Here is a 144,179-nt window from a genome sequence, read left to right as displayed (position 1 = left end):
GGTGCACGGCTCGGTAAGTGGTTTCTGACCGGGTCGACGCCGGAGCCCGCCATGTGGCTGGGGGACTCTCCAATGGCACTTACTAGGCGCGCCCCTCCTTGTCCCCGGGCCTGCCCTGTCCGGGCGCCCGACACCCGGGTTCGGCTTCAGCTCGGCGCCCCCTTGGGAGAGGTCTCCCACCCCCGAGGGGAGCCGCAGTGAGGGTTTCTCTGAGGCGGGGAAGTCCTCGTGGTGCGGGGTGGGGAGGCGGCCTTCCTTACCGGAAAACGACCCTGGTGGCACCTAAGACCCCTTCTTTCCCCCAGGGTCCGAGGTGCTCAGTATTTCGTGTGCCTTTGACCCCGACTCTCAAGGGATCTGGGCCATATGGAGCTTGAAACGCCTTCTACAGTGGTGGAAAAAACCCCCAACAAAACACATTTTTAAACTGACCCGAGGCAGAGACGCAGAGCCCGGGACGGTGTCCAGATTCTTGGCGCACGCGGGGGTCTCCGCCTGCCTAGTGACTGACCACGCGGACGCGGCCAGTTTAGGGAGCGGGTGAGATCACCCGCCTAAAACGCTTTAAGTTTCCGTGCCGAGCAGTGCTAATTCCGGTGTTCGCAAAAAACGGAGGTAATTTCGCCCACATTGACACTCCCCCACCACAAATGCCTTTCAGTTGCCACTTCTCGCGGCAGTTGGGCTTTTTAAAAGGTTTGGGGCTGAGTCTTGCGGGATCGACTAACTGCTGTGAGCCTTTAAAGAGGGAGCCTGCTATTTCCTCCCCCAGATTCACCTTTTGGGGAGTGACTGCGGTATGCAGCAGGAGACCCTCTAACATCATTTTCAGGGTGTGAGGCCCGTCGTGGTTTTTCTGTCCCGGGAAGAAATCGGAACCATTGGGGTTATGTGTTCTACTGGTATACATTACTGTAGAGAGGGCTATTTTCCAAATTCAGTAAAATTTGTAGAGATCTAGGTTGAGAGTGAATGAATGAGGAAATCTTTCTAGTTATCACTGATACCGCGAATAATCTCTTAAAATGTGACGCTCTTGGTGTGTTTACATATTTGCTTCATTTGTGAAAGACCCTTTTATTGATCGGGAAATATCTAATTTTACTGATTTGGAAACCGAATAGGACATTCATTTTATCCTGCTTTTAAAGAGGAAACAAAACGTCGCGTTGCAAGCTGTGTCCTGGGCACCATCCCTTTTCAGCTATGTATGTGTGTGTGTGTATATATATATATAAAATATAGGAAGGGACCCCCAGGGACCTACCCTGACTACCTCCATCGCTAGTGAATGGCACTACAACATAGGGAAATGCAGTGGTCTGGCTTTGTTTTACACCTGATTAAGATATTGGGGGCTCTTGCTGAGCCAAACTTTAAACAGCTCCCTCTGGAAGAGAGGTTGGACTGAGCCAGGAAGGAAGCAGCAGCCAGAGCCAGTGTCTATTTAAAGACTTTTCTCCACTCCCTGGGCTCTAACCCCCACTCCTAGGAAAACAAGTTTCAAGTGTTAAAAGTTTCAGTTTTTCCTAGGTAAATACTGTTGCCAGCAATGTTTTTTTTTTTTAAATTGATACTATTCTGTGCTAATTTGACAAGGTGATAAATTTGGAAAGATGATAACTGCTGACATTTTATAAAAAGGATTCCCACAGTATAGGAATATAGTTCACTAGTCATTTTACTCCTGCCTAGAAATTGCAGATTCCCAGCGTCAGAAAGTTTGGAGAATGTAACTGTTTTACAGGCATTCTACTCAGATAACTTTTTCATCAAAGGTAGCTATCAGATAGCCCAGTAAAAAGAACACTCTAGACCAAAAGAAAAAACCCAAACCATAAAATGTTACCGTATGATATTCTTACCATTGTTTTTCTCACTTTCCTACCAGGCTCAGCCCAGTTCAAGATGCTGACAAACTTCAGGTATTGACCCAAATGGAGAGAATTTGGCTTTAGTTATTAAATAGTTGAATAGAATTCCTTGGCCAAGGATGAGAAAACTAATCTGATTGGATATCGTTCTGCTCTGATGGGTTAAAGGATTTACCTGAGGCCAATTTGACAGGCAGGAATTAAATATTGAAAGCAGTCACATCCCATACCCCCTTTAAAAAGTATAAGTAAAGTGGGGGGAGGGGGAATCCTCTAGTAAGTAGGTAATGCTTTATTGTGCCAAGAAAAAGGTTATTTTAGGAAAAAAGTGAATTTTTAAGTGATTGGTATCTAATCTTTCAAAGTGTTTAGCTTTGGCAATGGTGGCCATTTTGAGTTTGAATCTTCCAGAAGGCTGAGGTGAACTGTTAGCATTAGTAAGACAGATTCTGAGTTTAAAAGAAAAAAAATTTTTAACATTTCCGTCAGACCATTACTATTCCTGAGTTGACAATGTATAGTACACTGGGAAATTTATTTTACTTACCTGCATAGCTTTTGTAAACATGGTCTAGACGCTGTTTTCTTATTGGCATCTTATTTCATCATTGCTGCTCTAATTACCTACTGTGATACTTCCTTTACAGGCCTGGTGCTTGAAAGAAGCTTTTCAAGAAGATAAGGTGTGTTTGAACAGGTAACGATTGATACATACAGAATAGAGGTTTTGGCTTTCTTTGTCCCTTTCATGGTGGTAGAAGGGGTGAGCTTTTGAGAATGTGCCAAATATCTGTAACAGCATATACCTGCCCCATAGAGAATGTCTGTAGAATTCAATTCTATTATTTAAAAGTTTTTCTACCAACCAGCCCCAGCCTGAAGCTTGACACGGTAACTAGACTGATACAGTCTACAACTATCATAAGACAATTTGGTCGACCACTTTAATTTTAAGTCCCATTTCTTTTGACTATTTTAAAGATTATATGTCCCAAGGTATCCTTTTTAAAACTTTATGTGCTTACAGCTTTTTCTATACTAGATCATTCTAATGATTAAATTTGATCCCTTTGAAAGATCGATAGATTCCTAAGGGTCAGGGAGCAGTTTGTTGCAAAGGGCTTGGGGGAGTCTTGAAGAACTGTTCTACAGTTTGATTACGGTGGTGATTGCATGTGTTAAATTTGGGGGTGAATTTTACTGAATGTGAGTTCTATTTCAATAAACGACTCTTAAACCTTACCCTTTCTGGCATCTGACATTAGATCTCGGTGTGGTATGAGTGGTGTGGGACTCAGTGTCTTGACAATGTATACTAGTAGCCACAGCATAGCAGAAAGCGGAGTGTGAACATTGTTACCCAACAAAATTTAGAATGGCTTTGGCCAATACTGGCTAGCCAGGGCATCCGGTGAGAGAACTGGGGAATAAGTGAGTTTCTGGGTGCTGGGCAATTGGGTTTGGTTTAATCTCAAATTTTGATGCATAAGCTGTATGGGTTACTCCTGAACTTTTTCTCAGGGTATTCAAGAGTGTATTTGAAGAGGGTTGGTTGTGAGTCATCGTCTTTCCTGTGGGTAGTGGGTGTGACCACAAGCCTGTTGAGCCCTATGCCCTGTGACTGGGTGCTGGCAGCTGTGTTGTGCCATCGCACCTATAGGAGCCAGTAGTGCCTTCATTTGCCTCCTTGTGCTTCCAGGTTTGGTACATAACTTCCAAATCCCTTCCTGGTACCATGGCAACACAGCTGTCCAGTACCTTGGTTAAGTAAAATCAGTCAAGGGTCACCAGAAGATGAGTTGCAGCTAGTCCCACAGTTCTGTGGTCCACTTGCCCTCCTTGGCATAGTGCATGCCTGCATGTTAAGCAGAGCTCAAGCCAGAGTGAAGGGTGCCAGCATGGCTGGTAAACTACCAAGACATTCTTTTGTGCTCAAGTGCCTTGGGGAGAAGTGAAGCAAATCTGGAGCTGAATGAAATGTTTTCAGAGGACTGATTTAATACCAAAGGAGGAGCTTTATGACTAAAAGAAAATGTGACTGGAATATAATTTTATTCAATGGTTCTGGTTTCACTGAAAATGTAAAATCTTAGGTAAGAACTCCAGTCACACACACCCCCAGATGTGAATTGCCTGGTATTGCAGTAATGCTGCTGCTGTATCAGTTCAGGTAGTTGGGTCATGTGATTAGATTTCAAGAATGCGGTATCCCATTTTTGACAGGTACTCTTCTGTGTTTCTAAGCTCTTGGGTACAAGTAGTTTTTTTTCTTAAAAGCAAGCAGGTCACTGTAGTTCAAGTGAATATTCCAAACTTGAGTGTTTTTTTGAGGTTCCATGAACCTTAAGCATTTATGTAATTTAGTAAATATTTACTGTGTACCTCTAGTGTGTTAAGTCCTGTGATAGATGATTCCTACCTTTGTGGTGTGATTTTCCCGTGTCACTTTGTAAGATGCAGCTGGTTAGAATGTGTCAACATCTTTTATAAGGAGTAACTTCACTCAGTATCTGAGTCAATATCTGAAAGATTCAATTGTTAGAACAAACTGAAGGGATGTATCTATTTATACCCCCACCACCTTCCCAGAAGGACTTGGGGTGGCTTATAAACAAATAGCAAACAATACAATAGAGGAGAGAATAAAACTCAGCAGAAAGAGAGCAGAATAGAAAACCAAGCCATGAGACCTGCCAACTTGGCTCTATGCCTCCTAGGAGCTAAAGGAAATCCACTTGGTAAAATCAGTGGAGGAGATGGAGGGGGCAGGGTCATGAAGTACCTTGAAGGAAGAGGTAGAATAGAAAAGGTGTCTGGATAACTAAACGGGGATCTAGAGATACTGGAGACATGCAGTTTACCAGTGTAGTGAGGTCAGCCATCCAAGGACCCCTGTGAAGCTGGACCTACTCAGCTGATTAAGCCAAGGTTGAGGATAAAAACCTCATGAGAAAAGCCATATTGAGATTGTGTGAACAAATAAAACCGCCAGAGAGCTGATTGAAAGGCTTCTTTTGAAAAGGTGGCCTTTTCAAAATTTACCTTGTGTTCATAAATTGAAAAGTTCTGATTCTGGTATTTTGTCAAAATTGTGATTTATCACAATCTGGAACTATGCCACCACAGCTAGAACGCCCCCTGGTGGAGTTTATCTGTACTACAAGGGTCTATTATATTCAGGCACCCTCCAGGGTTACCACCTACATTTCCAAAAGGACAGCTCCACATCAATCTGTCCCAAAGATAAAGAGATAAATTCCAGTCAAGTCAGTTTGATGTATGTCACCACAATTTGTTTCTGGGAACAAAGCCGAATGTTGTAGTTGATGGACTGGAGCCCAATACCATTGATTTTCTAGTTGGACAAATGATCTGGCATGTTATCCCCACTATCAAGGGCAGAATAGAGCCCACTGCGTCATTTATAGACCTTCTATAGTGGAGAAATATGGGAATCATCATGGAGTCCAAACTGTACTCTAATGCAGTAGCTATTAGCCACTTGTGGGAATTGAGCACTTGAAATATGTCTAGTGCAAACTGACATATGCTGAGGTATAACATCAGCTTGGGAAGAGTTAATATTTTAAAAAAATGGATATATGATTTTTTTTATATTCCACAGATATAGAAAACAAACTTGTTACCAAAATGGGGAAGGAAGGGGGGAGGGTTGAATTAGGGTATGGGATTAATATAAAAATTACTATATATAAATTAGATAAGCAACAAGGATTTACTGTGAAGCACAGGGAACTATATCCATTATCTTGTAATAACCTGTAATAGAATCTGCAAAAATACTGAATCACTATGCTGTACACCTGAAACTAACAATACTGTAAATCAACTATATTTCAATTTTTTTAATTGTAAAATCTAATTTTATATTGATTACAAGTTAAATGACAATATTTTGGAAATATTAAAACTGTATATATGTGAGTTGCCTTATATTTCTGTTAGGCAGTACTGGTCTAAAACATGAATCAAAATATTCATGGAAACATGCAGATAGTGGTTCCACAATCCAATAGTGAGAAAGATGTTGCTCTCCTACTAGATAGGACCTGGAGGAAATCCAGAATAAAGTTAGCAGTTAAAATGCAGAATTTACAGGTAAGCATCCAATTTGTCAAGTGCACAAGGTTCAGGTGTAGGGAGCCCATGCTGCTTTGAAGACTTGACATAAACTCTACGCTCAAGCTTGCTAGCACTTTGGGGGGTTTAAATAAAAGACTTCAGAATGAATTCATTAAACACTTTGTTCTGAGAGTTCCCTGTGCAAGTACTTGAGTGTTTGTTAAGATAATCCAGGCAGGGGACCTGATGTGCTATATCTCATCAAATACAAGCTCCTTAGTGAAGAACAGTTCTGGTCTCCTGACTTGGTTTAGGGCGCATCTGTGTGTGTGTGTGCTTTTGTGTCTGTAGTAATGTAGTCTTTCAAAAGGGTTTTTCATGGAAGGAGAAAGACTGGGGGAGGTAGCACCATAAATATTACCAGAACTTCTATACCGTATAATTTTAACTACCTTATGTTAAGCAAAGTGTTCACAAAATTCTCTTCCCTTGTTTTCACTTAACTCAGCTCTAAGAAGCTGGTCTGTGTAAAATCCCCTTTTGTAATTTTCTTACTACCAGCGACTTTGTCATTTTTGCCTTTTAACAGTAAGTGGAGGGGACTTCCGGAAGATGGCAGAGTAGAAGGACGCTCGTAAGTCACCCTCTCCCACAAATACACCAAGACCCACATCTACAGACCCACTCAGCCAACCAGAGCACCTGCGGAACTCCAACAGATCATCGCCCTCTTCAAAAGATAAAGACGCCAAAAATCTGGTAGGAGAAAAGGAAAAAAGAAAGAGGAGGAGGGAGCGGCAAAGGAGGACTGGCGCTTGCTCGCTGGGTCTCCCCTCTCCAATTGAGAGGCCAGCGGGTGGGAGGGGGAGCCTCCAAGGCTCGGATCTGTACAGAGCAGCCCTTGTCTGACAGAACTAAGTTAAACGGGCACAGAGCGTTCCCCCAACACCCAGCCTGAGACGCGGGCCGGCAGCGGCGGGCAGGGCCAGGCTGCACAAGCCGGACAGAGGACGGGGGCGGCTGCACGGAGGCAGCCCCGGGGGACTGCAAGGGGCTGGGCGCCGTGGCTGTGGGTGTACAGGACAGAACAGCCTGGGCCCTCCATAAGACAGCAAGGTTGATGTGCTCTCAGGGGAAGGGTGCATACCCCCATCTCTGAAAACCCACGGAAACTTTTCAGGGGAAGAGAGGCGGGGCCCAGGCACAGCCGCCATATCCTCCGGCGCTGAGCACCCAGGCGGGGTGGGGGCGAAACCTGCATCCGCACCGAAGGGCTTAGCAGCCTCAAAGGCCAGACTGAGACGGGCCTACAGCCCAGGGCAGATAGGATCCTTCCATCCTGGTCCCTCGGAGAACTTGCTCCACAGGGACAAACAAGGAGCTGAGTCTTGGCTCAGAGCAGGGACAAGGCTGTCCCTCGGTCTTCCCCGAGCCCACCCGCGGAGCGCCGACCAGGGCGGAGCGCGGAGCGCGCAGCCGCACAGAGCAGCGGAGCTACCCGCAGCGCAGGCAGAGGGAGAGCGGCCCCCCACCGGTCTGGCAGGAACACAGCCCCTGACCGAGGTGCTGGGAGGGGGCACGACCCGCCCTCCTACCTGGCCAGTCTGCAACATCTGACTGCAGCATCGGGAGGGGCAGTGACCCGCCCGCTCACAGCAGAGGAGAGCTGCACCTGACCCCGTGTTAGGAGGAGGCGCAATCGGCTTGCCAACAGGTGCTGGGAGCAGCACAGAAGAGGGCGCCAACGGAGGGCCTCTGAAAACAAGCTGAGCTTCCAAAACAGGACGAAGACAGAAAGACTTCACATTAAAAGCACACAGACTCCAGGAGAACACCGACAACCCTCCCTTTTTTTAAAAATCTGTTTTTACCTGTTCTATTTTCTATTACTCTTCTTAATTTTTACTTCTTAATTCATTTCTATTTTTCTTGGGTTTTGATGTCCTGTTGTTGATTAGACACAGGTTTCAAATACATCTATTCATCTCCCCACCCCCTTTTTTTTTTAAAGGTTTTAAAAGGACGTCTCAACCCGATTAATACTCTGCTTCAACTCGCTCTTCTATTATTCATTATACACTGTTTTCAAACTCTTTTCTCCCTTCTTTTAAAAATCTGTCTTTCTCTCTCTCTTATTTTTTTCCCCTAAGTTCTATTCCTAAATAGGCATTAGATAGATAAAATCCTTAAGATCCAAAATAGACAACTGATACTCCATAAACCACAGTGCCAGAGAGGTATGAGCAAGATGAAGAAGCAGAGAAACCTTTCCCAATTAAAAGAACAAGAGGAATCCCCTGAAAGGAAGATCAATGAAATAGACAACGATAGCCTACTAGATCAAGATTTCAAAAAAGAAGTGATCAAATTGCTGAAGGAATTAAAAGAGATAGTGCTTAGAGAAATGAAATATGTCAAAAATGAAATTGAAGCTATAAAGAAGAGCCAAGCAAAATGGGAAAACTCATTGACAGAGATGAGGAATGATCTAATAGCTGTGCAAAGCCCACTAGATAACGCAGAGGAACGAATTAGTGATCTAGAAGACAGGGCAATAGAAAGCACCCATTCAGAAGAACTACAAGATCAGCAAATAAAAAATAATGAAAATAGCATAAGGGACCTATGGGATAATATAAAGCGTCCCAATCTTCACATAATAGGGGTCCCAGAAGGGGAAGAAGGATCAAAGGGGATTGAAAAGGTTTTTGAAGAAATCACAACTGAAAACTTCCCAAACTTAAAGAAGGAATCAGATATCCAAGTACAGGAAGCTCAGAGGGTCCCAAACAGGAAGAATCCAAATAGACCCACACCAAGACATATCATAATCAAGATGGCCAGAGTCAAGGATAAAGAAATGATTCTAAAGGCAGCAAGAGAAAAGCAAAGAGTAAATTGCAAGGGAACCCCCATAAGGCTCTCAGTTGATTTCTCTACACAAACACTACAGGCCAGAAGGGAGTGGCAAGATATATTCAAAGCCCTGAATGAGAAAAAGATGCAACCTAGGATACTTTATCCAGCAAGGCTATCCTTTAGGATAGAAGGAGAAATAGAGTTTCACAGACAAAAAAAAAAAAAAAAAAAAAAAAAGCTGCAGGAGTTTAGCAACACTAAACCCACACTAAAAGAAATATTGAAAGGGCTATTCTAAATAGAAAAGCAGCGGGATGCTACAGAAATGAGAAACTCACAACTGGAAAAGTGAAAACTCATGAATTACAAATAAAGAAAACATACAAATCACTGAGAGTGGGAGAAGGAGGCAGGGAAATACAGAATATTTTTTTTCTTTTTTTCTTTTTAAAATTTTTTTTAACAGTAGGATGGGTTTGAGATCATGTTACTATCAGTTTAATAAAAACAGTTATAGTATTGGGTTAATAGATTTACAAAAAAGGGTAACCACAAGTCAAAAATTTACAAGGGAGTCACAAAAATTAAATAAAATCCATGATAATACAAAGGAAAATTACCAAACCACAAAAGGAAGAAGAAAGGAACAAAGAGGATACACCAATTCAACTGCAAAGATAAGTTCAAAATGGCAATAAACACACATCTATCATTAATTACTGTAAATGTTAATGGACTAAATGCTCCAGTCAAAAGACATAGAGTGGCAGACTGGATAATAAAGCAAGAACCTTCAATATGCTGCATACAAGAGACCCGCTTTAGGGAGAAGGACACATAGATTGAGAGTGAAAGGATGGAAAAGGATATTCCATGCAAATGGAAAAGCCAAAAAAGCAGGTGTTGCAGTACTGATTTCAGACAAAATAGACTTTAAAACAAAGGCCATAAAGAAGGACATTTTATAATGATTAAAGGAGTGATACAAGGTGAAGATATTACACTCGTTAATATATATGCACCCAATATAGGAGCATCTAAGTACATACAAGAATTACTAACAGAGATAAAGGGGGATACTGATGGGAATACAATCATAGTTGGAGATTTTAACACTGCATTAACATCACTAGACAGATCTTCCAGACAGAAAATAAACAGAGAAATTAAGTACTACAATAGAAAAACTAGATTTGGTGGATATTTTCAGAGCATTATACCCCCCAAAAATAGGATATACATTCTTTTCAAGTGCACATGGAACATTTTCCAGGATCGATCATGTACTTGGGCACAAAAGAAACCTCAACAATTTTAAGAAGATAGAAATTATCTCAAGCATCTTTACTGACCACAATGCCATGAAACTAGGAATAGACTTACCATATGACCCAGGAATCCCACTCCTGGGCTTGTATCCAGAAGGAAATCTACTTCAGGATGACACCTGCACCCCAATGTTCATAGCAGCACTATTTACAATAGCCAAAACATGGAAACAGCCTAAATGTCCATCAACAGGTGACTGGATAAAGAAGAGGTGGTATATTTATACAATGGAATACTACTCAGCCATAAAAACCGACAACATAACGCCATTTGCAGCAACATGGATGCTCCTAGAGAATGTCATTCTAAGTGAAGTAAGCCAGAAAGAGAAAGAAAAATACCATATGAGATCGCTCATATGTGGAATCTAAAAAACAAAAACAAAAACAAAGCATAAATACAGGACAGAAATAGACTCATGGACAGAGAATACAGACTTGTGGTTACCAGGGGGGTAGAGGGTGGGAAGGGATAGACTGGGATTTCAAAATTGTAGAATAGATAAACAAGATTACACTGTATAGCACAGGGAAATATACACAAAATGTTATGATAAATCACAGAGAAAAAAATGTGACAATGAGTGTGTATATGTCCATGAATGACTGAAAAATTGTGCTGAACACTAGAATTTGACACAACATTGTGAAATGATTATAAATCAATAAAAAATGTTAAAAAAAACAGTAAATGGATTCTTCCTTTAGTTTTCACGATTCTCTTAGGGGGTTGAGGAGGGGGTGCTGTTTTGCCCTCTTGAGGGTAATATCTGAAGACACTTGATTCTTACACATGGGTGGGTGGGGGCTAGTACTAGCATCTAGTGTGTGGAGGCCAGAGACGCTGTAAAATTCCCTGCAATGCCTCCACACCAAAGGATTATCTGACCCAAACTGTCAATAGTGCAAAGACTGAGGAACCCTGCCCTAGAAAATGTCACTCCCAACAGCACCAAGCTGCTAAGACGTTACTGAGTACACTACATGCCATTCCCAAAATGGAACTTTCTCCCACACAGATCCTCTGTGCTTTGAGGCCCAAGGGGGCTTCATTGCTAGTCTCATTGTTCTCACTTCTAAGTAAGATGGCAGCATTTACAAAATAGCAATTCATTATTTTAAGCAAAGAGCCATGTGGATTTTCTTCTTGTCTCCTCAAAAGCTAGTTTTAGTGTTGATTTTTCATAAGTGCCCAGAAACAAAATTTGCTCATCACAAACTAGTGATTTTCATAATTAGAATTAGTCAAACTGGATGTCTTAGCTGGATCACTGAGAGGAAGCTTGTGTAAGTCAGCTGGGGGACCAGCCGATCTCTGGCCTGTCCCGAGACTTCAGAAACCACCCAAAGGTTACTACTTCTCCAGCAAACAGCTTCAGTCCTCACCAGGGGCACTTAGCGCATCAAAAGAACATTCACAAGCCAGCTGTAGAACAAAAACCCGAGGAACTGAGACCAAACACCATTGACCGTGATCCAACTCTAATTTTAACATTGACCAAAAAAGATCCTGACTAATTTTAGAACCCAAAGAACAATAAAAACCTGAAAACATTGATTATGTTGGCAAAATTAAAACAAGCCACTTCAAGTCATCTGGAGTGGGATCTGAGTTCAGTTAGTGGGCGGGCCATGAGTCACACCCCTTTCAAACGCTCGTTAGTAGCCATCACCGCAGAGATGCATGTGAGGCAGGTGCTATTGGCAAAGGCGGTGGTTGACACAACTGCTCTCAGATGTAGCAGCGGAACAAGGTAGGCACCCAGTATCAACTTGGGGACATCACTGGACAGTGCCCGATGGGCTCTGAGCAGTCAGAGGGGCTGCCGACCTCTCAGGCTAAAGTGCCCTTCTTCACTGTCTTCTGAGGACGGGCACTTGTCATCTTACACTTTCTTGCATAGAAGAAATAGAGCACGTGCCCCGCAGTGACAAACAATGTGGACATGAAGACCAGCACACTGACCTGCTGTGGCCACAGGGCCAGCATGACCAGGATCAAGTGAATGAGGTCAGGAGGCAGTTCAGGGAGCACTGCACAATGTTCACAGCGCCTCACTCTGCTTCCAGAATGTTCTGAAGAAGCTGGGTCATGGTGAGTTCAAAGGACCAGAGACCTATGAGGCAGCAGTGTGGTGGGGAGAAGAAATGTAAACAGACGTCAGAGACGTCGGTGAGAATCCTGGCTCTGGCACTGACTGGTGTCGCATTGGGTAAATGAAGCTTTCGGTGACCCAGTTTCCTCATCTGCAAAATGGGAATCTTTAGAACACTGTCTCCCTAGAGGATTCATGGGACAGTACTGTGAAGTGTGCAGCACCGTGCCTGGCGTGGTAGTTCCTGTCATTTTTTGTGGCATGTCATATTTTTGAATCACCATCACCACCACAATCACTAGGTAGTGATACAACTTCATTTTGGTTGTATTTATTTATGTCTCCTTTTTATTTCAGAAATGGTTAGGACTGAGAGCAAGCCTTGAGCTTCAGATCTAGTCCCAATTGCAGGTTTTTCCTTTTTCGCTCCTGGTTTGGCAGAGAAGGAATGAACCTCCTCTCTCTTCACACCCTCCTACTTTCAACCACTTAAAGAGGCTACATTTGATGACCCTTCCAAAGCAGCCTCAGGCAGGGCAGAAACTAGCCACTGTGATGGCAGTGCTGTCCTTGGGTGACAGTACTGGGGGCTCGGGTGCTTGCCTCCGTGAGAACCCACTCCCAGCTTCTGCCTGTGGTTGGTTTCCTTCTGGATTATCCCTGAGACCCAGCTCTCCCCTGCAGGGGCCTTCTGGTCGCCTCTGCCCTGATCTTCACACTTAGCTCTGAGCTCAAGAATGCTTGGAAGGAATACGCTGTGTCCCCCAGTGTCTGCCTTTGCACAGCACTGGCCAGGCCTCCTGTCCTCCTGGGCTGCCCTCGCCGCCCTGCTGAAGCCCCCACCTGGGTCCCCCACCCTCCTGGGCTGTCCTGACCACCTGGCATGGCCTCTGAGTTTCTCAGAGCTTGGCCTGCCAGAGGACTGGGACCTGGAGCTCACCTGTAAAATTGCCACGCCTGGCCCTGAAAAAGCAGTGCTGATGGAGTTAGGAGGTTTTTGTTTTTTAAAATCTAAGAACTATGACTCTTTATGCCTTCAATTTATAAATAATTCTACCAGTGCAGAATTAGCCATCATTTCTAGCTCTTCACATTGTACAGCTGCAGTGTTTTACAGAAATCTCCTAACTCCAGCCTTTGTGTGTTTTGAAGGCAGAGAGAAAACCCTGAGGTTGTGGCCTGTTGTCCATCAAGGTTAGGCCTGTGGTCTTTTGGCTTTTCCAAAATTTGGGGCTTGTTGACGAATCCATTAGTGATTTCCCAAGAGACCATTTCACCTGAAATAAAATCCAAATAAGCTGTATGTCGATGCCTGCCCAAATGCCCTCAGCCCACCCCAACCTCATCTCCTTTGTGGGAAAATTCCTGTGAGCACCCACAGCTTTCTATGCCAGACACCTGGGTCTCTCTAACTGAGGGTCTCTTCTCTGGCAACAGGAACATGAAGACAGGCTGTAAGTGCCCCTGGGCCCAGCCCTTGACTGATGAGTGACAACATTTGGTGTTTCACTCTGGTTCCTTGGCCCTTGGTGGGACAATTCTGAGGTATGTCCTTCTCAGAGGGTCCTGGGTGACTGAGCCCGAATTGCCTTCTGCAGTAACCCACACAGTAGTACACCCTTTATTGGCCTTTCCCCCTTGTCTCACTCCCCAGTCCCTCACCATGCTTCCTGGCATCACCTAAACAGATTACTTTTCACTCTGAATCCTTGTGTCAAGGGTTGCTCGAGAGAGAGAGCCCAGATTGAGACACAGGTGGGCACTGACAGAAGAGGGAAGATACAAGAGAGAGTTAAAGATAAAATTGCACATGTTTGAGATGTGGTCATAAAATACTCTTGGAAATAGTGATGGATATTTCATTTGGTTATTTTTATGAAGCAGATACTCATGAAAAGAAAATGATAAATACTTTTCTGTCTTCCAGGATTGAATAGGCAACAGTTGCAAACAGATTTTTTAAATACAAAACTATTTGTGAGAGGTGTTTAGCACAAATTAAGACAAACTCTGAAAAGGATTAGAGGAGGCAAATAAGGTGGTGAAGGAAGGAGAAAGGGTCGAGAGGGCCAAATTCAGTCTAGCTCAAGAACTGTGGGAAGGGTGAATTTGGGTATAGAAAAGAATTTATTGCCAGAGCAGTTAAAAAGAAAGAAAAGATAACAACAACAACAACAATTTTATAAAAGCAGCTAACGTTGACTGAAGTTCTACTATATGCTGGAGTGAAATAGGGCTCTCCATAGACTATCTTACTTAGTTACATCCCTGCTGTCAGTTCTGGTGTTGTTTTCCTTACTTTACAGAGACTGAGGCACAGCGAGTTTGAATAAATTAGCCACGCATGGTCACACAGCTAAAAGTGACATCTATCCATCTATCCGTCTATCCATCTATCCATCCATCCATCCATCCATCCATCATCTAAATATGTATATCTATCTTTATAAATACATATATTTTATCCATACAATGAAATGAAACTTGGTGAGCTTTAATTGCAAAACAACTTGACAGAAAAGATAATGAATTATAAAAAGTCCAGAAAGAGAAACTGAAGTCAGAAGCAATGCCTGGTTTGTGTTGTATCAGGCAGGTGGACGACATTGTCAGCAGGGAGGGATGGCCCTTACCTTGGACGAATGAGGTAATATTTTTGCAGGTTCCACTTCCTGCCATCTTCACACAAATGTTAGGGAATGTGTGACTTAAAAGACACTGCTGATAGCAGGGATGGCCAATTTATCTTGACCAAAGAGCAACCCATATTCCCTGATATAGTTGTCGCTATAAGTTAGCATCTTTAGGGAGGAGGCAAATGAGTGAGACAGGAAGGAGTAATTTTCCCTGAAGACCATGGAATGGGTTTTGCAGGCTGTGTACTGTCAGATTCCAAGGGAACTCACACTGGAATCTCTCTGAATGGAGCCCTTGAAGTTGTGCAGTGTACAACCTGTGTAACTGTACACAGCAGACCCACTTGCCCCCACCAATGAAATAAGCCATATGCACTGAATGACCAATGGCACAGTAGAAGCCTTCTCACTTCTCACTGTTTCCAGGCATATTTTCAGGAAGAACATAAGCTCTAGAAAGAAAAAAATTAAACACATAAAGAAGGAAAAAAATAAAACCAAGAGCTGTCTCTGAGTTTGCCTTACCTTGGACGTTCACAGCCTCCTGTTGCCTTTCTAATAAGTGCCCTCCTGTTTGTTGCTGGGGTTTTACAGCCAACTGGGGAACTGGTTGAAAAACCCTGGATAGAAATAGAATTCAACAAGAAGTGAAACCAAGTTCCATCCAAGAATGTAACCACAACCAACCACATGAGATGCCCATGTCATCACCTGGCCCATGGACAGGGGAGCAAATATATTGATGATCTGGTCCAGCTGTCGGACAGCTGTCTTAATCCCTATTAGTGAGAAGAAGGAAACTCTGCAACTCAGGAATGAGTCTCTCCTCCTGATGAATTTAACATAATGCATTTGCTAGATTTGTGAGCCATGCACTGGGTGAATGATGGTGAAAACAGGAAAGATTCCTTTCAATTGAACCATACATTAGTCATAGGATTTTTCAACGTGGGAAAAACCTTTGAGATTGGTTCTGTTGAAACCTGAACAATTAACAGATGAGGACTAGGGAGATGAGGTAACTTGGAGCTAATTACTCTGTCTCAGCACTCTTTCTGTCACATCCCACTATCTTAACAATAATGTTAAGAGCCATTATTATGACTAACACATTGACAGGTAGGGGAGGTAAAAAACAGGATAAAGGACAGAAATAGTTGAATACTAACTCTGTGCAAGCAAGGAGTCCTAAGCCTTCTACAAATATCATGTCACTTAATCCTCACAACTCTAAAGAGGTTCATAGTATCTCCTTTGCAAATTAGGAAACCAAGCCATCAAAAGGTGAAATTATTTAAGGTCATAAGGGAGGTAAGAGGTGGAGCTGAAACTCAAACCCAGGCAGCTTATTCTCTTAACTATTCCACCATGATTGACGAACATATTTACAAGACTTTTAAAAAATAATAATAAACCTCAAACCTGAATCTGTGCTTTAATTTAGATTTCTGTAAAATTAATTAACAGTGCCGAGGAAGACTTTCTTTTACCCAGAGACAGAGGATACTTTCAACACCATGTCACCCTGCTTTTACCCACGCAGCTGTTTTATTTTGGGTGTTGTTATTTAAGCCACAGTGCATCCAAAGAAGTGTAGTTTAGAAGAAAACATGATTATAAGGGGCTTCTACACTTTATAAAGAGTGAATTTTAATAGACCCCCTCTGTGATAGCTTCCTTTATCTTGGCTATCAACACTCATGAACATTTTCTAGAAAGAGTACCAATTGCACAAGTGTCGGGTAGGGCAAGATCTCCAGCTGTAGGTTGGCAATTAGAGTATCTCGCAACGTGAATAATCCAAGTTTCATAAATGGAAGACAAAATAAATAAGATGCTGGATTTTTCCATTTTAGTGCCATTATTCAAAAAAAGTTCTACCTCTCATTATCAGGGATTAAGTGATAATCAACAGTCACATTTGGGGGTGAAATTTCTGGGGAGAGTAGTTATCACTGGCCAGAATTAAGAAATCTTTTTTTTTAAATTTCTCTTTCTCTACTTCACTTCATGTTATTTTAGGGGAGGACGGGGGTAATTAGGTTTATTTATTTATTTGCTTTTAATGGAGGTCCTGGGGATTTACCAAGACCTCATGCATGCTTGGCAGGCACTCTGCCACTGAGTTATACCCTCCCCGACTCCCAAGAAATCTTTTAATTCACTTATTTTGCAAGTCTAAAATTACCAAACCTCTGTAATATATTGAGGGAGGGGGATTCCACCCCAGAAGTACAGTCTGTATATCCTTCTGATAAGAATGATACCATCCATCTCTTACGTGCTTCCTATGTGAAGATACAGTGCTAAATGCTTTGCAAATCCTGTATTTCACAGAATCCTTCCCAGACTGAGCTGGTGGCAAGGTAGTAGGTGGTCATAATTTCTCCCATTCTACAGAGGAGGAATGTAAAGTCTACAGGAGTTAAGTAACTTGCTGCTGGTAAGAGCCATAGCTGGTTTTAGCTAGATTCAAATCCAGGCCAGTTTGACTCCAAATACCTTCTCTTGAAGCCTCCTTCACTGCCTTTCTCGGAGCCCCAGTTCTCTCATCAACTCTGTTCACTAAGTCAGGCCTACTTCTCAGTAGATTAGAGAACACATGATGTCCTGTTACATTATGGGTGGCACAGCGCACCAGCCAGCTGGCCTTGGTGGTCCAGTCCCTCCGCGTGGTGATGGTCAGTGCTGTGCTGGTCAGGTTTGCTGAGGCCACCAGGGTGATCACAGCTGCACAGCGGTCCACTGCAGAAGGAGGGTAAAGGGAGTTCGGAACCCAAATAGACTCCTCAGCCCACTGGGGCTCATACAGTTATTTATCCGACAGCTCGAAGAACGTCTAGATGAACCTACAGACCTTTGTGAGAAAGAGGTTCGATGTAGCTTCGAAGCCAAACATCGTTGTGTTTATTCTAAGCATTTTCTCCTCCCGACCCCGGGAGCAACAGATCCAGTACTAATTTATACCTTACAGACAGAGACTCTGCTGTTCCACTGCCTTCGTGTCAGTGGGATTTAGACTCTAACTGACAAATTAGGGGTGAGGAGAACACTGGTTAAAGATTAGCCAGATCCCAAATAAGAGGATAGGGCCATCCCGAGGTGACTCACAGAAGGGCATTCGGGCCTGCCTCTGACAGTCATGCTTACGGCACAGGAGGGAGATGGGAGACCCTCACGGGGAACTAGCGTGCCAGACTTGTTCCAGCTCCCTTTTGTAGAACATGAGCAGCAGCAGCAGGACACAGCAGGTGGAGACAGAGACATTCTGAGTGGAGCAAGGCATGAGCAACTGCGAACAGAAACAATATTTACTCTTGGCTTTTAGAGACAGGTTGCAGCGACATCACCATCTAATGTACTATAACTGCATTAGACTAAATCCCTGTGCCAAATAGGGTTATCACTTCCATCAGCCATCACGGTCTGAGTAGGAGGCAAAGAGCAAGCTCCTGTACTCACTAAGTGCAAAGTCTTTCACAACTGAAAGAAAAAAAAAAAAAAAAAAGCTGGATTTTGCAAGTAAATGAAAACATGCTTTGAGAGAAAGACGTTATGAAAAGCAGGATATTAGATAAATCAAAGCACTTAAAATTTTCTACTGGTATATTACACTCTTCTGGATTTAATTTATGAGTGAAGCCATCAATATGGCTTAAAGGACCAACAGTCCAGATTTTAAATGTTAATCTTTTTAGTGCTGTGATTTCAGAAAATGCCTTGCCAAGCCTTCTAAGTGGAATGAAAACAATCATGCTGGCTAGAGGTCAAAAGAATTGGAAAAACTTAGAAAATCCCATATTTTTATTGGGTACAGGAGGGTTAAAGAGGTTTTAGAGCCAAAAACTAAAAATAGATCTACATCTGAACAAATAAGTCTCCAGATATTAATTCCCAGTTTAGACAGATTACCTGGTACAAAAGATATCTTTTACACATAGAAATTATCTTTAAGAAAAATAAGTTGAGTTTATTATACATAGATAATATCAGAGTATTAAAAAGAAGCATGTTTTCAGGAATTTAATATTAAAAATCTGTGATGGATAAGAATCTAAAGAGTACAATAAAATGGTTTAAATATAGTACTAGAGAGAGACACAAAGCTATATAACTCTGTTTCTAGCTTTTAAAAGTTATGCTCTATTATTATTAAGTTCATATCTGTATTTTATTTCACTAAATAAACCAAAAAAGCTAGTGAGGTCATAATTTACCATATAATTATATATGTCATACATATTTACATAATACATAATTATATATGTCATACATATTTACATAATATATAATACATATTTTTCTTGGCTTCATGTGGATCCAATCACCAATTAAGACCCCAAATACTAATACAGATCCGGCTACCACTAAGCCAAACACTGCTATTAGCAGAAGATTGTGTCCATATAATTCTGTCAGGAACACAGACATGGCAAAGAGCCACGTTCAGTCTCTCTGCAAGGCAGTAGGAGCAAAGCATGTTTTAATCATTGACCTAAAAGATGAAACAAAGTTAAAATCCAGAAAGATGCATTTCTCCCAAAGGACAGGTAATATGCAGGATTTAAAACCAGAATGTCAAAATTACACTTTCACACAATACAGATATAACATTTTTAATGCAATATGGTTATACTTTTAAAAGCTGGATAGGATATATTTTAAACTCTTCAAGCACCAAAGAGCCAAGAAGCCCATGAGAAGATATCAGGTGAACACTTGTGAGAACATGAAAAGCCCAAGAATGAAGCCCAGATTATCCTGAGATATCTGCTGATTCAGAAGAAACAGCTGTGAAACAGAATTGCAGTTTTAGTGGACTCAGACAGTCAGATGATAGAAATCTATGTCTACCAAAGGCAAAGAGAAAAAATAGTTCTTACTTCAACCTGGGCTATCACACTACCTGAGGGTGAGTGAGGGTGAACTACAAATAAACCAACCCTTGCCTTGACTTGCAGTCCAGCACTACCTCTTCTGACGGTCCAGAAAATCTCAAGCCTTGAACTTGGATTAAACTGGTCCCAAATGTTTAGAGCCCACTTCTACCAGTGCATCTGGTAGAAGCCAATTAAATTCCCCTCTTAGGAAAAATACTATCATCTTAGGCTTCAAAATACTACAATAATTTTAAAATACAATGCCCAGCACACAAAGATAACCAGTCTCACAAGGAAATGAAGCACCATGAACAAACTCTTCAATTGAAACAGACCTATTGAGGTTTCAGATATTTTAAATTATCAGACAGAGGCCGTAAAATAATAATGATTACTATATTTAAAGAAATAAATACCATGTCTGGAAATCTGAGCAGGGGAATTAGAAACTATAAAATGTGACATAGCCAGTTTGAGAAGGAACTAAATAGAAATTCTGCACCTAAAAAATATATCAATAGAAATTAAAATTAAAATTCAATTGATAGGTTCTATAGCAGATTATAATTAAAGAAAAATTAGTTAACTATAGACTTGTCTGAAGAAAAGCTCATAATAAAACAGAGGGAAAGATTGTAAGAACAGAAATGAAAAAGGAGAAAAACATATAATGGGCCAGACAAATAGAAAACATAAAAAGCATAGTAGATTTAGCTTAAATATATCACAAGTTATCATTAAATACAAACAAGTTAAATGTTCCAATGAAATGATAAAGAGTGACAAATTGGATTTAAAAACACTAGATGTTGTTTATAAGAGACACATTAAAGACAGAAGAATAAGAAAGATTGAAGTAAAAGGATGGATAATTGTATACTATGCAAACACTAACCCAAAAGAATCCATGTCACCAAACTGCTATCAGACAAAGTGCAATTTTAGGCAAAAAAATCATTACTTGAAATAAAGAGAATTACTTCATAATGATAAAGGCTCACTCAATTCATCAGGAAGATGTAAAAGTTTCAATTTTATATGTACCTAATAACAAAGGCTCAAAATATGTGATTCAAAGATGTGTAGAATTAAAAGAAGAGACAATCATTGTGGAATTGGAAGATTTTAACTCACCACCTCCCCCTTGGTAATTGATAGAACAAGCAACAAATATACATATATATTAAGTATATATATTTATATGGATTTCATATGTTACATATGTGTGTATATGTGTGTGTGTGTTCTACCTAAAGGTTACACAAAAACTACTGTACTTGACAATTTCAGAATATGTACACTTCTTAAGCACGTGAAATATTTGTAGAAATTGACAAAATGACCAGATAATGGATATTAGGACAAATCCTAATTTTTAAATATTGAACCACGCAGAGAATGTTCTCTGACCCAGAGGCAATTAAGCTAAAATCAATAAGAAAAAATATCAGAAATTCCTCACATGTTTGTAAATTAAGAAATACATTTCCAAGTAATCCATAGGTCAAATCAGCAATCATAAAGGATGTTATAAAATATTTCAAACAAAGCATATCAAAACTTGTCAGATGCAACTGAAATACTACTTAAAGAGCAATTTATATTCATAAATGCCTATATTAGAAAAGACACTGAGTTTAATGAGCTAAGTATCTATATTAAAAATGTTAGAAAAGAAACAACTAATTAAACCCAAAGAAAATAGAATAAAAGCATAATAAAGGTAAGAAAAGAAACTAACAAATTAGAAAGATGAATATAGAATAAAAGGCTTGATACAGCCTAACTCTGGCTCTTTGGAAAACTAATAAACTGCAGCTTATTATACAGCAATCAAAAGTAGTGACTCAGGGATGCTTGCAAAAACATGGGATTACAAACAATGCTGAGCAAAAAAAACCAGACACAGTAGAATACATATGGTAGGATTTCATTTACCTACTGTAGATAGGTTCAAACTAAACTTGAAACCAAGTCAACTGTATCATTTAGGGATGCCTCACCAGTGATGAAACTATAAAAAAAGCAAGGAAGTGAATGCCATAAAAGTGAGGCTCCCATCTACTTTTCCCTGGTGAGGAAGGAATGTGGTTGAGAAGGACTCCATGAGGGACTTCTTGGGTGTTGGCTACATTCTACTCTTTGACTTGAGTGGTGGTTTCATGTATTCACTTTATAACTATTTATTATAATCATTCAATATATATGGATATATTATATATCCTTTCCTCTATTTGTGCTAGAGTTGGTAATTCAATACACAAAGTATACACACATTTTGTGTCAGATATTTGGAGACATTCTCATTGTCTGTTAGAGTTCTCTTAACCATTCAAAATAAATTGATTTCTTCTCTTAACCATTCAGAATACATTGATTTCATTTTGATTCATCTTACCGATGTGGATAAGGCACAGCTTACATAAATCAAAAATCTGGGACTGATGAGGTAGATCAAAGTGCTCCTAAAACACATATATCCAAATGATAAACATTATGAAACAGTAAAAGAAAAAAGTTCTTTAAAGCAAATTTTGCCAGCTAACTCAGAGACAGTAAAATCCTCATTAGCCTGAGTTTGCTTTTAGAGAACAGCCTGGTGTTAAATAAAAACACAGGCAACAGAAAAGCATATGGTTTTGTTCAACAAGTTAGGGGATTCTTGGGGCTTCTCTTTTGTTTCTCTTTGATTCAGAGCAGACTTCATTTGCCACTAAGTGACCACTAGGGAAATGTTCAGCCATATCCCTTTTCTCAAGATGGAGACAGAGAAGTAAGCAAGCCATTTCACTGCAATATGTGCTTTAAAGGAAGTAGCCTAGAGTGTGATGCAAGAACATAGAAATGGCAGCCAATTTAACTTGAGGAGGCTTCGAGCGGATGGTATCCCTCAGCAAAATCTGAAGGCCAAGGAGGAGCTGAACTAGTAAGGTGGTTTAAGGGTGGAGCTAGCTTTTTAGGTTGGAAGAAACATGGGTGCAAATGTCTGTAGAAAAGAGAAAGCAAACTGCAAACAAGAAAATCCAGAGGTTGGGGTGTAAAGTGCAAAAGTTAGCGGGAGTGGGAAGCAGGGAGGATAAAGCAAGTCCAAGGGTGATTCCCTATTCCCAGAAAGAACAGGAAAGAGAAGTGGATCATTAAAGCCACTGGGCTCCTCTGTGGATTCCGAGCTGCAGGGGCCTCATCTCTGGCCTTTTAAACACACCCACTACACCCAGTGAGCTGTGGACTAGAGCCTGTCTCAGCTATTCACCAGAAGCCCTCTCCTACTTCCCCCCGCCCATCTGAACTATCACTCCTTACTCTTACCTTTCTGACACCCTCACCAAAATAGCACCTGATCCCCATCTGTACCCGCCACTGACATCCCGGTATTCCTGATCTCCCTCTGCAACCTCCAGTGTGTCTTCCTCATTTTAGAAAGCCCTGCTGGAAGCCCTCTCCATTAGATTCCCATCACCGTCCATCTACCAGCATTGCTCTGTCTTCTATAGGGGCTACCACTAGTTCAGATCCATCTTTGCAACCCTCATCCAGAATAGCCCTGATACAGTGGCAGGGAATCCCTCTCCCTTCATTCCTTCCTTCCTTCCCTCTCTCCCTCCCTCCTTCTTTCCTTCCTTCCTTCATTCCTTCCTTCCTTCCTTCCAGCCTTCTTTTATGTATTCATGCATTCAAAATGTAATAAGCATCTACTACTTTTCAGGTGTTTCACCAGGCACTGGGGATAAAGTGGTAAAAAAGTTACAGGCTTCTTACTCTTCTGTTACCTAGGGGTAATAGACAATAGACAATGAATTATAACCCAGTGTGATGAGATTCCTGTTAGGTGGGTGTGGGTGCCATCCAGTCACCCCACAAGCCAGTCATGGAGGAACCATGGCTGGTCACTTAAAAGGCTCTCTGCAACCCAAAGGGCAGCAAACGGCACTGAGGAAGGACAACCAAGTTGGACATAGTATCTCTTGACACAGGAGCACCACCCAGCCACCTACCTCAATGCTGGAAGACCAATGCCTTGGATCCTTCACATCTGTAGAGATCACCAACCCTGTGACCTTTCCCCAGGTGTGCCCCCATTCTTCAGCACCTCAGCAATGGACAGCAACTTTGCTGTCTACCTCACACCTAGCACTAAACGAATCCTCCAGTGTCAGGAACTGTATTGAAGAGCAGAGTCTTTGGCTGGTACCACGGCCTGCTCCAGGCTGGCCCTGCTGGCATCCAGCTGCTGGTAAGAACTTCTTGGGAGCTGGTGTCTCACATCAGGAATTCTCTGAAAAGTTACTGGGTCTTCTGTCTGGCCCAGCCAGGGATGAGGGCCTGGCCAGGGGTATATTACACCCCACTAACTGATCTCACTTCAAATTCATATCACTAAAGAGTATGTGGGGTCTTAGGCTGCACACCCGCACTCACACTGTGATTTTCTTGTCCAAGTACTTTCCTACTCTCCTCACTTCTCTCCTGAAATTTTTCCTACCCTCATTCCAAGCTGATGGCCTTGCTTCCCATGTCACTAAAGATATAAAAACAATGGAGGACTTCCTTGAGTTCCCATCACCACACCTTCCCACCTGCTCACAGCTGTGGCTCCACCTTCCCTCCTGTTGCTATGGGCACCCAGCAAAGCCAGCTCCTCACCACTCATCTTTCTCCTGTACTCCAGGACATTGATCCTTTTTTTTTAACTGATGTGCCCTTTCTATATTAAAGTTAGATCTAAAGGAAATGGTTCATATTAAACACTAGGGAGGGGGAGGGTATAGCTCAAATGGTAGAGTGCATGCTTAGCATATATGAGGTGCTGGGTTCAATCCCCAGTATCACCATTAAGCAAATAAATAAACCTAATTCTCTCCCTCTCCTCCACAAACAACAATAAAATACATACATACATACATACATACACACACACACACACACACACTAGGGAAATCACTTAAAATATTTATCCTAAGGGTTAAATCTAAGTTTGGAGGTAGAACAGTCATATGGCTTCTATTTGCCATGGAATATCTGCCAGGGGTCGCCACAGGGAGGGAGGAAAGATCTAGGCTACAAGTGCAGCCCCAATAAGATACCTGAGTCAGGGAGCCTGGGGTGCTGGTTGACATGGTAGAGAAGAGGGGCTCTTGGGTCTACTCCAAGCCAGCCCTGCCGCAGAGCCTCTGAGAAGCAGTGTGACAGTCAGCCACGTCCCAGAGGTGACCCAGAAACAGAGGACAGCAGGGCATGATGCACCTGAGCACAGTGCTAACCATCATCACCAAAGGCTAAATCATCACACAAATATGCCATTGTGGTGTGAGGTGCTTTTAGACAGTCAAAGACCTTTTGGGCCCAGGCCATGCAATTCTATGCCTGCTTCCCAAGGACGCATGACTATGGCTCTCAGTGATGGTTAGGTGGCTATAATTTGTATGGGAACTCATTTCAAGACCTCTACCATGAACATCCATCATTCTTTCTAAAAGAAAACCTACTCTTGTACCAAGGGACAGGGGAGGGGACAGAAGGGAACTCTACTTATGACTATTACTTGCTTTGATCAATAAATGGAGTTCCTCTTTAGAGCCCAGAGGTCTAGATGGTCTTTTTTCTTTTTAAAAAAATTTTTCAAAGTTTAATACAGTTCAAATCATTTTAGCTCCTTCACTGCCAAACCTGGCAGCAGGGACGATATTATCTCAAATTGGCCTTGCACTGGTTGGGGAGAAAGGAGAAATTAGAACAATTGCTAAAAGATTTCAGCTTTCTCTTTCTTTATTAAGTCTGATGACTCAGACTGAATTGAGGCTTTTTTGTAACAGGCAGGCAGGCACATCCTTCTTGCATAAATGAGAGAACATGTAACCCACCTGTTACAGCACCTTGCCTGTAGAGGACATTCGATCAACTGTGCCTAAAAATATGAGTGGCATATATTCCATTCTGCTGCATGATGTCCATCACAATGAGCACAAGTTTTAAAAGTGAAATGTATTTTTAAATGTTATTACCAAACTGGAAAGTGAAACAAAAGAGAGTTTTCATGGATGGCTACAGTTTCTATTTCACTGTACTGAAGAGACACTGTGTAGGAAGAAACCTAAAGCCTCTTTGGAGCACCATTTATCTTTCTGTTAAACAGCAATAAGGTGTAGTAAAGAATGAGTTTAAGTTTTGTGTTCATTTAAAATCCTTTCTGTTACCTAGTTAAACAGAACAATTTCCTCTCTTGAGAAAAAGGGCATCTGTTTAAGCCAATGGAAAGTAGCTGCTGGTTTCCTTTTTCCTTGTTAACAGAGCATCAGTCTTGTTCAGGGAGACTGTGCATCCACAGCCCCAGGGGATGAATCACAACTGATAAGGCACTTGCTGTGATGGCACTTCCCAGACTCCCTGCAGCTAGGTGTGGCCTCTGACTGTTCTAGCCCCTGAGGTGGAAGCAGACGTCTCTGGGGGCTGCTGGGAAAGGTTTTGCTTTCTGATATAAGGGGTATGCGTGAGAGGAGAGCTCACAGTGGCTGCTCCCCACCCATCTCCTTGCCTTTGACTGTGGCTGAGCTGCCTAGGGCTTCAGCAGCTGTCTTGCAGTAATGAATCAACAGTGTCAGAAGCCAGTCAGTGGACAAGGCAGTGACAAGGCAGATGGCAAGAGAGCTAATCAGTGACAAGGCAGAGGTCTTGATATTATCACTGAATTGCTGAACGAGCCCTGACTGGATACATTCCCAACTGATAAATGGACTTTTTTTTTCCAGTTGGAGGTACAGGGGATTGAACCTTATAACCTTGTGCATGCTAAGCATGCACTCTACCAGTGAGCTACAGCACCCTCGCCTCCACAGACCTTTAATTACTGGTTCAATGACTGCCCATATACCCAGTATCTAAATTTAACTATCGATAATATTTACCATATTTGCTTTACCTATGTGTGTATGTGTATCTTCAGTTTATGTTGAAATTAAATTGTAGTTATCATAACTTACCCCTCCTGCACATACCTCCTAAAAATAAGCACATTTTCCTTCATAACTAGAATGCCTCCTAAAAACATTACAAATTTTCTGATACTATCTAAGAGCTAGTACATATTAAGTTTCCTTTATTATCCCCCAAATATCTTTTGGTAGTTGGTGAAAACTTCCATTTAAATGGTACACATGGAACTTGGGGTTTTGTTTTACTTTTTCTTCTTCTTTTAGTCACAAAGGAGGATTCACTACTTAGCCCTCCTGCAACAACAGAGTTTCATTCTCCAGCCCATGATGGCTTCTGAGCCCAGGGAAGCCCCTGGGAAGATGTGAATAAGGCTTTGGAGTTAAGACTGTAATTCTCACGTCAGCCACATATCTTACAAAAGCATTGTAAGAATTCCCATTTGGAAACTTATTTGGGATTGAACTCCTGGTGTCCTAACTCTCTTCTCAATCAAATAGCGAGGCAAGGACCGTGAACACTGAGTGTGGGGTAAAGCACCCTGTCTGGGAGGCAGGCTTCTCTAGTTTGGGGACCTAACTTCATGCTACCTCCCCAAACGTCCAGGCACATCCCACTCCACGGTTTTCATGTAACCATAGGGGAAAATGAACAGGAGATGACATTTATTTACCCACAATTGTAGTAATTACAATACTAATTGTGTATTTGAAATAGTCAACACTCTTTATAAGCATAATTAGGGAAAATTCAGATGCATTCACACTCTGAAAGACACAGATGGGAAAACAAAACTAATTGTTTCGTGACATTTAAATTAATGAAATCAATTGAGTTTTTGCAGAACACTGTTGCATAAAGGACAAATGTTGCTTATCTTTATTTTTTTAGCCTCCCATTTTACTTAATTAAAATCACTATGCTCAGAGGAACTGTACAATTTCACATGGCCATGGGGATGCAGCAGGGTTGCCTCTGCAGAGGCAATGTGTCCCTTTCTCAAGTAGAACTTACTAATGTCTAACCAGAGACTTACTCAATGACTCTTGTCTCTTCATTCGCCTCATGTTTGCGGTTCTGGTCTGTTTTTCCTCATTTCCAGAATTTTCAACGTCCTTTGTTTCTCCCACCATTGCTACATGCTGGGAGAAAAAGATTTCAAATAATGAAAAATACATTTAAAATACTACAATATGGTCATAAAGTGGAAGAAGTCAATGTGCTTTAACTTAATTCCAATTGGATTCCCCCAAAACCATTAATGTTTCATTCATTTCAACTGCAGAAAGTTAATTGTGTAATCTGTTGTAAGAGCTTTATTGCATATGAATAGAGTCACAGCAACTGCTGTGGAAAGATAGAGGCTTATTATTAATGCTCAAAACCCATTATTTTGGGGGAAATACTCAGCCAGCTATAATCAGAGACTCACAAACTTATCATACACCAAAAAATGGTTAAAGATACGTTTTGACAAAATTATGTGTCACCATTCTAGCTAGGAACAATGGTGTAAGTAATTTCTCCTTCTTAACATGCCATTTTTTCCAACTTCAATTTTTCAAAAGGGCACATGTATTAAGCTTGGGATAATTGACACAAGTCACAAATAAAAGCCCTGTTATGTTTTCACAAACATGTCCCAAGAAGCAAATGCTTGCTTCTGCTAATGATTATTTAACCTCTAAATAGAGTGAAAATGAGGAATTTCTAGCACTTTAACATTCTGCTTATTGAACATAGACAGCAGGAAGGTTTGGATCCTCCCCTGACTCCCAGAGGCCGAGGAGAAAGATGAATCACAAAGCAGAGCAGCGAACAGCGTCTGAACCACATCCGGGCACTGCTGCCATGGGTCGCTTTGTGCAGAAAGTACTAGAGGTACAAATGTTTCCTGTGGGCTGTGGGAAGAGAGGCCAGCTGTTTCTGCCACCTGTGACCTCCCAGCACAATATGCTCTGTTGGGGGCCCTTCTGGGCCTGGTGGGCGTTGTGCCAGGAGAAGTAGACACCCTGCCACTCTTGCCTCAGCCTGGCCAAGGACATAAGATGTCCAAAACATCCCTGTCTTAAAAAACCTAGGACATATGCAGGAACATTCATTAAGATTCCTAAAGAAGAAAGTTTTATTTTGTGCTTTGAGATATGTCAGCAATCACTTAGAGGCAAATAAGAGCTGGCTTTCTGCGGAGCTGATGTCTCCAGGTGCCTCCATGCTTAGAGTGCCCTCCCAAGGATGTGGCTCTCCAGGCCTTTCCAAGCAAGGCTGCTCAGCATCTTTCTCTTTCTCCCTCCAGGCTTTGATGCTCACCTGGGGTGCCTCATCCTTCGGCAAAGAGCGTGGGCTGGGCCCTGCCCAGATGAATCCTACAAAAGGTTAATGCCAAGCCCAAATTCCGGGCAGGTCCTCTTAGGCTGACTGGTCCTCTTTCCAAGCACAATGCCAACCTAACCAAAAGGATTTCATTGTTTAATGAGAATTTCAACTCTGTTTTTTCTTGGGTGGAAGAGGGTGGGATCAGGGATGTTCCCAGATCTTTGGTTCATGATGAGTAACATTTAGCAGCTGTGGCCCAGCAAAATCTATTTTTTTTGTCATTTCTGTCCCAATACCTTAAAGCATGGAGTCAAAAATCCTTGAGGTCCTGATTCACTTCAGTAACAACCTATAACATTTCTCTTAGACAGGCTCAGACTCTTGGGACTGTCTCCCTATTTAGTCGAGATATCTTGTCTGCAGTGAATGGCAGAGAGCTGAGAAATCTAAGATAACAAAGATTTTACTGTAGAAATTTTCTACCAAAAAAGCAAAAAGATACCACAAAGCATTCAATCTGACAAATTCCAGATACATTATTTAAATTTTGCTGCAAAGGCTTAAGCCTAAAATAAATGGCTTTGTTTGCAGAAGTGTGTATAATACCACAGATTTGTCAGAATGCCTTACCCATCAGAAACTGCTGTTGCCCTGGTAACTGGGGAGCTCGGTAGAGCTAAGAGCTCCTGCTCGTGGCAGGGTGTGACACAACCCTGTGAGGGCAGAGCTCCTGTCCCCTGTATTCATCACTCTCTCTCAGGTTCCAGGCACAGGGTTGGGCATAGAGCAGGCCCTCAAGCAATGAACCTATTGCTGTATTTACAAATGGAAGAATATGGCAGGAACACCAGGCACTGAGCTTGCAGGGCAAAGAATAAAAAGGACATGTCGCCATTTCATCTTTGATGCACGTGTATGTGACACCACATGGAGAAAAGGAGCAGAAGAGAGCAGGTGGAGTTGTGCTTTTCAGAAGGAAAATATTCACAAAGTATATGGAAGTATTAACAACTTTTAAGACTACAAGTGGTTTTCCTAAGCAGGGTTTGGCAGGGGTCCAAAAAGCCAATTTAGAGCTCTAGACAGAAACTTGATGGTACTTGGGAATGGGAGAATTTTACAGTATTCCATCAAATGGTGCACACACACACGTTCTATTATACATGTGTATATACACATAAATATACATGGTATATACGAAAGTGTATGTGTGTGTGTTTCAAACACAGATCTCTGTGATCTTCCTCAGACTTCCCATGATGAATTGAGATGCTTTGGTCATCAACAGAGACATAATAAAATAACTCCCATAGTTTGGGGAGACGTGGGGGGAAGCGGCAGGGAGAAAAATATTCCCTTTTTTTAGCATAAGGCGACAGCTTCCTAAAAAGTATCTTTCTTGACATAAACTATCAAAATCACTTCAAATTTTACCACTTTATGCTTTCCACACCTTTAAGAAAACTGACATATCCGAAGTCAACATTAGAAAAGGGATTATTCACTTACCCCCGGGAAGCAGCCTTTCTCTCTTTCAAAAGATGTTTCTTCTTGTTGTTTTAAGAGGAGTTGGTGGCTGTGAGGCATGTATATGATAGTAAGTGGGTTTTTACTCTCCAGAGGAGAGTATTTTCCCCTCATTGCACAGTGCCAGATAGAGTGATGCACTTGATTTAGTACACCAGTGGCAACTGAAGACTTATATTAAAAGGCTCAAAAGAGTTCGAGGAGGAAGCAATGCGGATACCAGATTAGACAGAAGTTCTCTTCACACATTCAGGTTTAGCCCAATTGCATTTTCCAATCCGGAAGCACTCCCTCCCCGCCCTGGGTGGTCAGCGTCCCTCTAAGTGCAGGAAATGCTGACACCTATGCCCCAGCACAGCTGCTGGAGTCAAACTGCCTGGGTTCAGACTGAGGCTCTGTCCACCAGCCAAGTGGCTGCAGTCAGGGTCACTGATTACTTCAAGCCTCAGTGTCTCAGCTCCAAAATGGGCATAATATTACTACTTAATCTCAGAGAGTGGTTATGAAGATTAAACAAGAATGATAATGCATGGAGAAGCTTAGAAGAGCATCTAGGGTGCAATTAGTGCTCAAAAGAGCATAGCTGTTGCCAATTATTATTAGCAATATTGTGTATTCAATTATTATTATTATTATCAGCAGCAGTATTATCATACTCAAGGAGTTTGGTCTGACCTGCGGTAAAAGTGTGAAATGACAATTATTATTATTATTACAGGGCACCAAGCAAGGAGTCCAGGCAGTTAGTATTTAAAAGACCCGAACTCTCCGATGGCTTTCAGGGAAAGGTTTTTAAAGATGGAGTGAGGGAGAGGGTTTCAGGGTGTGGGATCAGCACATGGACATTCTTCTGATTGGTCAGTGGGTAGGTAATTGGGAGTCAACCTCATCAACCTGGTTCCATCCGGTCTGGGGTCTACATGCTTGGTCAGCATTTAGTTAACTTCTTTCACCTGGTGAGTGTTTCAGTATTTGTAAAACAGCTCAAAGAATTTGACTCAGACTATTATCCATAGCCCTTGAGGAGGAACTAAAGGTCCTTGATTTTGTTTAAAGGCTAAACTATTATTATTTTGTCTTATTTGACTATTTTCCTTTGCTTCTACATTTTCTCACCTTTCTATTAAATTTAATCTTTGGAACTTGGGGAAGGTCTAGGAGGCTAAAATTTTTCTACAAACAAGAGGCAGGTGGAAGACATGGAGGAGTCTGTCCCGGGAGGCCCCATAGGATCCTGCTTAGTTACAAAGGCAATAAGTAGTTGGGGGAAGATAAACATTAAACCCACAAACACACTCTCTCCCCTTTCCCTCTGTGCCAGACTGTCACGCCTACAGCTTTGGGATTAATCTAGGCATTGCTCCGGGATTAAGGTAACAAGCTGAGTTCCCCCGAGCATGATCCATAGTGATAGAAACAGCCATCAGAGTGGCATAGAGCACAACAAAAAAGGCAGTTTTACTCTTTTAAACTAATTCTTAAATAATTAATGCATAGGTAGAGTCTCCTCATAAAAATACAAACAATACAGATAAGAACAAACTCTCCTTTGACCAACATTCCCAATTTTTGAGTCCTCGCCAGAGGTAAGCAGTTATTAGGGTGGAATGCATCCTTCAGACTCTCCATAGAAAATGTACACTGCTCATTTTGGTTCACATAAACAGACTCATACTCTGTACTATCTAGCAACTGCTTTTTTATTTCACGAGTGTCTGGAGATTTTGCCGTGCTTGTATACATACATAGTTCTAACGTATTCATTCTTTTCAGTGTGTGTCTATTCTCAATAACCAAGTGGAAAGCTTTAACAGGTCTGATGAGAGTCCATCCCTTGCCCCCTCTGTCTTTTCCAGAAGCAGTTATCTCGTAGGAGGAAATGTCACTAGCTTGAGAGTCTGGAGATGTGTCTTTGATGCTACCACTTCTAACTAGAGGCAGAGCTTGAGAACTCAGCCCTCTTATCTATTACATGAGAGAACTGGATTACATAGTTTCTAGATTCAAGTACAGCTATAATAATCAGTGTTTTGGCTATTAAGAAAGAAAAGGCTCTCTCTCCCAACTGTCAGAATGAGGAAAGCTGTGCTGTCTGAGTGGGCGAAAGCTGAAGATTTCAGAAGTGGTTCTTCGTACAAAGAGGTATGTGCTCTCCACAAAGTTCGGTCCATTGATAGAGTCTGGTTTACCTCATTCTTTTAATGTTCACATAGTAGTCAATAGTATGCAGGCTTTGTCTGAAGTCACAAGAGTCGCGATATTTTCGAGTAGTCAAGGATACACACAATTGTCTAGCAGAATCTGGTTGAAAAATACTGCATCTGGGCTGTTTACTGGGAATAGAATTAGGATGTTAGAGAGCAGATTCAGGTGGATGATAAAAGGGAGAGGTTCCAGTATCCTAAAAAGGTTCATTCAATTATTTGTTCAACATTTATTGAACACCTACTCTGCCCAGTGGTGAGGATACTAAAATAAAGAACCAACAAGCTTTTGTACTTCCAAAATCTTAGCCATGGTCTGTTCTCTACCCAAAAAGGTATCTGCATTACAGAGTAGTTCTCCTGTTTCCCAGTCCACTACCAAGGTACTTCACTGCCAGAGATTTCAGAAGAAGCCTTGAAGTACTATTTGTCAGCATGTCCTTTGAATGAGGTTCCCTTCAACCCCACTGTTAATATTTTAATCAGTAAAGGAGAGCGAAGTGGTTGACAGTAACCATTTCATTACTCTTATTTATTACTCATTATTATCTTATTTGGAATATACTAAAAAATTATCACTACTGGCACCAAAAAGAAATATTCTTTCACCGGAAACAGAAAACAGGGACCTATTATGGTGTGGATGAACAGCGATACAATTTGGAGTGCGTGGGGAGGTTGAATGTGAAGGCTGCAGTGTGGGATGAGGGGAGAAGGAGACCCAGCAAACCTTCACCCACCTTCTTTGCTTTATCCTCTGAACTGCTGTAGGTGGTAAACACCTGGGGAGTCCATATCATGACTGCCACACCCACTGGTGCTGAGACCTCCGGAAAGCTAAGTTCTGCTCCTTTGTCCCACACCCACACATTCTGTTGGACAGACTACAAGCTATAAATGATCCTTTACGTAAACAGAAAACAAGTTTAATTATCAGTAAATTAAAACTAGACTATATGAGCACTTTGGAAAAAAATACTCTGGACTTTAAAAAGCAGCCATTAAAAAACTACTATATCTGTGTTAGGCTGAAATTCTCAAAAATATTCCATATGGACTATTCATGGATAAATACACTCCTTTTCAGACAACTCATTCCACATATATTAATTTAATGTCAGAAAATGCTTTGACTGGCTTAATCTTGAAATTTCCCTTCTAAGTGAAAATATTTGAATTATCTAAAACAAATTTCATTTTAAAGAGTTAAAAATGCATGTGTATATTGTATATGTGTGTATATTTAACAAAGTAATTTCTTTAGAATTATAATTTGTTCCCATTGTGACTAAGAACCCTCTAGGTAAGGTGGAAAGATGAATATCTGAAGTTGAATAAAAAGTCTAACATCCTTCCTTCCTCATTTTCACTCATTTGCAAACCTTTCCGTAGTAGCAGGCTCTATTAAAATACCTCTATTTGAGGCATTTATATGTAAATGATATCTTGCCAAGACATCTGCAGAGGTATTGGGGACCAGCAAGTCAGCACCAACAAGTGCTGAAACCCACTAGGTCATCCCTCTGGGAGCACAGACCCCTGAATCCCAAAGGCATGAAGATCACCTCAAGATAAAGGCCTTCCTTACATCCTCATCCCTCCCTGTGAACTGCTTTGCCTTAATTCTTGTCTTAATTACTATGTGACTTTTAGGCATTCTTATTTTTTTTCTCACGTAAGCTTTATTTGGTCCCCAACAGTGAGGCTCACAACCCTGAACATTTCTGGAAGCGTCATTCCCACTTTGTAAGTCATCATATTTCACCTGCTGAAATCCATTCATTGCTTCTTAGCTAGTCACTCTGACTTAATTTTCCACCCTGTAGAGCTCTTGTGCGCACTGCTGTTTCTCTAAACAATAACCCTCAGGAAATGGTGTAGGGCAAAGATAGCACCAAATACCAGCAAGGCAGAGAGGCTGTTTTTATTACTGTGATTTCCTTATGTTGAACACACTGACATCCAGCTAGCTGAGCTCTGTGCTTAATATTGCATTTGAAATGAAAAAAAGGATTCCAAGTTCTTCAAAATTTGCATTCTCAAAGGCTGTCTTCTTGAATTTCTACATTTAAAAAACAATCTTCTGACAACTAAGATCGTATTTAAACCGGCTTTGCAAATTCCAGCAAGAAACTGAGTCCACATCACTTCAGAATCTATTCTGTCGACTTTCCTTGCTTCCCCCTAGCCAAAAAGACAAACCATTTAAAAATTTTGTGTAATTACTTTAAAAATATCTTAAGTATTCAACATATAGCTAGCTAGGCTCCCGGAGTTACGGTATGGAAGGAGAAAAGAATGAAAGGACACGATACCAAGAACTGGAAGAGGAAAATTTCTAAATTGAAAATGACTCTAAAGCAGAGGAACAAAGCAAGCATTAAGGGGTCGACTGCAGTTCTGGTTTAGCGGCGTGGTCCACGTGGCAGCCCTCTGGTGTGGAAAGCGGTAGTCCAGGTCATCCCGAACAAGTGTGTATTGGTTTGTTTAGATTATGAACACAAAACACAAAACTTTAAATGTTACTGAAGAAAACTTGCAGCCCCCTCCGCAAAGATGTCCATGAAAGTAGCCAAATCTGCAAAACGCAGTCCTAAATGATTTTCTCTCCTTTATTTTCCCCCACTCTATGAAAACTTAACCCTGATTGTGAAGTTTGTTCTAGAATTGCCAGATTAATTTCCTTCTGCAGTCTGTAGTGTGAATGCTTAACTTCTTTCCTAATAAGGAAGTACCTGTCGACGGCACAGTCATTTTTGTCCAGTTCTTTTCTGTTCTCAAGACCTTAAGGAATGGTATTAAATGCAAAGTACACCACTTAGCTTTATTCTTGTCCCCTGCCATTATAAGTGAACTAACTAAGTTTGAATTAATTTGTTCAAAATGATTCCTACAGAGCTGTTTTAAGCTCCAAAGGTTTGAGGCTATACGAACTCCTTTCGTATGACAATTAAGCAGCAAGGCTAAAGCATGTAACTGTCCCGGCAAACCTTGTAGCCCAGGAAGAGAAGTGGGCTTTGGTTCAATTTTACCTGCAAGACTCCTGACACTTCTGAAGTGTCTGCACTTTAGCCTTGCCTTTTATACAATTCTCTTTGGTTACTTTATGGATTAAAAGAAAAAAAAGTTCCACTGAGCACTCCCTAGCAGAAAGGAGCAGGAAGGCCTTGTTCGTTCCCATCTCCCATCTTCAGCTTCCCTATAATTTTTTTTCCTTCCCAAAGAGGGGTCTTCTCTGACTCTGAGAGTTCAGAGTGCAAATCAACTATTTGTTAGCTCTGAATATCAGGCAAGTGACTTAACTTCTCTAAGCCACTTGTATTGAACAAATATTGAGTCACTATGTGCGAAGCAGCTTTCTAAGGGGTAAAGAAGTCAAAGCTCCTACTTACTAAACTCCCATTGTCATTAAAAGAGAAATAATGAACAGATGGGTAAAGGGGCATTTAATAGTGTCAGATGGCACTAAGAGCTGTGCAGAAATGTGAGGCAGGGTGAAGGGAAGAGGGAAGAAGGGAGGCTATATTAGACTGAGCCATCTGGAAAGGGCTGTCTGGGGTGTGAAGTTGGATCGGAGACCAAATGAGGTAAGAGAGTGAGTCCTATCTAGGGGAGAGGACAGTAACCGCAGAGGGCAGCAAGCTTGGCCTGTTCTGAGAATGGCAAGGAGCTAGTGTGGCTGGAGTGAGGTCCATGTTTAGTAGAGTAGGAGATGAGGTCAGGGATGTATGTGCGGCCAGGGCATGTGTGCCCTGTGGCCACTGTGGGACTATAGATTTCAGTCAGTGCCAGGAAGTTGTCATCAGAGAGTTTTAGCAGAGGATGATATGGTCTGATTTCATGTTATAAAAATGGCTTAGGCTGATTTCGAGGAGAATGGACTATATGGAGGGAACCACAGAAGCAGAAAGACTGGAAAGGAAGTTATAATATTGGCTGCGGCAAGGGATGATGGTAGTTCACTGATCTACACCATGAGGATTATGGTAGCAACAACTGCATAGCGCTGTTGTGAGAATTAAATGGGATAGTACATGTAAGTGGCTTAACACAGTGCCTAGCGTTAGCATTGTTATTGTTAGTATCATGATTATCTGAGGTGATTCTTCTACCCCAGCCGGCAGCTCCTTCTCTAAGCTGTGGCACTCCCCTTGCTCAAGGGATGGGAGGGATTCCACATACTCCTTTATCCCCTCTAAACACCTTCTCCTATGTCCTAGAGCAGCCTTGCATATGAGAGGGTTTATATGTTGATCAAGAAGATGTTCAAAATGCTTTGCCAAGACTATTTTTACTCTTCATGGTTTAAGCCCTGCTGTTTATGGCAGCCAAGGGTCAGCATGGTAGAGAGCACTGGTACAGTACCACGCTGCCCAGGAGGCACAATGACAGAAGGCCAGTGCTGGCTGGCACTTAGTGGGTGAGGTCCAGGCATGATAAATGGGAGAGCCCTGCACAAAAATGACTTCCTACCCAAGCAGCCCATGCTGGCCCTCTAGGAAACACGTAGATGGCAGGAAAGTCTGCATGCAAATGGTATACGGCTGACTCCAGGGAGGTGTGCAGTGTGGGATGGGAGGTGTGGGTATGCTGATGCAGAGGAAAGAGCATTGGGCTGCTCTTAGTCTCTACTCTAACAGTACACGTGATGTGAAAGTAGACCTTTCACTTGTTATTGAGCCTCAGCTTCCTTATCTGGAAGGGTTTTCCTTGACTACCGCCTTGGAAAGTTAAGAAAATTCAATAAGATAATGCCTGTGTGTGCATTCATTAAATTGTAAATCATGAGGCTGAACAAACCTGTCTCTCTGCGCACACAAGTTGCTAGTGCAGTCTCTACTCTCGAGAATTTATAATTAAATCATCATTAATGAAGAGCTATAAGCTCCCATCAGAGAAGAAAGTAGGAAATGTGCTTTCAAAATCACAGGCCTCGTTTTCACAAGCCAAATATATTACATTTAATTAAACTTCACAAATGACAATTATTTTTCCCCATAATTAGGCATATTTTCTCAAGTATACCTACTGTACTAAAACATATTAAGAAAGAAGGGGAGGGTATAGCTCAGTGGTAGAGTGCATGCTTAGCATGCATGAGGTCCTGGATTCAATCCCCAGTACCTCTGTTAAAAATAAATGAATATATAAACCTAATTTATTTTTTTTAATATTAAGAAAAACATACTCAAAATGTTATTTTGGCTTTTTAAAACAAAATTACAAGTAACACATAATACCTACCTTCTTTTAAAAATTGAAAAGGAAACAACCCAGTAGCACAAATAAAACTTTTTTCTGTTTTTGCTTTGTTTTTGTTTTAACTATGATTGTCTCTTTTATGGCAAAATCTCACTGGGAGAAATTTTGTTCTGCTAGAATAAAATGGAACCCATCTTTCATCAACTTCCATGTTTGTAGTCAGAAAATAGGTACTTCTGTACATTTGCTATTCACTCACTAATAGATTATAACTATTATCTACCATAGATCCATTTTGTACAAACTTTCAAAATTTATTCTAAAGGGAACTCCTACCCCAAATAAATAAGGTGGGAATAAGAGGTGTAGGGCAACAAACACTAAAAGCTACATGAAATCCTTTGAAGGGGATACTTTTCCTTAGTAAAATAAATTATTGACCAAAAAAACCCAAAAAAACAAAAAAACTAAAAAATTGTGTTAAAATGGACTGAGGTTAAAAATTTGGCAAACTAAATATATTAGGTAAGATTACTTACTGTGACACTGATTCTTTCTTTTTCTATTAATATTTATTTACTGAATATTAATCTTAATTTGTCTAACCCAGTTACTACCTGTGGACAATGATTGCCATAAATGTAGTGATGAGGCCCAGTTTTAGTCAACAAGGTGTTAATAAACACGTGCTAGGTGTGCTTCCAGGATAGCTTCTGATGTACCGTATTAAGAAGACAAGCTCTGATTAGGAATGCATTTTGTAATTCCTAGAGCAACCACTAAAAATAATAATAATAATACAAAGAAGTGTGGCTAAAATACCAACAAATAATTTAAAATGGAACAGAAAGAAAAAAATTTAAAAGCAAAAATGTGGGAAGAAAAGAACACGGAGCAGAGGGTATAAATAATGAGATGATAAAATGATAGACTTAAATGTAACCACATCAATAATTACATCAGGTTGATGATCTAAACACATTATTTAAAAGGCAAAGATTATCAGAGTGGATAAAAAAAAAGCAAGACTCGACTGTATACTCCCCACAAAAGTCATATTTTAAACAAAAAGACACAAATTCACATGTTGAAATCTTAATGCTAGATGTGATGGTGATGGGGGAAGAGGCCTTGGAGGGTACTGAGTCATGACGGCGGATCTCTTTTGGATGGGATTAGTGTTCTTATAAAAGAGATGCCACAGAGATCCCTAGCCCCTTCCACCATGTGAGGACACAATGAGAGGTCTGTGACTCTGAAGAGGGCCCTCACCTGACCATGGTGTCCTGATCTCAGATTCGCATTTCACGGTGAGGCTAAAGTAATAACCATGCAAAGTGCTCATTTACATGAGTTTTGGCTTCAGGAAGAACCTCATGCCCTTTTGGCTTTTTATGATAGCATCTGGGAACGATTACTGGAATTGGATCCCAGTGGTTGTCATCAATTTGGTGGCTGTTTAGAGGCTGTTAACCCATGAAGGTATCAGATAAAGAGGATCCTTGCAAATGAGAGCAGCAGTATGTAGGTTGGCTTATTTTTGTTTTCTTTTCTTTCTTGGCTCATTTGTTAATTTTTAATCACAACCAATTGCCCTGATACTAAAGTTCTGTCTGGTTTTATTTTACACCAGACAATCTTTGATAATCAGTCTTGATTTGAAAAAAAACCCAAAAAACTTTAGCATTGTCTTTGACAGCAAGACAACTGACTCCTAAAATAGTCCCTAGAGAGAAATCATTTATTGTTCTCATATTTACATTGAAGTTCAACTTTTTTGAAATGTTTTTAATCCTATTATATCTTTGAAGTGTATCTCACTAAATACCCTCCCTTTAGCAAAGCAAGATATCAATCCTCTTTTCAAAAGAAACAGTGAGATAAGAAAAGATAAATGTATTTGAAGATTGGCTGGTAATTTTATCATAGAAGTATACTGATTGGCTTCATTGGGAAGTACAGAATATTTGCAAGTAATGTTGATGGTATTTTGACATCTAAACTGAAGTGACGTTTCCACCTCTGGGATGGTAGCACGAGGAGCTCCGAGGACCTACTCCCTAATACACAAGTATAGCTGGTGAAAATTATTTAAAGAAAACAACCATTGAAAGTTTCTGAAAATTGCCTTAAGGGCATACAACAAGTGAAGAAACATTTGTTCAAGAAAATCTGCTAAAGTAGGGAAGGGACTAGCTCAATGGTAGAGTGTGTGCTTAGCATGCATGAGGTCCTGGGTTCAATCCCCAGTACCTCCAATAAATAAAAAGATAAACAAACATAATTACCCCTCCCGCACAAAAAACTACTAAAATACAGAAAAAAACAGACATTATGTGGGATTTGAGTTTTGATAACTCTCTCTCCCTTACACCTCCCAGATTAACTAAACAGAAGCTCTGTTCTAGGTGGATATGGCCAAGAATAGGGGGACCACTCTTCCCTAAGCTCCCAATCAAAGGTTAACACATCTCACCAGGTGGACAGGCCTCTAGCATTTCTTATCTCTTTCAACTCCAAGTTCAAGAGGGAAAAATTCTTGGAAAGTGCAGCCAAGAGGTGGGGGGCTTCATTCCTCCACTCAGCACTTACCCATAATACAAAGACTCTACCCTAGATGTGGCAGACCAAGAACACTGGGACCCCAATTACCCTTGTTCAGGCTCTCTCAAAAGGCAGAGGGTTCATGCCAGGATAGGCAAGTCAAGAAGATCAGAGACTACTGCTCAACTCAGCACCCAGAGTGGCACTTCAGAGATTTTTTTTTCCCTAGGGGGACAGGTAATTCATATGAAAAGAAAGTTCCAGAGTTTTCCCTAAAGTAGCTGACTTTATTTGAAACAGAGTGTGGGAAAGTTCAAGCCTAAGGGTGCTCTAGGAAATGACAGCTCTCTTAATTAAGAGCAACAGTTAAATCATAGGCCAGCTAGTTCATCAGAGAGAACCAAGGAAAATGACACCTAAGGAGAGCTCTCCTAGGGTCAGAGAAAACCTCAAGAACTGGCATCAAAAACTGCTTCTGCCTGAATTTAATTGGATCAGACTGAAGAACAATTTATGCCCCAGGGCATAAGTTGAAAACTAAAGAGGAATTATCCAGTATTCATAGAAACTAACAGTTGAATGTGATATCAAGTGAGGCTGACAGTTTAACAGAGACCAAGGGAACAGACAGTCGAGAAAAGCCCTGTTGAAACCAGTCACCCTCAACGTGACTGTGTGCATGCCCAAGGCTGTGCCCTCCGAGTGATATGACACAGTGGGAAAAAACGGACTTTACTAAAATAATCTAGCCAAGTTTCACACACACACACACACCCCAAATAGCAACAAAAATAAGCCCCAGAGGAAGGGGAGGAAAATCAGTATTCATAGTCCAATGTACAAAATTCTTCAGGATGAAAGCAAATAAGCCCAGATGGAAACTTGAATGCACATGAAAAAATGAAGACATAGGTAAGGGCAAATAATGTAATTATAAAGTATATTGTAGTAAAAAATGCATGTTTTTTCTCTGGTTTACAAAGCAATTATATAAAACAATATGAATATAATTATGTTTGGCCTATCATATAGAAATGTAATATATTTGGCAATAACAGTACAAAGGAGGTGGGTTGGATCAAAGTTTTGGAGGATAGAAATGACACTAGATGGTAATTCAAATCAATGGGAACTAATGAAGAGTACTAAAATGGTAAGTAAGAAGTTAAAAATGACAAATGCTTCACATAGATACTTTTTCTCTTTTCTTTTCTCAGCTTTTTTAATAGACATAAAATTATATAAAGTAATAACAATGTAGTCTTGGGTTTGTAGCATATAAAATTTTAGTATATATATTAATAATAGCACAAAAACAGGGGGAAGAAGGAATTTCTATATCTCAAAGGAATTAAGTTAGTATAAGTCTAAAACCGATTTTGATATGTTAATATGTATATGGTGAGTTCTAGAGCAACCACTCAGAAAAATTCAAAAGCCTATAGTGAAAAATATAATTAATTAAGTTTAATGTCATACTAGGAAATGTTCACTTAATGGAAAAAAAAGTGGTAAAGGAGGAATAGAGAAACTAAAATGACATGAGACATGGAAAACAAAAAAATAAAATGGCAGATCAATCCAATAATAATACTAAATGCAAAGTGATTACATCACCCAGTCAAAAGGCAGAGATTGTCAGACTGGATAAAAACACAAGATCCAACTACATACTGTCTACAGGATACACATTTTAGATTCAAAGACAGGAACAAGTTGAAAGTAAAGTACGAGAAAATGTGTATATTGTAAATAGCAACCATTAGAAAGCTGAAGTGGCTATATTAACATCAGACAAGACAGACTTTGAAAACAAACAAACAAAAATAGTAGGGACACTTTTTAATAATAAACCCATCAGGAAGCTATAACAATTATAAACATATATACACAGAACACAACTCCTAAAACAGGTGGAAAAAAATGCACAACTGAAAAAAGAAATATATAATTCAACAATAATAGCTGGAGACTTCAATACCCCACTTTCAATAATGGATAGAATAACTAGGAAGAAGATCAACAAGAAAATAGGAATTGAACAATACTATACATAAATTTACCTTAACACATCTCTATACAACACTCCGCCCAACAACAGTAGAAAACACTTTCTTCTCGAGTGCACATGGAACAATCTCAAGGATAGAGTTTATGTTAGGTCATAAAACAAGCATAACATGTTTGTTAATAACATAACACATTCTATAGAGAGGATTTTACAGCTTTAACAGGTGGGCTTTATCCCAAGAATGCAAGGTTTTAACATTCAAAAATAAATTAATGTAATACACCATATTAACGGAATAAAGGACGAAAACTACAGGGTCATCTCATTAAGTGTAGAGAAAGCATTTGACTGGGGGAAGGGGACTGGAGGATGTGTTGGTCAAAGCACACACAATTTCAGGTAACAAGATAAGTAAGCCTTTGAGATCTACAGTACAGCATTTTGCATATAGTTAACAATACAGTATTGTATGCTTAAAAATTTGTTAATGGCGTAGATCTTATGTTAAATTTATTATAAATTTTTAAAAGAGAAAGGAAGGAAATTTTTAGAGTTATGGTTTAGTTTTGGCATTGTATATGGTATAGGTTTCATGAGTGTATACTTAACCTTCAAAATCATCAAGATGTATGCATTAAGTATCTATAGTCTTTTTTATGTCAATCATACCTCAGTAAATAAATTTTTTAAAAAGAAAGAACTATCAATATCCTCCTCAAAAAAAGAGAGAATCTTAAAAAAGAGAGAGAAAGCATTTGACAATATCCAACATGATCAAAACACTCAACAAACTGAATATCTTCAATCTGGTAAAGAGTAGGTATTGAAAACTCACAGCTAGCATCATAATAATGAAAGACTGAAATCCAGAATATGACTTTATTTAGAAATAGGGCCTTTGCAGATGTAGTTCGTTAAGATGAAGTCACATTGGACAGGGTGGACCCTAAATCCAATGTCCTTATAAGAAGGTCATATGAAGATACACAAGGAAGAAGGTCATATTGTAACAGAGCCAGAAGTTGAAATAATGCAGCTAGAAGACAAGAAACACCAAGGACAGCTTCGAGTACCAGAAGTTTGGAAGAAGCAAGGTATGAGTCCTCTGGAGCCTTCAAAGAGAGCATGACCCTCCCAACACCTTAATTTCAGACTTCTATCCTCCAGAACTGTGAGAGAATAAATTTCTGTTAACATACACAATTTGTGGTAATTTGTTACAGCAGCCCTGAGAAACTGATACAGATTTTGGTAGCATGATGTGGGGTGCTGCTACAACAAATATCTAAAATTGTGGAAGTGGTTTTGGAATTAGGTAATGGGTAGAGGCTGGAGCAATCTTGAGGTGCTTGATAAAAAAGCCGAGATTGCCTTGATGAGATTGTGGGTAGAAGTATGGGTGTTAAAGGTGATTTTGGTGAGAGCTCAGAAGGAAGAGATGGTAGTGAAAGCTTGTATCATCTTAGAGAATACATATATTACCATAAATAGATTGTTGGTAAAAATACGTACTTTAAAGATGCTTCTGATAAGGTCAGAAGGAAATGAGGAACAGGCTATTGGAAACTGAAGAAGTGATCCCAGTTATAAAACGGCAGAAAATTTGGCTGAATTGTGTTCCAGTGTTGAGTGGAAAGGAGAAATTGTAAGTGATAAATTTGGATATTTAGTGGAGATTTGCAAGCAAAGTCTGTAAGGTGCAGGTGCAACCTGGTTTCCCCTTGCTACCTATAGTGAAATGTGAGAGGAGAAAGATAAATTGAGAAAAGAACTATTAAGCAAAAAGGAACCAGCACTTGGTGATTTGGAAAAGTCTCAGCTTATCCAGATAGAAAAAGATGAAAAGCACAGTCTGGAGAGAACACTAAAGGTGTGGTGGCTGGACAAAATTTTGTTGAAGAGATTGCACATGTGACTATGGATACAATGAACATCTCTGCACAAGCCAGAAATAGAGATGGGTTATCCAGGAATGACCTGTAAAGGATCTATGAAGAACACTCTTATCTAATGGGTTGGACACCTCCCCCACCATGAGTTGCACGGTTCTACCCTTTGATATTCTTTGTAATTTTTGACTTAATGCTAGGTATTGTATATGATACAATGCATAGTCTCTGGATGTTATCTTTATACAGACAGGGATCACCCTATTCCCTGGTAGGAAGAATTGTGGCCGGCACATCACATTAATCCAAGCTACAATTCAGTGGATGTGAAACTAGGTTGCAATTTTTATAAGCCTTAATTCACTCTGATTCTCTCCTGTTCCAATTTTTGTCTCTTCTATACAATGATGCAACAGAGAGATCTTTGGCTTTCAGCAGGCTTCTGTTTGTTTTTTTATCTTTCTGCTATTATCAGTCCAAGAATCCAATGACTACTCCAGGGGAAAACCAGCAGAGTATCAGGCTCACTTCTCTGAACCTTTCCGCCTTATTGGGACTGTAGGTCTCCCAAGTGTTGGTTGACTTGATGATCCTAAGCTTTTTGTCTCTCTAGTCCCTTGTAGTTGTAATTTGTTTACTTCTCTGATTCCTAGTGGTAAATCTCTTCCTGGGACTTCTACTCAGATTTGTGGCCCAAACTGGCAAATTCTATAAAGGAAGAAGTAGCTGCACAAAGTTTGTCACTTCCCTGGTTATCTTCTGTGTTGAGAGTCCACAAGACAACCCTCAAATTCACTGATTCAGTAGGAAGACTCACAGGACTTGGCATACAGTTGTACTCATTGGTTCTGATGTATTACAGTAAAACAGTACAATGCAAAAGCAGTGCAGGGGAAAAGTGCATAGGGTGAAGTCCAGAGGCAACCAGGCACAAGCTTCCAAGAACCTTTTTCCTATGAAGTCACAGGATGTGCTAAATTCCCCCAGCATTTTTGAACTGTGACAACCTATGTGGTATGTTGTCTGCCACGGACATTCTTTAGAGACTAACTGCCCAGGGTTTGTATTGGAAGCTGGTCATATAGGTACCTTCTGCAGAAATGTATCATAATTACAGACTCCTAGAGGAAAGTAGAGTTTCAGCATAAACCACATTGTCTATATAAATAGTTTGTATATAGTAAAGTACCTTATCAGTTAGGAAATGGTGGAAACTTTCCTGTAATCCAAGTTCCCAGATGCCAGCCAAAGGCCAACCTTGCAAGCAGGGCTTCCTAAGGATAGGATCTCAGGCCTGCTCTATTAATTCTTCTCTGCACACCTTCTCTCTGGGATTTTGGCTCTTAGAGTCCTGTTGGCCTAAAAGTTCTTCAATGGCTTTAAAGAGAGGTTTTGAACAATTTTATTCAATGTTGCTAGTTGTTCTCAATGAGTGCTGCTCTGCTGTGTCTGTTTTTGTTTTTGTTTCACTGCTGGACATTCAATTTGAAAAGTTTTAGAAATTGAAACTTGAGATAATTTTTTTTTCTTCATAGAATATTTGTTTGTTTATTACCAGGCACCTAGGGGATTACTTTAATTCAGTTTCAGGAATTGGGATGATTTGATGCTGTGCTGAATTCCCTGTGTATGTGTTGGGGGAGGAGAGGGTGGGAGGATTGTAAATTCAATTCACTTTTCCTTCTCTGGAAAAGTGATTTGAAGCTTTGCGTGTGGAGCTGTTGGGGGCCCCAGAACCAAAGCATGGGAGTTTCTATGTCGTCTCCATGAGTTGGCAGTCACAAGCATCCAATTTTTGTCCTCCTAGCCTTGCTGGGGTAATAAAAGCACTTCTAATCCCCTTAAGTGCTCCTTCAAGAATCAGCCAATAACTCCAAGTAAGAAATGGCCCCAATGCTCAGCTTGCCTCTCTAGATTTTCATATCTTAAAAGGAATTTGTTCAGATTATCTAGTTGTCCATGGAAATTTTGATGTTGTTATCTAGTCTGGCATTAATTGGAAGTAGAATTCCCCTTCTATCTTGCTTCTTACACTATAAAATAAGTTCCTTAGGTGCAATATTTTGAGGAAAATCATGACAGAGAATAGGGTGCTTGACATTGCACACAGAAGCATGGCATACAGGGAAGGCAAATTTAAATGCAGATTAACAGTGTCTATTCTGCAAGGACAAATAGCTGCCTCTCCATGAAAAAGAGATTTGGTATAGTTGGTCGGCCACTAAGCAACTACTTGGCCACCCAAGGGCATGAAATCTTAGGGTTGGTCACTCCTGCTGGCAGTTTGGGCTCTTAGCAGTGGCAGTAATCAAGGTAGCCTTGATGAAAGGAGGGCCATATTTTTCAAGTCCGTGTATAGCCCTGATGCTTCCTGTGCAGCCACTTTGTTCATAAGCTGATTGAACAAGGACTGGGATATCCAATAAAGAGTTCTACTGACATCCTCAGAATCATCTTGAACATCTGATTATTTAGCATCTCCTTCACAAAGGGGACTTTGTTTAGTATTTATGCAGAAAACAATTATTCTTATAGTCTGAGCCCACTTGGAGAAGTCCAACCGTACATTTAATGTCAAATTTTATCACTTATCCCCAGAGCTTATTGTTTCCATGTTCTCCACCACCTGGCCAACTATGAGTCATAAAATGTGGCAGATCTGTACCTTGGGATATCTTTACCTTTTGTGCAGAGCAGACAAGAAACACTACTCAGATTTATTCTCACTGTGGAGTCCCTCTCCTTACTGTCCTCCACAACCTTTGCTGAGTGGGGTTCTGGTGCCACAGTTCACCTCTAACTAGTACCAGCATACTGTGCAGTAGTGGTTATATACCCCGGCTCCATTTCTTCCTGCTTGGTGAACTACGATATTCTCTTCTATTATAAGAATAGTTCATGGATTGGCTTGCTTGCTTGCTTGTTTTCTCCTTTCAAACATATCCTGCCTCATTAAATTCAACTTGGTGGATGTAAATGAATACTGAAACAAGATTCTACACTAGAGTGTAATTAGAACAGAAGAGGAAGTGGTGACATGTTTTCCAGAGGGTTATATTTCAAGAGATTTGGAGAAGAAAATGTTAGTAAAAATTATATAGCACAGAGGGCAAGACAGAAGAAACATCTTGGCTAAACAAAGAGAATAAGAGAATAAGAAAAATGCACTAGAGGCCTTCATTAGGTAGTAGTGGACCTGGGATACCGAAGTTAAACATACTTGGAGCTTCTATAAAAGGAAGCAAGTAAAGCAAGAAGTGAGAAACTATAGTATTGAACTCTTTCTCACTTTATTTTCTGATGAGTCTAGAGATCACTTACGTGCACCACAGAAATACCGAAGAGAATATGATAGAAAAAAAAAAAGTCAAACATTAGCCCAGGAAAAAAATCTACATGCTATTCATTATTTTCAGTAAAAAGAAACATGATGTATCATAATTTATATTTCAAAAAACTTTTATGCAGATATAAAGAACCAAAGTAGTAAAGTTTTACAACCTTTATCTTCATCGCCACACTGATGTACACTAGAGAATCAAATGAGTTTACTTATCAAGACTCTTCAAGGTTTGTTGTGTCAACCAATCCTAAACCATTTCATTAACTTTGCCAAATCTAATCACTTCCCTGTCTTGACAGACAGGCCTTAAACCATTTGCGCACAGATCCCAAAGCTCTATAAATAACTAATTTTCTAGTTCTGACACACAGCTTAGCATACTGAGGTGGTGCGCTGTCTTACTGCACTAAGTTTTTTTGCTTTATTAGCAGGTCATTGGATAGTATTTGAGAGAGTTCAACAATAACAAAGGTTAGGGTGTTTCTGTTTGTTTTTTAAGGATTGTTCATTTAATTGGCATGTACTATACAGTAAATCATTTTTCTATGTCAGGCCAACTTACCTTTCACTAAGAGGTCATGTTGATGATGTTAAGTCAATGTTAATTGGCTTTGTCTTGCGAGAGGGCCCCACTTGGAATAGAAGATCTGTTCAACAAATTTGTCTTTTCTGAAACCATTTAAGTGTCCATCAATGGATACACATACACAGACAAACAGAAACACAATGAAATATTATACAAAAGAAGAAAATGTTGCCTTTGTGACAATACAGGTGGACCTTGGGGGAATTATGCTAAGTGAAATACATCACAGGCTTGGGGGAGAGGTGGGTGAAAGGGGTGATGGGGGTCAAAAGGTAAAAACTACCAGTTATAAAATAAATAAGTCATGGGCATGTAACATACAGCATGATGATTATAGTTAATAATACTCTATTGCTTATTTGAAAATAACTAGAAGAGTAAATTTCAAAAGTTCTCATTATAAAAGAAAAAAAAATTGTAACTATCTGTGGTGATGGATGTCAACCAGACTTACTATGGTTATCATTTTGCAATATATACAAATACTGAACCATTATGTTGCACACTTGAAACTAATATAACACTATGTGGATTATACTTCAATTTAATAATTAATTAATTATTTTGAAAGCTTGCCTTTCCTAACTATAAACCGCTACCAGAGACATAAAGATAATCAATTCACTGCTGTCAGCTACTAGATCAAATGTTAAGTTTGTATAACAATCAACTGAGGCAGCACTTGATAGAAATATAGGTTTCTGTGCTTTACTCAGTGATCTGATTTAGAGGGATGAGCACAAAGCCCAGGAATCTTTATTTTAAACAGCACCATTTTTTTCCCCAATGCAGACTGTCTTTAGACCATATTGCAGAAATAATGCTTTCCTCCCTACATACCAGCAAACATATGTGTGTTGTATATGTACATATTTGTATATATAAAAATACACCTGTACTAAATGTCCTATATACTTCTTATAAAAATGGGATTGTTCTATGACTTTTTTTCCATGGAATATTATATTAAATAATCTTTCTGAATCATCACATATACAGCTGCATTATTTTCACAGCTACATAATATTCCACTATATGTACATACCATATTTTATCCAGTCCTCTATTAATGGTCGTTTAGATTGCTGTTTTTTTTTTTTTTTTGCTATTATAAGCAATGCTGCAATGTATATCTTTACATATCTGTGCTAAAATTTCTGTAGAATATAGAGAGTGAAATAAACATAGACAAGTAGGATTGCTAGGTTAGAGGGTAAAAGAGCACATACAAAGTTTGATAGATCCTGCTGAACTGCTCATCAATTTGGCTGTACCAATGTACAGTCCTGCCAATGGCCTCTTAGGCTACTTAGAGTAATGATTTCCCTACACCTATACCAATACTAGTATCAATCTTTTTAATCCTTATCTGACAAATAAAAAAATAAATAAAATCTCAATTTGCATTTTACTATATTTTTAATACCAGAATAACTAGCATGCAGTTTACCACTGAAACACAATTACCTACAGTTCTACAAAGCATATCATAATCTATTTTTGGAAAACTTATTTTCACCTTAAAACTTAACTCTATCACCTATGAGACAGATGGAATGAGCAAATATAAAATACATGTCTATTTTGTAGTATTCACTTAGTATCTTTTCTTTAACCAAGTTATAGAGAAGTGAAAATCCTAAGACCTTTGTTCAAGCCCTAGCTTTGCCACCCAGCAGCTAAGTGGCCTTGGGCAAGTCACCCAACCTTTTGAGAGCTTCAGTTTCCTCTTTTGTAAAATGGGAACTCTGATCATTTTATATGACTGTTTTGAAGACTAAATGGGATTATAATTTTAATTACAAATATTAGCTACAATAAAAATGCAAGGGAAATTACTAAATGACTAGAATTATTTGTAAAGCCTCTCTTAATCATTATAAAATAATTATGCTGGTATTACAGATTCTACGGGGTGAGTCAACTATTTATCAGGATTGTTAAAGTCACCAGAAGAACGTCTGTTTCATAGGGCTAACATGCTGCTTACAAAGTCACTGTTATGGTTCTCTATGAATGCTTCTCTAGTAATAGTTCAGAAAATGTTTCCTGAATTACTTAGTTCTTAAGAAATGTAATTATCCAAATATACAATCAATTAAACAACAGGATTGTTTTTCAAGTTTCTAAGAGGATTTTGTTTCTAAGCACAAACAGTAATCCTACTTAAATAATGTCATGAAGATTTCCTAGAGCCAATAAATGAAATTTTAAAATTTTACTGTAATACATTGGAAAACTTATCCTTGATTCTTTCCCAAAACTAATTGTCAACCTAACTCACTCATTCATTAAACGTTTCAATACCTACCATGCACAAAGTCCTATGCTATGTACCAAGGGCATAATCTCTGCACTCAAGAGATAAAGACTCATAGAAATAAGATAAAAGGGCAAAGCACTGTTATCTAAATTTTCCCCTTCTTCTAGTATGACAAATAATCAGTCAGTGGTTCCTGACCCATGGAGCTCATCTATTTTTGGACAGACACTAATGGATCCATCACACTTCTCATTCCTAGGCCATGTAAAGCATAAGGCAGGAATGAGATGTCATCGTCCTATGCTTATTCCCAAAGCTCTCAATGGCTCAACTCACCTAAGTCTTCCTCCTTTAATTTCTTCCTCCACATCATGACTTTTGCAAAATTTTATGAAGATTTTTTAATAAGTAAAATGATCTGGAAAAAATATTTTTTCAGTTTTTATTTCAATAAGAGGCAACACTGTTGTATTACATATGGAGAATATTTACACAAATATACAAAACTTAAAAAAACTAAACTCCAGTTTATTTCCATATCCTTAAAAAGGTATATAGCACATAAAAATATCCAAAGTCATAGTTTATTCTTTAGGAATGTAAACTCTAGGAATACAATTAGAAACAAGTATATTTACTATGAAAAGATTAGTATCACTACATGATTAGAAGTAAAGATAAGAGGTACACAATAAACCCCACATAAGAGAAAGTATGTGAAATAGGATCTTGAGCTTACTGGTAGAAACTTCGTATCAAGACATCAGTAGTCTAGAACTCTACTATTAAAAAAAACACAAAAACATCTTCCAAAATGGTCAGTTAGTTTCTTTAGATATGCACAAGTTACAAAATACAGATGACAACATATTTATGTTCTATGATGAAGAATTTAACGATATTAAGCATAAATGTGAATAACTCAAGGTACTGAGTATAATTTTACTAAGCAATTAATCTAAAAGTATAAATACATGCTAATTAAAGGACTAAACAGTTTATTTTTCATTCAAAGACTGGGAAGACATTTCTATGTACAATGCTTTATTTAAGTACCCATCAAATTATTCTTTTTTTAAATGGCTTTTAAAAGATATTTTTTCAGTTATATTATTTAACATATATATTTCCTTGATGTGCTTCCCTTTAGTAAAGTGTAGGTGTACTGTGCCTATAGACTCAAAGTGTTAAATAGCCTTATTTTAAATATTTGCTGAAAATTGCAAGTCAGAGTATATTTTTCTTTAAATTTAAAGATTTCGACACTAATTTTATTTTTCAAAAAGAGGCAAAATCCCTTTAAAAATGGGATCATTTATACCTATTTTGGTTTAAAAATTGTATTTCCCTTTATTTCAACTTTTTGTTTTTAAATGAGTAATGTTTGCTAAGCAGTTACTTCATACTTGAAAAGGGCAACGAAATATTGCTTTTTCAAGACAAACTGAAATCATTAAGAACTGAGAATTTCTACTCTTCAAGTCGACAGAGCTGCCTTAAAAAGTTCCATGGTCGTGGGCAAGGGATTCCGGGGCACTCACTTGTCCTGGATCTTCTGGTACATTCCCCTGAAAAGTCTTTGTTTCTCTCCCTAGTTGGATTCCAAAAGGCAAAAGCTAGGACCCAGCCTCACTAGAATATCCTAGGTAGTTGGGTATTTGAAGAATGAGAGGTTTGGTAATTTCAAGAATCTCTAAGGTTTAAAATATGTAATGGGACTACAGTGTCTGCTCAGATCCTCTGAGCAATGCGGTGCAAGGTCCCAGTTTTGTGCAGAATCCTTCTTGTGATAAAAGGATACTCTGGATTTATAGGAGGTCTGTGACCAAATGGTCACATCAGTATCCTCATGAGAAAAAGACCTACAAAAGCCATCTCAACTTTCAAATTTGGAAAAGTGAGTGGGACAAGAATATTAGGGATAATTACAGTTGTCACCACAGTTAGAATTATCCAATATTTATAACTACTATAAAAATTTTCAAACATATAATCTTATTTGAAAAAGTATCAAAGGTACTATAAAGGAATTTTACCAGGTAATGCCACACTCCAAAAAATCAACTAGTACAAATAACTTAGAGCAAAAATTCAGACCACTCCTTTGAGTAAGCCTTCAGGATTTTTAAAAGAATAAACACATGCAGATTTGTTGTGCACTGTATAAAAGGGTGGTACCCCTTTCATACTTAAATTGTAAGTATCTACAGTTCTGTTTCCATTTACAGTTAACAAAAAAAAAATACAAAATGTTACATTCTTTATTGTAAAAATAAATGAGAATAATTAAAGATTTAGAATTAGAGAACTTAAGAAGTCAGTTGACACCATGTAAAAATTAATTAGCTGTTCAAAACAATGAAGATTATAATGATCTAGTATTTTATATATTTGATCTTGGGTTGTGAGACCGCTGAGAATTCTAAATATCAGTTAAGTGATTTGTTTGCACTTTGATACTGTCTTCTCAAACTTTAATGTGCATAAAAATCACTTGAGATCTTATTAAAATGCAGATTACAATTCACTAGGTCTAAGGTCGCTCTGAAATTCTGCATTTTTAACAAGATTCCAAGTGATGCCAATGCTCATTACTGGTCCTCAGACCACAGTGATCTAGAACAGCAATGATCTAGAATAATACCAAAATGAGGTTCCATTACATTAGTTGAATGTTAAAATCTGATCTCTCATTTGTGCAAGCTAATGCTTCCTCAAATTTATTCTACAATGTTTCCTAAGCACCTTAAGTTGCTTACAATGCCAATCTTTTACTAAATTAGTTCTTAAGACTATTAATATTATTAGTAGCTATGCCTAGGGAAAATTCTTTGTTAAAGAATTACAAAATGACAATTAGAAATTCACAGGGACATTTTACAAATATTTTAGACATTTTACAAATATTTTAAATTGTACACAGGATTCCTATTAAATTAATACTTTATCAACTTTCACTGTCTGGTTGTCTTTTTTTTTTTTTTTTAACTACAATCTATGCCAATAGATCCTATTCCATTTCTATTACTGGAACTAAAAAAGTCAAATTTACTTGTGTTAAAAAACATATTTAATTCAGGGTTCGTGCTTTTTGAAGAATCAGATTTAAAATTGGAGCCAAAGCAATTATGTTTAAAACTGCATTCATAGTCTAAATGCTTTAGCAGTCTTCAAGATATACAACCTTTTTACATATTTGAGCTCTGCACAAGCAGGTACAAGAGGAAAACTAGCATTTTCTCTGTATGACCACAGCTAAGGACCATGAATATGGAAACCACTATGTACTAACCACTAACAAATGGACAGTTCCCTAAGTCTTCTTCCCAAGCAACTTACTCTCATCTTCAGCTCTGCTTTCTCTCTCTTACCCTAATTATTAATTGGGGGCACTGATTACTCTTTCTACCATAATGAGAACATTTAAAATAAGCCTATTTGCAAAATAAGAAACACATTTTTTTCATATTTTATAACTGTAAACTTAAGAACACAAACATAAATTGCCCTAGTTAATGTATAAATGTCCTTTGTCCATATTTCACTATTTTCTTTCAATAATATTTTATAGATGAAAAATTTACCTAATTTCCTTCATTTGTAGACAGACAATTCAATACTATATGGTGAACAATGGTATCTTCAGAGCTGTGTTGCAAGATTTACAACGATTTCCAGGAAGTCTTCAGTGATGTGTGCTCTGAATTATGGGAATCCAAACTAAGTAGGATTTCTGAAGTCCAGCAGGAGGATGAGTCAGGTTTATGGCCTATTACATCTTAGGAATTGAAAGAGATTTTCACCTGCTAAATCCAGATCAAACTCTTCAAAACAACACATCTACCAGCAACCTAATTTTTGATATAAAATGTACCAAAGATAACAACAGAAATCCCTCTTCCCAACACCTAGAATCATGTGATATTTTAGGGTATCAAGTTACCAGGCATTTTCCAGTGCTTTATATAAGCTGTTCCACTAATCTTAAAGATGATCCGGTTATAAATATTTTTGTCAGGCATTTTTCATACGTATCTTTTTTTATTTTTTCACATGCCTGTTTTTTAGACTGGCTTGCTAAACAGCCAGCTGGAGAATCCCTGGAGTTGCACTTATGCCTCATCCTTAAAAAAAAAAAAAAAAAACAGTTTCACATACATGGATATTCCCTTTTACACTGAAGGACAAACGTACACTACCAAATAGGAGTTATTTTGAAAATAAGAAAAAAAGACTCACAACCTCACATGAGATGTAATCAATCTGATCAGATAACCTGCCACAAAATGTTATTGTCATGCTGACAATCTTAGGGCAACAGAAACAATTAAGAAATAAAGAAAAAGGGGGAAAAAAAAAGACTTAAACCAAGTGAAAAAACCACAACCAAGAAATAATAAAACCACATTTCAACTTACTGCAACCTAGACATCATTCCCTTCATAAAGTCAAGGTAGCCTCCAGAATTTAAGAAATCATGGGTCCTGTCAGGAACAGGGATGAAAGACCCTGGGCACTTTCATAAAGAAGCAAAGTCGTACTTCCAGATTCATTGGTTACATGAGAAAGCGATTACAAATTAATCTGTGGACAGAGTAATGCTAATACTAGGAGGTCTCTGTTGACCTGCTTGATGCTTCATTGGAAGTTCAGTCCTTTCAGAAACATAAATAAGCTTTTCTTCTTGGAGACTACAAGCGGAAAACCTATTGGCATCTGTCCCAGTCCCACAGCCAACAACAGATGATGGGTTATGAGGGACTGTGACCCCACTGACTTGTTCAAAGGATTTACTAAATACAGTCGCAGCGGTCTTAGCCAAACCATGGCTACTAGGTTTAGGCAGGGATTGGCTGGTTGTTAATGTAAGTCTCTTCAAGGAGAGAAGCTCGAGATTTTCACTTTGGGCTCTTTGAGTTTGTTTTCGAGCAAAATGATCTTTGCAAGACTCTCCTGTAGTTTCTTTTTCTTTTCCTCCAGTTTTGCTTCCTCCTGACCGCCTCTGAGTCTTTCCTACACTTGTCTTGTTACTACAATTTTGACTACTGTTTGATAAACCCGACTGGCTGGTACTAGACGCAGCCCTGGAGTAAAATCCTTCGTCAACTTCAGATATCTCCATCAGTTCTTCTTGACCTGTTAATTCTGTATTTCCTAAACAAAGAAATAACAAAAATTAACATTATTTTATGTAATTCTTTTTTATGATTTAAACCAAATCAAGTATACTTTAAATAAATTAAACTTTAGCATAATCATGTAAAACAAAAGATTATATACCAAAATCAAAGGATAAATCAAAACATTTTACAAAATGTCAACAATAGTTCATTATAATTAAATGAGTAATTTAGAGTGTATTAAATAAAAAGCATGCCATAAACCACACCCTACTGTGTTTTTAGAAAGAGTTCTCTTACTATTCATGCAACAGATCAGAAACAATTAGGAAAAATACCACAGTAAAACTAGGGGTAAATTCTCTCCCCAGTAACAAAAGCAGTATAAAATCAAAGACTGTATCAAGGAACTTTTTTAAAAATGGTATTAAAATATTTTAAAGACTTTTTTTAAAGGTTGCATTCTACATTCTAGGTTATCTTCCTAAGAGAAAAATATATAGATCATAAGTACCAGAAGTTCAAACTTATTAAAATTCTTTATACATTATTCTTCATATCAAAGATGGCAAAAATACAAAGATGAAAAAGTAATCTTAGATCTCAAAAAAAAGCAGAAAATTATTTTGGAAGCAATTTTCTGCCTCATTTTCATAACAATTTATTCAGAGGCTAGATATGACAGTATAGATATGATCATTCCAAAGAATATTAAGAGTCATTGGGAAATTGTGGTGCATAATTCATGCATTTTGATTAGGTGACATGCAAAATTTTTGTGACTGTGCAACTGTTTCTTAAAACATGCAGCAGTGGCCCTTTGCCAAGAGATACCTTGGAGTGCAGCTATTAAGTTCTCTGCTAAAACTGCACTCTGCCAGGTGAGTTTATTCCATCCTCCATCATTTTTCTTACAGATTTTTGCCTCCTGATCTCTGGCAAGCCTTTGCTCTCAGTTCTAGGATCTGTGGCTGTTTCCTGTACACCCTGTATATGCTGAGCATCAGTCTCTCCTAGTGTTCTGCCTTTTTCCCCATTCCCGGTTCTCTCTCCGGCCACATTTGTGACACTAATCTCAGGAATGACAAGGATGCCCAATTCAGTAGTATCATTATTGTTGTCAGGTTGCTCTAGAATTGAAGATGATAAGACAAAATGATGGCTGAACACAAAACAAAATAAAAATGCAAAACAAGAAAAACAAAAGATACAAAACAAAAACTGGATGACTGAATGTTAGGTATTTAGCCAAATATTTGCACCGTAGAAATTCCCATAATTTACAATATTCTGATAGCAGGGGAGACAATAGTCATGTTCTTTAATTTTAAACAACAATGAAAAAACTCAGAGCATCAATTTATGTTCTGTATTTTTTCACACACATATTTGACAAGGACTATGAAACAGAAATGTTTTTCTAACACAAAATAGAATTTCTATTGTTTTAAGCTAATGTTGTGAGCACATGTCAAGCCCTAGGCAACTTTTCAAGGATGTACAGCCAGAACTCAAGCTATTGTCAACATGAGGAACCAAGCCACGTAAGAATTCCCCTTGCACAATTCCTTTTATTAGGTTACACTGAGGCTGCCTTAATAAACCATGATACTGGAAATGCTTATTCACTTATATTATGGTTAGTAATGCTATAGGTATAGTTTTTGCCTCACACACCAATCATCTTGTATGTTAGTAAATATTAATGTGGCTGTGATATAATCAAATAGTCTATTTCTTCAGACTCATACTAATTCCACAAATTTAGGCTAGTTTCTAACAGTTCATTACTAAACTGGGGAAAATTAAAAGTGGATTTGGAAAAACAAATTGTCCATTAGTCCTTTATTCTGAAAATGGTCATTTGTAATCAAAACAAAGGAATGAAACTCTTAGTTAATACTTGTAGACATTTTATTTTGTCTCTAATCACAGAGCCATTGTTTATTTAAAGCTGTCAAAGAAATATCTGTAATGAATGGGAAAAAATAACATGAATATATCTACCACGGACAAGTAATGAAAGTTAAAGGTCAAAACAGCATAAGACTATGTAAAACAGTATATACTCTTAAAAAATGTAGACCACAGTTCTGCATGAGGGATGTTACCTACTACTTTCAAATATTTTTCACGATAGGATGTCAGCTCTCACTAATGGTGCTAAAGCATATGAAACAGTAACAGGTGAAAGAATAGAGGCCAGAGCCACATATTCCTGTGCATCTTTAAGTACTAGCAATGCCTGTCCCTCACCCCAGACATTCTGATTTAAGTAATGTGAGGTATAACCTGGGTATTGGGACTTCTAAAAGCTCCCACATGACTAATGTGCAGCCAAGTTTAGGAACCACTGCTCTATTCTGATTCTTTCACATTTTGAAAACATAAAATGCAAGTTATTATGGATGCCCTGGGTACTCCACACTCAGCAGCAACATGTATTTCCAAAGGTCCTCAAAGCTTCATCTTGCCCTGGGTTGGTGGGCCATTATGCTGGTATATTAATTTCACAACTACCTACTGCTTGATAAACTTTTGACTAAATATGCTCTAAATGAAAGTTTTATTTTCTAGACAGGCCACAGCACGTTGGTGAGGTAGTAACAAACTGCTGCTTCTATGTGCTCCCTAACAGAGGTTTAATGAGACCTAATAGTTGTCGTCAAAGTGAAGGCAAGTAAAATCTGACTGAGGTAAACACCAGAGGCCACTGCAACTGAGAACAAAATCACCATGGCACTGCTGGGTGACAACCAAGACTTGTCCATTTACACTGTAGAAGCAGTTTCACAAAAGATCTATTAAAGTGATCATTAGTCTAAACAAAATTATAAACTGTTGAAATTACCCAGATATAACAAAGCCCGTGAATGTTAAAATTTAACAAAATATTAAAAGATAAGCATGAGAGGTCTAACAGAATAGAAAATGCTACTTACATTGATTTACACTAAATAGTTGTTTTGAGAGTGTTCACATACATTATTCAATTATATCCTCAAAACAGTGTTTTGGTGAGCCTCTGAAGCAGGCAATTGGACTCCCATTTACAGACAAGGAAATTGAAGTTCAGAAAGAGCTGAACAACTGAATGGGGGACCTAAACAGTAAAGCCTTTTGACATTAAATATCCATTCTAACATACTATAAATTCTAACTCTTCAATTCATTAAGGTCAATTTGAGTTAAATATCCTCTGACAGACATCTTTCAATTAGGTTTCACTTATTTGCTTAGATTCCTGGTCATTTCACAGAAAGCAAATAATTTACTTTGGCTTAACACAGAGCAAGAGTAAATAAACCTCTAAGAAAACCTAAATAAGTCATAACTCGCAAGGTTAATTTATTTTTAAAATTGGGTTTATTTTTTAAAAGATGCCAATGAAAATTAATTTAAAATGGTGCTGCAAAGGTGAAACTTTAGAATTTTGCAAGAAAAACCAGAAAATGACAAGAATATTTTATAAAGCTGCACAAAGCAATTAGATTGCTAATCATATTTACTGGGATAATGGTGAAGATCTGCAGCCCAAGAAACAAAAAAATTATTAATTTTTTTAAATCATGAAATTAAATGGGAGGTAGAAAAATGAGATCATATGTTTTCCCGCAAGCGAAAATTTTGACTAATTACTGTATATCACTCAAAAATGGTAAAAAGCACAGTTTTTAAACTGCTTATTAAAGTAAATTCATAGAAAGTAAAGCATGCCATTCTGCACAGAGCTAGAAAGAGCCAGAAAGAAGGAAAATTACAGAATAAAGAAAGAGAATTATGTAATAAACAACTGTTACGTGATCCTGCTCTCTATTATTTCTCCAGCTTCTTTCTCTATATAATTTTGTGACCCAGTCCCCTTACACACACCTTCTTATTGGTCTTACTGCTCCCTAGGCCTAGGTTCTTCCCCACAGGGCTACATGGCTTACCTCCTTTAGGTCTTTTCTCAAAACTTTCCTTCTCAGTGAACCTTCCCCGATGATCCCATCAAGTTTCAATATTCCCCATATTACATATGGCTTTTTCCCTACTTCATTTCTTTTTCTTCTTAGTACTTCATCATTCTCTAAGCTACAATTACTTATGTATCTCGTCTACCAGAGGTAAGGTCCGTGAGGGTAGGGATTTTCGTCTGCTCACTGCCGTGTATTTAGTACCTGGGAAAGTATCTTGCATACTGTACGTGCCCAGTAAATATTTGTTTGATACACTGAATGAATCTCCTGTTGTGAAACAAAATTGTTATTAGAGTAAATAAAATTGAAAGAACATGAAGAAGACATGATTAGGGTAAGCGGGGAATGTGTTACTTGACTTGATAAAAGGAAGAAATAATATATAGCTTTTGAGAATTTTTAGATGGCAAAGAAAAGCAAAGGCTCCCTGTTTTAGAAAAGTGAATCTGCTGTCTCTAAATGCAGGTTTAGTAAAATGCTCAGGAACATTAAAAAGGCTTTTTGAAAAAAATCTGTGATGCTTTTATCATGTTATCCAAAGGATAACATACACAGCTGAGAAGAGGAAGTTACTTCCTCCTTTAAGAAAATATAAGGGAAATGTTTTAAGGAAATATAAATGCATAAGAAAATAGAATCTGTTTAAAAGCCTAGAACTTAAAAATCTATGTAAAAGGTATCATAACTGTTCAATACTTTTAAAAAATAATACTTACATTTGATTTCAAATAATTCGAAAAGTTCAAAAAAGATCCAAAGAGAAACTTCTGAGAATATTTTATTTGTATATAAATAAAATATACAGAAATGAGGAGAGTTAAAGAATACTTTTAATGGACATTTCCAAATTGGTTCTCAAAGGCACTCAAATCATTTCTCCCCTACAAAATTTCTTCTGGCTTTGAGGGGAAAAAAAAGTGAAACAAATTGCAAATATCATTAAAACTGATGCTGAAAAGTTGTCATTTCTTGCATATGTAACTTCATAATCCCAAATACCTGTTCCCAGTATGTCACCCATGAAACTCTTTATCCTTGCTTTAGCTTTTATTCTTTCACAGCTGACTTACTGACTAAAAGTGACAATTTAAATAAAGGAACAATTTATTCACAGAGTTTACACAGCTCTATACTCAGACTGATTCATAAGTCTAAAGGAATCTAGTTATGATCTAAGGCTCTTCCAAAGTTATTCATAAAAACAATAAAATAAACTGACATTTAAAAAAATTAATCTATACCTCAAATATCTGCATCACATAATTTTGACATTAATTATGAAAAGTATTTCATAGTAAACCCCAAAGGAAAGTTATATACATTCCTTTACAGTTTATAAAATATAAATATTTTAAATGTCATAAAATACCTGAACAATTTCATATTAATCCAATCAGTTTCATGTTTACAATTTATTCTATTCAACAGTAGACAAATGTTAAAGCTATTCATTGCAGTGTTATCTATAATAGCAAAAAGTTAGAAACAAATTATTTAACTTATTAAGTAAATGGTTAAGTAAATAATGGAATATCAACTCAATGTGGTATTATGTAGCCATTAAAATAATTGGACTTACTAGGAGAACCTGGGGAAATGTTTGACAATGTTAACTGAACAAAAGCAAAATAACAAAAAAAATTTAAATAGAGCACAATTATGAAAAATACATACACATATAGGAAAAAAACTGTAAAAAAAAAATGGTAACTTTTTAAGTACCCGGATTATAAGTGAATATTCCTCCACCTAGTTTACTATCATGTTGTTACATGTTTTTTCAATGAAATAAGGAAAGAAAGAACAAATTGCTCAGTCTGTATTATAAATTTATCATTTATTCACTCATTCATGCATTCAAATATTTATTGAGCACCTATTATGTGCCAAACATTGTTTTAGGTGCTGGGGATACAATGGCCAACCAAACAGACCAAGACCCTGCCCTCAAAGAGCTTACGCTATAGCATGGGAATTGAGTAAACAACAGAATTTTAGATAGTGGAAAACTCAATAAAGAAAATAATAATGGGAAAGAGCGAGCAGGGTAGTAGGAGAGAAAGTCAACTTTAGATGGGTGGTCTGGGAAGACCTCTTTGAGAAAGGGATACTTTAGCTGAGATCTGAATGAAAAAGTACTGGCTACACAACAATGTGGAGGAAAAGAGTTGAAGCTGGAAAATCTCAGCTCAAATATCCCAAATTGCTAGTACAAGGTCGCTAAGGCAGAACTGGTTTAGCAAATCTAAGGGTTAGAAGGAAAGGTGACAGTGGTCTTCAGATGAGTTCAAAGCAATAGGCAAGACATAACACTAGGGCCACCTATGCCATAGTATAGAGCTTAGATTTTGCTCTGATTGCAATGGGCAGCCATTGACAGGTACTCAAATGAATTATTTGGGTACTTTATTAGTGCTTTTTTGTAATCAACAGAAGTTGCATTTGTGTAACACAAAATATTGAGCACAAAGTGTGTCCTGGGTTAGAAAGAACAGCACTGTAACCTGCCACAGCCTGGGCCAGTAATTTGCAAGGCAGATGAGAGGAAAGCAAAGCTGCCAGAGAAACACAGAATAAGATTCTGGCAGTTAAGGGGCTGTACTCTGAGTAAGGACATGAACAAAAACTAAGATTTAGTAATCTGAGTCCTGAAGCCAGAAGAATTTCCAGATAAGAAAAGAGCAACCTGGGGCACACAAAAATACACAGTCTGGGCCAGAACAATGTATTTATAGACACACTGGTTAGCAACTATTACCAGTTTCCTCAAGTAAAGAACAGTCAAGTCTTTAGCTTTTGTTGTGTATATAGTAAATGCACAATTCTCCTCATCAAGGTGGATTCAATCATTCTCGATAATGTCTGTCATCTTTATTGTCTCAAGTTCAAAAAAAAATCTTATCGAGAATTGCAACATATGGATACTGCTGGATCAGGTGAATCCTTCATGTTTAAGATCCTTCTGATCAGATAGACCAAAAATAAGTAAGCAACATCTACTACAAAACTATCTATAAAAGCTTATTTCTTCTTCCATGCACACTGTGTAACAAATGCTCCTTAAAAGGTGGAGGGGAGGGGTAGTGCTCACTAATATATAATAATAAATACTAAGTTCCTTAACTACAGCAAGAATCATGTAAGTCCTCCTTAGTAAAAAATGTAGAACACAATAATTTATAAACAACTGCTTTTGCCTCATAAGATAAGTAATTTGAAATATCTTGCTTCTCTGTATAGAAAATTATTTATCTTATTTTACGTAGAGGTAGATTAAGATTTTTTGTTTTCTTCTAAAATTGGCTAAGCCAGGATTCTGAGACTACTGTCTTCCTCTTTAAATCTAATGTTCACATGTGTCAACTGTATTTTAGCTCTTTGGTTAATAGTCTTTTTTCTTTGTCACCTAATATTTCCTAATATATTACTTTGTCTTCCATGAGTAAAAGGTCCATATCAAGAATGCCAGTTAAAATTCATGCAATGCTAAGTTTGGTCAGAAGGAAATGCTTATTTTTGGTACAAATGTTTTATCATCTATATTGGGAAAGGAAAATTTGTTCCTCAAATAGCATTTTATAGTCTGAAAATAATGGATCTTCTCAAAATAATTTTTCTAAATTTCTTTAATAAGTATAAACAACTTTTAAATAAAAACATGAGCATTATAAATATCTAACTGCAAATGTAAAACTCCAATAGCCCGTTCTTTAAAGTTTGCTACTTTTGAGTTTAAAATGACCTTTTTTGCATTTTTCAAAATGCTTTTGTAACTATTAGACTGTTCTTCCCCTAATGCTTTACTCATAAGGTCATAAAAGCAGATTCACAAAATAAATATTTCATCTCAAGATTTATGGCATTTACCTTCTGTAGTACCTAGAAAGATGAACTTAAACATTTTGAAATATTTATAGCTTTTCAAAAATATTTAACTGAAATATACCTCATAATTATTCAGATTTGTTCAACAGTTAGAAAGTTAGTAATGTTCTGTTTTATCAATATGTTATTATATAATAGAAATTTATTAACATTTTCTAAATCAATAACCAGTTTTAAATAAACTATTCCAACATGAATTGCATATTTATGCTGTTTTTTTTCTCATCTAGTAAGTTAGTACTAAACCACTGAGCAAATTGAAACAAGTCACCTTTTTTGTCAATTTTTTAAAGCATAATCACAAGTCTCTTTGAATTGTTATAATCATATATTTATTTAAATACCTTGGCATCCTTTAAATAGAAACAATGCTGAAAATGCAATAAAATGGCTATAACAACATGAAACTTTACTTTCTTTAGATTCAATCTCTGCGAACTGTATTTTGTTTGAGTTTTCACTTAAACATTCTATATAATTAATAAAATACTCTAAAATTCTCAGGGTACTGATTTGGTATTACTAACTTAGAAGACTTAAAAATATATATAGTTCTTATTTTCAATTCTTTTTCACTACTTAGAATTCTGTACTCTTGGATCTCCTAAGTCAAAATAATGAAATGCAATATGATAAAAGTAAATAATTTAACATATACCAGGACCAAAAGTAGGGCAAAATACAAAGACTCTAGATTATAAATATTGCCTTTATTGTTATACTTGCTGTTGCAAACAGTTGTAACCATATATAAACAACACTACAAGTTCAATCTATTCTATTTTCATGTCAATTTAGAATTAAGACAACAGGTATTAAAACAACATTTTAAAAAGTTCTGCCTATAATGGTGACATAAATGTCAGATAATAGAGTTAGAGTACTATACTTCAGGGCTATAGAAATTACCAAAAAATCCCTAACTGTTACTATTATAAAACATATATATACTTTTTTGTTTGATACTACACTCAAACTAAAAATATCTCAAATTGAGGAAAGCCAATGAAAGGGTAAATCAATCACAGGACCATCTGAATAGCAAGCTGGCTAATAAAAAAGAATACAATTATTGTGCAGCTAATAAAACAAAGTAAATAGCTCTTAATAAACAATCAGCCTTTAGGTAGTGCGTCAAAGCATACCAAATGCTTTTCACTTATTTGGCTCATTATCTCACAAATGCACAAGTGGAAAAATGGTGGGCCGTAATAAGGAATTAGTGTTTCACTAGATAAGGTTTTTATCAGATAACCAGTTGGCAAAAATTATAAGCACTCATTATTTGCAACCATAACTTAATTAGAGGGTTTTTATGGAAGGAGTATTTCAACTATTTTAAAAGAAAGGAGGAGAGTTGATCACATCATTCCAAATATAGATAATTTTTTTTAAGTGGAAGACAAGTGAATCATAACAGTAGTGGTGGTAGGGAAAAGACCAAAAAAAAAAAAAAAAAGCAATTAGAATTGCTCTGGAAGAGGAGAAGGGATGGAAAAGTACAAGGAAACAAGTTTAGACTGTATACTAGAATGTTATAGAGAATCATTCAGGGATTTAAGAAAAAGGGCTCTTCTAGATAAAATGGGAGATAATAAAGATAGCTAGAGAAGCAACTCTTAAGAATGACTATAGAACTGAAGCATAATTATAAAGAAATACCTTCTGCTTTCCTTTTGGCTATCCTGTTTATTGTTTAAAGGAAATAAAGATTTAAGAAAATAAAATTGCACTTTTATTATTAATTTTAAAAGTTAATAGATTTATTTCACTGCTTTAAGTAATTTTTCTTTCTGGAATTTTCATTTTGATTCTTGTTATGGTCATCATCTACTCACATTCTTGTCTTACCTTAATGCTTTTTAAAATCCTTATTCTATTTATTAGTCTTCTCTAATTGCATTTTACTTTCAAATTGTGACTTCTAAATAGCCATCAATCTGTAGGTGGCTTGAAAAGCCAAGACTATGCTAAAAAGGGAGAATGTAACCTACCTGTAGAGATAAATAAGGACCTTGGACTAGGAATATTTTAGAGCCCATTGGATAAAGAGAATTCACAGTGCAGGGGAGTGGCAAACAAGACTAAGCTACATTCTGTACCTGCTACATGCACCTGACTTGCTTTTTATAGTTCATTCTCTTCTACATCCTAATCCTTGACTTTTTCTGTTACCATAAACGGGAGTTGCCCAAGTGTTAGAGTTGGGAAGGCTGAATAAGTGTAGGGAGATAGGTGTCAAGGAAGGTTATTGTAATGAGTCTGTAGCCTTAAGACACAGTGCCAACCCTTCAAGTGGTAGCCAAAATGGAATCTGGAAGATATGTGGGAATCTAGTAGTTACAATATATTCAAGTAGTCTTTTTTCATTTTGATAATTTATTGCTATACAATATTTCCAGAAATTAGTTCTATTTTTATTGCAGGGTACACATCTTATTCAGTTAAATGCAGACATGGACACATACACAAATCTCTTTCACACATACACACATACATATAAAATTAAACTTCAGTATTTCACATTTTTAACCTCAGGACCAATTATTTTTTCCCCTAATTTACAATTTGTCCTCCTAAATAGCTAGAAGGGAAAGTAAGAAAGGAATTAAAATTCATTCTTGCACTTCCTGTAGTGATAGTTTTGCAGTGATCATGGCCACAATGACCCACACGAACTGGTTCATCACCTCTGTGCCTCTCTTCACCTATTAATGCCCAAACAGAAAAATGATCTCTAGGGTAATATGGTGATGTCTAATGAAATGACTTTCTGCCTGTAATCTAGTCCCATTCGGTAGCATAATTTTCACTGAAGAAACTGATGTATCTTTAGACTCTGACTGTATGCTTTAAATAGAAGCATAATTTGCCTTGTTGATGGCAAATATTTACCACTTCTTTTTATGACTTCCTGAAGAACTTTCAAGAACTGGTCACATCACTTTAAAGAAGGAAAAGATTGAAAATGATCATTGGTTAAGCTGGAGAATTTCATCATCATTTTGGGGGGACATACTGTTTCCTAGATTCCCTGAGTAGGAACAATGGCAGCTGTAATCATTAACTTTCTCTTTCGCAGTGAATTATCTCATTCTTCTCACTTCTGCGTTTTTCTCTATAGGTGCCATAGAGGCAACTGGAACCAAATATACCAAAAGGAGCTACTGTTTTCATTGCAGATTATAGGAAGAAGAAAATGGAGAATGGATTTTGTTTTACCCCAATATCTATGTATGCTTGGGGCAAAGAAGTGGCTTTCTACTTTCTATTCTATGGTTAACTTCTAGGAAGGTGATAGTAATCTTATCTTAAACTGATTCTTGCCATCACAACAAATTCTAGGTAGGACGAAAGTTACAAAAAGAATAACAAATTAAATAAAAAATAATAAGTTACAAGAGAAAGGAGAGAGATGGAAAGCATCGAGAAGGCCAAGGTGAATAAAATTAACTTCCAGTAGAATTTTCAAATAATACAATGAAGCAGTCAAAAAGGAATATTAAAACAAACAAATAATCTTGCAAGAAAATTAACTTCTAGAAAACAGAAGTGCCTAGAGATGCGTCAGTACTATGGGATTCTTTACCAAGAAATCCAGAAGAAAATGTTAAAGTTCTTATTAGTTGTTCTATATCAATATGCAAATTTACCCACTAAAGAGTTGAAAAATCAGAAACATTGAGGAATATTTGCAAGTACTGATGAATACCCAAAATGTATTAATAATTTTAAAATGCATTTTCCTACTCTGCTTCTCTACTGAAATAAAATTTAAAAGCCAATACAATGTTTAAATAAATTTTCATTCATATATGTATCATAAGAGGCTCTGTTTCCTTACTGCCTGACATTCGTGGAAAATAAATTAAAGGTGGTCCAATAGCTCTTTCTTCCATCCCACTATGATACTATTCACTGAAGTTTTCAGTTACAGCACCTTTAAGTACAGAGAAGAAAAGAACAGCATTAACAATACCCTAATTTGAAGAGTGTTTTATTTCTTACCATGTCTTTTCCATCTGTGACCTCTTATTGACATGCTAGTTACTGCATTTCTTGATATTCTAGAGGAAGTTGGTGTGATTTCAACTTGAATACACCTTGTACCCTCCTTACTAGATTTCATGGCACCGTGAGGCAATGAAGCCTTTATTGCATTAGCAACCTAAGAAGGGAAAATACAGTTTAAGATTGATACTAACCAGATGTATTATTATACCCTTAGATAAAACAAGATGCTGAATTTTAACACATTTTTAAAAAGAATAATTTCTCCAAGGTATTTCACAAGATGATACATAAACCTTCTAGAATAAGGAGTAAGACCTCAGAAGGAAATTTATGGTTAAAAACATATGTGATGAAATTTTAAATTCTAAAATATTAAATTATATTTCCAAATGTCTAAAGCTAATTAATAAATGCAACTCTAGCATGTTAATGAGAACATTCTTATAAGTTAAAATGACTATTCATCAGGGTAAGAAGTTAGCCTACTGAAATTTTCAAATTTTGTTATACATACCTTTTCAAGTATAAAATTTTTCTACTATAACAGGAGTATGAATCACTAAGTATTTAATGACATATAATTAATGCTTTATGAATAGCTACATGTCAATTTATAGTTCTAAATTGAGAAATTTTAAATTACAAAATTTATCTAAGTAAGTGAGGCACCTACCAGCAATGGCTCTGGATATAATTCTAGCTGGGCTCTGTATATAATATCGTCCAATGCTTTTTGAGCTAGATCCCATTCTCCATTATAACTATAAAATTAAATGAAGAAAGTATAATTATTTTAAATTAGTTATATATAACTGAACAAAATATAATGAGAAACTTTTTATCTTTACAGAGGAAAATAATAGATCATATTAGCACACTGCTTAGCATTCCACCCTAATTAAAAATGTATTTTTACATATTTGAATTCCTTTTAATTGTATCTGAAAGTCTATTAACAGCAAAGAAAATTTTATGCACGTGCATTTCTTCTCTAAAGAACATGTCTATTTATAGAACAGATATCAAAAAAAGTAGGCAATCTCAAAGTATTTTACACTTTCAAAGCAAGTCAGAGCATAATAAATTATATACCTTAGAATAATGTTCAGAACAATTTATAGCCAAATTACTCTGTAACTCCCACAGGTTTTAATGAAAATCTGCAACTATTGTGGCTTGCAGCATCCTAAGTAGCTACTTCTCTGCATTCAGATTGTCATTTAGTAGTGTATGTGATATACACTGCAAATATCAGAGAAAGACTGGAAAAAAAAGTGCATGTGTAAATTAATTTTCAAAGATACAGCCAAACTTTTCCTAAAAATTGTCTAAATGATGAAATGGACAGAAATGGAGTGGCTTGGTCATCTGCCAACAAGATTAATTAGTGCGAATTATATCAAAGAGTGCAACTAAGGCCTAAAAAATGAGAAGAGCATTGCTCTCACCGTAAAAATAAGATAAAGCTAGGTAATCTACAAAATCATAACTTCTCATGAATCCAGCAAGGAGCTAAGGTCACAGGGCAACCAAGTAGCCCAAAACCCAATGGCAGGCAGATGCCTCTGATGAGAGTCAGGCCACAATGAAAGCAGGTAAGAAGAATTCAGCTAAACTTTTTAACAAACTGCTACAAGCTACGTGGGGGCTGGCACAAGAGTATAAAAACTCTGGAAGCAGATACGAGGGCTTATCATACCCATTCACAAGCTCTTCTCCACAAACCACTCATAGGTACTCATAAGAAATACCAAGTGCCAGGTGGGGGACCAGAGAAAGCTGCTCTTGGTAGTGCAGGCCTGAAGGAGAAAAGTGGCCACCAGAGCAGGAAAGGCACCAAGATCCAGCCAGATCCTTTCCAAAAGCCTTTGGGGAAAGAGCAGTAAACTCTTTCTCTGAGGGCAAAGGTAAGACCGACTGTGGCTGTGGGAGAGAAAAAGAAAAAACCCTTTACCTGTAGGGGAGGATAAGGAAATCATCCTATGCTGAGAAGGAGGGCTAGATGTCTCCTACCACTGCAGGAGGGGCAGGACCACTGAGGAACTGCCATCTCCTGCCTATCCCGAGATGCAGGGACATAGGGCCTGCTTAGAACTTAGGCCATACCAGGACAACAGGGAACACTGCTTCCCCTCCCTCCACCTCCAACTAGGCTAGTACACATCTAGAAACATGCAACAGCATTCTACTGCAGGAGGAGGGGGAAGAACATGCAGAAAGACCCTCTCTGAGGTACAGATACACAGGGAAAGCTGAAAGCTGAGGATGGAGTAAGAATATTGAGGAAAAACCCTCCAGCGATAAGTACCAGGTTTACATAAAAGGAATTTGAAGTAGGTGGTACAATATAGGTAAACACAGCAACAATGAAATCCAGCCCCAGTTCACTCCTGCCTACAATAACTCTACTAACAGCCTAGAAAAGAGGCATATGCACCTCCAGGCATAAATAATATTTACCTTATTCTCTACTGTCCTATCCATGAGCAAAATGATGATCAATCAAATATTACAAGGACACAAAAAGCAAGAAGAAAACAACGCACTGTCAAGAGATGAAAAACAATAAAACCAAATTCAGAGATGACACAGATGTTATAGATATCAGGGAAATTAAAACAACTAATATTAACATATTAAAAGCTCCAGTGGAAAACAGGGACAACATGTACAAACAGATGGATATGTTAGCAGAGAAATAGGAACTATAAGAAAAAGCCAAATGAAAAATCTAGAAATAAACACAATGATGGAGATGAAGAATTCCTTCAGTGGGCTCATTAGTAGACTAGACTCAACACAGTCAAGGAAAGAATCAATGAACAGGAAGGTAGATCAACAAACACTACTTAATCTGAAAGTAATTTCAAAGCAAAAAAGAGAGAAAATTAAATAGATCAGAGCATTCAAGAGCTGTGGGACAATATTAATGGTCTAACATAGGGGTAAACAAACTTTTTCTTAAAGGGTCAAATAATAAATATTTTAGGCTTGTGGGCCCCAAGCCTCCACTACAACTCCTCAGCTCTGTCACTGCAGCACAAAAGCAGTCACAGGCAACATATAAACAAGTAGATGTGACTGTGTTTCAATGACACTTTTTAAAAACTGGGGAACAGGACAAACTTGGCCCAAAGATCATAAATTCTGCCTTCAGTCAAGAAGTTTACAATCTACTAGGGAAAATTAAAGTACTGAGTGAATATAATACAAAGTATAGTATGCTATGTATAGTCAGAGAATTACAAAGTTAAAATACAGGGTTCAATGAAAAATGCTAATATCTAAGGCATCAAGTAAGACTGAGCATCAATATCAGAAATTAATAGTAAATTCATAATAGATGAAAGAAGCTTTAAGATGTTTTTGAAAAATTAAATTTCTGGAAATGGAAAAAGATATTCATTGGAGAAAAAAGCTATTTTGAAATGACAGCAAAAAAAGAAAAAAAAAGAGTAATGAAGAAAGGAACTGTGAGTGAATTTAGATGGTGCTAATTTTCATTCTGTCCTTAATTTAAAGAAAGAAGATGAAGTGTTTCAGTTGGTTACAAATTCTTCAGAGCGTTAAAAGATACATTTTAAACAAAACTATCATCAAGATATTAAGTCACATTTTTTTCACAAAAATATGCTTATTGATTATTAAGATTATAACAGTAACAATAACATAACAGACTATAATTTTCCAAAGAGACCAAAGGTTTACTTTGTATATAAAATAAACTTACAAGGCAAAATAAATCCCTGTTAACATCTGCACCATGAATCCTGAAGAAACAGGTACCCTGCTACTTACACCTTTGTATTTTCTTACATGTTGGCGAGGATATCCACAAACACAGATTCTAGAAAGATCAAAATAAATATATTTGTAGAATGGTAAAAATTTAGGTAATGTATTTTTTAACATTTATAAGTCAATAAGGTACTAGATATTCTCTCCAACAGATGCTCTTAACAAACGAAAGGTATGCTCTTACCAAACCAAATAACTATGAAACAAAGAATGTTTCCAAACAGAACACTTGTCCACAACATTTTCCTAAGTAAGTGAGATTGGGAAAAAATGTAGAAAGCTAGAGGTATGTTAGTATACAGTAAGTGAACCAGATAACCAGCTATATCACTAACTGATAATGGTGTCTCTCTACCCTCTTCTCTCCATTCCTTTCCTTTAATCATTAAGCATTCTCTGATTTACTCTTCAGTATGCTGATTGACATATTCAGGGATATTCTTTTCTTATGGATCCTTCACTGAATTTAAATAAAATGCAGAACAAACCAAAAACAATCAATAAAGCTAAATGCCATGAATGCCTGACTCCTCTGTTTATCAGAGGAGTATCCTAAAGGTATCTGATTTCCCTTTACAAATCCAAAACATAAAGACCTGAATTTACAAGAGAGCTGTTGAGTGGCCTAACCCCTACTGCTGTATTAAACCTATGCTATGGTCACATATAGATAACTCCCAAATTCACAAACCATGTTAAAATAAACATCCTGTTAGAAGGCTTATTTTGTCAATACATCTCTGGGAGAAGTTTGAAATATCAATTTATAAGTGAGGAAAACTATGCCATGATTCTCATTCTCTGTTGAGAGACATTGTCTCATTCTTAGACTTAAAGTAAACTTTTGAGATTTTTGTCAAAAAATTCTAAGTTACAAACCACAAAATGATTAGGAGGCCTAATTCCAGTGGGGCTAACTGGAGAGAGTATTTACTTATGAATATACCAGAACCTAAGGTAGAAAAGAAAATATATTAACTACCATCATCAGATCATCAGACCAGTGAGTAGAAACTAGCCAGAAAAAGGGAAACAATGGCTTCTTTAATTTTTAATTTGAGAAAAATTTAAAACTTGGTCCAGTTCTACATCCTATCCACCCGGATAAAATACACAGACTATGAAATAAGACTAACCAGTTTCAAAGCCTCTTCCTTTCTGCTCTGCTTTTTAAGTAGTGAGAAGAGACAAGGTAAGGAGAAGGCAGGAGAGCAGAAAAGGGGAAGAGGGAAGAGAGAAAAGGGAAGAATTGCCATAATACAGTATAGTAATGAGCACTTTTCTGTTCTTGTGCCTCTGCTTTTTGAAATTAGGAGCCTAATAAAGGCTGCATCTTCTATCACTTTCTTCAATAGAATACCACACACAAAATTAGGGCTTGAGTTGTTGGAGAAAAGATTATTTCAATTGAGTTGTGAAGGAAAGTCAGAGAAGATTTAAATAGGCATAAAGAAATTTACAAATAAACTAGTAAGTCATGAAAAGTCAACTATAGGTTCTTTCAACAAGGAATGACCTAGTATAAGATATACTCTAGAACAGCTGGTAATTGCAGACAGGTGGGAAAAAAGAAAGAGAAGCTGTGCATCTATAGTGAACATGTGTGTTCATCCTTGGGTACAATACATAAGAGCTGTCATTTACTGGCTGAAACTTAGAGGACTTTGGTATGTACTAGCAAACCTTATTTGTAGTTTTGGTGGGTATATTCCTTTTAGGAGGGCCATATATAATGTTTAGTATTAGCAGAAAATTAAAACTCACCGACAAAAACTCATTCCATCTAGCTCTTGCCTCCTTTCAGATCTCTTGAAGAGGTCCATGCACACTATGTTTATCATAATTTATTTCACCAACCTCTTGGTTAAATTTTTTTAACAAGAAAATTTTAAAAATCAGTATCTCTTACTTATTTCTTGGTACCAAATTAGAGCACAATAAAAATAACTAACTAAACTAGATAGATACATAGATAAAAAGCAAACAAAACAGAAACCAATCACATACCAAAAATTAAAAGATCATAACAGTTCCATCCTTTTAATTATATAGTGTGATCCTTTTCTAATTAAATATTCCATTGAAAGGTTATTCAGCTTTACCCTCATCACTGGGTTTTTAAGGGAGCTTTCTGTACAGCTAGGTGAAACTTCATATTAACTTATTTAGTGTTTTAAACAAACAATTAAATAAAACAAAATAACTCAGATATGTAACAGACTAGCAATCCTAGATTCATATATTTCAATATTAAAAACATTTGAATTTTTATTTACCTTGAACAAATTTGACACAGTGATTGAAGAGAAACACTGGGCATGTAGGTTAAGGCAGCATTGTAACACAACAAAAGGAATGTCAACACTTCAAACCTAAAGATAAACCAAAAGAATATTTACAAACCTTGAGAATTCTAGGAAGTTGACTGTAACTAAGCAGGCACTGGGGAGAGATGTTATGTTACGGAACAGTCTTACACAATATATAGTCAACCAACAACAAACTGAAAGGGAAAAGAAGACTTTCCAAGTAACAGTCATGTGAAAATTATCTTAAAAATTCAATATTCCAAATGACATCTGAAGCAGAGTATAAGTGACAAATTGGGAAGATACGTTTTTTTCTCTTGTACAAAATGACTCAATACTTTAAAAAAATTGCTACACACAACTCATTAAATATTATTTATTAATCCACTAAAATAATTTCTTAAAAAAATCAGTGTAGGTAGCATAGCAGGTTATGTCTCCACAGTATACCTATTCTGTGCTGTCAACATCTCCCTTTGTGGGTGAGGTCCACTGTACACAACTTTTGACAAACCATGCTGGGATAGTGCACTCTCAGTCAGAGCCATGGACCCAATGCTGGAAGGCTAAAGAAAAGAAATGTGAGTAAAGGAAAAGCCATTTTGTTAAAGATGAATAGAATATACACACCAGTACACCAGTAAGAATGACTGCCATGACATCATATATCTTAAAAATATTCAGACCACCTAATCGATTTTCTGCTCTAAGATTCAACAATAATTAAAAAACAAACCACAGAAATATAAAAGTTTAAGTTCAGAAATTCTGCCCCAGAAATACATAACTGCCACATACACACAAAACTTAGACTAATCCATCAGAAGAAGAGAAAAATTATTTCAAAATGAATGCTTTTAATGGATTTTTTACAATCAGATTGCAGTTTAAACTTCAATGATTTTGATTTTCTCATTTTACTTTGAGAATAGCAAATACTCTATGTGGTGTTTTATACTTTTTAAGGTACTAATAAATTGATCAATTTTTTTTTTGCCTCAATAACCAGACCCTAATTTACAGCAACTTCAAATCTTAGGACCAATAAACTTACTTTGATAAAACATCACTTACTTCATGATATACAGATGGTTTGGATAAAGATGGAATTGTAAAACTCAATACTTTGCTATGTCCTTGTTTGTCAACTATTTCCTAAGAAAGTGAAAGAAAATATCTTACAATATTTATTTTTTACACATAAATTTAAAGGCTAAATTTAAATTGTTAGTCTAAAAAAAAAAGATCTGCAAGGAAAGGAATTTTAAAGTCAACTAAAATCTTAAACTATGATAATCCATTATTAATTATTCATAAACACTAGGAGTTAACCTTCCCCTTAAAATTATGACATAGTTTTAAGGATGAAATACAGACGTAGTGTCTTAATAATCATTGCTTTTTCTCATGCAAAAAGTTGTATTTTCTAAATGAATTAACATAGTTATGAAATATGTTAAGAAATGGCCCGTAAATTTTTTTCCATTTTAAAAAAAGTACAAACCTTAAGTATCTAGAATATCATACTATTTAATATGCAAACACTATTAGTAATGTAAACTATATCTTAAATCAACAACATGAACTCTAGAGACAGTCTAGATTTTATGGAATTATTACTGGTCGATATTAGAGTAGCTCTTTTCTCCAAAACTTTTTATGAAGATCACAGACAATTTATAGGCAGTGGATTTTAAGTTTAAAAAATTTAAAATTTAACACCGATATTTTCAGATAACTCTCTAAAACAATTTAAATGGTCTGATTTTTAGTCTTCAATCAATCAAAAAATGTATATTTACATAATTGTATGTATGCCCATATAGCCCTCAATCTCCACACAGTTATTTTTGGGAGAATGAGCTATGAGTCATTTGATGTATGAAAAATAAGTATTGGCTTTACTAAAATAAAAAGTAGTTGCTATTTTGTATTCTCTCTTGCTGAAAGGATTATATATTTGCTTTTGCTGGAAAACATTTTGTTGATTACATTAAATACAAACCAAATTGTAAACCCCTAGAAGAAGAGCTTCAATGCATCCACTGCTATGCACATTTCTGCTGGCTGAGACGGCAAGGTAGCACCAAATCAGTTCTGGAAGAAACTGCAGTGTAAATCGAAGCAACTGCTCCTCTCCACTGCGATAGAATTCAAAGAGCTGGTGACAGACAGGTTCTAGCAACTAGAAGAAAGACAAAATATTAATTCAAGGATTGGACCATATTTGAATGGCACTGATACATGAAATATAAAAGGTTTTCCCTAACTGGTTACTACTGAAATATACAAATGTTTCCTTTTTGGGGGGAGGGAAGCCAAACTACTCATGGGTACGCTATTTAGTAAATCTATGAACTCTAGTGGAAGGCCAAACTGCAAAATAAGTGTGTATGGAGGCACTTTGTAAACTTTAAAACATTCTGTAATTCTAAGGTAGTATTGTAGTTTTAATACTATATCTTTTTAACTTCCTAGAATGGCTAGATTGTGAGAAGTTTTTTCCTTAATACCCTTAATATACTTTCTTTCAGATAAAACATGCCAATATATAAATGACTGGATACAGGTTTGGAGAAGTTGAAGTGGGAATCCTAGGTAGTTACTGTCATATTGCCCTCCTGAGCTTATAATCAGACAGCATCTGACAGTAATGACCTGCATGTAGAGTAGCTGAACAATACAGAACTCCTACATCGAATTTCCTACTGTAACCATGGTTAATTGTCCCTGAAAAATCTAGACATTGCTGTCACTTTGCTTTAAACATGACTTGGAGTTACTGATAATCTTTCTCTCTCCCACCACACCACCATCATTATCCAGTTACTAGACCTGACTGTATCTTTAAAATAGACATGTTTTTAAAAAATCAGAAAGTCAAGACAAAAGCCTCTTATAAGTACATATTATCCTAAAGCATATAGAGTATCACACACAAGTCATCAGCAAATTTGTCAAGATACTCACAGGGCTATTTTTCAAACAATCAGGCTATAATATTTTCAATAAATTATAGTTCATTCACTTCACTAACTTAGGCAAAAGATTTAGGTCAATTTACTAAACAGGCTTTCTATTATCATTAATTGGAATGAACAGAAACAAATTTAAAGTGGATGTGTTGATTTCCAAAAAGTTAAATATGTAAAGTAAACTGGGTATAATTAAAGTCAGTATTATTTATACAAGGTATAGCAAAAGTTACATTTCAATAAACATCGACTAAATGAAACTAGTTTTTCCTATTGAAAAATTATCTAACTTCTGACAACTGAACATTTTTTTCCACTCTCAAAATGGTCGTTAGAGGACAACAGGTATCCACTGTGGCATGGGAAATGTAACAGGATACTGGAGAGTCAAAGGCAAAGTGATCCCATTCAGAGACAGCAAGAAAAGTTTTTAGGGTAGGAATTTGGAAGAATAGGGATGGGAGTGGTAGAAGAAAGAAAGACTGGTAGTGGAATGGTTAGCTTTCAGGGTGGAGTTTTTAAAATTTCTTTGTGGACCAGTGTCAGTAATCTTCTATTGTGTGTTGTGACATTCCTCATCTTCAAATAACTGGGAAAGCTTTGATTAAATCAATTGACATAATATAACAAGTATTTGCAAAACTGTGAAACTTTAATTTGAGGTTTTATTCAATTATTATGAAAATTTATTCAATAGCCTGCATGAACACATAATCAATTTTAATCAAAACACCCCAAAAGGCCTTCAAAATTGGTTTAAAGTCCACAATTAAAAAGTCTTGCTTTATGAAAGCAGAATCAGGTGAAGACAGATTCAAAAGGGACATAGAAATTATATATTGAAATGAGATTAGATGAAATTGTGCATATCAAACCACTAGAGATAAATACCAGGATCTGTGCAGTGTTTTCCAGCTTGCAAAGTACTTTCATATATATGAACCCATTCAATTTCCACAACATTTTAGGGTACAATGTCATTATCCTTATGTAGACTTCTTATATAAGGAAATTAAGACAAAGAGCTATCTACTATAATCAAACATCATACAGCTCACAAAGGTCAGACTGGAGCCAAGGCTTTTTAACCCCTGTATAAATATACATGAAAATTTTCACAAAAGAATAAAACAATATCTAATGTGGGAAATACAGCCAGAGTTTGACTTATCTAACCTGAATATACTTGAGACAAGCAATGGAGCATTAGAACATGCTGTATTGCTAGAGTCTCCTTTTAATTTTTGAATGTATTTTCTCATGGAAACACTGTTATGCTTGGTGGGTAGGTTTTATAGTACTATTAAGAGAGAACTGCACCTCAAGTATATTTTCATGTGTTAAATGATCTTTTTATGGTCTAATCATCACGTACTTTCTTTCCATTCTAAAATACGTTCTGAATTCTAAAACAATTGAGTTACAAATGAACTTCCACAATAATTTGTTCACAAATGAGAAGTCTGTATCCCATGAGAATTTAATGATAATAAAAACGTGACATTCAAATGCCTTAAATGACTCCTTGCTACTCCTTAAATTCCTTGCTTTTTCTCAGACTTCCACATGCTAGCCCTACAGCTTGGAATGTTCTTTTAACATACACATCTGGAAACATGTGCATATCCATCTGGACTCAGTTAAGCATTGCCTTGAAAGCATGTATTTACTTATTTTCCCCCTTTTTCCTCTTCTGGAATAAAGACCATGTGCTACTCTTCTTTGATTTTCTATTGTCTGGCACTGCAGCTGGTTTGTTAGGGGGACACAGATACCTGCTGAATGAATAAATGAATGCCGTGACCCAGACTTTAACAGGCTATCTCCAGCAAGGCAGAGAGGCTGGTAGACAGATAGATGAGAAGAACATGTGCAAAGATGGTTTTCGGAATATGGTAATAATTCTATTTCTTGGCCTGGGGGTGGTATACTGGAGTTTATTTTATCATAATTTTTTTATTCACCATGTTTTCCACATACAGTATTTTTCTCTTATGCCTCTACCCATTGCTTAAAGGTAATCAGCTAAGGGAGGAGGATATAACTTAAGTGGTAGAGCACATGCTTAGCATGCACGAGGCCCCGGGTTCAATCCCCAGTACGTCCTCTAAAAGTAAATAAATAAATAAACCTAATTACTTCCAACCCTCAAAAAAATAAAAAATAATAATTTTTTTAAAAGTAATCAGCTAAATACTCCATAGTATATATTACAGTTCTTTAAGCATATACTTTTCTTTTATATATGTTATATTTCACAATAAAAAATGAAAAATCAATCAAATGAATACTACTAGCACAATAAACTGTGAGAGAACTTACCTCACTTTGTGGCTCCTGGATAACTTTATAGAGAGATGAAACTAAAGACCTCTTGTCTTTCAAATTTGTGGCATAATTTGGTAAAGATGTTTCTGGTAGTGTCTAAACAAATTTTTAAAAATACATTTTAATTGTATGAAAGGTACAGAATAGACAAATTCATATACAGAAAATAGATTAATTATTGCCAGAGATTGGGGGAGGGAGAGTAGGCAGGAGGGGGAATTGGGAATAACTGACAGGTATGGAATTTTTTTGCGGGGTGATGGAAATGTCCTAGGATTAGATGCTGGTGCTAGGTCACAACATCGTGAATAGTCTAAAAACTACTGTATTTTCACCTTATAACAGTGAATTTTTTACTATGTGAATTATATCTCAACAAAAAAAAAGTTGTAAAAATAAAACCAATTGTAAAAATAAAAATATACTTAATCCTCAGCATCAATAGGGACATAAATTAACATCAACACTTCCATCTTTGATCACACTTTGGGATTAGAAATGAGAATATAAACCATTTATGAAGCCAAATATATATTTTTTGTAGCATTATATGAGTTACAAATCTCATGAGCAGTATTTTATCCTGTTTCTTAATAAACATGTTGTATAAGGATCTAATGTTTCAAACCTTAAAGCCACAGATCATCTATCAAAGTAACCACTGAGTTACGTATTACGACTGTTAAGTTAGGTAAGGCTGCTCTACTTTACAGAGTTCAGGGGAAATCTTTGACTTCTCATAACTAGAGAAAAAGATAGCCACACTATCAACAGACTCGTTTTCCTAATGCCATTTTAAATATTGACAATTATTCACAGCTTGCTAAAACCACTCTTTCAGAAAGAACACCATGACCAGAGAGGAATAGGAAGAGATAAAACTCCAGGAGTAAGTCAGACTGGTTTTGGGCAAAAGTAGTAGGGAAATCTGGAAAAAAAAAAAAAAATACTTCATTATAACAAATGATAAAAACCTAGCCTTCTAGAATATACCCCTTCCTTAACAACTTCTGTCTCTCAAGTATTTTTACCCCATGAAAATTATTTCTTTCAATCAGTCAATCAACCAATTAATCCTGCAGTAGATATAATGTCTCAAGATCTCGCTAACAGTCATTCTGAGATATACCCTGTTTCTTACATGTCCCATATCTTAATATTTCATGACTTTAAATGGGTTATAGTTATTGTATAGGTGTATGTGTGCATCAATAGACATATAAAAATTAAACAGCATAAATTTTTATAATAAGGATATTTGATTCATTCTTACTCTACTGTGAATTTTTTGAAGGCAAGAACTACCTTATTGTCTCTCCTTCCACAGCATTCAGCACAAAGCCTCATACTCAAACCCTAGCTGAGGACATTTATTACAGATGAACAAAATTAGAAATAAGTACTGTCACTGTTCACACTTCAGTAGATTCTTTTAAAATAGGTCACATTTCACCTTAGGATATATAAGTGAATAGATTCTTTTTTTAATTTAATAAGGTAGTTTTGTTTACCAGAATTGCAAGCAAATGTGAACTATCTGGGTACCTACCTTCCACCATTCTCAGGGTGGGGAGAGTTTCTCTGCAACTGCTTACATAAAGAGGAGATTAGGGCTTTCTTTAGTATTTCAAAAGCATGTAACAAAAGATCTCCAGGCAACATTCCATTTCTGTTATTTGATCAAGAGTAACTTAATATATTTATATAAAAGGGAATAATAGACAAATAAATAACAGATTTCTAATTGCCTGAATGCAAATGAATCTAAACTATATATGTAAAACACATTATTTTATATATATGTGTGTATGTATGTGCATCTAAACATAAAATTTTAAATTAAGTGAATTGAAATATAAATATTAAAAAAATTAGTGAATAGAAAGATTATTACATACAATAGCTAGGCTAAAACTGGAAATTCATTAAAAATGTGAATTACAATTTTCAGTTTATGTACCAATTAACACTCACAAAGTAAAATATTTTTTCTAAAACAGCCAAAGGCAGCTAGACGGAAGACAACTCTTTTCTAAAAAGACAAGTTCTAGAAAATACCCTGGGCCTAGGCTACTACTGCTAAATGAGAGGAAGAGTCTCCTAAAAATTAGTAAACTATTTTATTTTATCACAATTCTGTCATTATTTCATTTTGTGAATGTGGGAAAAGTTACTTTTGTCTTTTAGAAGGGGAGGAAATATAATTTCTGTGTTATGAACAGTGCTTTGAAAATCTTAAGATCTAAAAAAGCTATGGATTTAAATACTATTACAGCAAACCTTTAAATTTTTTGCACTGTACTAGTCCAAAGATACTGCCCTTCTTAAATACCAGCTAAGCTTTCTCACTTTTCAGAAGGCAGAACTGGAGACAAAATAAGTAATAATGGGAAATTATGTTAGGAAATTTAGTCTTGGCAAAATTTGAAGAAGACAGATGCTTTATACTAAAGTATCATTTAGCAGATGGCTTTTATAAAATGTAAGGAAGTAATATGGGTTGAGTGGAAGACGATTAATGAAGATGGGCAGATGGGTAGAGAACCAATAAATAAAACAACTCTGTTCAACAGTGTTATGCATAAGACTAGATTTAGAGTCACATATTGAGATTCAGTGCCTACCAGAAAAATGAAAAAAAATAGAAGCCTGAAAATCTGTTGGATAAATCTACACCTAACATTACAAAAAACACAATACAATCTGAAAGATAATATTTTACAAATACATCTTTGAAAAGATAGAGATTGAATTAACTATTCATTAAATCTTAAAATAATGAAGTCCCATTATCGGTACACTAAGAGAATACAAATGAGGGCCCATAGCTAGAGTAGATACTAGTTTTCCAAAGACAAAAAAAAAAAATGATTTGCACAAAGCAAATTATGTTCTCTCTGTGCATATGAGAGAATGCTGAGTGAGTTTATGAGGTTTGGAATTCAGACTGTAACCACAGAACAGTGTAGAGCTAAAATCATCTTCATAGACTACTGACTTCAGTTTTTCTGATGAGGATACTGGGACCCAAAGAAGTTATGTGATTTGTCCAACATCATAAAACCACCCACAGGAAAAGTTATGATTAGACTAAAGGGTTTCTGACTTCTCAGCCCCATGTACTTTGTACCATTTACTTTATCAGTCATGGTGACCTTGATCTTACCAGTACCATGGTTATTAAATTAAACAACCAAGCAGAGGCACAGATAGATAGATAGATAATCCCTAGACATTCTTTTGCATGTATTTAAACAAAAAAATGTAATTAATATCACAAAACATTTTAAGACAAAATACTCTAATTTAAAAAAATATACTTAAGAGATTTATTCTCATGTACCTTCCTATCTTCTATTACTTTTAATATGCTGCTGATTCTGCCTGACAACCTTAATCTCTTTATCAAACATAAACAGAGCTGAATTCAATAAACATTAACACAGTTCAAAACAATTTTCAGAAATGCCTACCAAATTAATCAAGGAATAGGAAATATCTTCTCTTACACTTGACAATAATTTAAAACATTTGTTATATCAAATTAATTGAAAATTTAGTAAATTTAACCTTGGAGGGTTAGGGAGAAAAGTTAGATAACTTTTTATTTCATGGGGCCCAGGATTTCACTTCCTTTCTCCCAAGGGAAAAGTTTCCTCCCCAGGAGGGGAAGGAAATAAACAAACAGATGGGAAGGGAAGGGTCAGTCATGATTTTCAACTATCTGCCTCAACAGATTTCAGCTATCTGACCCCTCCCCTACACTCCTCATCCTTTATCATGCCCTCTTGCCACAACTCCCATATTAAAAAAATGGCTAACTTGTATTTGCTTTTGAAAATTTTACCTCACCATTAAACATAAGAATGCCCTGCAAGTGGTATTCAACTGTTAAACTTGCCCATTTTCATCAATTTGCCAAAAAAAAAAATCATGATAATGAACCATATTAAACACACTTAAAGCAGAAAAAGCTTAAAAAACATCTTGAACATTTATTCACAAAGACAACATATACGGGGGGATAAAAGGCACATACAAGACTTAACCAAACTACTGAAATATGTAGAAGGCACTATATACCCTGCACTTCTATAATATTCTACATCACTTTATGATGAGTTGGGGGACCCATAAAAGGATACCCAATTCATGACTATAAAAGCTGAGGGAGTGAAACTCTTTGTCATTCATCAGGATGAGCTAACAGTGATGGGTAAGGCCAACTACAAAACTAACAGGAAGCATTGCTTCTCTCAAGGACATGCTGAAGCTGAAAAGTGACTACTGTATTCTTACTCAATGAGAAGCCTTGTTATCTAAAGTCATAGATATCAAAAGCTTTGCTGTTTAAACATATGTCAGTAAGAATGAAACATCCCACTCTTGCCTGGAGGATCTAAGTCACCTAGACAAAGAGAAGGAGCCTTCAGATAAGGGGTTTTTGAATACAACATTCCACACAGATATTAACTGTAGTTTTCAAGACAACATAACCCTGGGTCCACTTCATAGTCCAGGCCAGATTTTAACACCATTACACATGGCTTTGCTTTGTTTTGAGCCCATCAAAATACTGTTTCATTTAAATTTCATCTAAACTCCATCTTTCCTCCAAATCCCATAACAATTTTATTTTTTCCTTTGTTTGGTAAGATGCCACATGGTACCTACTGTATAGTCTCCCTCACTGAAACAAGCCATTAAGTCTGACTTTTGTCCAAGGTTTTGGGCTAACTGGGCTGGACAAAAAAAAAAAAGACAGTTTCAGCCCAAATCTTACATTCGTGTGGTTCACAATCAGGAAGCTCACATAATTATATGTTACAATAAGACCCAGAGGACAAAAAGAAGGTAATTTACTGGCTAAAGGAACATAATTTTAGCTATCTTTAGAGAAGCTTTAGAGAAGAGTTCATGAGAAAAGAAATCGGTTTTATTTTCTTCATCAACTAACCAAAAGTTACACATCCCTTATATAGGCACTGGGTTAGCCAACTAGATCCAATGACAGAAAATTGGGCAAATAACTTCATATCTTCTCCTTATCATTGATCATGCCCACTCCCACAGCCCCCAAATTGGGAGAAACATTTCAACACTGAATCTTTGATGGTGGTTGGAGAGAATGACAACTTTCAGAGATTTTAACCATTCTTTGCGGTGTTGCCATAAAAGAGAGAAAACAAACCTTTAAACCACTTGGGTAAAAAAAAAGGAATCAATTTCCTAGAAAAGACTACTATGTGTAAATAATTCCCTAATGAGATTTTTGGAACATATTTTTGCTTCCACAGGCACTTAGCTTTTTAGGCATTAAAAAAAAAGCCACTGGAATTTAATCCCCAGACAAAACTTCTTTGGAATATAATCGTTATATTAAGATAGTAAATATTACCTTAAATTCTGACAACCATTCCTCCACAACCCCTTTCTCTGACGTGAACATCTTGCCACATCTGTTCTAAACCTTCAACCTGAAAATTAACATAGAAAAACGTTAAAATTTTGATCAGATTTTCTTTATACTCAGATTACCAAGAAGTAATCCTATAAAATTTAGTTACTTTATTATTTGTGAAATTAAATAAGTTTCAAACATAAATTACTGGGTTCATTTCCAAACTGATGTGCGAAAATAAGCATTAAGATGTAAGAATTCTAACAAAAGTATAAACGCCATAACATGATGAAATTGGCTGTGCAATTTTCATTCAGCTTTCAATAATGCCAGTTGCAAAACATACTGGACATTTTCCCCTAGTTTCAATTAAATTATTCCAAATAGATAATGCATCTTAAAAAACTACCAAAAATATTTTAAAACCGTGAAAATGTAAAAACACATACACCCAAAATTGACTTTATAGAAAGCATTAAAGTAATTTAATTTGCTTAAAGTTCAGTTCTTTACACCAATAACAATCTAGGCAAGCCAACTGGTTCCCTGAAAGCTTAATATTTATAACACAAAAGTGAAAGCTTAATATTCATAACACAAAAATATCCAAGAGAATGACTGTATTCAATAATGGTTATTCAGAAGGTTGGAAATTACTTAAGTATAAATAAGGGGAAAAGGAAGCTAAAGGAAATGCAAAACAAATTTATCTCAGCCAAAACTTTAGTCAAAGTACAATTTAGTTTTTCTCACCTAACCAGCTATTTTAGAGTGGACTTAAAAACTGTTTCTAGAGGTTAGTAAAAACTTTATTAGCTCTATCTGAATTTCCTAACCTCCTAATTCAGGCACAAATCCTGCATTAGGCTTCTTAATTTTCATCAGCATTATCATGTAGTAGAAACAGAGAAAGAATTAATAGAAACTGAATCCCAACTCTACCCTTACTTGTAATATAATCTTGGGCTGGTTATTTGCCTTACTTTTTTTCATTTGTGAAATAGAGATAAACACAGCACCTACTTTCAAGGGGTTATTGTGAGGATTAAACGAAAAAATGCAAATAAAAGCACTTATTACAGTACCTGACAACAAAGTGTTACCACTTATGTACTGTTATTAATATAATTAATAATATAATTATATTCTTACATTCTCTATAATATACGAGAATATCAACTCATATAGCCCCTGCTCAGCCATCTATCAAAGGATACAAATACGTCTTAATAAACAACACAGGTTATTGCAAAGAAACACATCTTAAAGCTTCCGTTGTCTAATTTCCACTAAAAAACATGGTTAAGGAAATATATATATATATATATATATACATATATATATTAATTCATACATGAAGAATTACTTGAGATAAATATTTTATCTTTTCAGGATAAAAAATAGCCCTTTTATTCTAAATTTTATCCCTGGATCAAGCCAGACTATCAAAAACCCACATATTTGTACCATATTATTGATTTTATAGATATCCATTCAGATAAACTGAGCTTTGGAATTATATCCAAAATGTTACTGAAAACCCTGCTGGATCACAAATTATCCCCTCTAAAATCAAAAGAAGGAAAAAATTCACATCTTCAGTTTTTAGCACCAGGAAAAACTCTCCTTTAGAGTAACTGGGTTGCCTTTAAGTTACAGATACTATGACTCTCATAACAGATTCTCTTTGCTTTGATTTTAATAATCAAATAATTTTTGCCCTAACTCTGTCCACAAAAAAGCAGGCCTAGATTAATCTTATCTATCACTTTATATTATACACTTGCCCTTATTTTCTTTCTACCTATAGCTACTTATTTTTATCCTGTTATACATGTTTGTGAAGCAAAATGAAGCAAGATAAATATAAATGCACATGAATTTCCTTTTGCATTTATTCATTGCTTAGTAAATTAGGACAGAGAGCAATCACAAAGAGAACCACACTACAAGCTACAGAGAACTGGGAATGTAACATTTTTACAAAAATTCAAAATAGTTTTCTAGTTAAAATTAAGACTAATTTTTAAAAGGTTGAAATGAATCAAGAAGAATATGCAAAAGGATCAAGAATTATCAAAGCAATCTTGAAGAACAGAGCTGGAGGACTTGGACTTCTAAATATCATGGCTTACTATAAAACTTACCAAAAACCACAGTACTTAAGCCAGTATGGTATTATCATAAAGTATTATCATATCAGCATTATCCAAAAAACCAATGGAACAGGATAGAATAGCCAGAAACAGACCTACATATACATGATCACCTGATTTATGACAGAAGTGACACTATAATTCAGTTGGGAAAGGATAGTCTTTATTAGAAATGGGGCTAGATCAACTGGACAGATACAAGGGGTTGGGGGGTTGGGAGAGAATCATAACCTACTAGATCATACCATACGCAAAAGTCAGTGGCAGTTGGATCACAGATCTAATTTTAAAAAGTAAAACAAAGCTTTTAGAAGAAAACATAAGAGAATACCTTCATAACCTTGGGGTAGGCAAACATTTTTTAAACAAGAGGCACAAAAGCACTAATCATAAAGGGGTAAAAAAAAAAGATAAACTGGACTTCATTAAAAGTAAGAACTTCTGTCTGCCAACAGATAAATGGATAAAGAAAGTGTGATTATACACACATCCACACAGTGGCATATTATTCAGTCCTAAGAAGAAAGAAATTCTGCCATTTACAACAACATGGATGAACCTGGGGGACATTATGCTAAGTTAAATGAGCCAGACACAGAAAGACAAACACTGCAAGATCTCACTTATACGTGGAATCCAAAAGAGTCAAACTCATATTAACAAAGAGTAAAACAGTGGTTTCCAGGGGCTGGGGTGTGTGTAGGGGCGGGGGGAATGGGGGAGGTTGGTCAAACGGCACACACTTTCAGTTATACAATGAATAAATTCTGATAACCTAATGTACAGCAAGGTAACCATAGTTAATAATAATGTATACTTGAAATTTGCTAAGAGAGTAGATCTTAAGTGTTCTCACCATACACACACAAAAAAAGGTAACTATGTGACGTGACAGGTATGTTAATTAGCTTGATAGTGATATATCAAAACATCACATACACCTTAAATACATACAATTTTTATTTAGCAATCACACCTCAGTAAAACTGGGGGGAGAAAGGGAAGAATTTCTATTCATCAAAAGATACAACTGGAGGGGAGGGTATATAGCTCAGTGGTAGAATGCATGCTTATCATGCACAAGGTCCCGGGTTCAATCCCTAGTACCTCCATTAAAAAAATAAATAAATAAACCTAATTACCTCCCCCCAAAACAAAAACAAATAAAAACAAAAATATATTTTGAAAAAAGAAAACTAAAAGAGAGAGAGAGAGAGATACCACTAAGAGAGTAAGAAGACAAAACCACAGAGTAGGAGAAGACATTTGCAATTCATATATCTGACAGAAGTTCCATACCCAGAACATACAAAGAACTCATAAATCATTAAGAAGAAGGCAGAAAATCCAATAGGAAAAGCAAACATATCACTTATTCAAATAGAAACTTAACCTATGAAAGGTGCTCAACTTCCTTTGTCATCAGGGAAACACACACACACACACACACACACACACACATACAAGTATGGCTAGAATGAAAGTGTTAATATCAAGTGTAGAAAAATATATGAAGCAACCAGAATATTCACACACAGCTAGCATGGATGTAAATTGGTACAATATCCTGGAAAACTCTGGCGATATCCCTTAACTGAACAGATGCATACTTTATGGATCCAACAATTCCACACATAAAAATACACCTTACAGAAATGTAGATGTATGTTCTCTGAAAGATGTGTTCAGGAATTTTCACAGCAGCCGTTTTCATAAATAGCCAAAAACTAGAAAAAAACCAAGTGTCCATCAAGAGTAGAATGGATAAGTTGTGGTATATCATATATGGTGTTCTACACAACAATGACAGTAAATAAACAATAACTACATCAATATCATAATGTTGGGAAAAGGAAGGCAAACAAGAGTTACATGCTATATAATTACATTTATATAAACATCAAGAACAGGCAGAACTAACCAATTGTGTTAAAAGTCAGGAGAGTGGTTGCACTTGAGAAAGTTACCTCTTAGGTCCTGGTAATATTCTACTTGATCTAAGTGCTAGTTACACAGGTGTGTTCATTAATGAAAACTCACCTAGGTGAACACTTATGATTTGTGCATTTTTCTGTGTGTATATTATGCATTAGTAACACTAGACAGCCCCAGGCTTTTATTATTCACTTGACAGAGATCACATAGGAGCCTCAATTTGCATAGCTGAGTTCACAAATACTCACTCAGGAAAAGTGCCCCTCCCATACTTCTTTGCCTCTGTCTGAAGAGCTCTAAAGGGAGACCTCAAAATACCTCCCTACCCTGAAACTTTCACAACCACACCACCACTACCTGCCTCAGGTCCATCAGGACTAGTCATTTTCCCTTCACCCCTGTCAGGAAACACAAGAAACTACAGCTCTCAGGTTATACTCAGCTCTTGCACACTGATCTTCATAACTCTGCACGTCCTCTATTTTACCCCCATCTCCTATTCCACCCTAATTCTGGAAGGAGGTTCTCTTTCACTGTGCCTTCTGGAATTCACAATCTGTTACCAGTAAAATCCTCTGTATCTTCAACAGTTCTCTGAATGTCACTTTTTTCTTATTCTAAGCCTGGCTCTTCTCTGAAGACACTGCTTTCCGTGCAAACTTCTCAAAGTTTTTCCTCTCATGGCCCTGGAAGAAACCACTGGCCTTCGAGATAAAGAAAGTGTCCTCTTTCCTCCCTGTTACCATTTCAGATCGTTCTCCCTCTCTCCCCTCTATCCATCCACCCAACGCTGTTTCAAAACTCATGTTGCTGTCATCTATTAACTAATCCCTCCCCCATCAGCCATCCCTTTCCTTCATTTCCAGACAATTTTAACTCTGGCTTATTGTCATGCTTTCGAAGTACTCTTATTTAAAACCTTAGAGTGTTTTCTTCTCACTCTCTCAACTCTTAATTCTTAAAATCTCCTCCAACAATATTGTCTTCTTCCCTGCCTCAGCAACTCAGTCCTATGATGATAACCTAGACGAAACATTTAGGTCAGGACCATTTTACACTTTAAATATTCAGCCAACCTGAAAGAAAATCCAATGGTTAACGTTGGAACAATATAAGCAACAAAACAAATAACATAGTAGTGAATTATTCCCCAAAGTACAAAATATACATGAGTCCATATTGATATAAATAAGTGATTATATAAACAAACAAACAAATAATAAATAAATAACTAATAGAGAATAAGAGACAAATATTCCTTTCAGAAGAATTCCAAATAATATATGTAGCAATTACCCCCTCTAGGAGTTTAGTCCCTGCTTCCCCATTGAGAATGGGCTGGACACAGTGATTTGCTTCCAAAGAAAAGAGTGTGGAATGGTGGAGAAATCTGATAAAACACTGCCTTGATCAAGGTTCACATCACCCATGATGTCATGTGAATATCATGTAACCTTGATATGATGAGGAGGGTGATTTACTTCTAAATTCTTTCTAAAAACCTATAAACCCAGTATAATCATGATACGAACATTAGAAGAAACTCAGTTTGAGGGATGTCCTACAAAATATCTCCTCAAAACTAACAAGGTCATGAAAAGTATAAAAGACTGCTAGAGACCAGAGAGACTAAGGTTCGTGACAACTAAACACAGTGTGGTACCCTAGAGCAGAAGAGGGAGAGTAAAGTAAAAAGCCAGGGAGCTTCCAATAAAGTCTCAAACTTAGTTAACAGTAAGAGTAATGACAAATGTACAACGATAATATAAGATGACATTAGGAGAAAATGAAACTGGGTGTTGGGTATACAGGAACTCTCTGAACTATCTTTGCGACTTTTCTATAAATCTAAAATTGTTTTTAAAATTATTTTTAAAAATTATTGAGGCTTTGATATATTTCTGTTCTAGGATCCAATCTGATTTATATTTACTGTATTCAAGAACAAAAACAAAATTTTAAAGCACAAGAACACATAAGCACATATTTCATTAGTCATCACTTACCATGTAGCATTTATACACTCATCAGTGGGAGTGAAAAAACAAATAAAAGTCCCAGTATTATGAAAATAGTTCTGAGCTTGCAGACCACATGAAAGGGTCTTCAGGACCCCCAAAGGTCCCAAAATGATACTTTGAGAACCACTGCCTTAGCCCTTGTCATTACCCACTCTGATCTCTCCTTTTATCTTTCCAGCACATCCTTTTATATACTCAGATTCCAAAACCTCTTGACCATACCAGAACCTAATGTCACTTCGCAATTTTCTCCTTTCTCTCCTTACTCATTTCAAATTCTTTGGTCAATTACAATCACCAGTTTGAATATATTCTCTCAACTCCTTTGCTCTTACTTGTTTCACTTCTTTAGCAAAAATACAATTTTAGTAAAATCCAACTCTCCACCTGGTCCACGTCCCCACCCATGCAGCTGAACAAGGTGAAGAAAACAACTAAAACAACACTTAAAATCTATGACCAAGAACCCGAAAAAAAAACTCTTCATGCTGCCTGGCACTCATGCAGTGTCCTAAAGTCCATTCACTTTGCTACTCTCCCATTTGTTTCTTGTATTCTACCTGGTCCTCAAAACTCCATAGCCATCTCCCCATTCCTACTCTGGGCTGACGATTTTAATTTCTACTTCACTGAACAGTCAAAAGAGAACTTCCACAGACTCCCCAGTGTCTACCTCCCTTATAGCATCTGTATCTTTATACTCCATCTTCCCTTCTGTTAACCACAAATGAATTGTCCATGATCCTATCTGTGGCCGATCCTTTGAATTACACACTACAACTATGCTCTCTTGCCTACCTAAGGAAATTGCTCCAAGTCTCCTTCCCTCCCTACTAACTCATTCCCCACAAAACTCTCAACCTTCTTCTTCAGCTATTTTCACATTTCTCTACTTCTGCTTTACACTCAAACTTCTCAAGAATTGAATGCTCATTTCTAATTCTTACCTCCCCTCACAACTTTTTTTAGTTTTTAGAAATTAGTTTTGAGGTGTAATTTATATTCAATAAAATATCCACATTTTAAGTGTACAGTTCAATGTATACATCCTTTCCTGTCAACCCTCCAACCACCCATCCCAGGCAACTGCCGATTTGATTTGTCATAGTAGATTACCTCAGCCTATTCAAGAACTTCATATAAATGGAGTCATACATTATGTATACTTGTGTCTGGCTTCATTTTCTCAGCATAATGTTTTTTGAGATTTATTCATGCTGTTGAGTGTATCAGTAGCTTTTTCTTTTTTATTGCTGGCTTGTATGAATATACCACAATATGCTTACCTATTCACTTGATAGACAAATGGATTACTGCCAGGTGGGAGTTATCATGAATCAAGCTGCTATAAACATCCATGTGGCAAGCTGTATTTTCTGAAGATGACCACAACATGGTCCTCTTACAAGATAACTTGCACATGCCTCTCATCAAAAAGTAGAATCAATGTAACCTCTCCTTGAATCTAGGCAAGCTTGTTACTATGGCTAGGTCATACAAGGTGAAATAACTTCTAGCTGATTCTCTGTGGGACCATTATTCTTGGAACCTATCCACTGTATTGTGAAAATGCCCAAAGAGTAACACAGAAAGACTACATATAGGTGTTCTCCAGAGACAATCCTATCGAGTTAGAGCTAACAGTTAGCATCAACCAGCAGACTTGTGAAGTGAGGGAGTCTTCAGATAATTCTAGCTCCCCACTGTCAAGTTACTCTTAGTCTTCCAGACTTCTCAGCTGAGGCCACAGACATTGCGAAATAGAGGAAAGTCATCTTCACCTCCTTTTCTGAAATCCTGACCTACAGAATCCGAGAGAATAACAAAATGGCTTTATTTTATGCTACTAAATTTGGGATGGTTATGCAGCAATAGTAACTGAAATAATCTGTATACAAACCGTCTTGAGGGCATGTTTTTATTTATCTTGGTAAAACATCTAGGAGTAGAGTTGCTAAGTCATATAATAACTATATGTTTTAACTTTATACACACATACAGCAACACATATACAACATCACAATAATAGCCAAACTGTTTCCAAAATGGCTATACCATTTTACACTTTCAGAAACAATTTATAAGATTTTCAGTTCCCCTAACCCTCATCAACACTTGATATTTTAAAATTTTAGCCATTCCAGTGAGTGTATAGTGGTATTTCATGATTTCAATTTACATTTCTATGTGATTAATGTTGAATATCTTTTCATGCACCAATTATCCACTTATCTATCTTCTTTCGTGAAGTGTTTCTACAAGTTGTTTGCCCATTTTTAATCAGGTTATATGTCTAATTGACTAATTCAAGTGTTCTCTAAGATATTCTAGATTTATATTTGGTTTACAAATATTTCCTCCTGGTTTGAGACATGCCTTTTTATTTTCTTGATGGTATTTTTTAAATAACAGAAGGGTTTAATTTTGATGAAGTCCAACTTACCATTTTTTCTTTCACAATTAGCATTTTCTGGGTCCTGTTTAAGAGATTATTACTTACTCGAAGGATTCAATTTCTCTAATAGATTTAGAGCTGTTAAAATTCTTCTATTTCTTTTCATTTCAGCTTTACTGAGTTGGGCAGTAACACTCTACATTTGTTGCTGCAGTTCACTGTAGGAGAAAAAAATGTGTCTGTCCCATGTGACCACTATGAGGGAGGACTTTGAAAGTCTGCATCTAGTTTCCTCCTGACTCTACCTAATGCATCTTTTTCCTTTACCAATTAAGCTTTATATACTTTCACTATAATAAAGCATTGTGACTATAACCGCCTCTGACTCCTATGAGTTCTTCTAGTATATCATCTAATGTAAGGGTGCCATGAGACATCTGATATAGGCTTATATCAAGATTTCTCTTTATTTCTGATTTTTAGCAGTCTGACTGTGATAAAGCTCGGTGTGTTTTTCTTTGAGTGTATCCCACTTGGAGTTAGCTGAGTTTCTTGTATCAGTAAATCAAGTCTCAAAGAAAGAGCTCATATTATGCTTGGAGACAGCTAAATCCCAAGACATTTTTTCAGACAAACTGCTTCCAAACCAGGTTACTCCTATCTTATACTTATTACCTATTCAATTCTTGAAAATCTAAGTTACAATTCAGCCTTTTTAAGTTGATGTACACTTAACAGATACACAAACATTTGCTCAGTTCATGAATAAGTGGTCAAAATTTGAATCTTCGCTAGTTTGGGCCCTGAATTCCAGTCTGAGTTTTTAACATAACATTTACCTTATTAATTAGCCCTCCATGCAATAAAAGTGATCCTGAATGTAAGGAATTTTATACTAGAGAAAAAGTAAGGAATCAGAGCTAGAGATATGTTATAAAGCCATCCATGTATAAGCAATTATTAGTGCAGTAGCAATAAGCAATGTTTCCCAAACTGGACACAGGCTAAGTACAGGAGGCCTTAAACTAAGTTAATATCCATGGTAAAAATCTATTTTCAATGTTTAGAATGGAGAAGGAATAGTGGCCTATGCTGAGGAAGGTTCCAGATAGGCCAATAATAGAAATCTCTGAAATGGGTAACAGAAGAAATATCAAGGAAAAAGTAATAAAATATACAAGAATTACAACAATGAATCTGAAGACTATCCCAGAAGACAATACAGAAAACAAAATAGTTCCAATGGAATGAAAGCACTGAAAGCCAGGGCTTTCACTGGGATCTAATAGAGAAAAAAATGAAAGCAATGAAACAGGCAGTATATTTAGTTATGAAGGTAGGAAGAAAAATTACTTTTGCTTGTTGTAAATGATGACAATACTATTAAAACTGAGATTCTCAATTTCAATTTTCAATTTCTGACATTCCCATCAGCAGATTAAGGTATGAATTATTTATAACATGATGATTTACTTCCACTGCCTCCCTCTGCCCTTATATTCCAACATGCAGACTACTATATGTTAACTTTACTTGAGGAAAGTCTTCTTTTAAGAATGATTAATGTGGGTCTCTGAGTAGATTCATATATACTTTGTGTCATTGGTTTTCACCAGAGAAAATGATCTTGAACTTAAAGTACTTTTCAGTTTCTTTTAAACCAACAACCTACTTAAAGCATTGCTTAATGCAGAAATCATACTTACAAGATGCTAAAAGTATGGCATAAAATGACAGTCGGCATTACAAGACTGTAAAGAAAAGACTTTTTAAGGCTCTAGAACACTCATTCACAAATATAAATATAAGCTGTCAAAAAAATAAAGCCCTCTGGTTAAGAACTTCCATTTGCTTGCCAGAGAATTTCTTATATGTATAATTAAGTAGCTGCCTTTCAATTTGTTGATGAAATAAAATACAAATTGTTTTGGAAGATTAAGAAAAAAATATTTGCTCTTCATTTTTAAAAAGATTAATTTTTTAAATTTATTTTATTTTTAAGATAAAAAATTAATTATTTTTAAAATTACAAACCACTAGAAAAGAGAATGTTAAGAACTTCATCACCAGTGTACATAATTTTAAAGTTTAAAATTGCATTATAATTATAGGCAAAGTTCAGTCCAGATATTAGAAGCATAAATATAAAAAATCAAGTATTTAATAAATATTTGTTGAATAAAGGAATAAATTTCACCCTTCATAACACCTGTCAAATTTGCCATCTGCTCTCCATCTCCACAGCAACACCCTCAGACTGGGCCTTTATTGCCTCTGCACACTCAGTTCACACAGCGCTCCTGCTCCTGTCTCTTCTCTAGGGTACCCTGCACATTACTGCTAGACTAACCTTCCTGAAACACTGCTTTTCTCCTGGAACATACTATGACACTTTTCCACATCATATCTATCATATTCTCTACCTCAAGCTCTTCCTATAATACAGCCATAATTTATCTACCTAAATTTTATTTACTGCTATTCTCCAAAATACATCATGCCATTCCAACCGCCATATCCTTACCTATGTTTTTCCACTCTACTATACCTTCCTTTTACTTCTCAGTTTTTTACACCCTACTCAGAAAAACTCAGGGCCCATGTCGATGAAGTATATGGATTGGCAATGCAAACTGTCAGGAGAGACTACGGCACTGCATCTGTGAGCCACAACAGCATCATCTGATTGATTGTTTTAAACACTGAAACAAAAGAGAATAAGACTAGGCAAAAACACACAGGATGGGAACCAGTCACGTGAATAACTCACCCAATATTTTTATATGTGCAAAAAGTCAATATTACTATATATTCAAATTGCAACATTAATAATTCAACAAGCCCTTGAGTGCCTGCTGAGTATAATACGGTGTTTCTATTACTTTGTACTATTAGAAAAAAGAACTTTGTAAAATATGATCTGCGTCCATAGGAGCCTATAATCCAGATGGCAAAGGAAGGGAGGAGAAGAGATGAGGAGAAAAGGGAATCAAGATAGCACCCTATATTTTCTAGAGGAATAATTACAGGTGCTAGAATTATGATAACATTATGAAAAATATGCAAAATGAGCAATGTAAAACAAGGTCTCTGCTTGTTATGAATCTGTAAAAAATTTACAAAATTTCCATTAGGAAAGAAAACAAATAAACCAAAAAACTATAAATACTTTCATAGAACATCAATCTCTCATCTCCACTAATATTTTTCTTTATTGGAGTTTTTTTAAATTGCTACACTTAAATCTTTTCCACATAATTAAAAGAGATGTTCATCCTTCTCATTGCTGCTATCTCACTCTTCAAAGGAAAGCACTGGTGTACTATTATGTATTATTCCAAACTTTTTTCTACACATATACTATATAATTAGCAGTTCTCAATACTCTTTACTCTTAAAAATTATTGAGAACGCCAAAGAGCTTTTGCTTATGGTAGATATATTTACTGACATTTATCATATTTTAAAGTTTCAGTGATAAAATTTTAAATATTTATTACAATAATAAACCTATTATATGTCAATGTATTTTTATTAAAGTATAGTCAGTTTACAATGTTGTGTCAATTTCTGTACTATATGTATAGCATAATAGTTCGGTCATACATATACATGCATATATTTGTTTTCATATTCTTTTTCATTATAGGTTATTATAAGATATTGAATATAGTTCCCTGTGCTATACAATAGAAACTTGTTTATCTATTTTATATATGGTAGTTAGTATCTGCAAATCTCTAACTCCCAATTTATCCCTTCCCACTCCCTCCCCCCATAACCATAAGTTTGTTTTCTATGTCTGTTAGTCTGTCTGTTCTGTAAATAAGTTCATTTGTCTTTTTTTTAGATTCCACATACAAGTGATACCATATGGTATTTGTATTTCTCTTTCTGGCTTACTTCACTTAGAATGACAACCTCCAGGTCCATCCATGTTGCTAGAAATGGCATATTTTATTCTTTTTTAGGGCTGAGTAGTATTCCATTGTATAAATATACCACAACTTCTTTATCCAGTCATCTGTTGATGGACATTTAGGTTGTTTCCATGTCTTGGCTATTGTAAATAGTGCTTCTATGAACATTGGGGTGCATGTATCTTTTTGAATTAGAGTTTTCTCCAGATAGATGCCCAGGAGTGGGATTGCTGGATCATATGGTAACTCTATTTTTAGTCTTTATTATATATCAATGTATTTTTAGTTTTAAAAAATCTCTAAACAAAAAAATTATTGAGAAGAGTGGTTTTGTTTCACTTTTTGTAAATTTCTTTAATATCTTAGCTTAATACAACATAGTTGGATCCTCATAAATGCTTCTACAGTCAAACTGATACGATAATGATGGTAAATTTGTGGTTCGATTCTCCTCCCCCTCAAAAAATGGAATCACTTTCCACAGAGATTTGATCTCTTTCCATCTAATATATGCTGGACATTTTTATTCCTTTGAGGCAGACTATTACTGTTATATTTATGTCCTTCAACAAACAATCCTTCGTACCATTTACACATTTATGTAGTCCTCTCACACACTGATCCTGGGCTTGGCAATGGACTTTAGCAAACATGATGCCAACAGAGGCTTAATAAAAGTTTGCGCCTGGGACATATCCTCTTAAAATACTTCCTCTTAGAAGGTAGTCACCATGCTATAAAAGTTCAGGGACAGACATCTGAATGAGAAGCCATGTGAAGAAAGACCTTTGGAAGATGAGAGGCCATCTTGGGGATTTCAGCCTCAGCGAAGCTCCCTGATGAATGCAGCTGCAGAAGGGATTTGAGCTAGACTGCTTTTAGCTATACAACAGCAAAACTGTCAGCTGAACCCAGTCAGCCCATAAAATCCTGAGAAAAACACATCTTTGTTATTTTTAAGCCACTTAGTTTTGGGGTAATTTGTTACACAGTAACAGATAACTAAAACACCATAGTAACAAATAATTAAAACACAAAAATTGCACAAAATATTACTTTATTAAAAAGTTCCTAAATTTTTCAAAAATAAATAATCCAAGTAGAAAAAACATTAACATATATACCAAATAAAACTATTTGCTTGTTTAGTTCATAATTAAATGAGAGCTATCACTACCACAAATAACCTATGCCAATTCGTCCTCACCCCTCAAACACTCACAATAGGCACAAATATTTTAGTCATGCTAATACCTAAACAAAGGACATCCTTGTGACAGCTTGGTACCACACATTTAATCTCAAAAGGTAAAGCTGGACAGAAATTAAATGAAGACCATATAGTTGAGTCTAACAAGTGAAACTGGAAAAACAAAGATGGGGGAAACATGACTATATACAGAAATTTAGGTGCTTAAAAAAACAGTAAGAGGATTTTTAAAACATTGGGATGCATTAATAGGAAATACTTAGGATGAGGAATTTGAATGTCTGACACCTACAACAGAACACAATATTCTAAGGATGCTATAGAACAGTACAGGGAAAAGCTAGAACAGCAGCTGGGGCCAGAGTTCCATGTCCACCAATTATTCCAATGCAACCAGGCACATATGGAAACTAAGGCTTAGAAAGTCTAAGTGACGTGACTGTTAAATAACACTGGAGTGCAAAAAATAATAGCAGAGCTACCACACATAGTAGTTAGGAGAAGAAAATAATGCATGTGTGAGACAGGAAGGAAGTGGGCAGAGCACAGCCACTAAAGGAATGACACAGCAATTAGCACCAGGATGGCAGAAAATTCAACTCCTGATAGGCCTTGAGGCCCAAGATGGCAGGAAATACGACTTCCAGTAGACCTTGAGCTTCATTATACACTCATTGTAATATATTAGCACAGTAAATGGCACTCCCACAGGTGCCTTGAAAGTTTCGAGGCTAACCATAAAAGGTCAAAAACTGGGTGATGGCCCAGTTCTGGGGAATCCTCGCCCCTTCCCCAAAGTAGTTGGAATAATCCTCCCACTTGTTAGCATATGAAGTTACCTAGCACATAAAAACTAACAACCCCACACCACGGGGCCTCTCACTCTCACCTTTGGAGATGGCCCTCACTCTGTCTATGGAGTGTGTGTCTACTTTTACTTTAAACACCCAACCCCGCACCTTGTGGCCTTTCTCTTGCCCTCTGAGATGGCCTGCACTTTGTCTATGGAGTGTGTATCTCTCTGAATAAATCTGCTTTTACGCAACTATGGCTCACTCTCAAATTCTTTCCTGTGCAAAGTCAAGGACCCTCATTTGCCAGGGCAAGTCCCAGGGACCTGACCAAGACGTGCGACATGGCTATCCTCTCCCACCCCATTTTACTGTATCATTTGAAAACACTCTAAATTGTAGAATGATAAATGAATGTAAGGTATTATTATTAGCATTGCTTTGGGGGAATGCTATTTGATAAGTAATCTCCATTAAAGGATAGATTTTATTATTTTTCATTTAAGTTAGGCTACAAACTTATCAGAATATGACAAAGTAATCTAAATTAAACTTGTTATATAAAAAAAAAAACCCTCAACTTCTTAGCCATATACAGAATTTGAACTTGTCAAGGAATTATTTTTAACCAGATTTCTCAAGCCTTCTCTAGTTTTCTTAGTGACTATTTCCATAATGAATTTTATATCAGGGACTTGATCAGGAACATAACTCCTATTCCTAGAACATATTTCCAAGGCTAGTTGTATGATAGTTGGTACTAAGGCTGAAAAAAAGTCAAATCTAATAGGCAAGTTATTTCAATAGCAAATCTTTAATGTAATCAATTGTTCATCGTCATTTCCCCCATTTATTTTGTTACTTTAGAAAAGAGAGGAAAATATATTCTTTGAAATCTCTGTAAAGCCCAATAATTCAGAAATTTCAGAGGTACAAGAAAGAACTTTGGAGATGTAACATACCCATCTCCTACTAGGAAATTAAGGTACATAGAGAGGTTAAATACAATATACTTTCCAAATTAGTTACAGAAATACTGCTAGAATTCCAAATTCCTGGCTGCCTCCAACTATACATCATATTGTCACTATACAGTACAATCAGGAAAATAAAAAGATCACTGTCCTTACTAATTCATCAAGCTAGGTAAATGCAAGTGTATATAGTTTAGGTAGTGCTTCCTAAACTGCTGTTAAAACTATTCCAAAAGATATTAACAGTTGTATTGAAGAAGAAAAGGCTTTCCTTGTGAAAATTTAACTATTGAAGAAAATTAGAGTTTTCTCTTTCTTTTAAAACCAAATGACTTCTCAGAGCCTTTTAACATGCTAAATCTGTATTATGAATTTCCAAAAAGGGTGTTTAGAATGAAATATTTCCCCAAGTGTATTTGACTTTGAGATTCTCTATGGTCCAGACACAACTGGCATCATTGGGTATAGTATGAAAAACAGCATGAATCAAATGTGTCAACGATAGATGTCTATGGATAATACTGGGAAAAGGACTAACATTCCTCAAGCACTTACAAGTCTGGCACTTTGCTAAGCACTTTATGGAATTTCTCATTTAATCCTCACAATCTTCCTAAATGGTGAATTAATATAATCTCCATTTCACACACCAAAAAAAGGAAGCTGAAATTTAAAGAAATAACTTGTCCAAGTTTACACAGTAGTAAGTGGCTGAGTTAGGATTAGAACTCACACAGCCCAATTCCAAAGTCTCCATTCACAATCACTATTCATGCTATCAAAAAGCTCTACCCTCAGCACACAACACTTCAAAGTTTATATTCCCTGTCTCATCAATAATTTGCTTGTCTATTCTTTTCTTCTTAATATTTTCATGCTAAACTGAAAACTAGGATATTTTCATTTCAAAATAAATCGGTAGGGGAAAATAAATTACATGGGTGATTCTGTTAGGCAGCCAAGTTGAGAACTATAGGGTCAAAAAAGAACATGGTAGGATAATGGAGCAAAAGTCTTCAATTTACAGTTAGACCCAGCTCTGTCACTTGTTACCAGGTGACTGAGGAAATTCTTGGTTTCAGTATTTTTCTCAACAACTGGGAAGGGGTTAAAAAAAGGGGGGATGAAAAAATATATGCCTGGAATCCACCACAGTAACTACAGACTGTTAATAAGAGTGTTTCAGACTGTGTGGATGTGATTGAAGTTTAAATGATAAAATTAGGTTAAAATTCTTACTTGCCCAAAAGCTGGAGGTTTCTGATACTTGTTTTGTTTTGCTTTATGGAAAATACAATTTTTTTTTTAACTCTTGGACTGAGACCTTTATTCCGGTTGCTGGTTAATTTAATTTACCCTATTCTCAGAACCCTGGTAAACTACTTCCAAATGGTGAAAGAGCAAGTGCTCTTCTTTTGTACATGCCCAAAATTTTCTCTTTCAACTAAGTATCTCAAAACACTGTAAAAGAGTTCACTAGACACAGTACTATTTGCTAAATGATCCAATTTTACAATGACAAGAAGAAATAGATGGAAAGAATCGCATATACGTTTAGCTATGGCTAAAGCATGTCATGAAAAAAATGCTGAAAATGGCCATGGCAATTCAGTATGACTGGTTGATGATGAAAGGGTATGACAACTATCAAAGCATAGGCATGAGCCAAAAGACACACTGCTCTGCTCTGTTGATTAGGACACAGACAAAGTAATGTTGCTGAGATTATGCACAAGCAATTAGTTCAAATTAACATCATATTAAAAAGATTCCCCTTCCATTGTATACTCTGAAAAAGCAACCAGGTTTACTGGCAGAAGTTCTTGAAGACTTAAAAACACAAATACTTCATAAACACTTTCCCTTTGCCAAACCGAATTCAGTTGAAGTGCCTGCCATTGACTGTACTGGTAGGGAGGTGGAAGGAGACAGTTATTTCTTTCCCTATTAAGCCATCCAAATTTCTCTCTCCATGTCTTGCCTATGTGAAGAGTAAAAAGTTTTAAGATTTTGGCATTGAATTTGGCAAAACTGTTCCTTGGAGATAGGCAAATTAAGAGTATTTGAGATTTTGCTACAACCAAGCATACAAACCAGCTGTATTAATTCACTGGGGTTGCTGTAACAAAGTTCCATAGATTGGGTGGCTTAAACAACAGAAATTTATTGTCTCACAGCTCTGGAGGCTAGAAATTTAATTATCAAGGTGTCAGCAGGGTTGATTTCTGCTGAGAGCTGTTAAGGAAAGGATCTGTTCCAGGCCTTTCTCCTTGGTTTGTAGCCATCTTCTCCCTCTCTTCACATCATCTTCCACCTGTAAAATCGTATCCAAATTTCCTCTTTTTATAAGAACACCAGTCACATTAGATTAGGACCCCACCCCCACCCCAATTACTCATTTTAGCTTAATTACTTCTGTCAAGACCCTATCTCCAAATTCAGTTCCATTCTGAGGTGCTGGGGATTAGGAGTTCAATATATAATTCGGGGGTGAGAGGGGAGGAGATACAATTCAGCCCATTAACACCATCAAAGCTGCATGCAATAAACTAGGATTGCAGCAATTAATTTCTCTTTTCTTGTACTAGAGATGCTTAAATATCATCCGTTCACAAACTATTAAATGTCTACTATGTCCTAGATGCTAGATTTACAAAAATGAATACGACACAGCCCCTAACTTGAGGGATTCACAGTCTACTAGGAAAAACAAGTCAACCCGAAACACTGCAGAAGTGAGTGTTCTTTAATCCCTTTTGTAACTAATCAAGGCAAATCAGAGTATAAGCCAATAAAATAAAATAATAAAAACAAATGTTATGAGGAAAATGAGGAGGAATGTTAAAGAAAGCCCAATGTAAGCATTATTATTTGCCCTCTTTCCTCTCTCTTTCCTTAAAATAATAGCATACAGAAATACTCCTTCCAAAGCATAGTTCTACTTTAATTCCTTTAAAGTTTTTTGCATTCTTAAGAGGCAGTTTTCCCTTATCAAAAGGCAGTTTTCCCTTCTCTAATGTTGGAGACTAAAGAATAGAAAAATGTTCAGAAAACCAAATTCTAATTGACTCATGGGTTGGGTTGATGTCTTAGGGTGAGTCACTGCCCTTTAGAAAATTGGAATGAGACACTCAGCGATTAATGAAGTCTGCCAACAGAGGTTCAGATGTTCAATCAGAAAATGGTGAGGACAAAGGGAGGGTACAATGAGAAAATTCAAATAAATACAGTTAATGGCAATAATATATACAAATAGAGCCAAAATAACAAAAGCAACAGCTCTTGACTACACTGCAAAATTCTATTTGATTCATCTCAATCAGAAACTCAGTGGATCTTATTAATACAGTTGTTTTTCTTAGTTTAAAAAATTATAGTAACCAAAGCAGAAATAAATAATTCAGTATGATCATGTTGATTCATATTAACTGGGGTAGTCAGTCAATTTGACTTAGCATAGGCTGAATTATAAAACTTTTTTAATGTTTTTAATAATATTAAGTCTTATACTAGTATAACAAAATATAACTTAGATGTTGCTTTGCAGCTGAAGCTAAAATTAGTACAGCAAAAATTTCTATCTTAGTTCCTCTCAAAGTATTTGAAAGTCCTGTAAGAATGTTTAATCCCTAAAGTAGAATAAGTATTTTTCAGTTATGCATTGTTCCTAAAGAAAGTGTTCATAACAGAAAATTAAACATCTGTTTGGACTCTTTCACCACTAACCAATTCCTGACAGATGGAATCCAAATTTAATAAATCACATTATAGTACAATAAACTCTGGAGCTTTATAATCTGGTGTCATGCAAAGTATCTGCCCTGATTACCATCTTGTGACCAGCTCAATATGATTTCTATGCAGAAGCTGGCCTTTCTGAGGTGCTACCTAAAACTATATAACATACTGAGAGTAGAAAACTAACAAGGTGGCTCTTGAGTTGTTCAGGCCTGTACTTCTAGCTAAACTGATCTTATGACTAACACGCTCCCCTCCCTGCGCATTCTTTTCTTAAAATAACTTACCCTTTTACCCTAGAGGTCTTGAAAGAAGGTGATGGACTGAACCTCAAGAAAATGGGCATACTCTCCTAAATTCCTCCATAATAACAGCAAATTCCTATCAAGATGAAGAGAATGGAGCACCCTGTAAAATGCCAATTGTTCTTACCTTTTCTCTTCCACCCAGTTTTTCTATAAAATCTCAAGACCCCAACCCCAAGATGGGCTCACAGCCTTTAAGGCATTAGACTGCTGTGAGTCCCTTTGCCTGGCAAAGCAATAAAGCTGTTCTTTTCTACTGTCCCAAAACTCTGCCTCCGACTCTCAATTCAGCTATCAGGGTACAGAGGCCCATTTTTCGGCAACAACGTTTTACTCTTACTTTTTTTGACATCTTTTTTGAACTGTCCTTCCTTCCCCTTCAACCTATCATTATCACGGATAAAAAGAATATTTCATCTCTAAACAAAATTGTTAAAAATTAAATATTATACATGTGGTAGAGGAGCTTATTGAAAGGGATCCTTTTATAAAACATTTTAAGTAGAAAATACAATTAACACAAATCACAGCAAATATAACTAAAATTTCTCTTCCACTCCTTTCTATAATGGGAGATATACCTTATTATATTCCTTCTACAACCACTGCTTCCCCAAGTGTTTTAACACAGCTCAATAAATAGAAGAAGCAACATGGCATAATGAAGAGTCCAAAAAACTCATGCCCACTTTCCAGCAAATTGCATAGACCTTTTCAGTTTCCTCCACTGTGAAAAGCAGGTAATAATATCTACATTACAGGAATATTTTAGGGATTAAGAATAATACAAATAAGCACTGGTGTACCACAGATGCTCAATAATGTTAGATCTAGTTATCATTAACAAAATATTTTCAATTGGACAATTTGCATTTCATTCAATTGAACAAAATGCATTTCAGGATCTGGGGGTGTGGGTGGGAGGTTGGGGGGAAGGGGGAGAAATGGGAGAGAAGCTTCATTAGATTTTAATGCCCTCCAGTTACTTTCATCCTTATTTACTCTTCACTATCTCATTTAGTAGCCTAATCTATTGCCACTGTTTCCAATTATTTTACTACCAGTTTATTCCTTAATTCACTTTACAATACATATTTGGTTCTCATCATATATTCTCCATGACCTTAAAATGACAATTCTATTGGTTCTCTCTCAATATTCATTCTTTCTCTTTAACCTTGCCACAAGCATCTTCCTTTCTGAAATTCTACTAAGAAGATTTCACTGACTTCAATATTCTGCTTCTATCACCTGTGTAACCTATTTTTCTGATTTTCTGTACTTTTTTAATAGTCTATTTGACTTGCACATTTCTACCTTTTGTGCTTAGTTTATGCATCTCTAAAATACTTCCACCTTCCTCTCTATTCTTTTCTCTGGGCTCACTTGAAGTTTCACAATTTCCCAAAATAGTCTCTCCCTCTTCTAAACTACTAAGGTGTGCACTGCTTTGGGGACTGTGTTGTCACTCCATCTACCACAATAATATCTATGGATTAACAAATCAACAGGAACTTTGACATTTAGATCTAAAGGGCATATATGTGCCAGATCAGCCTGCCAGCTTTTTATGGCCCCCACTAGAAGTCTGTGTATGTTGATTAGAATTAATACCCTAAATGAATTGTTACTTATATTTAAAGGGGAAAAAACCCAGAGGAGCTCAAAAAGAAATAGAGAATATAATTGCTTGTCCAACTTAAGCATTTTTAAGGCTTAATCTCTTAAATTTCCAAGCCTGTAAGTCCCTCTATAAAAGAGTAAATGTAGATCTTCCAATAGCTGAAACCTCAAACAATTTTCATTGTATAATTTAAGAACTCATATATAATGTTTTCACTAGGTCTAGTGCAAATAACTGAATGAATGTGTATGCATTTATATGAGAAAGCAACTAATGTTCATCCACTAGTCAAAAGGCTCTTTGTTCAAGAAAGCACACACCAAACAAATATCACTTAACATTTACTACTAAAAGGGTAGCCTGATGCAAGCTTCAACAATGACAAATATTTAAACTAGAATAGAAAAGTGCTGTCTCCAAAGCTCCCATTCTCTTATATACGTACACTTAACATTCTTTACAAGGTACAAACAGGATTCAGGAATGTAAATTGATCTTGTAATACTCAATAAATTAAAATGTGAACATTAAACAAATATCATCCCATTCCCATTCCTGGATCTTCTATCATAACCATACTATCAGAACTATAGTTGTTATTTGTTAAAACAGCAGAAGATATGATATCAACACAGAACAAACCAGTAATAATTATGATAGAGTTACCAAAACTGAAACTAATTAGGCAAAGAGGAAAACATTTAGTAAGATACTCAAAATAATTAAGTTTACTTTTCAATAATAGAGAAGAAGAGAAGAGTTCTGATTAGGAAACAAAGTAGAGTATTTAAAAAACATGAGTTACAGCATCATATAGGAATTGAATTTAAACTCGCTCTACCACTAATTAGCCATTGCCTTGAGTAAGTATATTAATCTCTTTGAGTTTCCATTTCTTTAACTGAAGAATAATGATAATAATACTTATCTTGCAAAGTTGTGCACAGATAAATGAAATTTAATTATGCAAAATACTTCAAAAGTAGCACATAATAAAATCTCAACAAATTGTATTCAGTCCAAAAAGACCTAGACATTTTTATAGCTAAACTATTTCAGACCTTCAAGGAAGAGATTGCCAGAGCTTATAAAAAGATGGAACATTATTTCTCTCTCTCTCTCTAATTTCACAAAGCTAGCATATTCAGAAACCAAAATCTGAAAAAGGTAATACAAAAGGAACACTAGAGATCTTACATAGCAAACAAATCTAGCTTTAAAGAGGTATGCTATTATCCAGTTGCCTTTATTGCGAAGAGAGAAAAATTGGTGAAATCTACTAGGTAATCTTCTAATACAATTCATCAACCAACAGGGAAAAGAGAAAAATATATAATCATCTCAATATACATTATGAGAGAATATGGTCAAATTTGATTATCTTTTTCCAATTTAATCTCAATTCCAAAAAAGGGGATAGAGGACTATTTCCTTAACATACTTTAAAAAAAATCTCAACGTAAATACACAACTGTGAAACCCTAAAGGTATTCTCATTCAAATGAGAAATGAGCTGAAGATGCTCACTATTCACTACTGTCATTTAACATTATTCTAGATGTTCTGATCAATGTAATTTTAAAAAAAGAAATAAGGATTAAATATTGGCAAGAAAGAAAAATTGTCGTTTACAAATGTTGTAACTGCCTTACTATAAAATTCAATAAAAACTATTAGAATTAAAAATTTCATTAAGATGACCAGTTAGAAAACAGTATACACAAATCACCAACTTTCCTATGTTCAACCAGGAGGATATAATCCTCTTCTAAATACAATGAAAAAATATTTCATTCACAGTAACAAGTTTTAAAATACCAAAAATCAACTTTAAAAATAGGCAGAACCATATGAAGAAAACTACAAAACACTGAGTCATAAATGATGACTTGGAGAAATGATGAAAATATTGTAAAGATACCACAGCTATCTCTAAAAAATTAATTTAGAGATTCCAATTGGGTGTTTTAGGACCTTAATAAACTGAATCAAGAGTGCTCTGAAAAAAGAAACATATGAGAAATGCTGAAAATGTTTTGAAAAAGATAATAGGAATTCAAACAAACATACAGTAAATTACATTAAAAAGTTACAATAATTAGAACTGTTTGGAATTACTGGAGCAAAAAATATAGCCCAATGAAGAACAGAAAATCTAGGGAAAAAATCATGAATTGGCATATAATAAAGAAGGTATTTAAAACCTCTGGGGAAAGATAATTTTTCAATAAATAGTATTAAAATATTGGACTTGCCACTCTGCCTTAAAATACATTCCAAATAGATCAAAGATGTAAAATTTTTTTAAACTCTGAAAGTAATTTAAGAAAATAGAATTGAATACTTATATAATTTGGGAATGCAAGAAGGCCTTTCTAAGCAGGCAGGTACCATAAAAGAAAAATTGGATAGATTTATCTACACTAGGTGTTAAAAATCTGTTTAAAAAGAAAAAATTCACACCAAAAATAAAATCAGGATGCAAATGACAAACTGGAGAAATTATTTGCAACATAATTTGACTAAGGTCTCATAGTTTTATATACAAAGAGCTCTTATAACTCAGTTTTTAAAAATCTCTAATATCATAATAAACAAAGGATACTAATAGATAATTCACACAAAAAACATTTAATGTTACTAATAGTCAATGAAACAAAAACATTTATAGAAGATAGAACTTTTCATATCAAAATGGCAGTTTTTAATACGGAGAGGTTGCTGGCATTCTCATGCACAATTAATAAAAATGAAAATTAAACCTTTCTGGAAGGTAATCTACTAATATCTATCAAAAGTAATTAAAATATGTATACCTTTTGACTTCAGAATTTATCTTAAGATAATGAAGATATGGACAATGATTAATCCATCAAGAAGCTAACTACTACACTATTCATCCAAAATTATTGGAAAGAGCTTAAATTTTCAATAATTGAAATGCTGGTTAAATAAACAATGGTAAATCCATATGCTGGAATATTAGCCACATATTTAAAATGATGTTATGAAAAAATAATTAAAAATAAATAAATAAAATGTTGTTATGTTGTAAAAGAATAAATATTTTATTGACTCAGGCAAGCATTCATTCAATTAAGTAAAAATAAACTAGAAACAAAATAGCATAAACAACAACAGAAAGAGTATGTACCATGTGGGGTTTTTTTATTTAAAAAAAAAAAAAAGAGTAAATCCTATCAAAAAGGACCTATACCAATATTCACCAAAGTGTTAAAATGTTTATCTCTGGGTGGAGGCATTATAAATGTTATTTATCATTTATGCATTCCTGAAATTTCCTAAAATTATTATGTATTACATTAGAAAATACAGAATGTTTATAATACTGCTTTGACTATAGTAACAATAGTATCCAAAATCATGGTAACATTGATATTCCCACTCTTTTAGGATGCACCAAAACTAGGGATGTCTACCCTCTCTAGATCTGGTCATACTTTTATACTTCAATCACAATGAAAGATTTTCAGGACTCTAGGAAACAATCAGGCATAAGTTTTCACTTCACTTTTATTTATGATCAAGTACAATGTCAAATAATATTTCAATATAGCCAAAGGTAAGAATCATGAGTGAAGAACCCTGGACTTCAGAACCAGCAGGGCTCGGCTTTTACCTCCATCCAAAATTTGAGCCAGAAATTAAAAAAAAAAAAAAGTGTACAGGAATAGATATTAGTTTCTAAAGATAGAAAGTATGGGCCTTTGACAACTTCTAATCACAACTCTTCTCTGTTTCACTTGGGAGACAGAAGAATGATTTTCTCCTCCAATGCATTTAAAGGCATATATCTAAAGGGCAAGTAAGCAGGATTTCTTCCGAACAAATACACTTTATACAGGAGATTTTTAAATGTTAAATGTTCTCTTTCCACAGCGTAGATACTCAGGCAGCCTAACTCCAAGAGGGCCAAAAAGATTCTGGCAGTACTTGGCTCTCAGCAATAAGCAATAGTCAAACTGTTAATTCCATCTGCTCCCCTCCAAAAAATGACAGAATTACATGGTGGTGCCAGGGGTCTCAGGCTCCATTTAAGGGGTTTTTCTGAGGGGCATCCATTTTCATAACAATTAAGATGCTAATTTTATTAACACTTCTGAGAACCTTGATGCTGTTAACAAACAGATACTATCTTTAATATCATATTCTTTGTTAGACATGTTGCTTCCTTAATTGTCTTCTTTCCTTATTGGTCAAAGTTCTGAATTCCATCTACTTCGATTTCTCTCTCTCTTCAGGGACTTAGTTGCAATAGATATCTCATCTTTCCTAATCTCTTACTTCTCACTTTCCTTATGCATGTAAAAAACCAAGCATAATATTCCTTCAACTCATATCCCTCTGCAGCTGTTTTCAACTATGCCTGCACACTGGAATTACCCAGGGAAATTTAAAATACCGAAGCAACCAATCTATAGTAACAAAAGATCAGCTGTTTCTGGGGATGAGAGGGAGATGAAAGGGGCACTAGGAAACTTTTGGAGGAGATGGATATGTTTATTATTTTGATTGTGGTGATGGCTTAATGAGTATAAACATATGTCAAACATTAACCTGTACATTTTAAATATGTATAGTTTATTATATGCCAATTATACTTCAGTACAGCTTTTGAAGTAAATACAGATGCTTGGTCCCACTCCATACCTCAAATTGGTATAGGGGTTCCCCCTTGAAATCAGGATTCATAAAAGCTCCCCCAGCTGACTGTAAATATGTTGGTAAGATTGAGAACCACTGCTCTATAGCTGTCATTCTCTACTTTCCTCAGTGTTTTTTAAATGCTTCACTCAAGCATGTCTACTTTATCAACATCCATTCTTTCTCAATCTTCTGAAGACTAGTTTTGAACCACCACTCAGCTAACACTCTATTTGTTAAAGTCACTTATGGACTCCTGACAAATTCACTAATCCCTGAAGTCCTCTTCTTACTTGACATCTCTTTAATACATTCAAAATTGTTGACCCACTCTCCCTCTATTTGAAAATTTCTTTACCCTTGGCATCCCTCTTGAAGTTCTTCCTACCTTTCCATCTCCTACTCTTTTTTTCTCCTTCACACTATTCTACCTATCTGCTTTTTTAGCTGTCTATTTTCTGACTGCTGCTTTTATTATGCTAAAGGCTTTCCCAGTTTGAGTCATTTCAACATACCCAAGTCAATACAGCATCTTCAATTCAACCCCCAATCTTCTCTCTATTCCAGATTTCACTTACAAGCTCCACATCCTAGATCCAAACATCTACCTACATCTTCACCTGAATGCTCCACAGCTTCCTCAAATTCAAAAAATCCAAAATAGAATTTATCATCTTCCTTCTATCTATGTGTTCCTCACTGCCAATCAATGGAACCAAGTCAAATCCTACAAGTCTTGATTCCTCCTCCTTTCTTTCCAGAGGTGACAGGATCTATCAGATTCTACCTCACCCTGACAGAGGGTCTAAAACACAAATTCACTGGATGGTTTCTAACTCAACATTTTCAATACAATCCCCTTAGCTAAGGGTACAGTGGCCTGGTCTGGCCCTCTACCACCCTCACAGTTCTCATCTTCCACCATTTTCCTATTTAAACCCTGCATTCAAGTCATGTCAGTGTTACTGACTTTGGACTTGTCACTGACAATGACTTGCCTAAACTGCCAGGGTTTCTCTTATCTCCTTGCTTTCTCACTTATTACATTCTCCTCCTGGAAAGTTATTCACTTACCTCCTGTACTTAGCAAAATTACATCATACTTCAAAACTCTACCGAATGCTCCTGACTCTACATATATCCAAGCTAGCCATCTCCTACTCTGCTCCCTCACTACGCAAGGCATACCTCTATTCACACTTATCACAGGGTATTATAATTGCTACTCTATTGAACTGTCTTGTACATTACACAGTAAATTCCTTGATGACAAGAGCTAAAACATTCATTTTTGTATCCCTAATACCTACTTAGCCTGGGGAAGTGCAAATTAATGCTTGACATAATATCAATTATTTACAACATGTAAATTTGATATCCCCAAAATGGTCCTGATATTAACGTTTTTAAAAGATTTCTTAATATTCTTTATAAATATCAGGCAACAGGATCCTGAGTAAAACAGTTGACTACAAGATATATTTAAACTCTTGACTTTCAAAACACCACCACTCTAAAAATGCAACCAAGAGCAGATTTCATAAAATAGGAATACAACAAAGGAAGCAAGCAGGGATAACACATTGACCTAGCCAATGCTTCATCTGAATGTCCGTATACAGATACTGTTAATGCTGATAACAGCATTAGAGAGATTATAATCCCCCTATGGTAATAACTATAGTAAATCATAAAAGGATAAAATACACCAAATCCCGAATTTATTTTTTAAAATAGGCGATGGTTTTCTCCCTGGTCACTTTGTTGAAATGAATTATTGGAACTAGACTTTGAAGCTATTATTGGCCAGGCAGATCCTAAAGAATTTTTTTCTTTCTTGCCTTTACCTGCACTTCAAAAATATGGTGCTTTGGACTAATATTAATTTTGTAAACATTAAAGTGTTTTAACCTGAGGGAAACATGCTTAGAAATTGGGGGTAGGGGTCGGGAGGTGGGGGTGGGGAAGTGGGCCAGGTGATTTATGGAGGTTAGGAGAATGTTCTTACAGAAAACAAGCCTCCCAGGACTACCACATTGGCTCAAGGTTACACCAATATCTGTGTCTTCACGCAGATAAGATTTTAAAAGCTGAAAATTTCAAACTCTAAAGTGTTACACGAACCAAAGAGGTGGCATACCTGCTCCAAAAACTGCTGTGTGACCCAAAGGACAAATAATTTGCAAAGGACAGCTTGGCCCTACTGCTGGTAGTTTGGGATCTGAGACGAGGAGTAACGGCCGGCGGAGCAAACTCCCAAACCTGAAGAGCGGAGCGGCTCCCGGGCGTGTGATAGCGTATTTAACAGAGAACCGATTCTGTGCAGTTCCAAACCACTTAGGGCAAATTAAAATTTTTCAGGAATGTCTAAACTCTGAGGGTACAACTCACACATGTGCACATCGAAGGGCGGATACCCAGTTTTGCCAAAGCCTGGAAACTTCGGGTCTTTCAACGCAACAATTTTCAGACAAAGCCCCCACGATTCTCGACTGTGTTAGAGTCAGCCTCAGGAGAATAACTCATAATAAGAAGAGGGCAAGGGCTGAGGAGATTACAGTGTAAATAGCCGAGGAAGGAATCGTGGCTGCTTTCTGAAGCTTTCCGTCCTGAGGGGGGCCAAAGACCGAGGCGAACCCTGTTTTCAAAGACGAGGGGGGCGACAGTGACCATTTTGGCCATTAGACTGGACGGATAGCGGTAGCCTCGCTGGAAAGGGAAGGAGGGGTAGGAGGGGTGTGAAGGGTGGAAGAGGTCTGGCCGGAGCATCAGCCGCAGCAGGGCGGGGGCTGCAGGTCCCACCCATGCCGACCCCACCGAGGGGCCGCCGGCCTGGCCGAGGCGGCTGCACCCGGGTCAAGCCCGGAGGTTGGACGGCTCCTCGCCAGGGAAAGAAAAAACGCGAGTCCGCGGTCACAAAGCTGCCGCCGCCCAGGCAGCAAACGAGCTGCGCCCAACTTCGGGGCGAGCAGCCGGCGGTCGCAGCCCACCGCCAGGTCCCGACTCACAGACGCCCGGACGCCCCCGGCGCCCAGCAATGTCTCTCGCCCACCCGCAGCGCCTCGCGCGAGAGCGGTTACCCTCAACGAAGCCGCCGTCCCATGGACAAAGTCCCGGTCCCCGCCCCGCCGCCGCCTCAGCCCGACTCCTCCCAGACAAAAAAGTTATCGGTCGCCGGCCGCCCTGGGGGCCCGGCGTGGTTCGCTCGGCCGGACTCACCAGAGCAGCTCCCCAAGGTCCACCTCCAGAACCTCGACTTGTCTGGCTCGCAGAGACAGCGACAGCAGCTGCTCTGCTTTCTCCCGAGTCAGCAGCACCACCTGCCCCCCTTCTTCCTAGCAGAATGGGTCCCGACGAGCCATCTTCCCCCTCCGCTCACTGACTGACAACCCAGCCCCGAGCGCCGCCACTGCCGCCAGCTACTCTGACAGGCACCACGAGGGACCTGTCCCCAGGCAGCCAACCACCACCGCCCCACACCAGCTCGGCCTATCGCCGTTCCCTGGGGCGGGACCAGAACAACTTCTTCACCAATGAGAATCCGCTTCTCCTAGGCCTGGGGCGGAGCCATGAGGTGGGCGGGAGGGCGATTTAGTGGGCGTGGTCTGGGTAATAGGCGTGGTCGGGGCACCCAAGGGGAGATGATTGTCAGATTGCGGCAGCAGTTAGGCGATAGCGATCAGAGAAGGCCTCTTGGACTGAGTCATTAGGGCTTAAGGCCAAGAAAACAAGCCTTTCGGAGTGACTTAACCATAATCACAGAAGAGAAACTAATTGATATTTTAATTTCTTAGTTAGGAGGATTTACCTCCCAATAATTCAAGTCACAAGAATTTCTCAAAATCTTACCAAATCCCAAAAGAAAAAAAAAAGTATGTTTTTGCAAAATGGTAATAAAAACTCTTCTCACCTTATATCATTGCTTTTGGTCTTAGCCTGGAAAAAAAAATCAAACACAATTCCACTATTCCTTTCCATGAACTGCTTTTATTTCTTTTATCTTACCTCCCTACTCCTCTCCCAATTACATACTAAATATTTTATGTATTGACTGGAAACTGAACACATTTGAACCATTTCCTACATACAGTCCCTCTGTTTTTGACCTTATCAACTCTTCCTACCACATCTCTTTCTAGTCCAATCAGAATTAATTAACAGGAAAAATGGAACTTCAACCTGGAAGACAGGAAATCATTCTAGTTTTACAAGGAAAATGGAGAACCCAGATCTTTTCAAACACATCTTCTCAAATAAGCACAAAAATGAGAAAATATATTACTTGATATTGAAAGGGCATCAAGCAAACAATTTCAGGCAATTATTAGGGCAGATCTATAGAACAATCATGATTCCCCCTTCCAAGGGTATAGACAGATTCATAACAAAATACGGTGACAAGGGCAACCGAGCTAGGTTCATTGAGCCAGGGGAACACAGAAGAAACTATTGTCTTTAAGAATGTCAGGGAACTTCACAAGGAAGGTGATGTTGGAGCTGGACCTTAAAAGCTAATTAGGAATTTGCCAGAAAAGAAACTTAAAGGGCATTTCAGAAAGTGGGAACAGCATGTTCAAAGGCATGGTGTTGTGAAAGAGCACCGGCTGACTGGGGAACACTGAGAAAGTGGGTGGGGCTGAAAGCTAAGTAGCAGTCAAATATTACGCTACAGTAAAAGGTTGAGATGAAGCTATAAAAGGCCATATGAACTACACTCAGATATTTAGATGAACACTATCTGCCAGAGTTTTCTGCAATGATGAAAATGTTCTATATTTGTGTTGTCCAATATGATAGCTACTAGCACATGTGGCTATCCAGCCCTTTAAATATGGCAAAGCTGAGGAACTCAATTTTTTATTTGAATTTTAATAACTCCCATATTGGACAGCTTACGTTTAGACATTATTCTACAGGCAATAAGTGACCAATGGAAGCTTTTAACCAGGTGGACAAGACAAACAGTTTTCTTCTAAAGCGTGAAAATCCTAAAGACAATGCAGAGAGTGCCTGTTATCTTTGAGGCGAATCTGGCTTGACAGATCAGACCAGGGTACTGGTGGAAAATTGGCAGCATAATTTAGGTCAGCTGGGCCAGAGCCTGTCCAGACGAAGTGTTTACCTGAAGAAAAAGGGACAGGAAGATACAGAGAGGATGCTGTGCTCTAACATCTTAGAGAACACAAGCAGTCAAAACCCGAGAAACTGAATTCTGCCATTGATTCCTGACAGAACAGGGAGTAGGAGAGTGAGGGGTCAGAGAAGGAAAGGAAGCCAAAGGGTCAGCTGAATCATAAAACAGAGAGAGAGCAAGGGTGAGCAGAGGAGTGCACACACACACACAATCAGCTTTACTGGCCATTATCCATGTGGGCCACTGATGTGCTGGCCTGATTTACAGAGCCAGAGAGTCTGTTGGCAGGAAGGCCCACTAGGACCAGGGCAAGACTCCAGCAGAGCTGAAGTCCCCAAACCACACCTGTGAACTGGGGATGGAAGAAAGGGGTGAATACTTATGGACTTCCTGCGCTATGCAAGGCACTTGCCTTGTCAAGGACACAAAGGAATGCCAGAAGCTCACAGTATAGGTAGCTGAATAACAAACAGGTGAACAGTTGAGCAAAGATGAATCATTTAACACAGTAGAAGAAATCACACAAAGCAGTACATGAGTGATTCACTGTTCAGATTAATTTCTAGGCAATAACTGCTCTGTGAGTTCAGAAGAGGGAGCAATCTCCAGTCAAGGGTAGTCAGGGAAGGCTTCACAGGGGAGGTAAAAACTGAGCTAGGTCTTGAAAAATGGGCAGAACTTTAAATCAGGAAGGAAAAAAAAAAAAGTATGAGAAGGAAACTCTTGGAATGCCTGGAAAAGAAACAGAAGAGGGGAAGTACAGGCAAAGTATTAAAGACATGGGAAGCCTTCTGAGCTGGCCAGAGCCTGGCAAGCTGGGCTGGAGGTAGATAAAAGCCAACTCAAACGCTCAGATTCTGTCTTTATTTTTAAAGCTTCCCAAGTGATTCTAACAAACACCCAGGGTTGAAAACGGGAATGACATAACATTTTACTAATTCTAAATCAAGACTGTGCATAGGATGGATTGAGAGGAGAGAGACTAAAGGCTCACAGGAGGAAATTTTGTTTCCTTTCTTCAAAAAGACAGGAAGCAGTTTATCGCCTGACTTTACTTCCTGTTTTGCAGTGGTAAGATGGTATAGAAGGCAGTTTAAGTTGTCTTCCCTCTAAGTCAGCGTAGGACCAAAATAAATGGATGTTTGCAGTCCACTCTCCTTTGCAACACAATTTGTACATGTAAAAATAATTTCCAACAATAACAGTCTGCAGTTAACAGTTACACATAACTTTTATGTTTTAGCAGCAAAGCACCAGGAAAATGCCTGAGAACATTCTGTTTCAAAAGGGAGACACTTTTAACCTACTTTATGAAAGTCAGCATATTCTAGACCTTAACCAGCCATCTTTGCTAGTCTCTGGTATCTGTAGGCACAATTTTACATTAACTATTAAAATGCATTTATCTTTTTTGCAAATAAGTATAATGTCATTTGAACATTATAAAGCACAATATTTTCCCTATGATAATAAATTTCAGAAACTTTAAGAAAAATTTCACTCAAATATATTTCTATTAAAGTTAGTGGGAAAACAGCTAGATAACAAGACTTTTTCTCCAGCTTTATTGAGATATAATTGACACATAATGTGTAAATTTATGGTGTGTAACATGATGATTTTATATACATATAGATTGTGAAATGATTGCCACAATAAGATTAGTTAACACATTCATCACTTCACATAGTTAAGCCTTTTTTTCTTTTTTCTTTTTCTTTCTTTTTTCTTTTCTTTTCTTTTTCTTTTTTTTTTTTATGGTGAGAACATCTAGGATCTACTCTCTTAGCAACTTTCAAGTCTACACTACAGTATTGTTAACTGAAGTCACCACACTGTGCATTACATCTCCAGAACTTATTCATCTTATAACAGGAAATCTGTACCATTTGACCAACATCTCTGCATCTTCCCTCCAAGCCTCTGCAACCACCAACCTACTCTTTCTATGTACCAGGAGCACTTTACATGAAAGATTCAGAAGAATTTTATCTCGCAAAAAAACATGGAAAATATGTTACTTTAGTGGCAAGTATGTTAAAACACATTTTAAAAAATCAAAAGAAAAAAAAAAATCAAAAGAAGACTGTGCCTAAGAGGTCATTTTGTCTTGCTGTACCAGAGTCCTCTTCTAAGAGAACCATGCCAGCCAGTGCCCCTAGCAGAGCCACACAACCCCTTCTTAGAACCATATAACCCAAGGGCAGCCAGGTCCACAGGTGACCCGATGTGAACACTCCACCTAAACAGAAATAGAGATGACTGCCTGTACCCATTCTCTTTCAAGAATCTGAAGTGAAAATGGGAAGGGAAAATCAATCAGGTGGTGGGAGCAGTAGCTCAAAAGTCAGGCAGTAGAAAGAAGCCTGGAGAAACCCTAAGAGGGGCAAGCTATGAGTAAACTGAAGCCGTTAGGTAGAGAAGAGACATAAAAAGTAGAGGAAATATCTCAGTGGTAGAGCACATGCTTAGCATACAGGAGGTCCTGTGTTCAATCCCCAGTACCTCCATTAGAGGAAAAAAAAAAAGAAAGAAAAAAACCTAAAAGGTAGATGATAAAGTAATTGGTAACAAAGGAGCAGTAGAAATGGAGACAGTAGGATGAGTCACTGCAATAAAGATAGGAATCAATAAAGTCCTGCTGTAGAGGGATAAGAAGATAACCCATTTCCTACAGCTACACTGAATCACAGCCGTTCCCATCTGTGCGGCCCAACCGCAGCTGTTTCCAGAGTCCTGTAAGAGTCCCACCTGCATCCCCTGGGACACTGCAAGTAAATTGTTGTATCTTTCACTCCTATATAAACCAATAAGTAGACTTCCAGAACCCCCATGAGCCCCAGCAAGTGAAAAAAGCTGGATCAATTGCATTTTGCAAAGGGAACTTTATCCTTCAAGGTTCGTTACCAGCTTACATTTTAGAAGGAAGAAAACATTTTCTACATCTTAAAAGGATTCATAATTTGAATATTTTTATAATAGATATTTTAAGGAGAAAATGATCTTCTTTCTCTTATCTTTTAATAGTGGAGCCAATCTTGTTCATATTTATGAAAAAGCCATATGGATAGGGGTGAAAAGCCTAATGACTAACTGCTACCCTCAAGTGATTGGAAATGAAAAATATCCACATTTATCTTCTAAGACATTTTACTAACCAATGTTTTCTAGAAGAATTATTGTTGAGAGAGTCTTGTTTTGCAGGTTTTATAAATCATGTTTTGCAAAATATTTTATGACAGGAAAAAGATGAAAAAGGTGGATACAAAACTGCATATATGACATGGTCACAATTTTGCAACAGTTCATTTCTGGGGGGTTGACTATCAGCAATATGTAAGCATGGAGAAATTATGAGTGAATTTTGTTTTCTTCACAGGTTTTGTTTTGTTTCTGTTGTTTTTGTTGTTTTGGATGGCTGCTTGGAGTTTATTTTCTACTTGGTGCAAGGCACAGGGTTATGTGGTATCAGGAAGGCTTTCTTGTGGCTAAGGCAGTAAAGAGTGGGTTTCTCTCAACTTCCTTTTTGGTATTTTGGTGTTTTGCTATTTTCATATTAAAGAATCCAACTGCTTCTGCTGGCTGTAGCCTGCTTAGTCCCGGGGAGGGAAGGGAAAGGAAGGGGAGTAGGGGGCTCTTGTGAGCCTAGCGCCTTGGAAGGAAGCCTGGCAGCTAGTGGTGGCCACCCAGGACGGCGGCCTGGCGTTGGTTTGCCAGGCTGCTGCTTCCCCACGGCTTCCTGAGCCAGGTCACAGGTGATCGTGCCAGTGGAGGGCTGAGGGGATTCCCAGTGCTCTGGGGACTCCAACACTGCGGCCATGGATGGGAGAGTGGACTTCCTGAAAAAGAGGCTAGCCCACCAGTGTCCCAGGTTGGTTCTGGGGGTACCGAGGTGGTGGAGGATGGCTTCCCCAGGGTACTCCACACTTCCGCAGGAGCTGTTACTGGAAGTGGAACCCAGGCGGCGCTGGGAGTGGTCATGGGTGGCCACGAGCGAGCCGCTGGAGTGGTGGCTGCCGTTCTCTTGCCTGTGGACTGGTGGGAACGTCGGCAGCGATCTGTCACAGGCCTCGACACAAGATCACTGGTGACAGGGACGCGGGCGCTAGGCCCCCGAGCCCATTTGCAGAGTAAACCGCGAGCGACCGCTCCACAACCCAGACGCGTGGGACCCACATATGTTTTTAATTTACCAAATGTTCTACAGTAAACAGGTGTTAGTTTTACAACCAAAAAAAGGTGTATGTTATTTTTTTACGATTTAGAGACAGCGGACTGTCCATCACTTATTGTTAATTCTGTCCAAGTGAACCTTGGTTAACATTCTTCCTTTTACTTTTAACCAATGTATTATTTATGTTCTCATAAATCCTGCAGAGAAGCTCTTATTGCTGACAAGCAAAAGATCTTGCTAGTGAGTATTTAGTAGAAAAGCACAAACAAATATAGATTTTTCTCTTCCAAATGGTGTCCCAGAAAACAGAAAACACAGAAAAAAAAGATATAGGTAACTATGTTAAACAGTGAGCCCCCCCCCCCAGAGGTAGTGGAACTGTGTTGTGTTATCTTTGGGTCCCTTACAGTAGTAAAGTGCTCGGCCCACAGAGAAACTTCAGATTAAAGGAGAACCTAAAAGGACCACAGTTTTCCTTCTCTGTCTTGGTTTGGTTTATGAATCTTTTTCAAGTTTGCACCCCTATCCCCACATCTGTAGGCCAAGTGAAAATATGATTTCTCACCCTTTCTGACCACTCACTGCATTCATCAGAGACAAAGCATTTCAGCTGTATTCAATGTAACACTTAGTTGTGTAGCACCTTGAATATTTCCAAAATTATTTCCCATCTGTTAACCTCTCACCTAGACAGAAGAGACAGCAGTCGGGCCACACACTTCCTTGGTTCCCTTGCCCTGTGGTGCCCCCAAAGCTTTTCAACAGGCATGAGTACCAGTTGAAGAGTAGATGAGTCTGGGAACTCAAGGCCCAGCTGCAAGGAGAGGAATGAAAAAGAAAGGCAGGAAGAAGCACACCCCCAAAGAGTTTTGCCAGCCCATTCACTCTGGTCTGTAACTCTCGGGTTATGAGAGTCCAGTGTATGATTAATACTTTTATTTTTTAATTTTGTTCCTTCCCATCTACTTAATCATCATCACACCCTGATATTTATGCCAAAAAAAAAAGTTCCAGTGAGCAAATTCAACATCATCAACGATGTTCAGTAAGAACAAGCCCAACCCTCATCTCCTCCACCAACATGTTGAAGTGACTCAGTCCTCCATCAAGCTAGTCATCCTTTTTTTTTTTTTTAAGCTAGTCTCTCTTGGATACCCATTATGTCAGCATAACTAAGGAACACTTTCTGTAGACTTCTCTGCTTACCTGAGGCAACTCCTCAGCACAGGCATGGGACATGTGTCCAGGCCGAGCTACCCTGTATCCTTAAATGGCATCCTCCCCCCACCCCAAAAAAAACTCTACCTCTATGGGCTGAACATGGTACTAATCCTTAAAGTCACTCTTGAAGATTTTTTTCAAATTTGATTTACACCAGGAAGAAAAGAAGTCACGTAGATCATCAAAAAATTAGAAAAGATTAATTGATCATGTCCCTAAGAAAGAGCAGGGCTTTAAGAAAGATAATGAGGAAGACAGATGGAAGGGATGTAGATATGTGAGCCTGGGACAGTACCTAAAGAGCTCTCTCCCTCTGGAGGCCATGAGCAGAAAGATGCTGTTGGGAGCTGAGAAGAATCAGGAGGACTGTTGAAGGAGATAAGATATGCTAAAGAAGTCAAGGAGGGGCAGGCTATATTGACTTGGACCAGTCCTGCTGGCTCTGCAATTGTACTTTTGTTTTAATTGAGCTATAACATACATATAGAAAAAAAACAGAAAACAAAAATATGATTGCCTCACTGTATTGTCACAGGTGAATGCTGCAACCACTGATCCAGGTCAAGAAAAAAAAATTGACAACAATCCAGAAGTTCCTTGGGCTTGCTGCCAATCACCACTCACTCCCTTTTTCCTAAAGATAACTTGTTTGGTGGTTCTTACTGCACACGTATGTTCACCTTTGTGGACATACCGGAGTGGACATACAGGACAACCAGGAGTGGAATTTCTGGGTGTAGGGCCAGCATATGCTCTCCTTTATATGATACTGTTAAATCATTTTCTAAAGTAGTTAAATCATTTACACACCCATTAGTAGAATATGAGAGTTCCAGTTGTTCCATATCCATATCAATATTTGTGCTACTAGTCTTTGAAATTCTAGCTATTCTGGTGGATATGTAATGGTATCTCATTGTGTTTTAATTTTGCATTTCTCATATGATTAATGCCGACCTTTCCATGCTCTGCAATTTTAAATGATCTTTGCATGTCTGTTTCATTGTAAATCACTGCTCAACCACATTTTGATTCAGAATTAACAATTTTTTTAACTGAGATATATTTGATATATTACATTGTAAATTTAAGGCACACAACATGTTGATTTGACACATTTATATATTATAATATATTACCATTAGAGCTATAGTCAGCACTTCTATCATATTGCATAATTTTCTTTTTTGTGGTTAGAATAATTAAGATCTAGATTCTTAGAAAATTGGATGATTATAATACAGTATTGTATATATTTATTATACTGTACATAAGATACCCAGGACCTATTTGTCTACTAGTCAAAGATCAACAATCATTTAAGTCCCTACTGTAAATCTGAGACTACATGTGTTAGTTGCCTCTGATTACATACCTGAAGATGGTGGTGAGAGATTTTCCTGGACTAGATGATTTCTGGCCAGACCTACTGGTTTAGCTCCAACAAATTGTCACTGACATTGTGAAGAGAAAGCTACTAGGAGAAGAATGTGCTGGCAGAGGCAGAGGCAGCAGGGTGGGAAAGGGGTTGAGTATAAAAAGTGAAAACCAGCTGGGTTTCCAAACTTTACAGCTTGAAAATAATTGATAAGTTTCTACAACTAAATAATTTAACCGATCAGCCACAAGGGAAAAGTGAACTTTGACAGGTGTTTGATGGTATTATGAAATAAAAATCTCCCAGAAAGATCTTTCTTTGAATGACTCATAGGACAGGTTCTCTGAAAACATGGATGAACCTCTGGGAATATGATGTTCTTTGAAGGCCAAAGAAAAGTTTATTTGGCCTCAAATCCCACCTGGCATTTTTTTCCAGAGATGGCAACAGGGGCTGCTGAGAAGCTGTCTTCTGTTCTAGGCAAAGAGGCTGCAAATTATCTTCCTCTGCATCTCAACCAAGAGGTAGTGCTAGATGACCTTTCCCCTGCTACCTTTGTCACAGGTTGGCTGGAGTGTATGAATAGTCCACCGTAGGTGCTGTTTATCAGAATGAGAAGCTGTCAACATACATTGGCCAGGAATGAGAACGTGGGGGGAGTATTTGGGAAGGGTAATGCATTAACATGCTAAGTCACAACCTTGAACAGTGAGACACACCTTTGTTTAGCAGATCTCCTGCTGAAACCTCAGTGAAAGGGAAACCCTAAAGGACAATAGACCTGGGCTGAGCAGAGGGCCAAGAAAGCCTGAAATGCTAGGCTATGTTCAAGGAGGGAGGATGACCAGCTCCTGGCTAAGTGGGGAACTAGCTCTTGGTGACTGAGAGTGAAGAGGAGTAAGGAACTTTGGAAGAAGGAGTGAGCATGAGGCAACCTAAGACAAAGGTCAACCATTTCCCAATTTTCCCCAAGGCTGGCCCTAAAGTACTGAAACCTAAAGCGGCCTGCATTCCCTGCAATGAACCTGTTAATAGACCAGCATTCTGGCCACCTTAATTACCCATTCAGATCTCCTGGGGACACACCTGTTATGTATTTGGAAGGATCAAGTTGACTTCTCCTGGTGAGCCAGTTTTTCTTATCCATCCATCTTGCCCAAAGGGATGTAGTTCGGCTTTTTCATTTGTATGCAATTTGCACCTTATTCAGATGAACCACCTCGTTTTGGTAGCGTTTGTCTGCCTGGAGATAAAATCATCATCTCTCATTTTCCTTCTCCAGGAAACACAGAACTGAGAAACTGAATTATGAGGGAAAAGTAAGATGACAAGTCGACCCAGAAGGACTAATAGGTTCAGAGTGGCAGCATGGAAAAGACACACTGTGGAACTAGAAGTCAGGATTGGGTTGACATCCCACGTGGGTCTTGTGTGACTTTGAACAAGCTCTGTGGATCTCAGTTTTCTCATCTGTAAAATGAGGGGATTGAACTCTGAACTGAAAGTAAAATGTTCCCTTAAGTGACATACTGGGGTTTTGCTCAACATTTTTACCCAGAAGCAAGAGTGTGGCAAAAGAGGCCTGATTATTCTCAATTTCTCCCCACCAAAGCCTTGTGTGCTCTGATTCTGGAGAGGCTCATCCCACTCACACTGCATCTCCTGGGTTCTTTTGCTCTCTGGTTCTGTCTGGGTTTGGCCAGTGGGAAATACCTGCAGGAGAACAGAGGGCTGAATGAAAGAAATGTATTTCTTTCCTGCTTCCTTCCTGCTTTGGTGTCCTGCGTCCACAAGTACAGCTTCTGTGGGGTGGTGCCTCCTCCTGGTAATATCTTTGCTCTCTTTGCCCCCTTAGAACTTGTAATTGTAATAGCTTCCCACTGTCACTAGTCCCTGAGTACCTTAACATCTTTGCTGGTTCCCTTGACCTTGCCCTCATCTCTGTAAATAGTCCCTTTATTAAAACCTCTTTCATTGAACTATTTTGAGTGGAGAATTCAGTTTCCTACCAGGATCCTGGCTCATACAAAAATTTTCTCTTGAATTATGAAGCTTCCTAAGTCCCCCTCTCCCCACTTGATGCTAGCTATTACTTTTTCTCATTTCTAGAGAATGATAAGGTCTGATGGATGTATTTATTTGGAGGAGGGAAAGGTATTTGGAGTTAAGAGGTTTCCTTTTTCATTACTTACACTATTATTTTTCAATGGAACTGCATCAGTGGAGCAACTCAAAACAATGGGCAGGTCCACACATCACACAAAAGAAATCCAGGTTTGGAAATGGTTATTTGGCTAACATAAATGCCAAATTACATGATCCAAGTTACAAAGACCAACGCCTCCCTCTCCACGCCTCCTCCAACAAGAATTATTGGACTTGACTTTGAGACATGACCAGATTAAACAGGCAGTTTCCAAGTTTTCCCCTTCGTTTTGCATCCAGGATAAATACAATCCAGGACATTCATTTTTATACATTTTAGTTTTAGTCAGGAGTTGGCAATTTTTCAGAAGAGCTGTGCCAAGTTTCATTTATTTATTGAAATTTACATTTTTTATGATCAAATAAGTTTGGGAAATAATGCAAAATGTGGCAACTCCTTAGAGAGTCCCAGAGCAAACTAAAGGTACTGAGAACTCCTGTGGTAAAGAACTCTGTTTAATGGTGGAATCCCCATATTTCCCCTCAAAATTCTTAGATAACTTTTTAAATAACACCTATTATCATTCTCTTGTGGAAATATCAAGGAACAAACTTTGAAAAACACAGTCCATCATATGGGAGCAGAACCTCAGGGAATAAAAAGAGAAAAACACGATTTGTATCCTCTCCATCTTTTTCTTACTTCCTGGGTGATGTGGCTCTTGCCCTAGGATCCAAAATTAGCCTGCTGCTCTTTTCCACCTCAATAAACATTCTAGTTGAAATGGTCTACATAGTACCAGATTGGCAAATGTTAAGCGTTCCGCAAGTGTTTGTTGAATGAATTAATGTTTGAATGAAATGAGCAAGTCCCTGTAAAGCACTTAGCACAATGCCTGACACAGAATAAGCAGCAACAAATGCTATTATTACTATTCACCTTGATCTTTGGTTTAGAGAAAACAGAAAAACTCAAAACTTGTTATTGCCCCTCCTTCAAAATAACTTAAAGACTTAGATGGGCTCTGTCATCAGGTAACATACATTTTCTGAGGGAGAACTGCATGATTATGCCACAATAAAATGACCTTTCACACAGAGAATTCTTACGTGGAAATGTATCAGAATCATAGACAAAAATATTATTTGCCTACAGTCACAAACAATGAATGGTATCCTTCTACAAGGAAGAAATGAACTGGGTAAAAAATATATTCCAGTTCTGTGATGCCAGAAAGAAGAGCTAATTTGCTATTTGAGAGGTTTGCTCCTTTATTTTTAATATCCTTATTACAATTGAAATTATTTACAATAACAACATAAAACATGAAGGAGGTGAAGTAATTTATTTTACTTCTGCTCCTACCTTGACTTATAGACAGAATGGAGCTCTAACAAACTGTGATTGTTAAGATTGTGTGGCCCAGCTTCCTTGGAAGGAATTTATCTTGTATAAGAATCTCAAGCATTTCCTAACTTAGTAATGAACCAGAGTTTGTTTCACACTGACAACTATTAACCAATCACATCAAATCTTTTGAAAGAGAATTGTCTTTCCTGCCCACAATATATCATGAAAGCATTAAGAATAGGGTCGTCCTTTTATTGAGCACTTTCTGCGATTTAAAGCATAGAAATAGATTTGTGTTTATATATGTATTATCTCATTAATGAAATATAAAGTTGTCGGTTATTTGAAACAGGAAAAGCTTGAATTAAATAAAAATGTTACTCATTTCAAATATATTTATTTTCATTTTATTGATTTTTTAGTAATTAATCTGACATTAAGTACTTAAGCATGGCCAAATTAACAGAAGCTCCAATTTGAAGGTGCTTAAACAAGGATATTTGCATAACCTCACACACCAGGAGGAGCAGAGGAAGATCAAGACTCTAGCTTGGGTGATTCAGTGGCTCGATGATGTCATCAAAGTCTCAGGCCCTATCCCTCCCTGCTCTGCTGACCACAGCACTGGCTGTTTATTGAGGCAGGTTCTCTCCTCATGACAATAAGATAGCTGCCAGCAACCAATAGTGGTTCATTATTCCTCTGCAACAGGAGAGAGTAAATCTTCCAACCAAGGAATATGCACCTTTGTCTTTAGTCTGATTGGGCCAACTTACTACACTTGCCCATTCCCAGAACAGAATGGCACTGTCCTAAATCAATGATGCTCAAAGTGCCGTCCCTAGATCAGCAGTTGAGAAGCTGAAAACCTATTAGAAATGCAAATTCTCAGACCTCACCCCAGCTTTCCCAAATCAGAAATGCTGGGGTGGAGTCCAGCAATATGAGTTTTAACAAATATGCCATGTATTCTAAAGTTTGAGGATCTCTGCTTTGGACTAAAGAGAATCCATTCCTGGAGGTCGGAAGGGGTGGACACCTGGGACAAATCGAGGTTAGTAAGGAGGGAGGAAGAGGAAGATATGCCTGTTGAGATACTAACAGTGTTCACATCCTGGATTTTTCAAGAATAGCACTGGTTTCAAGTATTTTGTTCCGCAGGGTTGCAAAACATGATCATCATTGAAATGACTATTTCAAAAACTCTCAAAATCCTCTGATGAATGTACTGTGTCCTGGAAAGATAGTGAGACTATCAGGACCCAAAAGAGCTGAGGTCCAGTTCTTTTTTTGTCATTGATTAACCCATTGTCCTTGAGAAATTCACTTAGATGTTCTGAACCCCAGCTTTTACTTCTGTAAGAGTGTTGAAACAGAGAGTCTTTAAATTCTTGAAAAAAAAAATTGTAGCCAGCATTTATTGAGCACTTACAATGCATCATACATCACCAAGGATTTTATTTAGTATGCTATCATTTAATACTGAAAACAGCCCCCATGAAATGTGTAACTTGGCCAAATTCAGTAGGCTGCTGAGTGAAGACTGTGAGATTCAGGTCTCTCTGACCCCACAGTCCATTTGCTAAGCCACTACTCTATGTGTACTGGCCCACTCTACCTGACCTCCAGCAAATTAACTCTTCATGAGTCTGTAATTCATTTGATTTCTCATGGTTCAGCTCATTCTGCTTTTTAGGAAAGACTCAGTTTGGACTTTTAATTCAAGCTATGTTTGACTGTTGGATTCAGCACTCTCCTGATCTATGATTTTGGGAAAGTTATGTAACATCTCTGAAACTTTAATTTTCAATCTGTAAAATAACATTTGGCGCAGCATTTGTAAGAATTAAGGGAGATAATACATCTAAAATGCTTTGCATGTTGCCTGGACTATAATAGGTATTCAATAAATGTTCATTGCATCCCCTGCTTGTTACCTTGTGGGAAATGTTATTTGCTGGATGAGTGGAAACTATTTTAGAACATTTATTTATTAATTTTCCCCAATATTTCCTTATTAAGTAGCACCAAGAATGGAAAAATTCTGCCTGTGCTTTCTTGGCTAAAACTTTTCTAGATAAAAGAGCCTAGAGAGAAGACCATGTCCAGGCTGAGAACCCTGGACCTTCTTTCAGTTCCCCCATATCCACGCTCTTCTAACAATCTCTTCCAACAGTTTTCTCAAGTGGGCTGTGCGGGTCTACATTTGAATTTGGAAGATTTTTTGCAAATTTCAAAAGTATTCCTCTTAACCTGTGTTAATCTCAAAAGAGAACAGCCTCTGTAAGGTAAGGAGCCTAGTCTTTCCTTTCACAGGCCCCCCTCTGATGGAGGGGTAACAGCACCCACAGACAGAGTTTGGGGAAAGTTATTTGGCTCAGGACAACAAAGGCCATGGCTCCCAGGAAAAGACTGCTACATCAGGGAGAGAATATTACCCTATGAGCTCAGAAGGGTGTGTACAGTAAATATTTCATGATTCACTCCCATGGGGTTTAGAGAACTGTTTAATTGACAATTTTTTGTGCCTCTATCATCACATTGTTTTAAATAAAGAGAAGTAATAGAATTAAAAAACACAGCCCTTTCAAATACTTGAAAAGTAAGAAGTTCTGATGTTTGCTTTAAATTTTAATGTTATGGTTAGTTGTAGGCTGTTTAATTTTGCCATCTTGAAGAATAACAGAAACTTTTGGAGTAAATTTACATTAGATGGCTTCTGAAGTTGTTTAATACTTACCCTTTCTTGCAACATTATTCAGGCAGAGTGGACATTTATGGCCTTGTGTTTTCCAAGGCCATGACCAATACACCTTAGAGTTACATTTTGAAGCAGGTGTTTGACATCAGATAATTCATCCAGAGAATAACTCTCTAAAATGTCCTTTATTGTAACCAGGAGGCAGCAATAGATCATGAAGACAAATGTATGTTATTATCCCTCTGGTTGATACAGAAAACACAAAATGATAAAAGCTGTTTTATGGCCTCTTTTTATCTAACACAATGTTGGGGAAGCCTATGGCCATTTATCTTGTGTCTTCATGAGTAGAAGAGAATATAAAATTGAGAAAATATCCAAAAATGCCATTATTGGTAGTCATTCTTAATAATTCTACTCCATCATTGTGCCAAGTTTCCTTATTAAATTTTTATATGTATATAAAAATTTTTATATATAACATACATTTATTTTATATATATATATATTTATATAATATGTAAGTGTTCTAATGTTACAGTATGGATATATGTTTTTAATTATTAGACACCAGAGCTGGGTTAACAAAGAAGGATCTTGAGACTCTTTGGGGTAAAAGCCAGGCACTAGTATTTTTTTAACAGCTCCTCAGATGATTACAATGTGCAAGCAGAGTTAAGAACCACTCATCAGGGAGGGGGAGGGTATAGCTCAGTGATAGAGCACATGCTTAGCAGTAAAGTGCATGCTCAGCATCCATGAGGTCCTGGGTTCAATCCCCAGTACCTCCATTTTAAAAATAATTAAATAAATAAGCCTAATTACCCCTTATTCCCCCCGAAAAACCTAAAGAATCACTCATCCAAAAGGGTCTACCAACCACAAATGAACATGAACACATATATTTTCTTTCTTTTTTTTTTTTTGAGGTTTTTTTTTTCTTTTTTTGGTAGGGGGGAGGTAATTAGGTTTGTTTGTTTGTTTGTTTCTAAAGGAGGTACTGAACCCAAGTCCTCATGCATGCTAAGCATGTGCTCTACCACTTGAGCTATATTCTCCCCCTGAACACATATATTTTCTTAACTTCACTGGGAACACCTCCTACTAGCAATGTAGTCTCAAAGAGTACAGACAAGTTCAAAGGTGTGCCTGTTCCCTCTCCCCATGATCCCTCATTAACTTCTCCTTGAGCAGAGTATCCTAGAGAATGGTTTGCCCATTTGTGTGTGTGTGTGTGTAGTAGTAGTAGTAATTGTAGTAGTAGTAGCAAAGTTCTTTGTCCTTTTTCCAAATGATTTATTCCTTCGAGGCTCAACAAATAAGACTGGAGAAAGCAGAACATACAGAACAAAAGGGGAAGGCTCCAAGCCCCTTCTACTCTCCTACCCCTTCTCCACCATCATCAGAACCCCAGGGCTTCCCAGAGAACCATTGTAAATCTGCCTCTCAGACACTTGGTTGTCTCACCTGGTGGCTGCTAGAAGAAGACTTGTCTCAAATGTGACAGAAAGGGCTCCAGAACAGTCTGCTGAATCATTCAACAAGCAACTCCACCCAGGCAGCCCTGGACCAACCTCCACTTACCCATGGCCATGCTATGAAACACTAATAACTGGATATTTAGAAGATTGTTCTCCAGTTCCTGGTATGAACAGTTCTAAGCAGGGCCTTTTCTTATGGGTGGTGGAATGACATCAACAATACCACATGCCCCCTCCCTGCTGTCCCGCTGCCTCGAAATCAGGGAATATCCCAAGGAACCTGAAAAAGGACTGGTCATCATAAATGGGCAATATACGGCCTGAACGGGGTGTGTGGAGTTAGGGAGGGTGGATCTGCGCACTCTGCTTTGGTGGTTTGGAGAAATAGTTGTGGGCAGATGGCATATGAGTCTTGGTCTTTGTTAAAAACAAAATAAAACAAAACATAGAAAGCCTGGTTGACAGAGTGTCCTCTCTCTGGTAACCTCTGAGTCTCTACCACTAGTCTTTGTATCCACTGAGAACCCTTCTAAGGCTTGGGACCTGAAATAATCTTTTTAATTCATCATACAAAAGAGAGCTTGGTTGACGGTGCTACCCAAAAGCTATAGGGTCCACAGTGTTCTGTGCCTGCCAAGAACCCGTGGTTAATCTCAAAGCCAGTGCTTAGAGAAGTTAATTGACTTAGCCAAGGTCACACAATGGTGGAGATGGGATTCTACTCCATGCCTGTCTGATTCCAAAGCCCACAGGTTTTTTTGGTTTTTTAATTTTTAATTTTTTTTTTAGGTAGTCAAATGAAAGAATGTAACTTGTATAAGCTGAATTTTTTTTTCTTTTTTCAGTGGAGGGAGGTAATTAAGATTACTTATTTATTTTAATACAGGGACTGGAAATTGAACACAGGACCTCATGCATGCTAATAAGCACATGCTCTACCACTGAGCTATACCCTCCCCTCAAAGACCATAGCTTTTCCACTACATATGCTTGTTCTTGAAGAAAGGAGTTTGGTTGGAGGATGAGGTAAAAGACAGGCAATTTTAGAGAACAGGTGAAACTGGGGTCAGATCAGGCCTAAGTAAGTGCTTTAGTAGGGGTCTCTAGGAAGACATAGGAAGCACAGACCCCAGCCAAAAGGGAGCTGAGGAGTAAGGACAGAGGGTGGGAGCACTAGAGACAAACATCAAAAACCTGAGCACCAAGAAGCAAATTCTGATACGTGGGCATTACTAGATATTGTGTAGAAATGAAATCTGTATAGCTCTTACATTTTTTATTATGTGACATTTTCTCTGGCAAAAGATATACATTCAAATTCTGCACTTATTTAATTCTTCCTCTTGTTTCGGAAGCAGTTAGCAAAGGAAACCAAGATAATCTGATTTGTCCTAGGTGGTCAAACGTTGTGAAACTTTTTACATTGGTTAAGTTTGTGAAAGTGATGATTCATTTCACACGAATCAGCAATGGGATTGACTTCCAGCCGTGTCTGTCCTGGTCTATATCAGAAATAGGTAAAGGGATCAAAAGATAAAAACTTTAAGTTATAAAATAAGTCAGTCTTGGGAATGTAACATACAGCATGGTGACTATAGTTAATAATACTGTATTGTATATTTGAAAGTTGCTGAGAAAGTAGATCTCAGAAGTTCTCATCACCAGAAAAAAACTTTTAGCTATGTGCAGTGATGGATGTTAACTAGACTTATTGTGGTGATTATTTTCAATATATACAAATATGAAATCACTATATTGTACACCTGAAACTAATATAATATTATGTGTCAAGTATATCTCAGTAAAAAGAAGAGAGAAAGACTGATAGGTCATTTACCAATTCAGTAGGTCATTTACAATTTACCATTGAGTTCCTCCTATCTCCTATGTTTGTGTATGTGATGACAGACCACAATGAGGTGGTGTTTTAACTAATTTAAATAACATACCTCAAGTAAAATTTAGTTCCAGTCATCCAAATTTAAACAATTCACTGTCTAAAAGAATGTATAAGACAATAAGGGAAATAAGAAAATATGAACACTGTATATTTGAAGATGTTAAAGAATTTATTTAAAAAGATTTATTGCCTACTTTTTCTGGTTTAATAACAGTATTATGGTTAAATTTTTGTTGTTGTTTTGGAATATTTGTCTTTCAAAGCTATGTCCAGAAATACTTACAGATGAAATGACATGATGTCTGGGATTTGCTACGAAATAATTCAGTGATAGAGGATGGGAAAGGAGAAAGAGTAGGTGAGTAAAGATGAAACAAGTTGGGCTTTGAATTAACAGAGAAGCTAGGTAAAGAGTAAATGAAAGTTCATTATAGCATCCCCTAGCCTTTTGCTTATGTTTAAAATTTTTCTGTTAGAAAGTTTTGCTTTTCTAGAGGGGAGGGTATAGCTGAAATGGTAGAGCACATGCTTAGCATGCATGAGGTCCTGGGTTCAATGCCAGTACCACCTCTAAAAAAATGAATGAATGAATAAACCTAATTACCTCTCCCCTCAAAAAAAAAAAAAAGAAAAGAAAAAGAAAAAACAACTAAAGAAAAGTTTGCTTTTCTATATGTAGACTTAATCAGTATAACATAATGGAAATTTCAAGAGCTTGGGAGCCAGGTAGACAAGAATGCAAATACTGGTTCTTTTCGCTAACCAGTTAGGGGTTTGGGGGCAAGATTTGTAAACTCATGGAGCTTCTTTTTCATCTTTAAAATAGTTAACTTGTACCTCATAAGGATATTAAGAATTAAAGGAAGCAGTATCTCTAAAGCCCCTAGCACAGTGCCTGACACCTGGTAGACACTCAGTGACGATGTTATCATTGTACAAAGTTTTGAAGACATAGGCATTTCAAAGAAACTTGGAACAACATGTTTTGAGATTTCAGTGGAAATCTCAATGCAGAATGAAGTGAACTAACATGAAGAAAATGGTACCCTTTGACAGAGAGCCTGAGATTAGAACTTATTTTCCTAGGCAACAAGACAATTACCCGAAACACAAAAAGAAACAACTTTCTGTTTATCTCATTTCTAAGGTACCCATTGTATCACTAGTGAAATAGTCTGGGGATAAATTGGACATGGTTTGTAAGGTCTCAGATTCCCTTCTGTTTCAGTATTTAAATGAGAAGGAGCAAAGATGCATGTCCTTGACTGGGAAGAGGAGAATAGGATCCAGAATTTTTTTTTTAATTGACATCATGCTCTAATTTAAACCTGTACTTCATTTAATTTTGTGTATTTAATTATGTGCATTTAATTCACATAGATCTCCTATGTGAAAAATAATTAGACAGTTGTGTTTATAATTTGCTCCTTCTATTGTAACTTCACCATTCAGCTACTCAAACCAAAATTCTGGTAGATATACTCAACTGCCTTTTCTCCCTTAAAACTCCTCCCCTTCACACATTCAACTGATTCCCAAGTCCATCAGTTTCATCTCTAAACATCTTTTGAAAGTGTCTCTTAATTTATGCTTCCACTGTCACTGCCTTAGGCCAAGTCCTTAGCATCCCACAATTAAACTTCTGCAGCAATCATCAAATTGGTTTCTCTATCTCCAGTTTCTTCTTTATTCAAATCAAATTCCAGGATGCTGGCAAAATAGCATTTTTAAAAATTTTATGGTAAGAGTATATTTAATTTTGTTAAAAACTGCGAACTGTCTTCCAGAATGGCTGTACCATCTTCCATGCCTGCCAACAATGAATGAGAGTTCCTATTGCTCTGTATGTTTACCAGTATTTGGGGTTGTCCCTTTCTTTCTTTCTTTTTTTTTTTTAATTGACGTACCTGTCTTTCCTAGAATGCACCTCACCCTCTCAAGTCTTAAGTACATTAGGTTGTTCTTTCTGCTAGAATGCCATCCTCTTCAATTTTATCTTTGGCTCATCCTTCAAGAAGCTGCTTAAGAGGTAACATCATTATCTCTGCTAGACTTGCCCTGAGCCTGTAGGCAGAATTACCAGCCTCCTCCCTTGGATGCTCATAGGTTCTTATGTGAAAAATAGATTCTTATTAGACTCTTGTACTTTATAATACATACCCGAGGCCTTCAATATTCCTAAGGTATATACCCTGAGACCTCACTGATCCAAATGTTTGAATATGCAAATGTTTATATGGGCTTCTGGATTTCTTCTAAATTAAATTTCAAACTTGAATCCTGGATTTCCTGCCAGTACAAGATAGCCAGTTTTTTGACTTTTACTAAAAATCTTTTTCTTACTTGATGGCCATTTAAAAAACTCAGATGTTGGAATATGATTTACAAATTCACCTTTTTAGATGTATAATTTTATGAATTCTGACAAATCCATCCAGTCATATAGCCACCACCACAACTTAAGATTGAATACATTTCTACCACCCCCATAATTTCCCAGGTGTTCCTTTGTGGTCACTCCCCAGCCTATGGCTGTCCCTATGGTTTTAACCTTACCAGAGTGTCATATAAATTGGAACAGCATGTGGCCTGGCAAGTCTGACTCCTTTCAATTAGCATAATGCATTTGAGATTTGTCCCTTTTGTTGCTATGTAGCATTCCATCAAATGGAATTTCATTGTATGGAATGTACCACAGTATGTGTGTATATAGTATGAATGTACTATAGTTTACTCATCTCTTCACGAGTTAATGAACATTTGTGTTGTTTGCTGTTTTTTTGGTGATTATTGATAAATCTTCTGTAAACATTTATGTACAAGTCTTTGGACATATGTTTTTATTTCCTTTGAGTAAAAGCCTACAAGATGAGTTAGGTCATGTAATAAGCATATGTTTAACTTTATATGAAACTGTCACACTTTTTTTCAAAGTGGCTGCACCATTTCACATCTTACCCACAATAAGGGTGAAGGGGGAGCCAGGGTGAGTATAGCTCAGTGGTAGAGTGCATGCTTAGCATGCACAAGGTCCTTGGTTCAATCCCCAGTATCTCCATTTAAAAAAAGAAGAAGAAAAGAAAATATCCTAACCCACAATATGTGAAAGTTCCAGTGGCACAGCATCCTCACCAGCACTAAGAGGTTTGTAATGACATCTCTTTGTGGTTCTAATTTACATTTTCCTAATGACTAATGACCTTTCCAGCGTTTATTTGCCATCTGCTTCTTGTTTTATGAAATGTCTGTTCAAATATTTTGTCCATATTTTAATGGAATTGTCTGTTTTGCAATTATTGTGTTGTCAGTGTTATTGACATATTAAAGAAGTCAGTCTTTATTAGATAACTTGTGTGTGTGTGTGTTTTAATTGAGTTATAGTCATTTACTATGTTGTTTTGTCATGCACATACATACATATATTCATTTTCATATTTTATCTGTTAAAGTTTATTACAAGATATTGAACATAGTTCCCGGTGCTGTACAAAAGAAACTTTTTTTCCCTCTAACTTTCAAAGTAACCACAGTTCTACATGATGTCTTTTTAATATGTATGTACATCAAGACCAAAAATAGATATTTCTGAATTCCTTGTCTTGGAGCAAGCTAATCAGTTAGCTGGCCTGCACTACGATGACATCTACTGGCACAAGCAGGGCTGAGCACCCAGAGGTAATTGTCCACATGACACAGTGGTATTTGAGTCCTCCTCTAAGATAACTGGCTGATAATGTGAGTTACACCAGCTTGAATTTCTTAAGAACAGAGATCACGTGTTTTTGAGCTTTGAATCTCAGTGTCTAATATTGTGCTTGTCACATTAAAGATGCTCCACAGCTGTGTTGGATGATCATGACTGTAATTGACTGTAGTCTAACCTTTTAAACAGCATCAAATCTGAACAATACTGTAAAGTATTTTACATTAAAAAATTTTTTTTGTGGTTGATTCTCGGAGATCCTAAATTCCATCTGTCAACTCCAGGTTAAGAACCTCAGATCAGGATGGAGCAATATGTTTTAAGACTCTTCAAAATGCATGTAGACAGGGGGAGGGGATAGATCAACCAGTAGAGTGCATGCTTGGCATGCACGAGATCCTGGATTCAAGCTCCAGTACCTCCTCTAAAAATAAGTAAATAAATAAATATAATTACCTCCCCCCTGCTAAAAAAATTTTTTTAATTTAAAAAAGTGCATGTGGACAAATTAAAACAACAATGAGATATCACTATATACCTATTAGAATGGCTAAAATCCACTATGGAAAACAGTATGGAGATTCCTTAAAAAACTAAAAACACATTTACCATGTGATCTAACAATCCCACTCCTAGGAATATATCTGGAGAAAACTCTAATTCAAAAAGATACATGCACCCCAGTGTTCACAGCAGCACTATTTACAATAGCCAAGAAATAGAAGTAACCTAAATATCCATCGACAGATGATTGGGTAAAGAAGATGTGTTATATATACAATGGAATACTACTCAGCCATAAAAAAGAATAAAATGCCATTTGTAACAACATGGATGGACCTGGAAATTGTCACTCTAAGTGAAGTAAGTCAGACAGAGAAATAGAAATATCATATGACAATGCTTAAATGTGGAATCTAAAAATGATACAAATGAACTTATTTACAAAACAGAAACAGACTCACAGACATAGAAAACAAACTTATGGTTACCAAAGGGGAAGGTGGGGAAGGATAAATTGGAATTTGGGATTAGCAGATACAAAATACTAAATATAAAATAGATAAACAGCAAGTTCCTACTGTATAGCACAGGGAACTATATTCAATATCTTGTAGTAACCTATGACAAAAAATATATATATATGTGCACAACTGAATCACTATGCTGTACACCAGAAACTAACACAACATTGTAAGTCAATTTTACTCCAATAAAATTTCTTATTAATTTTTTAAAAAGAATGGCTAAAATTCAAAACTTTAGCCGCACCAAATGCTAGCAAGTATGTGAAGCAAAAGGAATTCTCATTCATTGTTGGTAAGTATGTAAAGTTACAGTCACTTTGGAAGACAGTTTTGCAGTTCCTTATAAAACTAAACATACTGTATGTATGGCCAAGCACTCATGCTCTTTGGTATTTCCCAAATGGGTTGAAAACTTATGTCCACACAAAAATCTGCATATAAATTTTTATAGCAGCTTGATTCATAATTGCCAAAACTTGAAAGCAACAAAGATGTCCTTTAGTGAGTGAATGGATACACAAATCATTCTATATCCCTATAATGAAATGTTATTCAGCAATACAAATGAACTGTTAAGTCATGAATGAACCTCAAATCTATAGGAGAGGAAGAAATTTTCCTCTACTCTTCTAGATTCTTCTGGCTGGTCTAAGAATTAAATTGACATGAAACAGATTAACAAGAGAAAATCAAACAAAATTTAATAACAAGTATGCATGGGGAAGACCCAGGAAAACTAACTGCCCAAAATGGCTGGAACCCTCACCTTCAATATCATCTTCAGCTAAGGATAAAAGAGGATGTTGAGAGTAGTGGTTAGGGACTCCAAAGGGGAGGAAGGCAATTTACAGTTGGAAAAACAAATGTTTGGTAAACAAATGTTTGCTGGGTCCCGCAGAGGTAGTGGGACACAGAGTGGACTCTGATCTTCAGGCCCTGCCAAGTTTCCTCACCACACCTAGCCCATATTCTTCGCATATATCTCTGGTGATAGCTCTATTCCAGGAACAGGCCCTTTAAATTCTTTAGGCAGCTAAGGAGGAGAGTTTCTTCCTGAGTCTTTCAGACCTCGATTGTTTTCAGCCTGAAATAATCCACAAGCCAAAGAAATATTTTGGGATGGCAAATTTTGCTCTCCTACAAATGCATATTGCTAAGTGAAAGAAGCCAGTCTGAAGAGGCTACATAATGTCTAGTGTCAACTATATGACATTTTGGCAAAGGCAAAACTATGAAGATGGAAAAAGTTCAGTGGTTGCCCGGGGTCAGGGAGAGGAAGGGATAAACAGATGGAAACCAGGGATCTTTAGGGCAGTGAAACTATTCTGTACAATACTGTAATGGTGGATGTGTCATTCATTAAACATTTGTTCAAACCCATAGAATGCAACACAAAGAGTGAACCCTAATGTAAACTGTGAACTTTAGTCAATAATAATGGATCAATATTGGCCCATCATTTGTAACAAATGTACCACACTAATGCAAGATGTTAATAATAGGAGGAACAGGGGAGGAAGTGAGGGTCAGGGGAGGAGGAGGTACATAGCAATTTTGTACTACCTGCTTGATTTTTCTGTGAACCTAAAACTGCTCTAAAAATAGTCTATTAATTTGAAAAATAAAAAGAAATAAATTTCTATTATAATGAGTTATATTATAGGATCTATTTATTACAGTAAAAAAAAAAATGCATGTGGTCCCATAAGGAATCAATTGAACAGGCTTACCTTCTAATGTATTTCTCGGCTACAATTTTAAATGACACATAATCTGTGCCAGAAGTTTATTTTACAAGTGCTCATGTAATCAAGTCTCTCCAGCAGAAGGCTGTTTTGTTAGTATAAGCCCTATGGAGAAAAAGACTTTTTACTTAATCTTTGGGTTGATGAAATTGAACACTTCATTTGATGTGCTTTTCATTCTGATGTCCCTTAGGACTGAGAATTGCCCTTTTCAGAAAGCACTATAGATCAACTGTGAGTTGCTGGGGTGATAGAGGAAGAAGGATGATTCTATTACAGCTTCTGCCAAGAGCTCTCAGGCACATGGGGCAAGCCGCTGCCAAGAAATGTTTAATGGTGTGGTAGGCAGTTCTACTCCCTGAATCCTTGTGAAAAAAATAAAAAATTGCTTTTGGCCTGTCAGTTGCATTGTACAAAGTCTTAGGCTTTAAAATTGATTACCATTTTAGCCCAGAAAGCAGAATGGCAGTCCAGCAAATCATGATTCTTATAAGTCATCATCCGAACCCCTGATGCTTACCAAAGTGGAAATAGTTTTAGGCCATCTCTGTAATGTTCAAAGGGAAGTGGACTTTTGGACCATGGCTTGAGGAAATTTAAGACAGATCTTTGCCTTTTGGCCTGAGTTATTTGGAGCTTGGTCTGTTATAATAAAAATATTACAAAATAACAACTTTCTACCTTTATCGCTGATCAGCCCTCACCATAGCTAACAGAAAGTAAGTAACTGTAAGATAAGATCATAGCCATAACTGTTCATATTATTCAGGTTAAAAGATATCATTTTGATGTGGTAAACTGTGCTTGGTGTGTGTCAAAGGAAAAGACCCGGACTCAGATGAAGACATAAAACCAAAGGAAGTGAATCTCTGCACCCCGACTGGAGTCCTACACTGCACTTAGCTTGCTCGGGGCGTAAATTGGTACATGCACTGAAGTCTAGTCCACCAGGGCCTCTGGGAACTTTCTGATGGAAAGCGGAGACCACGTGAGATGTGAGAGGCCTTAGAGTCTCCTACTCCAACATGTCTACCAGCCCAGACTCTTGTTACAGTTGCATTTATCTTACTTTGTAAGTTGCAGTTCTTTCTGGTTGCTGTAAACAGCAGTTATGGAGGCTGCTAAGACTCTTGGGTGAATTGATTTGTCAGATTTCCCTCTTCTATAGCATCTGGCCAAGGATAGGGCCCTAAAAAAGTCATATAATCTCATATATCAATTGAAGATAGGGAGGAGTGATTTTGGTAGAAGGAATTGGGACTTGGGGGATTATCCAAAAGCACCACAGCAGCAGCTCCTCTGCTTCAAGGTATTCATGACAAGCAGCAGTAGCCACTGGACATATGCTTTGCCTCCTACTCAGTATCCAGATTCCTTTGCTGAGAAATTCAGAGGATAAAATACCTAGTGGCAAACTGTTATCACCTCTACTAACATTCCCCGCTTCTTTCAGTACTAAATGTTTTTATTGTGGGACTCCTTGGTCCAGACAGTAATTTGAGATGCTATACTGAGATCCAGTTATCTTTAAGGTAGAGGAATCTGACTTGTTATACTCAAAGCAGCATCAACCTGATTTTAATAAGTCATCTGTTACCTTTATACTTGTCAAAATAGGAATAAACGATTATACGGGAACGGGTAATGTTGTAGACATAGTATTATAACAGGTCACATTCTTAAAATCTATCTATTAGCACACTGATGCAGTTCGACCAGGCTAGCCTTCCAGGGCAAGGAGCCAGGAGGAAGAGAGTAGAAAGTATACCTGTAGCGGACATTCAGAGAAATCAGATATAGTGGCTTACCCAAGATCTCACAGGGAGTTGGTGCAGGGTCCACCCTAGCCCAGGGGGAATATGCCCATGTTCTTGACCTGCTGAAGCACTTCCTACCCTGTCAGACCCAGCTGCAACCCCTCAACTTCAGACTTTGCAGATGTGAGTCCAGTGTTAGTCTTTGTGTCCCTCCAGCCCTGGGGACATGTACCAAGTTCTCCAAATAGCTTCACTGAAGCCTATTGCACCAGCTTCCGATGAAGGTGAAGTCTCTCCCTTCTGCATCCGCCTTGCTTGGAGGTGAGAAGAAGAGATGCACAGCCTGCTGCCCTCTTCCCAAGTCTCTTTCAGACTTGAATGCCTCCTATCTTCTGAGAGAGTCTGAGAGAGGGTCATGGGCGATGGCAGCAGAATGGGCCCATCCTGAGGTAGCCCCACCTTTTCTTTAAGGTGTGAGAGTTATTAGTACCTACTGCATTATTTTTGGCCTTTGAAACTAAAGGGGCTCAGAACAAGCCCCCCAAAATGTGTCACTTTGGCTCATGAATTATTTTGAGTTAAAGACAATGGAGGCTCAAAAGATTCAGGAAGAGCTTTTTACATCCACCTCCTCCACCTAAAAGAATTTAGATAGAAGGCCTTGTCCAGGAAGAGAGCTATCACCAGAAATAACTACAAAGAATATGGGCTAGGTGTGGTGGGCTGGCGGAGAGCATGGCAGGGCCTGTTCAAAGTGCTCTCTGTGTCCCATTGTCCTTGCAAGACAAGGCAAACCTTTGTTTACCAAACATTTGCTCTTCTCATCTTCCTGTGAATTATTTTCCTTCCCTTTGAAGCCCCAGGTCCCTACCCCCTTTTTCTTATCTCACAATGGCTTCTAATCCTCCATTGTCTGACTACTGGGGAGTCTCTCATTGTTTTTGTGGAGCTCCCATACATGTGTGATTAAATTTGTTTACCTCCTGTTAATCTGTCTTATGTCAATTTAATTAATAAACTAGCCACAAGAACCCAGAAAAGTAGAGGAAAATTCTTCCTCCCTTCCAGAGCTCTTCTGGAAACTTTGAAATAACAGGAAAAGTTCATTTAATATCCAGTTCCTAAAATATATTATAATATTAAATAAACTTTAAAAATTAATGTCTTCTCTCAGAGACTCTTAAATACCCCTTCCAGGGGCAGTGCCCATCCCCCATGTAGTTGAGGAAGATCACTGTTTTATACATAAAAAATATTAAATCTTCTTGAGGTTCTTCTTGAGCTTCAGGCATCTTTGAATCTATTCAAATTTGGTGCCCAGGATCGAGGGTCAGCAGGGACATTTTCCCAGGTATAACAAAATATCTACCTTTGGTGAGCTGTAAATGGTGGTTGGATTTGACAAGGTTTACGGCAAAAACTGAAAATCCTGATACTCTTCTACAGTTAGAGTCCCCTAGGTTCGCAGAAGTGGAGAGGCTCTGTCTGTCTAAGAGATCAGTAAGATCTGAGCTTTGAGACCTCATTCCAGCCACTTGTTTGTTTTCCTTATGACCAGGAGCAGCTTGGGTTTGGGATGCTCACTTAAGGTCATGAAATAGAGTCAAGACAAATGTACTCTGGAGATCTGAACACACAGCTTTAGCCTCACTTGCCTCGTGCTCATGGCAACTGACCTCATATCACAGAGAACAGTGAGCAATACAATAGTGGTCCCTGGGTTGCTCTTTATTCCTTTGACCAGAATGGTTCTAAAATATTTACAGCTCTCTTCTTGACTAGATAATCAATCTGAGAGTCTGGATTTTCCCATAAAGTTTATAACAGTGATTCCAAGTTTTAAAACGTTTTTTTCCCCAAGTTTTAAAAGGATTTTTTTAAAGGGCCAGGGAGATATATGAGGGAGATAGTATTCTACTGAGAAGGTATAACTTTCAAAGTACCACTCCACAGGGCAAGATGCTATCAGCACATTTTGTTATCAAGGTATCTCTGCTAACCGCAGGTGCCAGCACAGTAATAGAACAGATGACTCAGATGTGGCATTTCCCCATTGGAGGAATCAGTTCATCTCCCAGATCTTAGCAAGCCCTGATGGAGCTGGGAATTGGTCTGAAATCACCTCTAGGAGGTTCTACAAAACTCTAATTTGGATAGGAGTATTTATGAAGTGGTTTCCAGTTCTTAAAAGCCCTGAAGAGCAGGAACAGTATTAATCCTGTGAGTTATAGCTCCTATTAGAATAGTGCTTCTAATCTTCCCAGGTGGTTTTCAATCAAGACAAGAGGTGGTATCTCCTTCTGAGATGCTGAACACCACAGTGCAGTAGCTCATTGTCTTCAGGTTGTGTATCTTACAGCCACAGAGGGCACAGGAACCATGACCATGCAAATGAGCCTTCTTTTAATCAGAGATTAAGGGTGGGTGATAAGCATGACAAAGATTCCTGTTGCTTAGCCTATAATGATAAGTAATTTGCAGATGACTTATTTTTCTTCCCTATTTTAAGATAATTCTCCCTAAAGCCCCAAAACACACACATACATACAGGTGAATGTCAACCTGCATGCCATGTGGGTCCTAGGTTGCTCTCCACCGCATTGCCCAAGAAGATAATAGACCTAACAGTAGAAACAAATCTGATTTTCTGAAATATTACTCAACAAAGTGTCAGTGTAACAGCAGCTGAACTTTGAAAAATTCACATGCTTTTCTCTTTTGTTTTTTCTAGTCATGACTTTCTCTTTAAAGAGCTAAAAGCACCCATTTAGGTACCTGTTTCGGGGAGGGTGGTAATTAGGAGTGAAAGAAGTAACAGTCAGCTTCTGACATGTAAACTAGAATTCTACAATGAGAAAGAGTCAAGGTGAAAGAGATTTATTTTCTACATCTCTTTGGCTCCCACTTAACATGTTAGGAGCTAGACTTGGCCAACCAAATCCCAGAGCTTTTCCTCTTTTGCCTAAACACTATGCCAAGAAACTTCCTACTCTGTAGGTGGGTTGAAAGAGGATGTGATAGAGGAGAAGTAAAAGGAAACCTTCCACTTGTGTTCTGGAGGAAGGTGAGAAGGGAAAAAGGGATCAGAGGAAGGGAAAGGTGGACAGTAAGGAACTCATGCTTCAAGGCGGTCATCTTGACCACGTGGGATTCTGGGAGAGCTACACTGAGTGCTTTCACCTCAACATGGGATACCCCAGCATGATTAGAAGACTGGCATGCTGAGGTTCCTCCTTGAGAGAAAGAGAGAGAAAATGAGAGAGAGAGAACTGAATTTGCACCACAAAGCCTACATTGGTACCCATGTAACATGGACACAAAGTTGGCAGCCAGAAGCTTGCCATGGGACCTGTTGTGGCAAGGGGAGAGATGGTCCCACAGTGGAAGTATTCAGATGGACAGCCTGATCAGGGGCTGGTTGAGGGAGAGACTCAGAAGGGTCTGCAGCTAGAGAGAGCTGAAGGAGGGCCAAGTCAACAAGGAAAGGTGAGTAGGCACTGAATGAACCAGGAAAAAAAAAAACTTTAGCAGCCTCTGAAATCTGTAGCCAAAACTTGGAGGAACTGACCAGGACACAATCAAGCACCAGGACAAAGCCATATACACCCCTCTCCCTACCCCATACCATAAGAATACAATAAACCATACCCTTGCCCTGAGTACTTTCAGATAAGAGGGCAGTGAGAAGTGAAAATGTGGGAATTCTAGGAACCTGAGAATTATCTAATGAGGTAGCTTAAATGACTGGATCAGAGTACATTGAGACCAGATCAAATCAAGTTAGTTTTGCTCTGTTTTGTTCTTTCCCACTACTACCAGGTCACAAGACCAAATACAAAATAGACAAAATAAAGACACAAAATCTCTTCTAATTTCTGTGTCATGAGTAATTGTGCAATCTTGCTTCAGAAACATTCAGATCAAATAATGATGTGACCTCAACATTATTCCCACAAAAATAGTCTTTTGTCACTCAGAGCTTTGTTATAAAGGTTTTTATTTATGAGAGGCTTTTGTGCATGGAGAAAGATCACTACTATTTGCGCTTTGGTTAATATCCAATATTTTAATCTCATGGATGTACGAAGTATAATAGATTACATTATTTGCTCATAATTCTCCCTTCCCTCTGCTCTTTCACCATGGTTCACTGCAGGTAGAACATTCTCCCTTACCTCTTGCTGTTAGCCTTGGCCATGTGACTTGCTTTAGACAATGAAATGTGAATGGAAAAGAGAGCCTACCAGTTTTGAGCCAAGGAATTAAGGTAGTCAGATGTTTCCACTCTCTTCTCTTCCCCTTCTGTCACTTGCTTCGAGAAGATTCTTGAGTAGCCACTGGTCCCACAGCGGACACACATGGAACCC

At 37.4% G+C, this 144,179-nt stretch overlaps 1 protein-coding gene and 1 non-coding gene across 15 annotated transcripts; one reads left to right on the top strand and one right to left on the bottom strand.

Moving 5' to 3' along the window:
- Positions 1-1,984: 1,984 nt before the first annotated feature.
- LOC116278840 (small nucleolar RNA SNORD93) lies at positions 1,985-2,058 on the top strand. The gene has a single exon (XR_004188196.1). It is a non-coding gene; the product is annotated as a small nucleolar RNA SNORD93 (small nucleolar RNA).
- A 32,581-nt stretch (positions 2,059-34,639) lies between these two features.
- HYCC1 (hyccin PI4KA lipid kinase complex subunit 1) lies at positions 34,640-113,517 on the bottom strand. 14 transcript variants are annotated; one of them, XR_012074423.1, is made up of 15 exons: positions 113,314-113,517; positions 84,358-84,436; positions 78,954-79,055; positions 75,662-75,841; positions 74,731-74,811; positions 74,107-74,222; positions 73,624-73,719; positions 71,280-71,396; positions 68,223-68,310; positions 67,544-67,703; positions 59,852-59,917; positions 54,153-54,692; positions 50,905-50,986; positions 48,282-48,388; positions 34,640-34,914 (listed from the first exon to the last, which is right to left on the bottom strand). XR_012074423.1 is itself a non-coding variant. In XM_015237257.3 (12 exons), the coding sequence occupies exons 2-11, from the start codon at positions 84,406-84,408 to the stop codon at positions 56,550-56,552; spliced, it is 1,260 nt and encodes a 419-aa protein (XP_015092743.1). In that variant the 5' UTR covers positions 84,409-84,436; positions 113,314-113,517; the 3' UTR covers positions 55,104-55,722; positions 56,523-56,549. The 14 variants fall into 14 exon arrangements, 7 of the variants coding, with proteins under 7 accessions (XP_006201857.1, XP_015092743.1, XP_072820971.1 ...); XR_012074418.1 differs by lacking the exon at positions 59,852-59,917 and adding an exon at positions 49,351-49,462 and having other exon boundaries at positions 54,153-55,722; XR_012074420.1 differs by lacking the exon at positions 59,852-59,917 and having other exon boundaries at positions 54,153-54,346; positions 54,512-55,722.
- Positions 113,518-144,179: the final 30,662 nt, after the last annotated feature.

The sequence above is a fragment of the Vicugna pacos genome, chromosome 7, assembly GCF_048564905.1.
Source record: "Vicugna pacos chromosome 7, VicPac4, whole genome shotgun sequence".
Lineage (NCBI taxonomy): Eukaryota > Metazoa > Chordata > Mammalia > Artiodactyla > Camelidae > Vicugna > Vicugna pacos.
The sequence above is the reverse complement of the archived record's forward strand: the minus strand, read 5'-3'. Positions and strand labels throughout refer to the sequence as shown.

Excerpts from the sequence above, each read along its gene's own strand:
- HYCC1 (XM_006201795.4), bottom strand. The coding sequence starts at position 84,408 with ATGTTCACGTCAGAGAAAGGGGTTGTGGAGGAATGGTTGTCAGAATTT. Across the intron at positions 79,056-84,357 it reads AATGGTTGTCAGAATTTAAG|ACACTACCAGAAACATCTTT; the intron begins GTAATATTTACT and ends AAATTTGTTTAG. Across the intron at positions 67,704-68,222 it reads TATATCCAGAGCCATTGCTG|GTTGCTAATGCAATAAAGGC; the intron begins GTAGGTGCCTCA and ends TTCCCTTCTTAG.